The sequence below is a fragment of the Thermobia domestica genome, chromosome 10 (assembly GCF_964235325.1).
Source record: "Thermobia domestica chromosome 10, izTheDome1.hap1.1, whole genome shotgun sequence".
Lineage (NCBI taxonomy): Eukaryota > Metazoa > Arthropoda > Insecta > Zygentoma > Lepismatidae > Thermobia > Thermobia domestica.
Window position 1 is genome coordinate 104540422 of NC_137463.1, and position 144179 is coordinate 104684600.

The window sequence follows — 144179 nt, forward strand, 5'->3', positions numbered from 1 at the left end:
TGTATGACTTCCTTTATTTATACATAGCGTTGGATAGTTGTCTAATAATGGTGAAATTTGAAAACATTCTCACAAGGCAGGGTACCTCGGTGTAACACGCCGATTTTGATAAGATTGCACAGACATACAGATCATCAAAAAAGAAGCGACACGTATTTTTTTATATCGGCCAACAAGCGTATTGAAAGGGTCAAATGGGGGCATAAAAATGGGGTCAAAATGAGATTTTATGCAATATAGCGAGAACGAGAAGAGATATCGGGAAAGGTTAAATGTACGAAATACTACCCATAGTTGACGCAAGCCATTGAGGTAGAACTTACCCATGTGAAGAAAGCAGAACATCCGGAAATGGACCAATCACGTTTACAACATATTCATAATGTGCTACAGAAATGAGTGAAGAGGGTGGCAAGGAGCAGGAAAAAAGAAAACACGAAAGTGTAAAATACGTGTTTTTGCTTTGGGTGCATACGTTATCCATATGCGAAAGAGACGCAAATTTATCTCACTGCACGAAGATTCATCTCTACAAGCATGAAGGATGCAAACGCCGTTCGTATAGGCAGCTAGTGAGACAATACTGCACAGTGGGTTGCATATATTGTGCAATGGGAGCAACGGTGAGATACATATTGGAAACGGGAATGTTTGTAGCTAGTAACACACACACACACACACACACAAAATGCATTGCACAGTAGAATGTAATAGCAGGTGGTCCACATGTAAGATAAAGAGCAACAGCAATATCAGTTCTACGCATGAGTATCTACATTATATCATGAAAATACGCGTACATATGTACGTACAACATAAAAGTCAGCAGAGGTGTATGCTGAAAACAAGACGCTCACTCCTGATAAGTAGCACAAAAATGATATTTCAGGAAGAAATTGTACAAACAAAAACAGTATTTGCACCACGAACACTTGATGATGGATGGGTTCTGGCACTCTGCTTCTTCGCAGACCAATGACGTCAACTGATGAAAACAAAACTCCACTGGATTTGGAAAATAATCTGGTCGTGATGAAAGATATCCAGAACAAAACCATGCGTATTGGAATAGATGTATGTACCGTGGAGATGAAAGTTGATTATGCACAAGGGATTGAAGTTTCAGTATATTGTCTCTGCTGTATAGATTGATGTTGAGTTGCTGAAGGCGTACCGCATCAGATACTTTGCGTACGAAGTTCTTCCAAATTCTGAAACCATACACATCCAGAGGTTATATTAACCCAGTTGTGTGTGTAGGTATCGTCATAATGTTGCACTGCTTGTCCTGTGGCATTATTGTTGCCAAGTCGGATCGATCATAACCCGTCCACGAGTCGACTAACAGTACCGTTTGCTCATTGACTTGTGGAAGGAACACTGATTGGAACCACGTCTTAACGATCTGTTTTGTCACTTTCCCAGATGATGATGCACAAATATATAAGTTTTGTGGGCGGAACATTGTTTGCTGAATCCGTGGCCCAAACGTACCATGAAGTTCTTTCAAGACTATGAGCATGGGCGACAGCAATCTTCCACTGGCAGATATAACAGGCTGTATTGTGTAGCTATGTGTGATGGCAGGTAGAGATTGCATTGTTGCTGTAATATGCTTCTCGCCTCGCAAAGCCAGAGAGCGTCCAGAGTGAAATTCTAAAGCAAAGCCACTCTGATCTGTGTTATATACGTTATCCTCGCCATGAGCAGTAATGAGTGATTGTACATTTTGGACGAAGGTTTTAGCGCTTTCGTGCACTTGTGTGGTCTTCGCTGTAATGCTATGTGTTACAAATTTTGTAACTTTGCGTGAGACGATACCGTGACGTGTTTTAAAGCGCCATAACCATTTCTTCGAAGCTTTGAAATTAGCAACGGCTGTTGTTTGGTTTGCTTCTAACACCCAACGTTGCAAGTCTGTGTCATGGACAATTAAATGCCGCTGTTTTGCTGTCGCAAATTTTTCATAGACAGTTCGGTCTATCACGTTTAGCTTTTCACGTTTGGTTCCACCTTCTGTGATCTGTTTCTCCCATCTATATAGATCTGTTCTGCATTTGACACGCTTGAAGTGTTTCTGTACAGATTTCCAGGACATCTTTCTCTTCTTCCCTCGTTTCCAAAACGATACTGCCTTCCGCTTGTATCCCATGTCCACAATATCTCTGCTCTTGACTCCAGTTGTATGTACGTTGGAGGTCGTTGGGCCATCCCACTCATCCATCTCATCTTCACTTGCCATACTTGGGATGTCTGATCTATTGCTGCATAATAGGTCTTCTTCAATCTCAACATACATGTGCCCATTCGTCTTGAAACTTTCTAGGATGTTAAAAATATAGTCCTTGAGCTCCATTTCCGTTACCGTTCGTGGTGTCCGGACATATTGTGTTGCCTGATATGCCTCCACTAGCATATCCACCACATTCAGGGGATTCACATAGACCATCTTGCGACCACAAACGTCACAAGCCCACTTACACCTCACCTGAATTTTGTTACACACGCACAAATACGCACAAGCACACACCACCAGTTACACAACAATCAAATACCACTCCAGCTACCACACTGTCCAATGTTCACCACTAGGTCTCACAAGCAGTTAAACGTCGCCTTGCTTGTCTTGTTGAGAATAGTACCTGTGAAAGACACAAATGCACATACACTTTGCTGGCTCTACACCTCGCGTTTGGCAACTTTGTATACTCAAACCAGCTCGTATTGCATACGCCGCGTCCAATACTCTCACTGTTAAAACTGATTTTGTGTACAACGTCAACTTGCTCTTTCTTTCCTTACAGTACCTGCACCTGTCATAATGTGCTACGTCATCTGACCTCGTATTCCTTCATCTATTAGTCGTTTCTACCACTCAACTTGAGGTTTTGATCTTATATGCAACCCGCTGTGCAGTACTGTCTTGCTGGCTGCCTATACGAACGGCGTTTGCATCCTTCTTGTGTGTAGAGATGAATCTTCGTGCACTGAGATGAATCTGCGTCCCTTTCGCAAACGGGTGACGTATGAACTCAAAGCAAAAACACGTATTTTCCATTTTCGTGTTTTCTTTCTTCCTGCTCCTTGCCACCCTCTTCACTCATTTCTGTAGCACATTATGACAATGTTGTAAACGTGATTGGTCCATTTCCGGATGTTCTGCTTTCTTCACATGGGTAAGTTCTAACTCAATGGCTTGCGTCAACTATGGGTAGTATTTCGTACATTTAACCTTTTCCGATATCTCTTCTCGTTCTCGCTATATTGCATAAAATCTCATTTTGACCCCATTTTTATGTCCCTATTTGACCCTTTCAATACGCTTGTTGGCCGATATAAAAAAATACGTGTCGCTTCTTTTTTGATGATCTGTATGTCTGTGCAATCTTATCAAAATCGGCGTGTTACACCGAGGTACCCTGCCTTGTCAGTGGGAGAAAGTCAACGCTAATCATCATAAACTCGAATATATTCGCTTCCAATTAAGACATCTTGGATAAATCTTCTCCTTTTTTCAAAATATATTCAAATGACAAGACTATGACATAATGACACATAACAATGTTACTATAAAGTGTTTTACAACATTGCACACTAGTATATTCATATAGCTAGCATTAGGCATTGTTACGATCTTCCGTATATAGATCCATTCCCAGTGGTCAATTCAGACCTTATAGAGAGTGTCCCAAGAGAAAACGTGAAGTTATTTATTTATTTAATTTTTAATTGAGAAATACCCCAAGAGGTATCGATGAGAATGATTATTTGTTCGTTGATGGAGAGGTGTCCGTTACAGAGAGGTTGGACAGATTAACGTTGCTCAAGTTCATGTATGCATTATATAGTATATACATTAGTTATAAAGATAAATGTAACCTAATATCGAATCACTATACTTACAATTAGTATTCGAATTACTGGAGGATTGAGAGGGAAATTCTCCTCTGGAAAGAAACAAAAGTAAGTATAGCTGGGTGATGAGTTTATACAAACATGTACTGCAAAATATAGTATTTATCTGATCACTGTTTTCTCGAGTATAAATCAAACCTCTATAAAAGTACCTTAATTCGCTTATTGTAAATCTATTAAAGGTAGAAGTAAGCCAGTAGGAGGCTGCAACATTATTATTAGCTACTGAAAATATAGATGAGCTAACCAATCATTACTGTTTGTGAATTTTTGGGGGAAAAAAGTTTGTAGTAGCTGTTTGCCATGCAATCCTGCGGTCGAATTTTGCTTGTAAATCCTCGGTCAGTTGAAGGGATCAATTGAATATTTATTTTCAAAATATCTATTAAATACGTAAGAGCTGAGAACAATTCCTGTTCATTATGAAGAGGTTACTAAAATCTTGGGGATTTTAATGTCCTAGTGTGCGTATCTGAGAGTTTCTGTGAAAGGGAAAGTTATCTCTCATCAGACGCGCACCCAGAAATTTCTGTTGGGAGGGGTCCAAGTCCAAGCTTTGAAGGTCCAATACTACAAGCCACTACGACTATGAAGTATTGAACGAACATTATTCTGCACACGAAAAGACAATAAGTAATTGTAAAATACATCCACCCAGTGCTGGGTTTACGTGTAAGCTAAACAAGCTATAGCTTAGGACCCCACTCTCTTGGGGCCTTCTAAAATTAAAGGAAACAACTGGATGTACATTTCCAAAATATAAGAAAAATAAGAACTAAAATAAAATCTACACATAGCAATAATGCTTCGTGTTGTGTAGAGTCCAATGATGTAAGTAATGGGATCCCTTCTGCTGGCCTGCTTCCTCAAATATTACTAATTTCTTCATTTCTGTATATAGGGTGCCTGATACGTTCACCTTGATACTTGAAGGGCCCCATTACCTTCAATCAGGGCCGGCCTTAGGTGGTGCGGGACCCGATTGGGAACATTTTGCGGGACTCCAGGTTTACAACTAACTTGCAATATATATATATATATATATATACATGTTGTGGTGCGCTAAGTGCTAACTGATATGATTGTCAATTAGTAATACAACATATTTGAATCATATTTGGTATTTGTATTTGTATTTGTTCACAGATTTGATTGAAGACCAACGTCATGTGTGACATCATTGGGATCCAGGTCATTATGCTGACGATTGAACAAAGAGTGTTTCTTGTGGAGCATGTGTTCCGCAATGGAGACAAGTTTACCTCAGCTAGGGATGCGCACGAGACAAGATTTATGGCTGTCTCCTCTTGACAATGTGCTGTAAAACTGATGTCTCGACTCGAAAAATGTATATTTCACTATTGGAAGAGCCGTGTCTCGACTCGATTTTTGTCAGGAAAATTCTGTCTCGACTCGTCTCGTGCGCTTCCCTAACCTCAGCAGTAGATACTGCATTTGCAGCAAAGTTCCTAGAAGTGAAGATGTCTAAACGCAATGCTGTACGGAACCTCATCATCAAGTTTCGAAAGACCGGAAGCGTTCATAATGCTCCAAAATGAGCTAGGCCATCCAGAGCCACATCCGCAGGGAAGGTGGCGGAGGTGCAAGACGTGATGCTGCACAGTCCAAAGAAATCGGTTAGATGACTAGCTCAGCAGGCCCACATGTCCATGGGTTCCGCTCACAAGATTCTCCGGAAGTCATTGTCCATGTATCTATACAAAATTTCAGTCGTGCATGAACTGAGAGACACCGATCGCTCGGTGCGTGTGAATGTTTGCAACTAGTTCCTGTCCTCTTTACAGGACAATGGTGAGGGGATTCTTAACAAAACGTTTTTCACGGATGAGACATGGTTTCACCTCTCCGCTTACGTGAATAGCCAGAATAGTCGTGTGTGAAGTACGGAGAATCCGCATGAATTTCATGTGTCCCCACTGCGTGATCAAAAGATTAGTGTTTGGTGCGCCGTGACTCGTAAACGCATCATTGGGCCCATCTTCTTTCAGGACACCATAAATGCAGAACGGTAATGCACCTGCACTCTGGAGCCCCTCCTAGTTGAACTGAATGAGGACGAAATTGAGAATGCCTGGTTCCAACAGGATGGGGTGACTACACATACCACCCACAAAGCGATAAGCTTTTTACAGGAACATCTTCAGTGACCGCATCATCTCTCGAGGACTCTGGCCTCCGTGTTCACCCGACATGACTCCACCGGATTACTTTCTATGCGTATCTTGAAGGAAAGGCCTATGAAGGCAATCCGCACACCATACAAGAACTTCAGCTGCACTGACAGATCACATTCGGAACATCACTCCCGATGTTCTGCACAACACACAACATCTTCAAGAACATGCAGAAGAAACGTGTGCAACTGTGTCTTCAAGTGCAAGGGGATCACTTCCAGCATCTCTTATAACTTCCATGACATTAAAGTTCAGCTTCGAGTTAATTTCAGTTGTTTAAAGTGGTTTACGGAAAATAAAATACGGCAAGTTATGAACTGCATAGTTATTTTCTAAACACCAATATATATATATATATATATATATATATATATATATATATATATATATATATATATATATATATATATATATATATATATATATATATATATATATATATATATATATACAGTGGCGGATCCGGGATGTGATCAAGGGAGGGGCTAAACCATAGTTTGCAGCTTTATCGAGTGTAAAGCAGAATTGAAACCCATTTTATCCAGTGTATACCTGAGCGTCAAGGGGCTCCTACAGCTCCTATAGCTCCTACAGCCGCCCCTTGGATCCGCGCCTGTATATATATGTATATGTTGCGCTCTCCTTGCTGGTCTAGTGGTTATACCCATTTCCCATTATAACGTTTTTCCATCTGCAAAATCTCGTGAAATCGCTCACCCTGTTCATTGCTTATAGCAGCTAATTTTTCAGAGAAATAACTCAAATGAAAATGCAGACAGCGAATGAATTTTAAAATACATATTTCAACCTTGTGCCTCCCAATATTTCAAGAAGGTTCTGTACCAGTATTTCATAGTTTTCTTCTCTTACAAGTAAACCTATCGATGTCGAGATCTAGTTTCTTGACCGAATTTGGCAGAGAAGTGTGGAATATCAAGAAACGAACATAACCAAAATTTAAAGTGCTTCCGTCCATAAAGAGCACTTATTATTATAATATTATTATTATATTATTAAAGAGCACTTATTATTATTCATGTGCACGTGATGACTGTCATTTGGTATCTATCGTACGGACGTACACAAACTTAGGTAGACAGACAGCATGAGAATGCTTGCAAGAACACTTTCCAAACTCTGGATTACCTCCTTACGTAGAAGACGACGTTCGTGATGCGGAGTGCGATGAATGATACTCGTAATACTGTTTTGACAAATTCTACATCTTGATGCTACTACTCTTATATTTATGGCAAGATAACAACTACCTTCTTTTACGATACGTTGATCATATTAACTGTATATCTATTTAAAATTAGTGTATAAATTCGCTTTCCAGCTCTTTTGCACAGATCATAATTGTTTTGACTGCAAAATTTTCTTTCAAACGTAAGGTTACAGCAAATGCTGCATCACATTATCCGATATGGATTTTGTCTTACGGTTGGAACTGGCTTTTAGTAGATAAGTTTACTTTTGAATACTCTAATGTTAAATCCAACATGTGATAATTTTGGAAAGCGTTTAGTCAGCTTGATGATTAAGGTATCTTTTTCTTCAGTACGAAAAGCTACGTTGATTAGTCGATGTCAGTTTTCTGTACACCTGTGTGTGTGTGTGTGTGTAGGGGGGTTTCAGTGGAAAATGGAAATGGCTCTTTCATTTTATTTGTAAAACGGGTGAAGGATGAAAAACAAAAACATACACATCTATTTGAGGGTATGTTTATCATGGCTACCATCTTGTATCACACTCGACTTTTTTTTTTTTTTTTTTTGAATATCAAATTGGGCTAGAATTTTACAAGAAATACAGTAGTGAAGTATATGTTTCCATAAGTTTATATTTGTAAGACGTAATGAAATGCATATTGATATGAATTCGTTGTTTCAAAGATTTAACAGCTGTATCTTTTTTTTTTTTTTTTTTTTTAATCAAGTCAGGAAAACTTAATGTACGCTAGTGAGAACATTGTAGGAAGGTTACCTTATACCTTACCTTACGAAAGGTATAATTACCTTGAAATCGTTATCGACTGGAGACAAAATAAAATGGTGATGAGACGATCACAAACCTTAAAGAACTGATGGAAGGTGGATGACATATTTTACATTGGATTATTCGAGTTAGAAGAAAAACCTTCATAAGAAGCCACCTATTCAGTACGCACTAGTATATATTCGGTTTTCCTGACTTGATTAAAAGAATCCACAGGATTTTTCGTAGGAAAGGGCAAAGTTTGTCCTCTGGTTTTGTATTTTTAATACAGCTGTAATAAGAGAAAGGATATACAAAGAAGTCGGACTGAGGGTGATTTATTTGATAACATCTCGGTATTCCCGGTATTCACAGGATATAAACAATAAGAACGACAGGAACTTTTACTTAGTGGTGTGTTCAAAATAAAAAAAAGGGTTTGAACCCAGAATAATGATATACATTTTTACACAAACTCAATAAAAAAAAGGAAAGAAAAGAAGGAAAGAAAGAAAAGAAAATACGCCCAGCAGTGTGTGAGGAAATTTGGGAAGTGTTAGGAGTGTTGGGGGTGTGCAGAATATTCCTGGAAGTAATACCTATTTTTACAACAGAAGTTGTAAACACATAAATAAATAAATAAATAAATAAAAATAAAGAATCTACGGTAGCATTAAATTCAGAAAATATTTGCTTATGCTCGGAAACTCAATACAAACTATTCATTTACTTGTTAGGGAGAAGCCATACCTCCCTTGTGGACTCCATGGATGTCCCTGTATTGCAATATGTTGTTGTATGTACTTGATAATCGAGAGTAGCAGAGCCATCTTAACGATGCCATAGTCACTAGGCCGGGAGCCCCGCGAGCAGAATGGCATGTATTTATTACATGCATTAGGAGCAAAATTTAGTCATAGAGACCACGACACAATTATTTGCTCTGGGGGCCTAATATACCATTAAAACGACACTGGAGAGTAGATTAGAGTGACCAGTAGAGAAGACGGCATTAGTGCGGGGCCCCCTTAGGCGCGGGACCCGATTGGGAGAAATTGGTCCAATCGCACTGAGAAAAAAAAAATGTAGGTGGCATACTTAAAAACGTAGGTTACATTCGTAATTCCTGTAGTTTCCGGACTTAACGTACAACCGTATATAACATCCTGCAGCAAAACGTATAGCTGAAAAAGTATGTATTATACATACTGTATGCACAAGTGCAATGACGTCATTCGTGTGACGTCATCTGCAGTAACAAGTATATACGGAGGTAATATCTAGCTTTGTGACGTCACGATCGTATGTAGCATGTGGGTTAATAATGACGACACTCACTGACTATCAGGACGGAGCATAATTTCAAGAAGTATGCAATATACGTTCTGTACGTGTGTTTCTTGCGTTCAACCCCGAGGCAGCATCTATATTGTACTTGTGCCCCGTACGTACGACTAGATACAGTATACGTATTGTACGTATGTATTATACAGATTTTCCTTATGTCGCACACAGCTTGTCCCGATACAACATACAGAATATCCGTATGCACCATACAGAGTGCACATATGCAGCTTACAGACTGTGTGCATGCAGTATATAGATTATACGTATGTCGCGTACAGGCTGGCCATATGTAATGTATGGATTGGATGTATGTAGCTTATAGATTGTCCGTATGAAATATACGGATTTTACCTGTATCGCATACGTATTGCCTTGTTGTAATATATGGATTGGGCATATTCAGGATCTAGATTGTACGTATAGTGCACCATTATTGAAGTGCTGCAACATACTGAGAAATGCAGGATACATTCTTACTGTAATGTTGTCACATATTGTTTTTCTCTGTATGGAAACAAAAATAGCTTAAAATATGGTTGATCTTTTGTGCCAATAATAACAAAAATACTACACTTTTCAATCTTAGTTTGGAGCAGTGAAACTGTCCAGAGAAATGTATTTACCTGCAGGGTGTAAGTTTGGACTTCCTGCTAATTCTTTGGAAAGCTACTGCAAAGCCAAGTGTTGAAAAGTGGCACAAGCGTTAATTTTAAAATTATTGGCACAAAGGAGGTTAACCATATGTTAAACTATTTTAGTTTTCATATAGAGTAAATCAATATGTGACAATATTACTGTAAGAATTTATCATACCTTTTGCAATAACTTAGTTGCAGCACTTCAATAATAATGCAAAATGCACAGCCATGTACAATCCTATGTTCAAACTCAAACAAACTTACGTACAGTCATTTATTAAGCCGTTATCATCCATTGCTTGTACAGTCACGAAATTAAATATTCTTCATTTGACAAAATTTGTTTTCCTAAAAACTCAACAATAAATTAACCTATTAGAGTACCGACTTTGGCAGGTTGTCAAGTTATAACTATTCGAAGAATAACAACAAAAAGATCCAAATAAATTCATTTGTTCCCGAGCTATTGGCAAAAGAAAATTTGTCAACTGTCAAATACTTTCTTTTCCGTGTGTACTATATAAAGACGACTTTACCTCATTCTTTTCCTTAATAATATCCTCTTCCAAAATGCAGAAGTTGTTACCACAAGAGGCGTGAATAAGATTTTCCAGAAATAACTTCTCTGCACATTTTAATTAATAGATAAGTTATTTTTTAAATGACGCTATAATTAAAAACATGGTGTCAGCTGAAAACGTGTTCCCTCACAAGATGATTCCTACACAGTACTCGCCATTAAAAATGCAACTTCAGGGAGACAGGGTTGCTACGCCAAAGTTCCCAAGCCGATATCTAATAGTAAGCGTCGAATATGCTTAACCCTTAACATACCAAGCGGGGTACTCTAGGGACCCCAGAGAGTGATATTTAGTGATACTGCCGCAATCATAAGAATCAGTTTCTTCTCAATTTTTATATGTATCCTGCAACCCTTTGAGATATTAATTACATGATTAGATCAACGACTCGTTTCTTTAAAAAATACAAAAAATAAAAACACACTTGAAAATGTAAAAACTCCATTGTTAAACCTGTGTTTCAGATTTACGAACACAAAAATATAAAATTGTATGAAGAACTGAATAGTGCTCAAATATACATAATATTTGATGTCAACAATGTTCATTTAACTTAAGTATGCTTCTAGACATCCAAAAAAATAATAGTTGGAGTAACCCTCTGCAATACTATGTTGAGAAATTAAAATAATACTTGGAGTCTCCAGAAGACTCCAGCTTGGTAAACAACTTTGACGACTTAGGCTTGGTACGTTAAGGGTTAAACTTACCGCTGTTTTCGCTGTGACACAACGTGGTGACAAAGGAGCAGAACTGACCCAACATTGACAACCAGAACGACTGTAACACAGCGAGACATCGAGAGGATGTTCTCTTCTGGTATGGTAAGCCATGCGTCTTACGATCCAATGCCACAGCTCATCAACTGTAGCTGGCGGAGTTCACAGGTATGAGAAGCTGTGCAGCCATCGACCAAACATATTTATCCTTCCCTGCTCTATCCATTTTGCAAATTTGGACTTTCCTGGATGTATCCTTCTTAGTTCAACATTTTAAGTAACGAGCAGTGTAATAGTCTCATACATTATTTAAAGGAAGAGCGATGATTCTCAGAACTACTCGGAAGTTTCTAGTTTACAATTTTATATGATATATATATATATATATATATATATATATATATATATATATAGATAGATAGATAGATAGATAGATATACAATAATTTAAAACGGTTATATCAAAGTTTGTAATTCAGAGTACAAAAAGAAGTATAGCTCTCGGAACACTGATTATAGCCAGATAATACCACTAGTAAACTCAACCACACTCAGTACCGTTAGTTGCTTGGTATTGTCTATGAGGCAAAGATCATCGTATCTCATTGCGTGTAGATTTTTGTATTTGTTTAACGCTAAAAATTGTTTGTCGCTAATCGAACCCAGTAACATATATATATACCGACAGGACGTACGTTAGTCACAAAGTTACATGAGTGAAACACTAAATTATTCGATTGACACTTGCGGCCTTGTCAACACTAGAGAAAGGTACAAAGTGATTAAATAAATACGAAACATAGTTCATACAAAATATAGCGATATATGAAGCCTCCTTTTCATACGATTTGGATAAAGGATACATCTGTAGAGAGTAACATAAATGATTTCTCTGGATAATTTGGATTAGTCCAGAATTCGAACAAAAATAATTTTGAAATTCGTTGTTAAATCCAACATTTTTTCTTTCTTTCTTCGGATTCTCAATAAAGATGACTACTGGAAAGCTGAGTTACAGATTTTATGTTAAAACATGTTCACTATACCATTGCCTTATTCACAGAACAATACATTAGTTATTAATGTATGTCTGAAATAATAGTGCTTCGTTCAGATACTTTATCCAATCGGAATTGCACAATGATAAAAAAAAATGTTGCAAGGTATGATGTTCTTATTTACAGAGAAAAAGAGTTGAAAGGACTTAACGCTAACAAACATTTTCTTTAAACAGACATACATTTATTCTAATTTATGGAAGAAAGAAATAATTTGTGGAGCAGTATATTTATTAAGGTTACATATTCGTACAAAAGAATGAAAATATAATCGGGTCTGTCTTCAGAAAGGATGTGCTTTTAGCCACAAATTACACTGCTTCTTTTCGCTGTCTTTCATGCAGAATCCTGGTTTTGTTTTGATGCATGAAATACCTGAAACAAAAATCCAAAAAATATTTAAAATGTTACATTTTAAAATATTTAACATTTTTTTTAAAATTAAATGGACAAAATCTGTTCAGTCAGGTATGGACTTTTGGGTTTCTGGTAGAAAAACGATTAATTAAAAAAAAGTGTTTATTGATGCTGAACAACTCGAAATGTATTACTATGCAAAAGTAAGTGGGTACCCAATGGCGTTCGAGGTACTATGGGATACCTAATGTCTGCATTTTTAGATATGTGGAAATATATGTCTCTAAAATGTAAAGAACTGATATCTGTTTAGTACAGAAAACCGCAACTCGGTAAGCCTTATGGATACCGAGGTATGGGAAAATAAAGAACAACACCATACAAGTGTGAGGTTTGCGTACCAGATTGTGCAGTTTCGAAAACGTAATTACTGAGAGCTAACAACAACCTCAAAAGTAGTTTCAATTCAATACACTACACACACGTCCTTATGGGGGTTTTCGGGTACTATGGCATTCACAGACCTCCCATTTCTAAACATTCTAAAATATATCTTAATAAACTTATAAAGAACGTTACAGGTGTGTGTTTACCGAAACCGCAAGTCGGTACGTTTAACAGTTACCGAAATATGGTGAAATAAATAGGAACACCATAGGTATGTGGGGCTTCCATACTTGACAGTACAGTTTAGAAAATTAATGAAAATATAACTAATGGCTATCAAGATATTGTCAAATAAAGGGAGGACCCACACAGTTATGGGGTTTTCGTGTTAGGTGGTAAAATTTCCGAAACCGGTCATGAAATCTGAATAAGCACCAGTAGCAATTTCATCCTAAAGTAACTGGGTATTTCCATGGGGTTTTAGAACATCATGGGTCTAAAAAGATTAAGTTTTAAAAGCTTTGGAAAATATAATTTGACATTTGTAAAGAGTATTAGAAAAGAGAATAGAGTTACCCAAAACTTCCAGCCAGTACATCTTACAGCTAGAGAGACACCGTGAAATAAAAGAGTATTAGATCTTGAAATTTCATAAAACAACTTTTGATCTTAATAAAAGTTAAATAAGATGGTACTTATATGGGTGAAGTGAGTACCTCACACTCGTCAGGGCAATTCCGATCGAAAGATTAATTCAGCTCGAAGTTTTCTTCGGGTAAATCCAAGCGTGATAATTCCTAGCGTACAAAAAGAATGAAAATTCTTTGTCAATATCTAATATAGCAACCGAGATATAAGTAATTATGTATTTTATGACGTCGTAAAAATGGAGACCCATATGGATTTGTACTGTTGAGTCTTTGCTGTAAGAAGAAGAAATTTCAGAAAATTACCGTATATACCTTAATAGACAATTAAATGGGTGCAGGCACGGTGGCTTAGTGGTAGAGTGCGTACCTTTGGTGTATTGGGTCCCTGGTTCGATCCGCGGCCAAGTCAGTTTGTAGTCGACATCGTATTCGTGGGTATTCTCGGGGTACTCCCGTTTCCTCCCACCTTTGCACTCCATCAATTCTATCATCAACATTCATTTGCCTTAATTTCATTTTAAAATTAAATGGGCAGTTAAGTGTGATCGTATCTCTGTGGATTAAGAGAATACTCCAGTGTAGTTTCTGCAAAACATACTAGGTAAACACCCCACCACGAAGTTACTGTGTCCTCACTGATTTAATTGTCTATTAAGGTATATACAGTAGGTTTTTGAATTTCTTTCTTATAGCAAAGACCCAGAAGTACAAATCCTAAAAGATCTCTATTTTTACGTCATAAAACATATGACTCGTTATATTTTGGTTACTATATTAGATATTCACAGGGAATTTTCACTCTCTTACACAGCTCGATGAACCTTTGGAACTGCCTGAAGAAAACCTAGAACTAATCTTTCCATCGAAATTGTAATGAGGTACTCATTTAACCCATAGAAGTACCATCTTATTTAATTTTGTTGGGACCAATAATTTTTTCGAAGTTTCAACATCTCATACTCTTTTATTTTACGGTGTTTCTCTATATGTTAGATGTACTGGCTGGAAGTTTTAGGTAAACATATTTATACTTACATATTTCTAATACTCTTTACAAATGTCAAGTTATATTTTCAAAAGCTTTTAAAATTTAATCTTAGTAGACTGTAAGATGTTCTAACACCCCATAGAAATATCTAATTACTTGAAGATGGAATTGCTGCTGGTGCTTATTAACTTTCCATGACCGGTTTCGGAAATTTTATCATCTAACACGAAAATCTCATACTTGTAATGGTCCTCCCTTTATTTGACAATATCTTGAAAGCCTTAGTCATATTTTAATTCATTTTCCAAATTGTACCTTCAAGTATGCAAGCCCCAAGCCCCACATACATATCGTGTCGCTCTTTATTTTCCCATATCTCGGTATCCGTAAGGCTTACCGAGTTGCAGTTTTCAGTAAACAAATATCAGTTCTTTACATTTTAGACACATGCATTTCCATATATCTAAAATGCAGAAATTAGGTACCGCATTGGAACCCCATTGGAGTACCCACTTACTTTTGCATAGCAGGGTAAAAACGCCAGTGGTTCTCACTTTAAGGTTGAAAACATACTATTTTGTCTCTTCTCTGAGCATCGTGAATCTGTCGGAGCTGTACCATAGTTGGAAAGACTCACTGATCCTTCCTATAATGACCATGTAGTCAGAATTCAAAAAGGAGTAGCCGTTGAAGGAAAACCAATATTTTAAAATCCTTGCACCAGTAGTCGTAAGCTTAAAATCAAAATGTTCCAGTAGTAGTCAGAATTTTCTACCAGTGTTCGCCACTCAAATAACTTGACATAATTTATTCAGAAACGCACTGTTTATCAGTTTAAAATTAAGAATAGAGTATAAAGTACTAATGTTAATAACTGTGCATCACTTTTGGCACTCAAGAAAGAAAATAAAAACGTTTTTACATACTTTTTTAAAGCAATTTCAGTAAGAAAAATGTTAACTGAATTCAAAAGTTAACTGTATATTATTTTAACGTTAAGAGTACAATATTAAATGCTATGTTTAATAACTATAGTGACTTTAAGCACTCAAGAATGAAAATAAACATGTTTGTACATACATTTTTAAAACAATTTGAGAAACAAAATAAGTTAACCGAATTCAAAACTTAATTATACATCACCTTAAGATTAAAAATGGACTATAAAATACTGAGGTTAATAATAATGCATTACTGAAGAATGAAAACAAAAATGTTTTTAACTACCTATATTGTATTTACATGTTGTTATTTCTCATTAACATGCTTTTTGATAACGCACGATATGGGCTAGGGGTGCGCACGATAAATGATTTGAGACTGTCACCTCTCGCAAAGATGTCGCGAAAGTTGTCTCCTCTCGAAATCTGTATCTGTTTCTATTGGAAGAGCTATGTCTCGTCTCGAATTTCGTAACAAAAATTCTGTCTAGTCTCGTGCCGTGCGCAACCCTAATCAGGCCATAGACAAAAACTTCATTTCGGAGGGGTTTCGATAGGGCTTTGTGATATCCAAATTTTGAAATAGATAATCGATATTGAAATACTATTGAAACTTGTTCGAAATATCAAAAAATACAGCAATATCAAAATATAAGCAATATCAAAAATCGAAAATATAGAAATTGATAAAGATCAAAAACATCGATATATCGGTCAAAAATTTCGATATCGATAGTTTGATATTTGAAAATATTAATCGTTCGATCGAAATATCGCACATCCCTTGGCTCCAACTGTTACCACCTTAAAAAAGAATATGAAAATTGCTAACTACCTAGGTAATCTGTAAGTACCTTAAGACGGGGTTACTTTGCACTTCAGGGTTAACTTCGCACAAAATACGAAAAAGCTACACAGTCTTCCGTCGGTAAACCCATGAACTGTAAAGAGAAAGTTTCAACTGCCACCGTAAGATAGAACATCTAACTGGATTTTGGCTATAATGTTGGCGGTTAACATCAGTTCTAATCACCTGAAGGGTTTGTTGTTGTAGAGGTATGGAAAGCACTCACTGTAAATGCAGACAAAATTTGGAAGATATCACCTACAAGAATTTCCGTCAAAGTTAAGTCGGTTTCGTAGAATTCTACTGTGTATGATGGGACTTCCAAGCAATAGTTGAAACTGAAGGGTGAAACATTGTAAAGTCATAGAAAAATAACACTGGGAGAAGGCTGTTTTGAGCCTCAAATCGTGGTTACTTTGCACCGGGTCAACGTAACCCCTTAAATGGGAAATTCTTACTACTGGCACCTCCTCCCGTCTAACTTTAGGAAAATTTCCTCTTTAGATAGATGTCGAAATGGATTTCTTGTTGGAAAATAAATTACGAACAGCGGCGGATTCAGAAGAATAGTTTGAGAGGGACTTCACACAGAAATACTTCGTTTATTTAGAAATCACTAGACTTTTTGAAGGGCTTGACGGGCATACGCATAGGAATGACTAAATTAGATTTTTTAAAAAGAAATCCTGCAATTTGGGTGGGCTTCAGCCTGAAAGCCCCAAATCCCGTAAATCTTCCACTGATTACGGTTGAGAAGATATTCTTGGATATAAAGAGCAGCCAAGGCAAATCTGTTCACGGAGATTTTTTGTGTTTTTCAGTTGCCATTTTTGTGGGTCATGCTAAACTATCAGAATGTGGCTCCTATTTCGGTACCAGAAAATACATAATTTTCTTTACAAATATCGATAATTCATACTAAGTACTGATACCGGTACCATAATTCCAACATCAATATTTGTAGACTGCATGCAGTTTTGTGTAAAAAGTGAAATGTATAATTAAATACAGGAGAGAAAACATTGCAGACAAACATTATGTTAGTATGTTGAACATGCTTTTTTGTATGTGGTGCAAAATATCTTCATCTATGGGGTTACTTTGCACCAAAGTTTATATGAAATGAAATCTTTGAGTTTTACGTTCCACGATTTTGCCGGGTATGCTAAAGGAGACGGTGATGATGAGTAATGAATGAAATGGTGGAATGAAGAAAGTGGTAGGAAACGGAACAACCCCGAGAACACACGGTGTTTGTCCACCACAAAGTTCACTTGGCGGGGACTGGGATCGAACCCGGGACCCCAAGCACCAGAGGTGAACGCTCTACCACTGAGCCACCGCGGCCCCTCATATAGAGTACAAGTAACAATATGTTGTAAAAATATGGCCCGTCTAGAGGTCATGCAAGCTAAACACCAATACAATTGTTACAAATTTATTTACTAGCACTGTTTAATTATCTACGGTGCTGAACATCGCAACACCAATATCATTATGTCACATCCTTTCAAAACTATGCTAACTGTAAAGTAGACCTGCTTTGCTTCGTAATGTCCAAATAGTTGATTACTGTGCTCGAATGCAGGCAAGTAGCATACAAATTTATGATGTTGAAGGCGTTATTTTTCACTGCTATGAAGAAAAGACATGAAAACGAAAAATAAAAATAAATCTTTGTTTTACGTCCTACGGTTATGCTGTGTATGCTGACAGTCCCAAATGAGTATTGAAAATTGATGATCTTGGAATACGATTTGGTGGAATAATGAGGGGGAAAAATAGACATTGATTAAATATAAAATTGAAAAGAAATAAGGGCCTGACGCTCAAATATTTATCTATCTGGCAGCCATCTTGATCCCTCTAAAATATCACGAAGTACTTGATTGATTCTAAACCCAATAATAGTAATAGTAATTATAACAATAAACACAGAATATACCTAGATATAATTTACGCACCTTGAAGTCTAGAAATTAATAATTGCAATCCTCAGCATTCCAATAGAACTTTGGTTTCTCCAAATGAAGATTCGGACATCGGTTTTCTTCTCAAGCAATAATGGGGTACAATAATCAGTTGCAGTCCAAAGCCAAGTCACTAAGCATGAATATAAAAGATTTTGTGTTAAATATTTCAATGTAAATTTCATGAAATACAATTCATTAGTTAGTTACAGACAAACTCTTACGCATGTAAGTCAGAATCTACTTGTAATAACTTGTAAATTTAAACAAAATTATACTACAGTTATAGGGACATCAAACATATATTCCATAAGATATATAGGGTGTCTCAAAAGTTCCCTGACATAAAGTAACTCGGTTATTATCAGAGTTACAACAAAATGTAATTGGGAAACCGTCTCCAAATATGATGTTTCCAATGTAAGTTGAAGGAATTTTCGAAATCGGATGAGTCGTTTGGCTGTACACTCTTTATGCGTCCAATGTTAAATGAAAATGCAACGTTGCCATTTACCTGGACCCACAACATAAGTGAATGAAGTTACTGTCTTTTACGTTAACATGTCGATGGCCCATTTCAAACAGTAACTTCTTTCACATATGTTGTGGGTCCAGGTAAATGGTAACATTGCATTTTCATTCCACATTGGGCGCATAAAGAGTACAGCCCAAACGGCTCCTCCGATTTAAAAAGTGTTCACTTTAGATTGAAAACAACATATTTAGAAATGGTTTTTCCTCTTACATTTTGTTGTAACTCTGATAACAGAGTTACTCTGTGTCAGGGGACTTTCGAAACACCCTGTATACATCATACGAAGTTCCTTTCTAAATTCTACACGGGTGTAGTTTAATTGAATGTGAGATGGATGATACATTAGGCCGTTTGGGAATACTCACACAGATGGCCGCCATTTTGGATTAAATTTGTTTGTTATAAATTGGTGGGTAATGTGATATATAACTTATATATGGCCACGGGCTAGAATTTTCTCAGTATGTCAAATATGCAATCAGATTCCATGGAGCTTAATTTGGTGAAAAGTTATTGCCAATTGAACGTTGTATTTACCTCTTTCTTCTAGATGTAGAACCATACCGTTAGAACGTGAGGAATGTATCGAAATATTCAAACTGTGGGGCGGGAGGAGTGCCTGTGCAGTGGTTACCGATTGCAAACAGAATCATCCACAATGTGACTGTGTTACATGTTGCAGTGTCACAGTAATTAACTAAATTTGAGGAGACGGGCACACTCGTGGACATACGTCGTAGCGGACGATCGTAGACAGCTACAGATGAAGCAACGCCTACGGCAGTGCTGACTTCCTTCTCGATGTGGCCCCAAAGGAGCACACGTCATTTATTAATGCAATGTGGGTTGAGTCATAGGGTCTGCGCGTGTATAAGTGCATCCGTACAAGGTGCAAATGAAGCAACATCTCCACGAGAACGATCTTGGTCGCCAAGTGCAGTTTTGTGACCGAGTTATCGAGTAATTATGGTTAAACTCTAACATTTTTATGCAAATACTCTTTTCAGATGAAGCTGACCTCTACGTAAATGGGAAGGTTAATAGGCAGAACATGCACGATTGGTCACCTGACAACCCCGCGTGCAAGACCCCTCCAACATGACCAGCGCAAAGAAAATTAATTATGGTGTTGGCAGATAAATGAGGAAACGTCTAATCAGTCACTTTTTCATTCCATAAAATTAACTGCGGAATAATACCTCACGCTCGTACAGGGATAGATATTGCGAGCTGCGATGCCCGAGGATGGTACATTCTCGCAGTTTTTTCAACACCATGGCGCTTTCTTCATTATGGATTCGTGGTGCGTCACTACTTGAACAATTCCCTAAAACATGAGTTGATCGACGAGAGGCAGTTGAATGGCTGCCCGATCACCGGACCTAACGCTGTTCAATTTCTAGCTTTGTGGACATGTTAAGCCTATGGTTTGTGCAGTAAATATTCATAATTTTTATCATCTAGAACAAAGTATCGCCATCGTCTGTGCACGAATTTGACCCTATATCCTACTTTGTGTCCACATTAATTGGAAGAAGCTTCTGCAAATGTTTATTGCTCAGTAGGAACATGTGGAACATATACTATAACCAGGGGTAAAAGTGGACCTGAAAAGGTGGGGGGACGGTAGGTAGCGGCATCACTCCACGCCGTTCCTCCTGCCTATCTTTGCCCATTGTACCATTTTAGGGTCTGGGAGACGCCGTACATGTTTTTCGAGGTGAGGAACTGTGTCTCCCGCGTTCCCCCTTGCTTTTACCCCTGACTATAACAGGGAAATGTGTTCGAAGTGGGAACAATCAGAGGCGGTGCGTTTTATTACGATTTTGACTCGACATATCGGCTATCTAAATGTTCAAATGCAGTGAAGTGTGAAGCCTACAAGATTGCATTTCTATTTACATAATGTCTGAAAACCACTGGAAAGCCTCTTTAGTTACGGAGAAAAAATGGAGAGCAGTGACGACGCCAGAGGGGGGCAAGGGGGGCGAGCGCCCCCCTAGTAGCTATTTCTGCCCCCCTGACTGCCACCTAGACTGTCCCCCCAGACTCCTACAATCTTTAAACATTCTACATATAGTATTTTATATGAGTATCGTAACCAATCTCATTGTCAGATTGTAGTCTACTTTCCATGCATTTACTATATGGCAGATTAGTCCCCAGTCTCTCTTCTTTGAGCGTCTGGGTATGCATGCATATTTTTGTTTTCTAATTTAGTAATTTAGCATCTTTAGAGGTAAATTTTAGTTATACTTCTTTCTTATGATTTTTAATTATTGTGCCTAGTGAACAATAGTAGATTTGGTCGACTTGTATTCTTCTCATTGGACCAACTTCGATTGGAAACAAAAGATAGGTAAAACCAGTTACGTAACTTGCTTATATTTGGTGCTTGGGGTCCCGGGTTCGATCCCACCCCCCGCCAAGTGAACTTTGTGGTGGACAAACACCTTGCGCGTGGGTTTCCTTGGGGTTCTCCCGTTTTCTCCCACTTTCTTCATTCCACCATTTAATTCATTACTCATCATCACCGTATCCTTTAGCCTAACCGGCATAACCGTGGGACGTAAAACTCAAATATTTCATTTTTTGTTTGTATTTATCCAGGTTTGAAGTTTTCAGTTTCATATTTTGTTTTATTTAAAACTTCTTTTTTCTGAAACATTATTCTCGGCTTTCAATATTCAGAGGATGTGCTTATAACAGCTTAGTTTGCAACTACCAGGGCTTAATTTTTTGAAGGGGATAAAGAGTTGTGTTTTCCCTTCCTGCAAATGATACTAATAAATTTATGGAATTAAATTGATTCCCAGTAAAACGTATAGTCAGAGTGCTGATCTTTAATTAGTAATTGGTTTATACTACTGTTCCCTTACAAATTTTGTCTCAAAGTACTGACGTGACGTCTACCATATTGACTAGGAACTGCTGAAAAATTCGTAGCCCAACCCAGAAGGAGTGCACGTGGAATGGTGAAGTTTTACTTCTTCTACACTTCCCCGAGAGTCAATATACTACCTTGTGCAGTGCTCCAGTTTTTGCAGAAAAGTTAAAAAGATCTGAAAATTTCCTCGCAACACTGTTCGTAGCACTATCCCTATCAGATCTAAAATAGCGTCCTTTCAAGTGTTATTTAAGTTTGGGAAATAAGTACACGTAATAGTTAGACGGAGCTAAATCTGCGGAATAAGAATGATGATCTAGACATTGAAATCCTAAATTATACAATGTCAGTTGTATTCGCAGGGGCTTGATAGACAGGTGTATTCTCCTGAAGGAACAGAATTCCTTTCTTTTCATTTTCCGCGGCATTGAACTTCGGATTTTTCTTTCAGTTTTGTATGTAATGTACAGATTCTGGATTAAATAACTGACCGTTGCGGAGGTAGTCTATGAGTACGACTCCATACTTATCCCAGAAGAATGTTGGAAACAGTTTCTCAACCTACTTCTGTGTCTTGAACTTCTTGGGGCGATGGAGAAATGAGTGCTACTACTCCATTGACTGTTGTTTAGTTTCAGGATCATGGTGGCGCAACCATATTTCCTCTATGGTTACTATTCGTGAGCGAAATTGATCAGCATTAGGGTCAAATTGGAAGAAGACTTCTCTTAATGCCGTTACTCTTTTATTCTCCTGATAGATATTTTGGAAACCCATTATGCCGTAAACTTTGCCCATACCCAAGCCATTCTGAGTTATGCTACCGACGAGTTCCAAAGAAATGCCCAGAACTGAGAAAGCGGAGTGCAGCCAGACCTCAGACTATAATAAGTATATCGTGAGTTTACTATACACTTTAAAAACTATATAAATAATAGCTTAAATTATTTTTGTCACTTAAGAACTGGGGTGGCCTAGGCCCTCCAGCCCCGGGCTATATCCACTGGCTGAAATCCTGTAATTTTCAAGAATAATGTCACAAATTGCATCCATGACTTCGGAAAGAGTCATTGATTTTAATCATCCTGGATGTAAAGCATACTATGTTGAGAAACCGCCACGTTTATACTAAGCCACTTACATCTTCAACACTGTATATAACGGAGGAGAGTTCCGTGGTATTTCACTGATTTCCTAATTAATTTACTTCGGTGACTTTCCTTGGTGGAACAAAAATGTTATAACAGTTAGGATCTGGATTTTTGTGAAATTATCTGTTTGGGGACACTTCAGAGGCCTGAGAAACAATAAGAATTTCATTATTAATATGAAAATTTGTATTTGTACATACAGAGATATGTTTTTCTAAACTACGGTTTCATCTTTCTACCTAGTACCTACACTCCATCTGGACTAGGATATTTTCAGCAGCTCCTCGTAAATTCTCTCTCTCTCTCTCTCTCTCTCTCTCTCTCTCTCTCTCTCTCTATATATATATATATATATATATATATATATATATACACGCGAATTCAATTTATGTTTAGGCTTCAAAAGTTTCATTGAAAAATATTTCATGTGCAGACGTTACTTATTTCTAGTAACAAATTTTACTTGAAATAACTTTAATTTATAATCATATAGGTCTAATATAAAAACAGCAACGAAATTCACAATGTAATGTAAAATAAGCCGAACGTAATAAATATGTCATTTCTGGTATGGCAGATAGCCGCCCCCCCGAAAATGTATCTGCCCCTCCTTTGCCCCCCTAAAAACTTTAAGCTGGTGTCGTCACTGATGGAGAGACTGATCCATCCATCGTGAACAACTTTCTGAAAAAAAAAATAGCCCCTTACCTTGTATCAGAGAATTCTACACGAAAGTGCTCAAAAACCGACTTTTAATATTAACAATTTCCAGCGGGAAAACTCCTGGACCACACACTCGAATGAGGGGTATTTCAAACTCCCGTAAGATTCGCCCCCACTGCAATCCCCTAAATCCGCCCACGCTCAAACCACGACGCTTATAAGACTTCAGACAAGACGACACATACCAACATACGAAAGAAACAATTCAATATGGCACATCAAAATATAAACTAATGAACTTCTTTGAAAACACCTCATTTTACAAACAAAAGGTAGAAAAAGGTAAAAAAATGTCAGTATTGTCAACTTAGAAGCTACTTCTACATGAGAAATAAAATCTTTGTCAATATATAAAAATGGATTTATTAAAGGTATTTAGCATTTATTCTTCCCTGAAGGTATATCTTGATCACTAAAAAACCAGAAACGGTATGTCTCTATCAGTGGAAAAAAAAAAAAAAAAAAAAAAAACAAAACAGAAGGGTATGACATACTACATATAGTCTCACTTGGTTCACTGCCAATAACATTTCACCAGAATAAGTTAAATGATATCTGATTGCACATTTGACATCCTCAGAACATTTTAGTGCATGGCCATGTATCACACTACCCACTTATCATCCGTATTACAATTTCGAATCTAAGATGGCGACCGTCCGCGTGATGTAATCCGAAAGTATCCTTCTGGGCCTAATGTGTATCTCTTATCTCGCACTCAATGAAACTACATCCCTGTAGTTTTCAGAAAGGATGACAAGGGACTTCTGATGCATCCTGTATATAACAGTTGTATCAATAATGAATTTGGAAGTATGTGATCTAGATCGTTGTTTCCAATTTAACCTAATGTCTTGCTGGAAAGGGAATATTTGTTGAAATCTGAGTTTTACGTGCGACGGATATACCGGCTAGGCTAAAGGAGACGCTGGTGATGATATAATGAATGAAATGGTGGAATGAAGAAAGTGGGAGGAAACGGGAGAACCCCGAGAAAACCCACTCACACGGTGTTTGTCCACCACAAAGTTTACTTGGCGCGAGCTGGGATCAAATCAAAGACCCCAAACACCAGAAGTGAACGCTCTACCACTGAGCCATCGAGGCCCGACAGGAATATTTGTTGAAGTCTACTGTCTTCTTCACTACCAAGGTTACACAAAAATGAGCCTACGGTTTTGATGGAATTCGAACCAACATTATATGTATACTCTCTCAGCGAGAATCAAAGCTGGCACCAAGTTTACATATGCGCGCGCATTGTATGTTACTTATATAGCTCACAGAGCTATGGGCGAGCAAGCAAGGCACGTGCCCCGGGCGCGTGGTTGGAGGGGCTACTAAAAGAGAGGTTATATATTAGTACTTTTCCGTTTTGGTGTTTAATACTTTTCATCAGAGTGCGAAATCATGAAATCAAAGTGGGGGAGACTGAAGGACTGAAGAGAGCGAGAGAGAGGAAAAAACAAAAAAAAGCTGTGCAGTTTTACACTTCAAAGAATTGTAGTGAAATGAGAAGGTCAGAATTCAAGATGACTTTCGGATGCTTGGCACGAAGAAAAACATTGCAAGCAATTTAAAAAAAACTTAAATAATGTGATATATTTTGTAGGCTTTGGATATGTATGTTTTAGTTGGCATCAACAATTATTGGTGTGTTTTGTCACAATTGACAGTTTAGCGAGAGACTAGGCTAACTGACAATTTTAACTTTCTGAAAGAAAAGGAAACAAATGAAAACAGCACGTTACAAAGGATACGTCTGATATTCATAGTTTGGCTTAGTATTCAACAGGGGTGGATCCAGGATGGACTACTGGGGGGCGGTGGGTTGTAATGCCACTACTTACAAGCTATCGCTACTTTTAAGAGATTCAACTCTGGGTGGATTTTATTTTATATTAAAATACACAAAGTTTCCTCTTCTTGGGGGCGATAGACCCTCCCTGGATCCGCCCCTAACTCAGGACAAGCTACACCGACAAGTGGTTGAGGCAAAGGTCAATTAATGACATTGGTATGCTGTTCCGTCAAAATCTCAATCTTGACCTGGATGTAGGTTAGCCTGGTCCTCACTGAACCCCTCAATTGAATGTTTAATATGTAAATTAGGCACTCCTACATCACAAACAGTAAATATATCCTACCTTATTCTACGTTTTTAAATGCATTTCTACAACTGATTGTAACTTTAAAGGTTCTCGTGAAGATTAGCTGGCGGAGGTTACCTGACATAGCCATGAGTTATCAAATTAACAGTTGTGCATCGTGGGTGATGATAATGATCCTGAGGTAAGATGTTAAATTGGACTCGAGAGCGGAACAAGGGCTGATGTTATTCGTGTCTCAGACAGGGCATGAAATGGAACGAATATGAAAATAAGGTTCCTGTAATAGTTTTCCACAGGGTTTGTAAGATTTTCGAAACACTTGGCATTTTTTTTTATCAAGACTTGACATTTTTTAAAAAAAGAAACCAAGACTTGGCAATTTCAAGTTTCATCCCCCTCCCAATCTTGTAATGCTCGCTACGCCGCTGTAAGCAATACATATTTTCGACAATATTCGTTGTTCATCCGTTTCCGCTGGGTTACAACGTGGTAAGCTGCATATGGGACTTTTAATAGTGTTATTATAATGAGAAAGAATTGCAAATTATGTTGATGTTCCTAAAAGAGGGAAATTGAAAGAGAAATTAAATTAAAAATAAATAAGGGAGAGAAAAGTAATTACTTGAAAATAAAAATAAAGTCTTTGAGTTTAATGTCCCACGATTATGCTGTTAGGCTAAGGGAGACGGTGATTAAAGCAAGTTAATGGTTATGGAATATTTGGTGGAATGAGAAAGTGGGAGGAAACCAAGTCCCCGAGAAAACCTACAAGCTCGTATATGAAAATGAAGTAAAACATACACTGGCCTATGCTTTCTTTGTCTAGCAGAGTCATAGTTTGGAATCGAAAATGTGTTTTGAATCCTTGTATTTAGAGACTGAGAGTGTAAGTAACGAAATCACTTAATACATCCATTAAGATTTCGGAAAGCGAAATCTAAATTTAGGTAAGCTAACTCCATGTACTAACTGCTTGCATCCGCTTCGTACATTGTTCGAAGGGTCACGAAGCAAATCACCTCATTTAGTCTACACATACCTAGTACTAATGTTAATTACCTGCTTCGTTTGGGTTCGATCATTCTAAACTATTTTACTGGTAGCATATATTCGTTCGTTTAGCCAGGATTTCGTAATGGAAGGGGGTGCGTGACTTGAAATACTGTGGTTACAACACCAGGGGATCGATCAATCTAAACTATTTTACTGACAACATATCCATATTGATTTGTTAGGACAATAAAATGAGGATATGTTAGTAAGTATTTTAATTAAAGAATTATGAAGAAATCTTGCGTAAAAGAATAGAAAAAAGTATTAACAAAGACATAGTCTTCCGAGGTCATTCGAACTCGGTTCTTCTCGTCTTCTTTCTATTTCTCTTATCTTAGTTTAATGCCGTCAAGGATAGCAACGAGATCTCTTTCGGGAGTAAAGACATCCTATAAAATGGATTAGTGTTGCCGCGAAATTCAAAATGGTTCATATTATTGGTAATTCTGGGCATTGCTTAAGTTCTAACTGACAGGCTATCTGAAAGAACCCGTTTATCGATCGTCATTTTAGTCCATAGGGTTACCGGCGCAAATCCCGGGGGGATGAGGACATGTCCCCTCCAATCTTAGAAGTGTGGGGGGACTTTCCCCTCAATAATCCGATTTGAAATGCGTTTTTGGGGGAGAAATGTGATGATTTGTGTCCGATTGCCACAAAGGAAAGTAAGATGAAATGATGTCCCCATCCCAGAATAAGCCTTCAATCTGCCCGCCTCACAATTTTGGTGATTCAGACGAAGGGGTCGGTATCAATTATACAGGTAAGAGGGAAGAAAATATATCACAGGCTATTAGTTTACGATAACTGAGAGTTGTATTATTAGTAAGGATAAAGTATGAAATAACAGCAAGGATTAGGAATGGTGAAAGATACATTTAGCAGAAGAAAGGTATGCTTCTGTATTATCTGGGTCCTTAAATAATGACTCATAAAAGGTTTGCTGTGGAATATTGTACTCTATGAAGTAAGCGACATAGGCACTGTGAAAAAGCGATCAGAAACACTGAAAGCTTTCGAAATTTAGATGTGGAGAATAATGGAGAAACTCCGGCAAACAGTAAATAAATGAGGAAATATTAGAAATACTATATAGGAGAGAAAACAACAATTTCAGTTGTAATTAAAAAGAGGAAGAGAAACCGATAGGGACATCACTTGAGAAGGAACTGCGGGTACAATGGCAGTGAAAAGAGATAGGGTTGCACAGGAGTCAAGTCGAGTCAGAATTTTCTTGAGAAAATTCGAGTCGAGACACAGCTCTTCCAATAGAAAATATACGTTTTTCGAGTCGAGACATCACTTTTACAGCACATTTTCAAGACGAGACAGCCTCAAATTTTGTCTCGTGCGCATCCCTAAAAAGAGGGAAGGAGAGAAAGAGGCTATAGTTGACGGACAGTATTAAAACAGAAAATTCGTATGTGAAAACAGAGCGGTTAACTGATGACCATGGTGCGTGAAAGGGTTTCTCAGCTTATCTGCCTCAGAATACGCGCAGAATATCTTTGATTATTATTTCTATATCAATAAGTAATCAACTTAATGTTTAAAATATTTTGTGTTCTATTCTATATTATTTTAAAACAAACATAAATTCAAAGCTAAATAAATCTGTACATTAAAGAAAAAAGATTCGAATAGTCCATTTAAATCTAGTTATTATTATTATTATTATTATTATTATTATTATTATTATTATTACTGAGGTCTTAGATACCAGTCAAGTAAACAAAATTCATTATTAAAACAATTCAAAATGAAAACAAGCCACGTTCTTAGTAGAATCTCGTTATATACTTTAGAAAGATACTCGCAGAACAGGTATTCAATTTTTATCAATATAGCCAACTGACATTCATTCTTTTCTCCTCTTCCCTTTATTTATTTGCGAGTTTAATATTTATTTGCTACCATTTCTGTACTATAGTTACGCGAATATACATTTCTTTTTAAATTCGTCCAATTGTGAGATAAATTTAAGCCTCTGTGTGTGTCTTTTGAACTTTCGAGTGTGATGACTGACAGTTGTTATGACGCCTGATAATACCATGGAAATGATGTGTGTATATATACATATCTTTTATACGTCCCTCGAGTGTAAAGGTCAAAGGGTGATTTGGTCAGGTCAACAACCTACCCTGTTCAGCCACTGATTAAGTGAAGCTGGTTGCGGTGAATGCGGTTAGTGAGAGCGGTTCAGAAATTAAATAGCAGCCATTAAACATTGACATAGCGGAAAAAAAAAAAGCATGCAGCCGCAACTGACACCGACGACCTGAGAGCTTCTTCACTACATCATTAGATCCATTGACTCACTTTCAGTACTTCCGCTGTTATACATACACAATCGAACGTCTCTCTTTACCACTGGTGCACACACACGACATGTTACAAATGTTATGAGCTAGTATATGACGGAGAACAAGAAGACATGTGTCACGTATGTAGTTAGCACAAACCATCGAGATAAAATTATACTGTATGCAAGGATTGAACTGAAAGTTAGAAGAAGCAAAATATTATCGCTTTCAAATTAGTTTAAAAAACATTAACCAACCAAAACTCCTTTATGTATTTACCCAGTTTGTCCGTATATTCGCCCGTCCGGGAGACAAAATATCTGTCCGTATCTCAGGCCGTCCGGAAGAAAAAGAACATTTGTCTGGGAGCCAAAAAAATCTCAAGAGCTACTTGGTGGATTACCATAAATTTTTGGCCACAATGTAAAGTGTCAGAAGTAAGGAATAGAGTTTGTTGATAGAGGTGGTCCATCCACCGGTAGTGGTAGATATCAACTACTTCCAGTTTAGACTTTGATCACTATAGAGCAAAAACGGTAATAGATAGCGAGAAGTGGTTTCCTGCAATCCATTTCATCACCAGCCTTAGCTCTTTACTAAAACCGGAAGTGATAAATCCACTAAAACTTCCGTTTCAATATCGATCTACATAGATTTATAATGATAAGAGATAGTGAAAAGCATTTCTTTCTGGAATTGGTTTAAGAATATGTTCTAAGAATAGATACCACATTCTTTCTTAACCCTCTATTCAAATCGAAAGCTGCAGAAATCAACAACTTCCGGTTTTAAACGTTGATCATTATAGAGTGAAAACGGTAATAGATAGTAAGGAGCAGTTTTCTGCATTCAATTAAGGGACTCTCTCCATTCTAATATCTCTACTAAAACCGGAACTAGTAAAAGTCTACTAACACTTCCGTTTTCAATATCAATTGAGAAAATATCATGTCGTAAATAAGCAGCTAAGAGCGCAGAAGACAGAGACTGTAACAAAAAATTATATATATATATATATTTATTTATTTATTAGGGTGTCCCTTATTTGGTGTCCCGACAAAACGTACCACTTGAATTTTCGCGACAAAACGTACCACTTTTGACGACCTGTCATAAATGACAACCTATTATGGATTAACTAAAGCATTTCTGATATTTATTCCACGACAAAACGTACCACTTATATAAATTACAACCTGTCATGGACTAATTAAAACATTTCGGATATTTAATTCGCGACAAAACGTACTACTTCATGTTAAGAAACTACTTCCTCATGAACAGGTAAAACAACGGCAGTATAAGGTTGAGAAGAACAGACAGGTAATGTATCGAGTTGTCAAAGTCAGAAATTCATTGGTAAAAGAGGGCTCATTTACAGAGGAAATGTAGCAGCATATAAACTGAAAGACACAGCTATAGATCATGGAAACTTTTTGGATATTATTCTTAAGCAAATTTGATCTTCCGCTTAAAAGTAATTTAGATAAGGTCACCGAGAAGAGTCATATACGAGGAAGTAAGCAGGATAGTGGTCACATAACTTTTACTAAACACGGTGAATTATGTTTTGAATGCTATCAGCACACTTATCAGAGAAGATATTTCGAAAGAAGTCTCTCAAGCTTCAATATTTTCTGTTCTATTAGACACTACTCAAGATACAGTAGTTTCAGGCCAGTGCTCTGTTGTTTTACGGTATGTTGTTAAAATAGTTGTTAAACAAAGTATTGTTGTCATTGTAAAATGCATATCTACCACAGGCCAGTGTCTTTGCGGTTTACTGCTGGAAATTCTGCAGAAGTTGAACCTTGATATTAAGAAGTGTATTTGAAATTCAACCGATGGCTCAAGTAACATGCAAGGACAATATTTGGATTTGTTTTTTTTTTTTCAATTCATCTATGATCAGTTACACGTGTGATTCAGTTGATTTTGAGTTTAACGTCTCTTTTATCAGCGAGGCTATATGAGACGGGACATACTGATTTACGGGAAATCCTAAGCACATGAGCTTCCGCCGGGAATCGAACCCAGGTCTCCCACAACAAAGGCGCATACACTAACTGTTTAACTACTAAGAAACTCACAAGTAAACCTTACGTTTGGGTGAATCGAGTTGCTGACTGAGACACATATGAGCAAGTAGTACTAAATGTGGGCAGTATTTCAGTGAAGTTGTAGGTGCGAAGCTCCAGGGGTTTAGGAGATACAGCTACCAGAACATCATATGGAAGTACAGAATAGTCTTCATACAGTTGGAGGTAAAAGCCCTGTAAGACCTCTTGTAACGACAAAAGGTGAATAACAAATATATGGGTACATATTAGGACTAGGGGGAAGTCATATAGTAAGGGTATACCTGACGGCGGCCATCTTGAAATCCGCCATTTTGAATTAAGGTTAAGTTTTAAAATAGGAATAGGGTCATGTGATACATGATTTAAGGCGCAAATTTAATCAGAAGAACAGTGGTGACGTTAATTTTGATTTACGCGCAATTGGTAAAAAGTTACAGGGGAATTAAATATTGTTGCAGCATATGTATTACTCCTTTACCCAACTTTGTAAATTTTGTGTTAATGATAATAATTAAATAAAAAGCAGGTGGATAAATATTAGGCCTATGGTAAGAGTTGCCTTGATGGTGGCCATGTTCAAATCCGCCATTTTGAATCAGACAAAATTTTAAACAAAACACATAACAGTGACACCTTATTAATAGCAAATTTTACCATAAATCCAACGGTATAACCATTTTTGCTTTATCATTAACCAGCATTTGATACGCCACCATTGTATTTCTGATTAACTTCTAGCCCGAAGTCATCTATTGCATTACCCTATTCCCATTTAATTTTGCGCTGGTTAAAGATAAAGCAGAAATGGTTATACCGGTGGATTTATGGTAAAATTTGCTATTAATAAGGTGTCAATGTTATGCGTTTTGTTTAAAACTTTTGTCTGATTCAAAATGGCGGATTTGAACATGGCCGCCATCAAGACAACTCTTACCATAGACCTATATTTATCCACCTGCTTTTTATTTAATTATTATCATTAACACAAAATTTACAAGGTGGGGTAAAGGACTAATACATATGCTGCAACAATATTTAATTTCCCTGTAACTTTTTACTAATTGCGTGTAAATCAAAATTAACATCACCATTGCTCTTCTGATTAAATTTGCGCCTTAAATCATGTATCACATGACCCTATTCCTATTTTAAAACTTAACCTTAATTCAAAATGGCCGATTTCAAGATGGCCGCCGTCAGGTATACCCTTACTATTTGACTTCCCCCTAGTCCTAATATGTACCCGTATATTTGTTATTCACCTTTTGTCGTTACAAGAGGTCTTACAGGGATTTTACCTCCAACTGTATGAAGACTATTCTGTACTTCCATATGATGTTCTGGTAGCTGTATCTCCTAAACCCCTGGAGCTTCGCACCTACAACTTCACTGAAATACTGCCCACATTTAGTACTACTTGCTCATATGTGTCTCAGTCAATAACTCGATTCACCCAAACGTAAGGTTTACTTGTCAGTTACACGTGTGGTGTTACGCTCATATACTCAATCATGTCATATGTGATCTGACAAAAAATTGCATTGATTCTGTGTCGTTGTTCTGCTGAATGACTGTGTGATATTTATGCGTGAGTCTAATCAGCGAATTTACATTTGGAAGATCAAATGTTAACAAAGGCGTCTTACAGTTATTGCCAAAACAAGATGTTAGGAAACACACTGTTTTTCAGAAAAAGCTTGGTCATTTTTCGAACCCAAAAAGTGCTTTATATAGAGTTGACCATAACAATTAAGAAAATTGCTTCTACAGAAAATACCAAACCAAAAGCTAGGTGCAGAGCGAAAGGATATATAAAAGATCTCAAGTTCAAAACAATTCGGACAGCAGAAATGTTCCTTAAGATATTTCAAGTGACGACCTCTCTGTCAAACTATCTCCAAATAGAGGGTGCTGCTAGTGTAGTCCTATCGGATGGTGCAGACTACTCTGTTCCAACTGAAAGAGTAGAGAGATGATTTTGAACCCGTTAAGAATGCAGCATTAAGCTTTGCAGAATGGGCCAGTAACAAATTTGAAGACTGAGAACGTGATTTCTTTTTTTCTATTGACCTGTCGACAATTCGCCTTCAGAGATGGACAAAGATTTTTCCCGTGAATATGAAGATGAAGCTGCTTCTATCCAATGACCAGGTACTGCATCGAAACATTCAACACAATATTGGACATGGTAGTTTCGAGTATTTCTTCAAGATTCAAGAAGCAATATACTTTATGGATTATTTGGACACTAGACACTTCAATCAAGTAACAGAACTTTCAGACGTGCCTTTCGATAAACTTACATATTTTCTGAAAAACTTCAGTTAAGAAGTTTTCAAGGATACTATAAATGTATTCTCTTGGACTTTTGAAGGACGTGGATAGCCTTGAAAGTCAGTCTTGATGACGAGCACAACCGAGGAAAAATGACTGTGCTGATGATGTAAGTGATTCAGAATTAGGAGAAAATACATTTATTTACAAGGAAAGCGAATGCAAAACGTGTTGCAAAATTGTCCAATGTGCTGCTTTTTAATTTTGCAGAGTTGTAATTTGTGCAGTAATACTTATCCAGGTTTCCAGCATATAAATTTTTATTGACTTTGCCCGTAACTCAGGTAACATGTGAAAGAAATTTTTCAAAATTGAAATAAACTGAAATACATTAAAAATAGGGTAACGAGTACCATGTCTCAGGAACATTTGAAAACATTTTGTTGATGTCTATTGAAAAAGATTTATTAAAAAATATTTCGAATGCAAAAGTGATAGATACCGTAGCATCAAAAACTAGTACACTAAAACATTGCTAATTTTGTAATATAGTATACGTTCTCCTTGAAGTTCATATAATATTTTGAACAATTCAGAATAATATACTGATGAAAGAATATCAGGTTTTAATTGTCAATTGTTAATACTATTGACTTACTGTAGAAAGAAAACTGTACAATTGATTTGTGACATTGAGATGCTGGTGGCCCACGCCCCTCTAATAATGCCTATCCGTCTCTGGTCCAAAGCCTGGATAAAGTGTGATGAAAATCAGCAAATATTCAAATATTTCATATGCAAGATTCTTGCTGGTCTTGGTCTGGAGAGAATCTTGCAGTTATTGTCTTGGTGTTGCGAGAATCTTTCAGGCATGGTCTTAGTCTTAGCCTTAGTCTTAGTCTTGGTCTTGGTCTTGCATCGGTACTTTTCTCAGTACCAATCTGTTCAACTTTTAACCTTATTTTGGCCGATATATATATATATACTTATATACCGTCCTATTAAGTGGTACGTTTTGTCGCCTGACATTATTTGATGGCTGATTGGAAGACTCTTCGCAAGTACCCCTCCAGGCAAGTGGTACATTTTGTCGCTTGTCACTATTTAAAGTGTTGTTAGAAAACCCTTCACAAGCAACCCTCAGGATAAGTGGTACGTTTTGTCGCGTATTCCCTTATTTAACGTAATTTCGTGTTGCGATACACACACCCGCTAAATGTATTCTATGTGAACGTTAACCCGTGGCGACTTGACGACAAAATCATGAAATCACGTTTCCACATTATAATATAATTTAGAATGTCAAAAAGTGATAACTGAGAAACCAAAAGAGACAGAGAAACGAAACTTTGCATGGAGCAACTAAAGAAAGGACGACATCTGTCCGTTTATTGACGAACATTACCGGATGAACAGTGTTGTTAACCCAAGAGAAAATTGTGTTTTTGTAAATCGAATGACCTAAATTGGATATCATCATTGGAAACAACAATGAAAATAAAGACAAAAGAGATGGTAAACGCAGATCAGTGTTGCAAAATTTTCGAGAAATAAGGTGAAACATGTGCTAAATGTGCAAACGCCGTGGCGTACACTAGGAGTGAGGTACTAACGTCTTGTACACCTTATATTAATATTTACAAGAATTGTTTACATCGACTCCAAGTCTAGAAGGGTCCGTTGAACAGTGTTGCCACCAACAGAAGAGAAAAGTTGAGTTTGGAAAAGGTATAATAACTCGGAAAATGCCACTAGTGCAATATGGTTTAAAACCTATAATGCAAGGCGGTAGAGCATGAGAAGCAGTACCGTGGTTCTGTGAGATTGATAAGTCACTCGATCGATCGACTGTGAGGTCGAGCCGAGATATTCGTATCTTGTTAAAGCAGAGAAGTAAGGTTTTTAAAAGATGGTAACGCTGCGTATTCCAACGGCGTTTACATTTAACACGTTTCATCTTATTTCTCAAAAGTTTGCAACACTGATCTGCGTTTACTATCTCTTTTGTCTTTATTTTCATTGTTCTTCCAATGATGATATCCAATTTGTCATTCGATTTGCAAAAAACAACTTTATTTTAGGTTGGCAACACTGTTCATCCGGTGATGTTCTTCAATACTCAGGCAGCTGCCTTCCTGTCTCTAGTTGCTTCGTGCAAAGTCTCGTTTCTCTGTCTCTTTTGGTTTCTCCGTTATCACTTTTGGACATTCTAAATTATATTATAATGTGGAAATGCCATTTCATGATTTTGTCGTCAAGTCGACTTGACACGGGTTAACGTTATCGTAAGGAGCTGCTATTTCACTAATGCGTGTTTACGGTCACATAGAATACATTTATCGGGTGTGTGTATCGCAACACGAAATTACCCTAAATAAGAGACACCCCAATATATATAACGGTTGCTAAATATCGCATATACAGTTATGCGAATAGAAAGTTGAACGCTACTCATTTATTAAGTTACTTTATAACGATGTGCAGAACACATAAGATGAAGATCACTTCCTGTTTTAAATTTTCAAGCTACAGCATCTTCAAAAAATACAGCTTTCGGGCTTACTTAATTAAGATTCAGTCATATTTTAATCGGACAGTCTCTATTATAAATACGAAGGGCATACTGAAAGTCGTGAGCAACTTTTTTTCACAACCGTAATCTTTATTTGTAAGTGAAACCAAATGTATCATCTCAATCTACAAACCTTTCTTTCACTTTTCCACATAGTCTCAATTTTTTTTGACACATTTTCCTCATCGTTCTGCAAGTTTGAAAACACCCTTGCGATAGAATTCCGTTTCAGCTGCCCGCAGATACTGACGCACTGCTTGCCGAGTATCCTCCAGTGTCTCGTAGCGATTGCCTCGCAACTGTTTCTTCATAAAACCCAAAAGATGGTAGTCGGAGGGTGCCATGTCGGTACTGTAGGGAAGATGTGGAAGTATTTCCCACCCAAATCTCCTGATTTCCCTAGTGGCTCGTGTAGTATGCGAAAGTGCATTGTCCTGTTGAAGGATGATTTTCTTTCCAGGACGTTTATCACGCAAGGCATGACGGAGCTTCAAAAGGGTCTGCATGTAACGGGCAAAATTTATGGGTTGTCTGGGCTCATCAAAGTCAACCAGAATGCAACCCTGTGCATCCTAGAAGAAGCTCCCCATAACTTTCCAAAGCACTGTCTTCGCTTTCTTTATCGGTGGCGGATTCAAGTTGTGCCATTCCATACTCTGTCGTTTTGTTTCAGGTTGATAGTGATGGAACCAGCTTTCATCTCCAGTCACAGTACACGTCAAAAAGTCATCATCTTCATGTCGAAATCTCTGAAGAAAGGTTGGGACAATGGTTAGTCTCTGACGTTTGTGGTCCTCGGTTAATAAACGTGGGACCCAACGGGGACAAACCTTAGGATAACCTAAGATGTAAATCATTTCTTGCACCACACTATATCCAACACTAAGTTTTGCAGCGATTTCATTCACTGTGATACGCCTATCTCCCCTAATCAGCTCATTAACCCTACCTTGTTGCGTTCCGTGCAGGGATTCCGCCAGACACCCCCCCTAATGGGGGATATCACCCCCAAATTTTCTGTAACTCCCCAAACTTCATCCAAGCCTGAACAGGGAATTTTTCACGTATTTCACGTTTTGTGCGAAGAAGTCCTATTTGAATATAGAACTCTCAAACGATTGAAAGAACTTTCTTCAACGGATTTCTTATTGAAACTTTCCTGTGAAGAAAATAAATACATTATGTTTCCTAATATGTCAACTCTTGCAACAAAACTGTTTCTTCCAATCGGTACTGCTTCAGTGGAGAGATCATTTTCAACAATGAATAGAATTTTAACTTCAGAATGGTGCCGGCTCACTCCAGAACGCGTTAGTGATTTGATGGTTTCCTTGAAAAGACCTTGTTTACCTGATGTTCCAAGTGAAAATAGTGTTGAGGCTGGTTTAGAAAATTTTATAAGTTGTGCATACGAGGAATGATTGAGAAGTTCTATATGAGTGACATAGGTTCAGTTGCGTCATGAGTGAATCAAAATGAAATGAAATCTTTGAGTTTTACATCCCACGGTTATGCCGGTTGGGCGAAAGGAGAGAGTGATGATGAGTAATGAATGAAATGGTGGAATGAAGAAAGTGGAAGGAAACGGGAGAACCCCGAGTAAACCCACGCACACGGTGTTTCTCCAACACAAAGCTCACTTGGTGGGGGCTGGTATCGAACCCGGAACCCCAAATGAGTGAATCAAAATAAATGAATTTGCATTTCAAAAAACCTTAACGAACTTGTAACAGTGATTTTCAATCTTTGTAAGACTACGCCGCAGTTCATAAGTATGCTTGTAAATATATTTCTAATATATATATTTTTTTTTCATTAGGAACACAGGAAGCATTTAACTTAATTATTAAAAGAATCTGCGTTTCTACGTTGTATAGGTTATAAAGTGGTGTTACAATGTGTGAAAATGTGACGAAACCTAATGATGGTTCAGAGGAGAGTTTGTCAAACTATGCATAATCATCAAGACTATTAATACATTTGTGGATATGAGCTCCTTCGTGGCTAAGTGGTTAGTGTACTCGCCTTTTGCGTAGGAGACGCGGGTTCGATTCCCGGCGGGATTTAATTTGGTTCGGATTCCACATTAATCAGTAGATCCCGTCTCATATAGCCTCCTGCTGAAAGAGACGTTAAACTCAAAAACAACTCAACTCATTCGTGAATATGAGTCACATTGGTAAGTACAAAATTACATTTGAATTGACTATAAATTCAAACGAATTAAGTTACCCCTACAATATCGCAATAAATATGAAACACCTGCAATTAGCAATAAATGTTCTAGTATGTCACACTGAAAAAAAAGGTTTGGTCAGATTAACCAAAAACTAGATGCTGGTGACCAAATCGTTTGGTCAATATAGCGCCAACTAAACGTTTGGTCACCAGCACGAAATCATTTTGTTACGATTTGTTTGGTTGCAGGAACGTAGTATTTGGTTGCCAGTACTAAATATGCATTTGGTAATTTTGACCAAATAATGACCAAATAAGTAGGATTGTTTTGGGAATACCAAAAATTGGGTTAAAATTATCCAGGTTTGGTTCTTGGAACGAAATAATTTGGTTGTAAATATTAAACCTGCATTTAGTGAATTTGGCCAAAACATTTGGTAGCAATAACCAAAAACTGTTGGTATAGCTATTAAACTGAAAATAATAGAGAATTATCTTAAAAGTCTGGAAACTTTTTTCTTAACGAAAATGGTTACAAAGTAAGAAATTCTTAAACATGCAAATGGAAAGTTAGTATATATGTACGTATTACGTATAGGTTGGATGAAAATAAACGTCCCTTAATACGAACAATTATTTCTACATCTTTACGATATATAAAACTACATGAGCTGACATAAATTTTTGAGCACTTCCTGCAGGGCTACCATGATTAAATTTGGCATGATTTTAGCTTCCCGGAACTAACCGACAGAAAAATTGCCAAAAGTGAATATTTTTGATTTTTAGGAGGTCTAAAGAGGGGATGAAATATTTTCCTATGTTATTTAAATGGGACTTTTTTTCGGACCTATAATCTCATGTTTTAGGTACTTAAAATTGGAATAAAAAGTTTAAATTCGGTATGCTTGAACGTTTTTGTTAGCGTTACCTGAGAGAATCATCATAAATAAAAATTTCCAACCATAGAGTGGTTTTATGGGGAACTCAAAAATCTTTCTCATGTCATTTATATGAGACGTCTTCCACACAACAAAATGTTTAAGCACTTCCGGCAGGATTAGAATAATGAAATTTGGCATGATTATAGCCTTCCAGGTCTAACCAACAAGAAAATTGCCAAAAATGAATATTTTTATTTTTTTAGGGGTCTAAAGGAGTATGAAGAAATTCCCATGCTATTTAAATAGACGTTTTCTTGCGATACAAAATCTTAGGAAAAGAAACAGTAGAATTGTGGGTTCAAGGTGTGGGAGGCCGTAGGCCGAGCAAAGACAGTGTGAGGGGCGAAGCCCCGGGATGGGCAGATTCAGGGAATATGAAGATCAAGTTCACGAAATTCACTGTTGATGCAAAGACCGATAGATAAGAAATGCGAGGCCGTAGGCCGAGCAAACTCGGGGGTCTGGGGGCAGAGCCCCCAGCTAGCCAAAAGGTAGTTTTTCCATAAACTTTGATTTTTTGCATCTGTAAACTATAAATGCACCAATTTATTTTGCAAACTTCTAGCGTTGTTTACCCCTTTCCTGAAGTTTCTAGTGGGGAATTGGAATTTCCCGAACCCTTGCCCCTACAATTTTGCACCCTGCTCTAGCGTCATCAATGGAACTTGCCCCTTTCATCTGTGTATATATAGGACTAGGTTTAAATTTACAATGCCCGCTCCTGGTCTTATACTCCAGTGACGGAGCCAAGGGAGGGCCAGGGGCCCAGGACCCTTGCTCATATCCTTGGCCCCCTAGTATCCCCCCCACAGACTGATACTGCTATAGGTCAACAAACGTTGAGTTGGTAGTAGTCACAAGTGAAACTACTACCGAAACATCTCTCGACAATAGAGTTACCAACTGCAAAATACAGTATTTTGCAATAATCTGCGTTCCAAGTCAAAAAGCTCCAGGTTAGTTTTTATTTGCAGTATAGCAAGATCTTATTAATCGAAATCTGTAAGGTGCATGCATTGATCTCACTACTTGAATGTTCCTTTTAATCTCTATCCCTTATCTAGTTATCTCCTTTGTTTCCGACAAAGAACCAGAAAAAACGCAAAATAGTCGGCATTCTCATTCGCTTGAATGTTAAAAGTCATAAGAAAAAAGGAGATGCTTAGTTACAAATAGCATACACTGCAGTAAAGTATTACACTTGCGTTGGACGAAAGAAGCCTTTGTACTCTGCTTACTATAATTAGTACACTAAGTAATTAATTGCTATTGATTATGGCTATTGATAGAACAAGTGCATAGCATCCATTAAATAATTTGGTATTATTATTATTATTATTATTATTATTATTATTATTATTATTATTATTATTTGTTTCATAAGCGTTTCAAGAAGGTGAGTAAATTATTTTTTAATTTATTAAATAAAGTATGAAATTTCTCAGTATTTTTAGGCTTGCAACTAATTGTCTTAATTTTGTCTTGTATTTTCACTAAATAATATATTGCTTTTTTTTTATCAAATTATAAAAACCCTTTTAATTTTGAACAGATACGCATGTTTTTTTTTATATTTTTTGGTATTCTGGAGGTCATTTTTGTAAAGTATTACTTCGTGAGTTTTATTTTTTTTATGAGTGTTATGGAACAATCATTTGTCTTTTTTATTATAACCTTCATTTTTATATCCAGTAATTATCTGCTTTTTTATTTATATATTGTTAACTTTTTTTTAAAAAATATTTGTGCTTCATCTGTATATCTATATTACAATGTATAACTCTATGTATAGTCTTATGATGTATTAGTATTGCATGCGCTTTTTTCTTTCTTTCTTTTGGCGCACTTGTAGTTGTATGCAGTTTGCTTCCGAATAAACATTTATATATTATTATTAGTTAACTTGTAACGTGCTATTTGAAAGATCCTATTATGTTTTGTTAGTTTTTTTTATTTCGTCTTTAATTTTCCTATCATATTTTCTCTTCTTCTATGCTTAATTTCTTCATTTCAATGGATACTGCACTTTTTTCAAAATCTTGGTCTTAATTTTTTAAATTTGTCATATGTAATCTTTTTTTGTCCTTATTTTCGTCATTATTACTAGCCATATGATTCAGTGTATTTTACTTGATGTGTTAAAGTTAGAAATATTTATTTTCAATCTGTAATGGCAACTATATAGTGTCTTTCTGAACTTTTTTCTTTCAATATTTTGTAAACTGTTTCAACTACACGGTAAATAATCTATTTTTGTATTTTATACTGTATACTTATTCTATATGGCATAGCTTCTCTATAGGCAAGTTAATTATGCTTTTTTTTTTTTTTTTTACTGTTGTAATTTTTGTATTTCCCAGTTTGTAACAGATACTGCATTTTTACGTTATTTTTTCTGAATTAATATTTTATCCATTTCACCTATCTTAGTATGATCAGTTGTATATGTTGTTAATTCTATTTGCATACGCCCTATACTTGTAAAAGCACTTTTTTTCCCCTTTGGGGCACTTGTGGCTGTAATGCTGTATGCTTCCACTAAACATATTTCAAATTATTATTATTATTATTATTATTATTATTATTATTATTATTATTATTATTATTATTATTATTATTATTAAAGAATCTAAATATCGAGTCGTCTTGTTTAATACACAGTAAAAGAAGAGAACAAAAGTTTTTATTATTTCTGAAATAATCATTCTCTCTGTTGTTCATATCTCGATTGTTTGAGAAAAATAAGGCACTGAATACTACCAACACATACTATTTGCTACCGATACTGGTTCTCCCTTTCCACTACCTTTTGGGTGAGATTTTAAAAGTAATAGAAAACTCAGATATTAGTGTTGAATTCATTGTTTTCAAGGTCGCTGAGTTTAATGGTATCGGTTTTCATGAGATTCAAGTTCATTCTTAACCCTTGGAGTAGGGGTAGGAGAGGGCGACTTTTTAAAAATAATCAGATAAGCTAGCTAATTAGTAACTACTGTAATTATAGCGAATTAAACACATTAACGTATTTCTCGCGCTTGTGCGGGACTCTGCGGGTTGTTAGTTTTAAATATTACTTTATTGGGATCTTAAAAAAAAATCCAAAATTTAGACTCCTCCTAAATTCTGCAGCCCTGTGCTTGAGCACAAAATAGCACTTACCTAAATACGGACCTGGGTACCTAAATACCGAGATAATACAACTTGGTTGCGGCAGTAATGCTATTTTGTGTAAAAGTGGTAGTTGCTACCGTGACCAGGTTGTGTCATTCCGTTGTCTGATGTTTAGTAATCAGAGAGATATCAGGTGGGACTGGCCTACTGATATTCCATTCAGTAAATACCCAATTTTGTAGCAGATTTATATTTGTTCTTCGTCAAAATATGCATTTCTGTTCTGAGCAAATTAAGCATTAAGCATTTCTGAGAAAATTACATTGTAGGAATTCTGTAGAACAGTAAACCAGTGGTGACGTAAATTTTCAACAGGATATACTAATTAATGCCCCTCCTTCAAATCTAATCTTAAAACTAACAATATTAATTTAGCTTCGACTACAGGATAGTAGCGTTAAGTTACTTTAACTACATTTGAATTTATTTTAAGAAACATCCAAGTCTCAGATCATAGAAATGATGGAAATGAGTCAATTTGACCATAAAAATTTCCTAGTGACACCGAGGAAGAATCTTGGTAAACTCCTAACTCGAAATCCTCACGAGGGATCGATCATACCATCTTCCGAATCTGAAACCGATGTTCTACTGCTGAGCTTTGGCCATTTGGTGTGGGTGTGAAGATTTTGTCTATTTGAATTCATGTCAAATCCTAAAAACTAGAGAAGGTAATTGAACGAAAGAAAGGAAGAAAAAGGCTACGTATACTTCTTGTGCATGTAAGGAGTCCCTATTGAAATGTCTATTCTAACACTGTTTCATATTAGGAAAAGAAAAACATATTTCCTCTCTTTGCTTCAAAGAGTATTCACTTTATCATTTTAATGAAGTAAAAGCAAATTTATTACTCAGTTTTAGAGCTCAAGGATAAAAGTAACCAAAAATAATTGAACTACGACGAAATCGAAACAAGAGAGTGATCTGTACAAGAGGAAATGTCTTCGGGTTGCTAAAATTTGAGATGACTGCTGCCATTCAATAACTAAGCTTCGCCTTATCTCAAGTAGATGCAGACATGTCGAAAGGTTTCATTCTTGTAGATTCACTAGTTCAAACGCTGTCTAAGATGAGATCTGGAGAATATGATTCTCAACGAACAAGATTTGAACAAATTTATCAAGAATGTTTAGAGATATGAAAAGAAAATGGTCTTGAAATTCCAGAGCCGAAACAATAGAATATAGGGGTTCCTCGTGGAAACGAACTAGATATTTTCCATCGACATATCACAAATTCATATGAATCTCTCCCTTTATTGGAGGTAGAAAACGAATTTTCTAAATATAATATACTAAGAGACATTTTTTGTTCACTATTGATAAGGCAATCACTGAGTTGGAAAACCGCTTTGGATCATGTAGCAAAATCATTAGATCAATCGCCGCGCTACATCCAAAATGTGAAAACTTTTTAAATTACAGCATTGTTGAGCATATGCCCAGCATTATGAAGTGATCTGGAAATATTCAAATGTGAAGTCAAAATCCTTCCAAACACAATTAAGTTGTATGAAGACAAGAGAAAACCAAAGTTGATTCCTTCATGAATTTCATTGATCTTTTTTGTGTGTACAAAAACGCATTCCTAGAAACTTACAAGTTAGGTATCTACTCTGTGAGATACCAGTTGGTAGTGCTACGTGTGAAAGGTCATTTACATGTTTGAAAATATTAAAGACATATACGCAATTCAATAACTGATACGCAATTCGATGACTGATGATAGGTTGAAAAACTTAAGATTACTTTACATTGAGAAGAAAATTGCTAAATCGTTAGATCTTGAAGAAGTTTTTGATAAGTTTGCTGCTGTTTACAAGAATAGAAAGATCGTTCTAATCTAAGTAGAGGCACGAGCCTATGAAAGTTATTTTCTTTACTTGTGAAAGTATATTTCTCTGCTTCCACTTAAATCAACCAGCCACACATATTTTAAACGCCGTGCTTAAATAACTACTTACTTATATTAGAGATCAATTGTATTAATGTATCCTAGCTGGTCGAGCTAGTAAATTTTCACTGTTTTGAAAAGAGTAAAATCATGAACAACAAAGATGAAAACATTCACCTATATTCATTCGCGTATATATTTCATGAATTGAAGATGGCCCTTCAAAATTTTCTTGGGCCCTTCATTGCTCCCCCTGGAAACATTCTAGCTACGCTACTGGTATACTCACTCAGAAACGAGAAATTACACTTTATTAATTCTATGGAAATGGGTCAAAACTTCCCTCACCTTAAGCTAATCCGTTCCTACGTCTACCCTAAATATCCCTATCTTATTCTACTATACCGTACCCTACTCTACTACACCCTTTTAAAGCGGTAATACATATCAATGCGCAGCTGGAGCGTGTATTATAAAGTTTACCCAGGACGTATTTGTTACTCCAAATTTATAGCCAATAAAATAACTAATACACATTAACTAATAGTAAAGTAATATATACGAAAAAGTAAGCTTACCTCGATACACATCGATTAGCTGCGATAAATCGAAACTTCTTAACGTGTTGCTCATGTAGAGATCCATTGTGTTGCTGGCAAGTAACAATTACGTTGTCACTTCACATCACTATGACTTTGGTGTTGAAAGTTGGATAGTGCAGATAAAAGTCCTTTGAATTTCAAGCGGTGTAAAATTTTGATTGTTAGTTAAAAGTGTTCTCTTTTTTCCGGAAGAAACACTTTCGTACTCTCAAATCGCGATCAGAGCCGTAGCTAGAGATTTCGGCGCCCGGGGCGAAGCAGAATTCGGCGCCCCCTACACTCAACTTACCTATCATTATATATATATATATATAAGCAAAACAGCTTTTTGTTGTTATGCTATGTTGAATTTTTATTAATCTTCTTGGAAAGACCATTGCAAGAACCAAGCGCGATCATTATGTACCTTTTTCAAATAAGAGCTGTTTTCAAGAGTGTTATTTTGGACTTTTTTGTTAAACTTGTTAAAACTACCTTTGGTTGTATACAAATTCACTAGGAGAACAGTTATCGAAAGTTACTACTATTTACAATGCTTCGTACTAACGATAAGAAATGAAATTTCAATACATTTTGACTATGCTATTTTAATTGTTCGAAATGAGTGACAGTATTAATTCCCAGTAATAATTGTAAACTATTTAATTTTATTCTGTATGTGACGACATCAATAGAATTTTAATTTCGATCTTTTTACGGTAAAAAATATTTTGTGAAATGTAATGGAAATTCAGAAGGAGCCTTATTTGTGAATTTCTAAATATTGATCGATATAGGTGAAGAATATGTTCAATGTTTGTACTTAAAATCCAAAATACAGGGTTTTCATAAAGTCTGGACGGATTTAATTTGCTTATAATTTTCATAAAAATGCTCATAATGAAATCAAATAAAGTGCAAACGGTAGCGGAAGGATTAAATTTTTAGTTGGCAACACTGTTAGATAAGCGGCAACTCTGAACACGTTGAGAGAGGGAGAGGGAGAGCAAGGGTCAGTTTCTTACCAAATTCCATCCATTGTTGTTTCAATGTTGACTGTTAAAAGTAAGTTGTAAGCTGTATTGGTGTGTGTGTCATTAAAGAAATAAATAAATGAAAAACTCCTCTGAGATGACTATTTTTTTTACCGTATCAATGTGTGGACGTAAATGTACCGGACGTAAATGTACCGTAATATGTGGACGTAAATGGTGCCCAGTTGGAGGTGTGGCGGTGAATGAACTGAGCTGGTGCAGATTACAGGTAAAAATTTAATCCTTCCGCTACCGTTAGCACTTTATTTGATTCATATGAGAAAATTATAAGCAAATTAAATCCGTCCAGACTTTATGAAAACCCTGTATATATTTGACTACTAAATATACCTGAAATTAAAGTAATTATTTAGTACTTAATTTCTTAATGAATGAAAGTTCCGAATTTAAGGTACTTATTATTAATTGACATATTAAAATACACTAACACGTACATATATAAAGAATGTGTGTATGTAGATAGATAAAAACATCACACAACTAGAAACGTATGCACAAAATAATATGCTGGCCATACAAAAAGTTGATGAAAAAATGACCCCAATAAATTCCTCCAAATTGGAAGCTTTTGATATGTCAATGGAATTTTAAAATAAATCATAGGTAGTGACTAGTGTCTGAAAAAGTCGAACTTCGTTGGACTAAGTTCTGATCCCTTAAGCCCCTATTCTACAACTGCTTAAAGTTCCAAAATGTTATTGTTCCCCTTGTTTACCTTTATTTTTAATACTCCACGCAAACAGCATCTTGAATGTCCCTTCACTCTTCTCACTTTCATACCTTCATTCTCACCGTCGCACCAAAGTGGGTCCAAACGCGGCAATTCTGAGCAAAAACTCGAAAAATGAAGTAAAAGATTGACTCGATATGATTTGTTCTAATAAAAGCTTAATAGTGTACACATAAGATAGTGTGCAGGAAAAGAAGTGATAGCAGTTTACAATGAACTCATGGGACGTGTATATGTGGTTATCCGCCGAAGCCGGAGAGGCGCTGCTTAGCGACAGAAGATAGGAAATTGACTTTGAATGCTACTATTCCTACATTGCGTGTAGATATTCAGTGGTTGGTAAACATGGTGACACGACCGACATGTATGTATCGTTTTGTATATTTAGAATGTTGATGTGATGTGTAGTCAATAGTCATATTTGAGTTGAGTTGAGTTGAATTTAGTTTAGCGTCCCTTTCAGCAGCGAGGCTATATGAGACGTGGACCTACTGATTAACGTGGAATCCGAACCACATGAGCTCCGGCCGGGAACCGAACCCGAGTCTTCCACGCCACAGGCGCGTACGCTAACCGCTTAGCCACGAAGGAGCTCAGTCATATTTGCAATGATGCTAATATCATTATCATATCCCTATGATAATCTCCTACTTAATATCATGTTTGGAAAATGCTGTGATACTGAAAGCATATAAACTATGGCCAAACGATAGAATGACATTTTAGTAGAAAATATGGCATAATAAGTCTGTGATTTTTTAATATGTCGTAGCGGAAACATTGTTCTTACTGTATGCAAAGAGAAAACCTGCACATATTCGCACTTTTGGGAAGTATAGCACATGAAAATGTTTGAAGAAAACCGCATTCTGGATGCAATGCTGCTTTTGAATTTAGCTGGGATGAATGTGAGAGTAAGTGTTAGATTATTAGACGTGTGATCCCTATGCACGCAGTGACGAAGTTGAATATAGGTCGATTCTGAGAATTTTGCCCCCAGACCTCGTTGGGGGTTTCGCCTCCAGGACCCATCTTGTTTCCAACATCTAGTCATACTTCTCTGGCATTCACCAACAGAACTAAACTCTAGTCAAATATATTTGATTAATGGTGGTGACATTTTGAAACGCCAATGCTAAACAATCTATAGACCATAACGCAGAAGCATATTAAAAATGGTGTTGATCAATTTAGTATTGTGTTTTTTGTGATGCGTGCACAGAAGTGACATTGGAATCAACTGTAATGAGCCTCCGCTCGCTCCAGCTGAGAATGTTCCAATCAAGCCCTGAAATGAGCTCAAGTAATGCACGATGCAATATATAAAACAAACTGAACAAGTTACTGATGCTTGTAAATCATAATATGTTTAATATATCTGATAATATATTCATATCGAGAACTTCTGATGAGATAATTTTTATGTATTGAAGCGTCCTTGCATCTTCATTGTCATAACGAATCCTCCACAACTTTGAAATAATTTTGAGAAGCAAGAACTTTTCTTCAATTTTATTACTCTTCAGTTGTAAAATGAATAAGTACACTTTTTCCTTTCATGCGTAAGAATATAAGACAATCATAAATTGCCAAATGAAAGCATTTTGCCCACGCGTTTCTTTATGCCAATCACATAATCTGTTATATAATTTAGGCGCGAATATAAGGAATAGACCTATTTCATTTTATGACTAGCAGCGTTCACCCCGCTTCGCTGGGGTCACCCCGGAACGCAATAAACCTTGTTACTTAGATAATTTTTACTTTTTCGCTTTCAAGTGATATGATAAAAACCATAGTAGATTGCAGTAAATGTTAACATTATATCGCCTGTCATTTATGTTAACCCGCCGAGTGACACGGTCATGCGGGTTGCATACAAATACGTTTATTTTTACCTATGATGAACTAACAAAGGATTTGTACGTTATGGACACTTGAATGGTCAATTATCTCAAGACACTGGTAATTAAAAATTAAAGTGATATGATAAAAACCATCTAGGGTCCAAATCCTAAAAATGAAAGAAATTGGTTCAGCCGTATTAGCGTGATGAGGGAACAAAGGATTTGTGCGTTCTCTTTTATATATAAGACTAGCAGCGTTCACCCCGCTTCGCTGTGGTCACCCCGGAACGCAATAAACTTTGTTACTTAGATAATTTTTACTTTTTCGCTTTCAAGTGATATGATAAAAACCATAGAAGATTGCAGTAAATGTTAACATTATATCGCCTGTCATTTATGTTAACCCGCCCCGCTTCGCTGCGGTCACCCCGGAACGCAATAAACTTTGTTACTTAGATAATTTTTACTTTTTCGCTTTCAAGTGATATGATAAAAACCATAGTAGATTGCACTAATGTTAACATTATATCGCCTGTCATTTATGTTAACCCGCCGAGTGACACGGTCATGCGGGTTGCATATAAATACGTTTATTTTTACCTATGATGAACTAACAAAGGATTTGTACGTTATGGACACTTGAATGGTCAATTATCTCAAGACACTGGTAATTGAAAATTAAAGTGATATGATAAAAACCATCTAGGGTCCAAATCCTAATAACCCCCCAAAAATGAAAGAAATTGGTTCAGCCGTATTAGCGTGATGAGGGAACAAAGGATTTGTACGTTCTCTTTTATATATAAGATGTAAAACTCTATGCTTTTGATGAAATAATGTCCAAATAACATTATTGTAGCCACTGTACATACCAAATTAATTTGTTTTCTTTCAATGTTCTGCTTCATATTGCGAATTCTTATTTTTGCCAAGAATTCAGTGCTTTGGCACCACTGTGCGTCGTGATTAATCCGATTAGGTAGATAAAAAAAAGCGTTTTGAACTAAGCAAACTCATCACTGTTAAAACGCCGACTTTGATCGTTTCTGATTTTAAAAATGCTCCTGCATCAGTGGCGTGTTTAAGGGGGCTTCGGGGCTTAACCCCCCCCCCGAAATCTTACTTACTATAATAAAGTATATGAAATATCTTGCAGAATTTTCACATTTTCAGGCAAAGCCTCCCCCTCCCCGAAAGTTAGCAAAGCCTCTCCCGAAACAAAATCGTAAATACGCCACTATCCTGCATACACTATAAGTCATTACTCGGGACCTTGTATACCACATGTCATTAAGAAATCATCTATAATAAACTCTTTAAGTAATAAGTAAAAACTTGTTGTGACTTATTTAAACTCTTGGATTGTTAGCGAAGCGAGCAAGAAATTTTTTTAAGAAATCTGCGTATTTCATTGATAACCGACAGCAATATTGATCTAATAGGGCGCCAATACTTTCTGGGGGCGACTCGTATTTTACTCATGTCCAACACCACATTTTCTTTCTCCTTGCTCGTTGGGCGCCCCCTTGCTATCAGCGCCCGGGGCGGGCGCCTCGCTGGCCCCCCCTTAGCTACGGCTCTGATCGCGATCCACACTTTCATAATTACAATGTTTACCCAGAATGCAAGTAGATACACGTGATCTTGTAACTAAACATTTTGGTCAGGGTAACCAAGTCTTTACCAAATCACTTAAAATTTGGTTCGCATAACAAAAATTAATCAACCAAATGTTCTGATCAAAAAATATAGCGTTTATGATCCAATAGGTTTGGTATAAATGACCAAATTTTGGTTAAATTAACCAAATAAAGTGACCAAATGCCCTGATTAAACAAATTTGGTATTACTGACCAAGTCCTTTTTTCAGTGCATGTTGTTTTAGCACTTCAGATATCAGATCGAGTTTATCTAACATAACCTAACCACTTACTGATCTCAGTTGTAAAAAAAGATTTTTCATTTTAGACAGGGCAAATAGAAATCTAAGATCGACAAGAGAAATTATAAATTTAGGAGAACATCCGACATTTATTTCTGCATGCGTATATTAATCACGAAAATTACAACGGATTTTAGTTGAACATCAGGCAAGTGAATTAGATCGGTAACATTATAACTTACCTTGATTGTAATGAGTGTTCACGCAAAATAGAACAAAAAAAAAAAAAAAAAAAAAAAAGAAAAAGAAAAAGGCCAGTTCAACATTTCCTACTTCGTTGAAGTTAGGGTTGAAGTGGAAAGGTGTCATCTTTTGTGTTATTGCAGAATTTTAGAATAATACGATAAAGGTAAAAATAATAATAGCTATAAGTTTTCTGAAAGTCAAGCACCCACACCCTCTTAAATTTTTGAACACCCCCGATTTTGAAATCCTGGCGGAAATACTGGTCTGTGGAGGCAGTTCGAGGACGCCCGCTGCATACTCGTGTTTCCATCTTTAAAATGTTTCACCCACCTCCTAACACTGCTGGCACCCATGCACACATTTCCATAGGCACGCTGCTGTCTGCGGTATATTTCAGAAGCAGATCGGTTCTATTTAACAATGAATTCAATCACAGCACGCTGTCGAAACGAAACATCGCTGCCCACCATTTTGAAAATCCTGCCTGTGGTCACGTGCTAGCAACAAACAGCGTGAACGTCTGGAAGGTCTGTAGACTGAAACGATATGCTTGGTTTTACTTACAACTAAAGATTACGGTTTTGAAAACATGTTGCTCACGACTTTCAGTATGCCCCTCGTAATTTATGGCTAACACTGTTAATTCTTGCTTCAGTTTCTATCGTGTTTTGAAAGACACCAGTTGCTTCTGAATTTGCATCATTCTGGGCTTCATTCCGTAACAGTTTGCGTCAGTACAACGTAAAATTTACGTTTTAGTATCTGTTATGCGGCATAACATTTTAAAGTGCATGTTGCGATCTATAAAGTCTGCGGTGATTTCGCGGAATGACCCTTGATATGACCTGAAAGGATCAAAGTTATTTAGTTATAAATTCTTCAATAAAATACATCTTTTAAAGTCATCAGGGTGGAATATTTTCCATAAAAAGTTTGTATTATACTCAATACACATTAGAGGTAGTTCCTGATTCTTAATAATCATAATTAAGATTTTGACTTGTGTTAGATATTTAGTATATTGTATACCATACTATCACTAAAAATATTATATTAATCATTCAGCGATAATTACGAGAAACTTAGTTTTTAATTCTGTTTTTACCATCAAAATGGCAGCCATCAATTTTGCTTCATTATTTTTGCTTTCGCAGCCGTGATATCTTTGAAAGTGGAATTGAATCTTCCAGTTTTATGTCCTTTAGGCTAAGGGAGACGAATTATCGTGGCAAGTAAATGATACTGGAAGAACTAATGGAATGAGAATGTGGGAAGAAACGGGAATATTCCGAGAAAACCAATGGATACGATCTCGTTCACCACGGCTGCTATTTACATGTTTCATGGTTGTTATACTTATACAGTAGAACGTCGATTATCCGAAGTAATTGGGGGACATGGGTGTTCGGAAAAATGGTTTGTTCGGATAATCGAACTGTACATGTTTATTTGCCAAAAAGAAGTAGGGGCTACTGTACAGTAAATTTATTCATAAAAAGAAGTGTGCTGATTGTTGAAACACAGCGACTGGCGGCTTGGCCGGTCAGCAACGCCTTATGAAGGCCCCATTAGAAGCAATGTTCCGCCAGCGGTGGCTCAGTGCGGCGACTACTGTGGGAAACCTGGTTTGGGAGTGAAGGAGATGATGGGCGGTAGGGTGGGAGAGTAACATGTGTGAGCGAGTACACAGTTCGGTTGACCGACGTTCGGATAATCGACGCTCTACTGTACCAAGAAAGTTATTTCTCGATGTCTGTACCTCTATTCGTCACGATTTATGTAACTTGCCTAGCAAGCCATACCATCCCGTGTCTAAAGCATATTTTAACCTAATTTTTTTATAAGATCAATAATAATAATAATAATAATAATAATAATAATAATAATAATAATAATAATAATAATAATAATAATAATAATAATAATAATAATAATAATAATAATAATAAAAGCTCTATAAAGGATTTTACTCTTCTGAGTAAGCTATTTTGGGACAATTTTCTCAAAAATGTTCATACTTCATAAATAAATGTGTTCATAACTGCAGAATGGTATAATTCAATATACTTAATGTGAACGGGAAAATTGATTATGATGGTTCTTACCTTTTATTTATGTAATCACTATTATTGAGTTTTAATACTACTGTAGCTCAAAATTAACCAAAAAAGTCTTTCGAATCCCATTGACGGGTCTCAACTCAAAAGTTTGGAAAATAATACCTAATGTATAGGTTTGGCAGGCAACACATCTTTACTAACGACTACATCACCCGCCATTTGCAAAAATATTGTACCTATACATTGTCTTGAATAATAACAATAGAAAAAAAGTAGCTTCCTTTGTGGTATTCACAGTGTAAATGACATTAGAAGAAAAAGGCACGATAACACAGAAGTGCTTGTTTGTATCTTTAAATAAGAATAATTTTCGCGTATTCACATTCACGGCTATTTTTTATGAGCAGCTCATTCATATTTCATGAGGCAGTTTACTTTGTTGTTTGGAATCTTTGAAAAAAACAATCCTGTAGAAAGAAGGTTTCTTTTTACAAAACATAATGACAGGCCCAAAGAGGTAATTAGTCGTATATTATGCATACCATATGCAGAAACTGTGCTAGAAAATTACTGTCATAATCGTAACAGAACATGATTTTACAAAGGTTTGAGTGTATGTTGCTATAAAGAAAGTAAAAAAAAAAAAAAAAAAAAAAAAAAAAAAAAAAAAAAGACTACAAGGTTTGAGAATTACGACAAGGTATTTTCTTGTATTGTTAGTTACTCCTCCATCTCACTTCGTGCCGTAATATTGATGAAAAGAACAGGAGAGGGGTGGGGAAGTCTACCTCATTACCGTGCGTAAGTTACAGAAACCGTTAACTAAAATTCCAAAATACTTACGTGTAATTTTGTTGGACTAGAAGACTATTTAGCCAATCACGTATAAACTCAGAGATGTTGGTTTTCCTTTTCCGTTATTAGGATACATTCTTTCTTTTTTAATTCGACACATAGCTCTATACTAAAGTTCGACTCAACAAATAAAAATTAATGCTCAAGGTAGCTTTTAACATTTGTTCTCTCATTTTTCGTAAATTATTCAAATGTACGAAAAATATGTATATACTACTTTTGCATCAAATTCTATGATTAATAAAGGCTAATTCTATTCATTTCTTTTTATTAATAAAGATTAATTTATTAATCTGTCTTCTGATTAATAAAGACTAATTCTATTCATTAGGAGATAATGCAATGAAAGTACTGACTTCACTTATTAACAAGATCTACCTAAGTGGAGAAAGACCCAATAATCTTCTTAATGTTAGAATTATTACATCCTCCCCCCAAAAAAGAAGTGCAGTGACCACAGAACCATTAACCTTATTTCCCACACTGTACAAATTATTGCGTGCATTTTGAACAGCCGGCTGAAAAGTAAGATGTTGAAGAGATGTTGAAGAAAGATCAATTTGGATTCTGGAAAGGAAAATATACTATTGGGTTGATAAGAAGGAGTTCTTGATGTAAAGGAAGAGTTGTGTCTTGCTTCATGGACTGGCGAAAACCTTTCGACCGGGTCAATTGGACCAACATTCTGAAATTATTCACATAAATTGGGGTCAAAGGGAGAGATCGACGACCCATTCGCAATCTGTTCATAGGACAACAAGTGAAGTTGCTTTGAATGAAGGAGAAACTAATAGTATGGAGTTTGGAAAAGGAGTCAGACAGGAATGTAGTATATTGCCCCAATTATTCAATATTTACAGTAAATGTTCAGTGAAGGAAACATTAGGGAGAATTGGAGATTTAAGGTAGAAGCGGAGATCATTAACAATATCTGGTATGCAGATGGCACGGTTATTATAGCTAGAACCGAGAAGGACTACAGGAAATGATTAACAAAATAGTTGACACTGAAAGAATATAGGGAGTGGAAATTCAAATCGAAAAATCGAAAGTTGCGAGAATATCCTGTGTATACGCGCCGTCATGGGTCAAAGGAGAACAAATAGAACTTGACGAGGCCGATAATTTCAAATATGTTGGAACTATTTTGACACTGTACCAAAGGGATCAGGTCAATAACTGGCATAGCCAAAGTGGCATTCTAGAAGAAAACATCACTCATAACTAGCAGGCTTAACATTAGACTAAGGAAGAAGTTGGTCAAGGTTAAAAATATGGAGTATTGGACTGTATGACTCAGAGACTTGGATTATAAAAAAGTTAGAGAAGAAGTATTTAGAAAGTTTCGAAACGTGGTGTTGGAGAAAGATAGAGAAGATAAAATGAACGGAGAGAGTAATAAACAAAGATGTTTTAGAACGGATAAGAGAGAAGATAATGGTTTTAGCCAGCATCCTTCCTAAGAAGGACAATGGATTGAACACATCTTGCGAACAAATTGTCTTCTTCATACCGCCATAGAGGGAAAGATGGAAGGAAGGATAGAAGTAGGAAGAAGAAGAAGAAGGCAATTGATCGTTGATTTGAAAAATATTTGGTTTTAATAGAGAGAAATGAAGATCGAGAAACGCGTAGGAAAATTTCCAGGCCCAAACCTTAAATAATAATAATAATAATAATAATAATAATAATAATAATAATAATAATAATAATAATAATAATAATAATAATAATAATAATAATAATAATAATAAGTACCAGGACCTGCCAACAGGTAGAATACTTAATAATAATAATAATAATAATAATTGGATGAAGAGCAGAAACCGGTACGTGGGCATAGTGAACTACACTGATGGTAGTGATAATGTTGTATAGGTGAGAATGCAATCTTTATACTTTATTTTAATTTGTTTAACTAAATCAGTTCCAACATTTATACTGTTATTTGAATATGGGCATGAGGTCAGTAGAGAAACAAAATAAAAAGAATATAACATTGGAAATATATTCCACGAATTCCATTAAATGTATGATTTGTTAGTAATGAACTAATACAGGAAAAGAAAATACTTAAACAACATGAAACTCATGTTCCTCTGCAGCAGGTCACTGGTTAGTCGCTGAGAACCTTGGTGAAAGGGACAGCGTGTACTTACATTGTGTGGCAGTTGTGTCTGTTAAAAATATATTTATATTCAATGATTTCACAAAATGTTTATTGTTTTTACATGTATTTTAGTAATTTTGTATTCGTTGGCTGTAGAAGTAGGTGAAAATGTCAAATGTTTGTACCTCTTCCTCTCTCCTACTGTATATCGAATCATTGTAATAATAATAATAATAATAATAATAATAATAATAATAATAATAATAATAATAATAATAATAATAATAATAATAATAATAATAATAATAATAATACAATTTAAACAAGAATTTTAGGAATGATCCAAAGAATGCATCAAAAGATTGCGATCTTGGCCAATAATTAGTTTTTGGATCAGGGACCACAAAATTTTTGAACGGACCCTAAATCGAGTTTTCGTTTTTTTTTTTTTTTTTTGTTTTTTACGGAATAAACATATACTGAGTTAACTGATAGTTTGGGTTTGGCAACGCTTACAAAAAAAATTTGATTGAATAAAATATATTGTATTTTTTGGATAGGGGCCACAAAATTTGTGAACAGCCCCTAAATCGAGTTTTCGTATTTTCTACGGAATAAGCACATCATACTGAGTTAAGTGACAGTTTAGGTTTGGCTTCACTATACCTAGGTATGTAGTTTCCCAGACATAAGGTGTACAAGAAAATTTTTGATTGAATGAAATATATTAGATTTTGGGAGGGGCGGGGGTCAGGGGCCACAAAAGTTTTGAACGAATCCTACATCGAGTTTTCGTATTTTTTATGCAATGAGCACATGAGTTTGGCTACATTGTATGTAGTTCTCCAGATATAAGGTCTACAAGAAAATTTTTGCCTGAAATATATTGGACCTTGTGATCCAAAAAACAGCCGGCATCACTCTATAATTTATAAATTGATTTATGATTAAAGAAATGCATCCAGTTTCTATATAGGCCTACATTTACGTAGGTTACTTGTTTGATGCTAGTCCGTACTCAATGAATTATAACTACTGTTAACGTTTTCAATAGAACCATATTGCACACTGAATAATGTTTAAGATCAGCGAAGGCAAATTCACCTTTGACCGCAAGAAGTAACGAAAAGTTGAAAGGTGTAAGCCATATACCATGTTATTTGCTGTTAGAAACATTATCCACAAAATGCAAACAATTCACCTAAACCTCAGAAATGATTCATAAAGATAATATAGTTACTTCACGTAGTATATAACATTTTGTTGTGGAGTAGTTGCAATATTTCATAGGTAATAAACCAAAATAATCAATTTGTAATTTTGGCTTATATTAACACCTGCTTATTTTTCCCTTCAACGTGTAGGTACGATACTAACAAGTGCTTAAGATTGTGATTGATTTATTAGGAAATAGACTCCTTTAAGTACTCATCGTAATGAACAGTTTTTAAATAATATTTTTATAGTCTGTGCGTTTATCTACTGTTTGCCTTTCTCTTTATAAAAAGTCCTTGACCACCTCTTAACATTAAACAATTCTCTTGGATTGTTTTTTTTTTTTTTTTTTTTTTTTAATGCAGATTAGTGTTTTGCTTTATAATCTCTTGGATCGGACGAAAACGACAGTAAAATAAAACTGGGAGGGAAATTAACTGCGAAGAAAAAGAAAGGGTTTCTCACTTTTCGTTGTTAATGACCATTTCTTTCCCCTTTTCTTGTGTTTCGGCGCGCCATTTAGAAACAAAAGAAGGTAATCAACAAAACTTTAAGGTGATTTCTATCTAGCAAGCACTGCTGCCTGCTGACAAATAAAATGAGAGGTCTCTAAAGTGGTAGAGTTAAGAAAAAAAAAGATGGCTGGGAAGGGGTGAAACCTTTCTTCCCACGGATTTCTTTCAACCATAAGATTGAAGAGCAAGATACCATATACATTTTACGCCAGAAAAGTGCATAAGCAAGATAGAGTTGGAAGCTTTTTTTTTTTTTTTAATTGCTACTTTTAACAGGTCATTCAATAAGTCCGTAAGATAAGTAAGAAAAAACCAAAATTTTGGCAAAACTCGATTTCATTATTCAACATAGTTGTCTTCGAGGGCAATACAACGAGTATAGTGATTTTCCAACTTTTCGATACCACTTTTATAGTACGATTTCTCTTTCTCGTCAAAATAGGCCTCAGTTTCAGGGATGACTTCATCATTGGACTTAAATTTCTTTCCAGCAAGCATTCTCTTGAGATCTGAAAACAGGAAAAAGTCGTTGGGGGCTAAATCTGGAGAATATGGTGGGTGGGGAAGCAATTCGAAGCCCAATTCATTCAATTTTGCCATCGTTTTCATCGATCTGTGAGACGGTGCATTGTCTTGGTGAAACAACACTTTTTTTCTTTTGCAAATGTGGCCGTTTCTTTGCGATTTCAGCCTTCAATCGATCCAAAAGTGCTCAGTAATAGTCGCTGTTGATGGTGGCTCGTTTTTGGAGATAGTCGATGAATATTATTCTGTTCGCATCCCAAAATACAGACCCATCACCTTACTGGCCTATTGTTGCGTCTTTGCTCGCTTTGGATTGGGTTCGTCGACTGCTGTCCACTCAGCTGACTGTATTTTGGATTCTGGTGTGTAATAGTGAAGCCATGTTTCATCCATTGTCACATATCGACGATAGAATTCCCTTTTATTGCGGTTTAACAGCGCCAAACACTCCTCTGAAGTATCGATTCGTTGTTGTTTTTGGTCGACTGTGAGCTCACGCGGCACCCACTTTGCACAGAGCTTTCGCATACACAAATGTTCGTGTAAAATGGTAAAAACGCTACCATCTGATATCTTGACAGTCAGCTAGCTCGCGCACCTTCAATTTGCGATCGTTCATAACCAATTTGTTTTTTTTTCTTTTTATGTTTTCTGGAATAACAGCCTCATTTGGGCGTCCACTATGCTCTCCATCATTTGGGCTGGTACGACCACGTTTAAATTCAGCAATCCGCTTCTCTACCATTTGTCTCGATGGAGCGGAGTTCGGATAATGTTTATCAAGCCATTGTTTGGTTTCCACTGTATTTTTTTTTTCATCAAAAAGCAATGCTTTATTAAAACTCGAAATTCACTTTTGTCCATTTTGCACTAACACAAGTTGCTTCACACAAAAAGCTATAACTCACGAATCAATAGTCAGATTGCTGTCAAATGTATACACTTATCGTTTGAAGGTTAGTACTAAATAAAAATTATATGGAAAAAAGTCTAGTAACGCCATCTTTGTGTCATCCTACGGACTTATTGAATGGACTGTTAATTTAATCCTGAACACTGTTCATTCTAACTACATACAGCTTAAATAAAAATAAAATCTAACCATAACATTTATTATTATTATTATTATTATTATTATTATTATTATTATTATTATTATTATTATTATTATTATTATTATTATTATTATAATAACGGATATGTAATTTTAAGCAATATTGACTCATTCTTTAAACGATGGTTAAATGAAGCTTTACTTCCATAGTTCTGTAAATAGTATTTTATGATATTGACTGTTTCTATTTTAATCTTGTTCTATAATCAGCTTCAATTTTGTAATAATTTGAATATATTAATCTTCTGACAAGTTCCTTAACCTGCTCTAACATTTATTCTATACTACAAATTTTCTGGTCTGTTTTAAATGATTTTAACATAGGGTTGTATTTTTGACAATGAACTGTTCACAGCATTATTATTCTCGTATAACTGTAGAAAAGATCAATACTAATACTCAAAGCTAAATGTGGTTAAACTCCTTGTCTTTACTTTGAAGTAGTTCCTATGAAACAATCAACCCAATTTTTAAGTTGCAACTAAATCGACGGAATTGTTTTATATTTTCAAATTGCTTGGACGCTATCGTCATCTGTTGGCATCAGGCAGGCAGGTGGCGACATCTACTAGCTTAACTGTGTAGCTACTATTAGGAATTAGTATGACATTGATAGAGTAGTCTAACATGTTTTTCTATTACAAATAGGTTAATTATTGTAATTAATTATACTCAAATAACTTAAATAGCACAAATTAGTCCAATAACTGACATGAAAATCAATAATTGAATATACAGGTATCATATTATAAATTCATACTTCGATATACTGTAAATACATATTTAAATTCTATATTGAAACTACGTTCTTGACACGATATAAAACAGTGATAATGTTGCACAAACATGCGTTTATCAGGTCTATACTAGTGTCACTAATGCTGCACTTTAAAGTTATGTGTAGATAAATACTGTTTAGACAAGAGTCGCATTACTTGACTTTGAACTTTGTGTTTCATAATGTCAACATACTCCTCTTAATATTTTGAATGAACGAAAGTTTTTTTTCAATTTTTTAGTGTGTCTTCAATTATACTGTGCTTTTCAATTATGGTTAGCTGTAAATAGCATCCAGAGGTGTGAAGTGAAGTGAATTAGGGGAAAAGTAGAATGAAGTTTGATATAAAGTCATCAAACGTAAGATAAATAACTCTATTGACTTGCGTCATTCATGGTATGTTTGTGTCGTGGTCTTGCATGAGATCACGTACACTACATCACAGAAAGAATATCATGTTGGTTTAAAGATAAAGGCGAACTAAATACTGCAGTACTTTCCAAAACTTGAGGCATTTATTTTTCTATGCTCCTGAGTTATGATAAAAAGTAGTTCTTTTCGATTTTCGAAAAAAAAAAAAAAACAACGAAAATAACTTATATTTAAATGGAAGCCACGATAAAATAAAATCTGTGAATCAAAGTTTCGTTTCTTTTCAGCAGCATTCCTCAAGCTTTTATCTTTTCAAATAGAGATCACTTTTATTAGTGAGTGTGTTTTCCAGACCATCCTACTCTTGTACTCTTGTTCCATTCGGAAGAAAATCATTCTTTTCTTGTTATGTTTTGTTTTGAGCATATATATATATATATATACTAGTAGCTTATATATTAAAAATAATAAATCTATTAATTAAAATTACCTTAATTGTACATTATCATTAATAAAAGGAAATATATTAGTACTTTTAATTAACAAGATTACTTTATAATGACACATTCTAAAAACATTAGAATTTGCATAATTTTACCTTTTTAAACTGTCTTAATCTATTATTTGTATAATCTATATCTATTTGAGATTCTCAACTATGGTGTATGAGAGGCAATTTACATCAATTCTCTTCTGTTTCTTTTTCGGACTAATGTTCAGTTTAAGAGAAGCGCAGTGTTGGACATAGAGAACCACAGTTTGAGAAAGACTGTTTTGCAGGAAATAGCTTAATTTTAATTAAATGTAAGGTTGTTTGAATTTTACATTGTATTTTTTACTACTTTTCTAAAATATAATAATGATAATAGAAATATAAAGGATAATGGATACTTTTTAAATAGAAATATAAAGGATAATAGATACAGGAGATGATTGAAAATAGTTAACACTGGGAAAATGTATGAAATAGGAATCAATGTCGAAAATTGAAAGTCATTCGAACATACCGTGGAAACGCGCCGTTACGGGTCACAGTAGAACAAAGATAATTTGAAGAGGTCGATAATTTCAAATATTTGGGAAGTATTATGTCGAGAGACTCTCACTGCACCAAAGCAATCAGGTCAAGAATTGCCGTAGCCAAAGAGGCATTCAACAAGAAAAGCTTACTCTTAACTAGCAAGCTTAATGTTGGATTAAGCAAGAAATGTTGGATCAGGAGTTATGTATGAAGTATTGGACAGTATGGTTCAGAGACTTACTGAAAGTTAGAAAAACATATTTAGAGAGCTTCCAAATGTAGTAGAGGAAGATGAAGAAAAAATGGACGGAGAGAGTAACAAATATGGTTTAAAAGAGAAGAGGAAGCTTTTAGCCAGCATCCTTCGTAGAAAGGGCAATTGGATTGAACACATCATTAGTCCGAGTATCTGTCAACAGATAGAACAATTATTATTATTATTATTATTATTATTATTATTATTATTATTATTATTATTATTATTATTATTATTATTATTATTATTAATAATAATAATAATAATAATCATAATAATAATAATAGAGTATTCCTTAGTGGATGTGCTTGAAACATGATATGAACATAAATTATGTAATTTTGCGAAAATCAATTCATCTTTTTCAAATTATCTGTAGCAAATTTATCATAGCCTTTCTATTATTAAATTTGTTTATTATTATTATTATTATTATTATTATTATTATTATTATTATTATTATTATTATTATTATTATTATTATTATTATTATTATTATTATATTTTGTATCGTGGTATCGTGATGCATTCTCTAAAGTGCTATATTTTTTGCTCACAAGCTGTTCACAACACTGAAATAAAGCTTATTATTAATAATTCTTTATTTTTCGAGTTTTAGGAAGAAGAAATCCTTTGCATTTTGAAAAAGAAAATGGCAAAATATAATTTTTCTTTTAATTTTTGCTTAAAAAGAAAGCTTTAACACTGCCTATAGACACATCTCGAATGAACTTTGTGGTTGACAATTAATCATGCTATTGTCTATTATCATTCTATTGTAAGCTATAAATTACGGAATCAAACAATAGATAACCAAATACATAAATAAACTATTACTCTATAATGAAATTTGCTACGCAAGTGTCAAATTGGTTATTTAATTTGAATTCCATAAGGCGAATAAAGATCGTTCACTAAATAAAATGTGTCGTTGGTGACATTTGAAAGATAAGAGCGACACTTTAACCCTCCTCTATTAACCTCAGAGGACTTTGGTTGCATGCCCTGATATTTGGAGAGTCGAGTCGGAGCGATAAGGCACGGAAACTAGGGAAAAGAAAGTAAAAAAAGGACACCTCAAGAGTTTGCTCCATTTATGCTGAAAGCAATAAAAGCGTTAAGCAAGAATACTTCCTAACAAAGTGAAAGATCAGGTACTTTAGCAACGAATAACAAAAGTAAAAACCCATCTTCCTTAGCTTCTGTACATAGTCGTTGGACGTTAAACAATCAAAAATGTAAAAATATTCCTTATTACTTTCCTTAGAGCGTCCCTTTGGCGCAGAAAATGGAGCGTTGGACTTCTAATCAAAAGGCTGTAGATTCGATCTCCATAAAGGGATATAACTTTCTCTTCAAATATTTATAGAGGAACAATTTTGAAATAAATTTCTGTAGTAAACCAAAACTGTATCTAAAACTATACTTACTTCATTCTGTGGCTATGAATCAGGTTCTAACATCCAAGTTGAGTTCGTATTTCTATTTAATATTAAATTTTTGGTTCTGTATCAGTGTATTTTGGATTTTGAACTTTTGAATAATAAAATTGTCTTTTAGTTTCAGTTCTTGAGTTAAGAAATAATAAATATTCATATGTAAGAAATTAAGGTTTTAGACTTAAAACATCTAATCGGGATAGAAAAAAAGGATATATCGGTAAGTTAAAAAGAGAATATAAGTTAATATAAACCAATTCCGGTATGGAATGCGAATGGTTGAGTAGGACCTGTTATGGTAAGTTTAATTGAATTAAATTATAACAGGCTACATCATTGTGTTGAAAACATTACATCAAAAACCACGAATCAGCACAACACTAATTTCGAAAAAACTTAAGTTTAGAGATTTAAAATTTACTTAAACAAGAATAAATATCGGTTATACGATAATAATATATGAAGAAATATAATACGTAATAATATAAAGAATAAAATTTTAAAAGAAATCGGAATGTTTCACTATATGTCCTTTTAAAGAAACTGTAATAGATGACTCTCGACATTTTTTGTAGTATTTTACAGATTCACTGTATAGGCATACTGTCAACTATTTGATAAAGAATAAACAGTGATTTATCTCCCAACACTCCCCAAATTTTATTAATTGTACATCCCAAATAAGACGTCAAAAGTATTCTTCTGTGCGGGTGAGTATATATTTTAGACGTGATTAGTAAATTTTGCATATCATATTTTGTGGTCCTGCTGTTTGTACAAAGAGTGAGTAAAATTTTGTAATTAGGACAAAAATATTAACTGAGAAACTAAAGGTATTGTATAGCGAGCGATTATATGCGCATATGCGAATAAAGCACACCGGTAGCGGTAGGTAATGGCGTTCAGTTGGAGAGAATTGAATATACATTAATAACTAGGTTTCATATTGACATTGTATGGAATCATAGATCTATTGTTACAACTAAAACTTACTTGATACTACAATGTGAAAATGAGAATACATTCTGAAGATTCAACCTATCAAGAAAATAAATTTCATTTAACCCTTTAACGGGCAAATGGTCATATTTGGAATGTACTAATGTTTTTATATTACTGTGTCTTTTTATTGTAATTTTGAAATTCATTTGATCGCATGTTGGGTCGTGACGTCAGAATGGTTGGTATATATATTTACCACCGTCCATTGAGAAACAACCTGCAAATGATAATTTCATAAATATCGGTGGTAAAATAATTTTCCACATTTTTAATAAAGGAAAAAAGGTATTCAACGATCATTCATTTATGACTGACATGATTTATGCCCATACATGACACAGACGTCATCACCCCCATCACCAATACATTTTGTGCACGGGAACTACAAAATTGCAAATTTACATATGCCTGGCTGTGTTTCTGTTATTGTACCCAACATAATATTGTGCATACATTCATTATCTACGTGATTTCACCTCAGTACATTTTTGCACTAAAAGACCAATTGCAACAAATTATAGTGTAAGGCATTTTATCAGCTATATTATCTTTGCACCAGAAAACTTGTGACATCGTTCGTTATTTTTTTATCGCTTAATAGTTCAACTTTAGAAATACAATAAAAATATATTTTGTTAGAACAATGGAGTGACGACAGACCCCATCAAATATCACAGTCATTTATGATTTCAAACAATACAGATTATGTCCTACCATTATCATATATAGCATACGAAAATTTACAAAAACATTAAATATACACGTAAGTATTCCTAGTACTTTCTAGAAAATATATAGACACCTTTCGAACACGTACCTACCCTACAAGTGCCAGAAAAACTTACATAAAAAATGATCATCTTAAACACGACAACTTTTCTGACTAATGGACCATTGGTAAATTATTTTACCACCTTTTGGCGCCAGTGGCGAAATACAAACAACTAACAAGAGTTCTATATCACAACTCTCCATCTCTTTCGAGATCGTTTGAATCTGTTCTATTCTGCGTATCCTTCTACTTGTTTCGTATATCCAGGTCAATTAGGGCTTAAGCTATGGACATTTCAAAATAACAATGAAATCTGTATTTCTCTAACACGTAAGAATCGCCTCAGTAGCAATAGCCTTTTGCAAAATAAGATTGGTGATCAACAGGGTAACGAAAATGAGGACAAGTGAGGATTCAAGTATATCATGATGGTAAATTAACCCTTCCTATTATGCATGGACTAATGAAAGGAAAAAATCTTCACTTTTAATTTTTTTTTTTATTTGGGGATCTGATCCGGCTTGCGAGCTTCTATTTTACATTAACTGCTCGATTGTCCCTTTGGCGCAGAGGATAGCGCGTTGGACTTCTAATCCAAAGGTTGTGGGTTCGATCCCCACAAGGGATGAAGTTAATTTTTTCTTTCTTACTATTCGCGGAAGAAAACACGTCTTCTTTATTTCTAATATGAGTTGAGTTGATTTTGACGTCCTTTTCAGCAACTTTTCTAAATAAGCACTACGACATTTTTACCAATGTAAACGGAATCTTGCGCTACGATGCATTCTTCCTCATTTCCATTGCATCTTAAGAGCCTCTGTGTTTGCCCCAGTCAATGGTAATTCTTCTTATCAGTGGTCAGTAATATTTTCTAACATCATTCGTGTTTCATATTATCCATCAGGCCCAGGAGAACGCTTAGGATTATCACTTCGCACTCGGAAGTTCCAGGTTTTTCTTTGTCGCTAGATGAACATTTAGATGGTATCTCTTTTGTAGGCTATAACATAGGACGTGATCAAATTCCTTCCCATGATTTATTGTTGATTGTTTCTTGGCTGAAATGGTAACACAGCTTTGTCTGGAAATACGTTAATAAATAAATAAGATTTGCAACGTTGGGAGAGAAGTTTTGGTAAATTCATTTTTGTTAAATGTGGAAGACGAGTCTTTTGTAAATCTGTAACAAACTATTATTTTCTTCTTGCTGTTTTTAGTAACATGTGTTATTATTATTATTATTATTATTATTATTATTATTATTATTATTATTATTATTATTATTATTATTATTATTATTATTATTATTATTATATAGTTCAAGGAACTATAAAAATCATAGGGTTCATTCTCAAACAATACCCTGCCTTTCAAACTATCAGCTTGTATGTATTTATACAAGATACTTGCAAATCAAGACTGGAGTTTGGTGTAGTTATTTGGAAATAGTACACATGTACAACATTGGCAAACGAAATTGAATCAGTCCAAAAATATTTTATTAGGCTAGTATGTCATCAAATGAATAGATATTACTACTTCATAGCTATGAATACTGGAATTAATTTTGGGTATTACAGACATTAAATGACAGGAGAAAACTGAAAGAGATTTTATTCAGAAAATATCACATAATGGATACCCCGGTGAATATTGCTTACATAATGTATAATGTAAAGTATGACAGAAAAATGGTAAACGGGTTTTCCCTAACCTTGTACTGCTCTCCAGTAGTTACCGAAGATTCAGAATGATTTGAATTTCGCAATCTAATTTATTTTATTTCGGCGCAGCAGTTCTTTTCTCGATCGAAGGGGACATTAGACAACTGAGTCGATCAGCTTCTGTAAATTTACTGAGTGCCACTACGTATAGAAAACCCTGGGAAAATCTTATTTACTGTAGATCCAAGTTTGGTGATGAAGCGGCAAAGTAGTCGCAACGACGCAAGTTGGCAAGAACTCGCTTTAGCGTCACATCACACAGTAATTTTCCTATTCCATTTTTCTTCAAGTGGACAAGCTTGATTTCAAAATTGCAGTATATAAATAAAATTTTAGTACAAGATAGAACACCAAACTAATTAGTATTTGATTGCCAAATAATCGGAGAGTAGCATGCTTGACACATTCTTATAGTCTTATCATAATAAATGCAAATCACAATGTTTTCGGAGTGCATATGTGTAGAATGAATCAACAATCTCTTGCTTTAGAATAGAACATTTAATTATAACTGTGACAAACAGTCAAGCTGTCGTCTCGAGTATTGTACTCGGACATTTTGCAAATCTCTTAAATCGACGTAAGATAAATGAAAACAAAAAGTTGAATTTAAATTTGCGGGTTCTTTTGGCTACAAAGGTTTTTACAATGTCCTCAAAAGATAGCTTTGAAGCTAACTTATGCTCAGGGCTGAGGCGTGGGTTGTAAGCGCCCGGGGCTAGAATTCCAGGGCGCCCCCTCCTCAGTGTGTTACGGAAAACAACCAGAGTTTATTCTGTATTCCTAGATTTAAATATGGAATGTAAGAGATCATAATGTAATATAAAATAAGTTGGTATTATGTTATTTTTTAAAATGTGAATGGGTTTGAATATTAGTTGAAACATAAGGTTTCGAATTATTGAAATCGAGTGGTACTCTTGTTTATTTTGAACTTGATATAGATCAACATAGTAATAGCATAGAGTATACAAATAACAATACAAATATTAAATTCCAAGATAAAACAAAAAAACTCTTTCCACAGAGAGCTAGAGACAGTTCCAGTTGAATAATCCTGGCCTAGACGATGTTTTACATTACCGGTAATTTTCAAGTTTAATACTCTACCGGGAGTCCCTCAAGGATCTAATCTAGGTCCCCTGTTGTTTCTTCTTGTTATTAATCCTATTTCTCTGTGTATTAAAACTTGTCAAGTATTTCATTTTGCCGACAATCTCAAATTATACTCCAAAGTAAGTTCAATTGATGAGTGCGTGAAACTTCAATAGGATCTACAAAGAGTTCAAATATGGCGTGATAATAATAAATTAATCCTGAATGTGTCCAAATGTAAATCTGTATCTTTCACGAGGAAAGAAAATCCAATTAACTTTATCTATACAATAAGTGGCATTCCTTGTCTACCCCAAATACTATCAAAGATCTAGGAGTTATATTTGATAGCAAATTAAGCTTTGCTCAACACGTTGACGCGATAACGAGTAGTGCATATAGAAAGTTAGGTTTCATTTATAGGATAAGACAGGATTTCTACAAAAAATCAACATTTATAAGGCTATATTTTTCGTATGTGAGGTCAAAATTAGAATACTGTTTGTTGCACTCTTTGGACACCAAATGTCACTAAATACTATGATGCAATAGAAAATATACAGTTCAAATTCTTAAAAATGCTTGCACACAAGAATATCGGTTTCTACCCAAAGTATGTCCCCTATGAAGACCTAGTAACGAATTTTTGTTTTCAAACATTACAAAAAGGATATGAATGTTTGATTTGTTGTTCTTACATAAATTATTATACGGTAAAATTGATTGTCCAGAATTAGTTGCAGACGTATTATTACGTGTCTCAATAGGTAAGACGAGAATAGCAAACACTGGGACATTCTATTATAGAAAAGCAAGAACTAACATATCACATAAGTCTCCCCTGTGGAGAATGTGTACTTCATATAACGAAACGATTAGATTTCATGTAGTAGATGTATTTAGTACGTCTGAAAACAACTTCAAATCAATTGTCAGGCAATAACTTCTGCATAATTAAACGATGTATATTTGTGTATGTATAATAATGAATGTATAATATTTATTTATTGTCCTTCAACGGAGAATAGAATCTCCCATTACAGAAGGTACATAATATAGATAGTTCATATAATATATTATTATACATAATAGTAAATATAATGATACTGACAAAATTCCTGTAGATATCTGACAACGACAATAATAACTATCGTAAGAGTATAAAACCATTAAACGTGAAGAGTATTACAAGTAAAGAAACCATTAATAGTCAAATAATTACTTTACACATGTGTATGCAAATACAAGTATTCACATTCTAATACAATATATTTTTCAACTTCTTTGTATACAGAGACAGAGGTAATGCTAAATCTAGATCTTTGTTATTACTGATATGCTATTAAACCTAATGCACACTTTATATAATGGTGAACCTTTATATATTTCAGTTCTTGGAACATCTACAGTCAACAGATGTCGTTTACGTAGATAGCCTGGTCTAGCATTGAGTCCAATTTTTTTTGTAAGAAATTACTATTGTCAACATAAGAATTCATAATTTTATAGAGAAATAATTGTTGAAAAAACTCACATCTGTTGCTCTAGCATAGTTAAATTTATCTAGAAGGGTTTTATGATATTTGGTTTCTTATAGCGGAAGCTCCCATTGTTTTAAAATAGAGATACCTTAGGAATTTCTTTTGAATACTTTCTATTTTCTCCTGAAGAGATTTATAATATGGAGCCCAAACAACGCATGTATATTCTATTTTGGTCCGAACCAAGCTATTATACACCATAGAAATAGCTACAACATTATTTAAATTTCTGGTGTTCCGTATAATGAAACCAAGCTGCCTATAGGTATAAAGAACCACTTCAGTGATATGGTTATCAAATGATAAATTACGCGTAATTTTTACCCCTAAATCTTTACATGTGTTAATTTCTTCCATGTTTTCACCATTAAGAGTATATGAATAACAATTAATACGCTCTTTCGATCTTGACATTATCATAAATGCACATTTTTTAATATTAAGGTTAAGCTTATTTTCTACACTCCATTTATATACTAAATCAAGATCTTCTTGCAGTTCTATTGCATCTGTAATACACCTTACTTTTTTATATAATTTTACATCGCCTGAATACATAAGGTATTTGGAGTGTTTTATTGAGAACTGTAAGTCATTAATATACAATAGAAAAAATAATGGACCCAGATTTGATCCTTGAGGTACTCCTGAGGTAGCTACGCATTCTAAGGATTTCGATTGTTTGTATTGAACAGAATATTTCCTTCTAGATAAGTATGATTTAATTAAATTTAAAAAAATGTTGAGGATGAAATTTAGGATATAATGGAGGAGTTTTCTCTGCTGTTGGTATTGCTGCTACGATTGAACCCTGAAAAAAAAGGAAAATACTTTATTAAATGTAATCAAAGGATGTAAGAAGATAGAATAAACAAAATACTACTTCCTAAATAAAAGATGGATGTCAATATTACATAAAACAAGAAAGAGTAAACTAAAAGAAAATATAAATAATATAGAATAATGGTTAATATAATTAATTAAGTTATGAAGATAAAAGATGAGCAGTAATACTTACCTGTGGAGGAATAACACCTCAGTTGCACCGAAACATCCTGTAAAGAAAAGAATGTAAGTTAATCATAACTATAAAACACATATATTAAAAAGCTAAACTACTCTATTAAGAAAAAACTAATGTAAAATTTAAATAAGTAAACTATGTTTTATTACCTGTACTTGCTATTGTCTTCCGTATTTTATATATTCCCATTATCTCGCGGAAACAAGATTGTAACCATTAATGTTCTGGATTAGAATAGTTTAATATATTTCTTGACAACAATTTTATTTTAGGATTATTTCAAGTATTGATTGATGTAAATTGATTCATGTTACGTGAGGTTTTAATGAATACTCACCTTGCGTTGTGATTGATTGTTTCCTTTTACAACTCCCATCGTTACCGCGAACCGAGAATTTTCCCCATTTTAGGAAAATGGGGTGGCGTATCTACTGGGCCACAGATGCTCACTTCTTCGCGGATGGAGACTAAGCCCGAAGGACGACATTGCATCTTAAATTTTGACAGTTGCGCATACCTGAGATATCGGCAGCTGAAGATTAAATAATTGTGATTGGGTTGCAAATATGATGGATCTTGCTCATCTTTTATCTTCATAACTTAATTAATTATATTAACCAATATTCTATATTATTTATATTTTCTTTTAGTTTACTCTTTCTTGTTTTATGTAATATTGACATCCATCTTTTATTTAGGAAGTAGTATTTTGTTTATTCTATCTTCTTACATCCTTTGATTACATTTAATAAAGTATTTTCCTTTTTTCAGGGTTCAATCGTAGCAGCAATACCAACAGCAGAGAAAACTCCTCCATTATATCCTAAATTTCATCCTGACAAAGACGACCGTCTATATCTCATTCTATTACTTTCAGATAATAATAGTAAAACACATATACACATATATTTTACTTTTCTAGTACCTCCCTTACTTCTTTGAGTTTGCTTTTTCCTGACCTGTGCATATCAAATTTAAATTTGGAAATAACTGTAACCTAGATGCATTTGTCCCATAATAAAACTTGTAATTTAGAAGAAGTACCTTTTGTTATTTAATGTTAATTTGGTTGATTCATGATTAATAATGTTGGTGGCAGAAGAACATGGGAGAGAGAAATAGATCTCTCCCAACCAAAAATTTCTTAATGCTGCATGATTTTTATAATTATCTTCTTCGACACAAACTATATTTATAATATTGTATAAGGTAAATCACTTATTCCTTTTTTCTAAAATAATTCCTTCTGTTTCGCAAGCTTTTTCGCTTACCCTTCGAAAAATTTCAAATCTCACACATAAACTCGCTTGCTAAATCCTCAAAAACATCATGGAAGTAATAGGCCTATATCAATTTATAATTTGCTTCGTTTTCTACTCAAAATATCTTCGGTTGCAGATTAGCAGACTTATTACCTACATTCAATTCAAACAAAGTATTAAACATTAGACAGATAAAATTAAACAAATAAATAATAATATAAGAAATACGTAACATGTAATGCATTCCGAACAGATAGAGAATAGGGGCGCATTACAGGTTGTTAACATCCTCGAGTGTTCTTAAAGCATACACGAACGTATCTTCCGTTTTTTTTCTCAGTTTTATATTCCCTGAATAATCAACCCATAAGTAAGCATAGTTATTTTCGCGTTGCTTCTTTCTAGCTTGACCAAAGATACGTCTTCTGTATGACGTGAGAGAGTGATGAACATAAATCATCTGATTGTAGGTATAACCCAAATGTACTGTGTTTAAATTTCTTTTTATTTATTTATTTATTTATTTATTTTTGTTTAATGAACATTTCTTTATCTGCACGCCTTACAAATTTTACAATAATACCACCACCAGTGCCAGAGGATGAATCAGGTAATCAATGGCAAGCATCAATCATTTCATCTGTAACAGTCATATCTAATGCTCGCCCCACAGGCTTTACAATATCTAATACATTTTCATTAATTTGTTTGTTAGTACCATAAATTTCTAATGTATTTCGTCTGTTTCTACCTCATCAATTCGCAGTTCAATGTCCGTGATATTTTTCTTTAGTGTCACATTTTCCTCTTTTAATTATCCTACAGTGGCTAAACAAGTTTATAATGTTTCCGCCTGTTTCCTGATTAAATCGGCGTTTTCATCTAACTTTTTATGTGCCAGTTCTAACGAGTTTCCAAGTTCCCGTTCAGTTTCAATGTTCGATCTCTTTAAAACTGACACTTCCTGTTTTAGCTCTTGTAACAACTTAAACACATCAGAAAGAGTTGTCAATTCTGTCTCTGGTAAAGAAGCTGATTCTAAATGCAAGCTACGTCTTCTTGTCTTATCACGCGACTTGCAGCGCCAAGGTTGTTTCACTGATTTCATGAATTCTAAATCCGTCTCTTCTAATTTAGGACGTTTGAGATGACATAACTTCAAACAGTCCGGGCACTGTAACTTAGAAGCTTTATCTTGTTTCACAATAGTCTTATTACATTCGATGCAGGAACTCATCGTGATTCGATGTATCGAAACCAACAGAACGTGATAGTCTGTGCCCAACTTGCAGATTAATGTGGGTTGGCAATACTGTTTGTTTACATTACAGCCTAACACACAGTGAAGGCATTTTATATATGATTTATCGCAGTTATGCGTATAGAACAATTATCTACAGTAGACCCTACTTACTGTGTTTAATGCATTCATCAAAACCCACTTAGATGATTATATTTTCACATAACACAGTAACTTGTTGGAGGCACAAAAACAGCGTTCACTAGTCACAATATTGTATGTTAGATAATTATGTATCGTCATCCGCAAAAAAAAGTTCGCATATACTGTAACTTCCACATTTTCATTAATAACTCAGTTTTCTTAATATATTATCGCTTCTTTGTGCTTTCCTTAACAAAGCAGTGTAGTAATGAATAATTATTTATGATTTTTGTGAAAAAATAAAGCAAAATAAGAAAATTATAAGCAAAAAACTGTAATTGTTATGAAACTTTAGTCTGTCAGATAATTACGCGAAGAATATCCCGAGGGAAATTCACTCCATACAGTGCACAGGTATTAGGAGCACTCACAAATACGTAAAATTGAAGGAACAGAAAATAATGTATTTTTGAGATGAACATACAATTCACACTTCACGTGAAGTTCCAATATGGGAAATCAATCAATATCTTCAGTTGAAATTACTGAAAAAAAACAAACAGAAAATGGCTATTTAAAACTCCAAGTGTAAACCTGCGCTTGGAGCGAGTCTATTTCTAATATCAGAACGCGTTATTTCGTAACATGCCTGCGTGGCCAAGCGGGTTTAGCAATGCTGTTGAAATTCTAGAACCGAAGGGTGGCAGTTCGAGCCTGAGTGCGAAACGCTTTTTTTTTTTCAATATAGTTAAATATTTTTTAAAATATAAACGTCTAGTTTGAAGTGCTTAAAAACACAAGACTAGATTAACAATCACTTTTCAAAGCTCAGTCACATTTATTCACTATGTTCATCAATTAGGCTATATACGAAGACACTAAAATGTGGAACGTTAACGATCCTTATTAACGTTAATACCACATCCGTTATAATGAGAACAGATTTGTGATCTGAATACCAACCTTAAAGCATACGTCCAAAATGAAAATTATTCATGTTCTTGATACCTATTGCAACACTCAGTTGTAATATAGAGAGTGAGAGTGCGAAAGAGAGAGATAAAATACTGTATACAGGGTGCGGAAAAATTCCCGGAACGGTCCAATATCTCGCGAAGTATAAATATCATCAAAACAAAAATAACACATGTTAAATAGTTTTAAAGAAGCTATCCAATGACAGAATACGCAATCACCTATCCCTACCTCCTTGGGGACTACGGGGGATAACTTTAAAATTTTAAATGGGAACCCCTATTTCTTATTTCATATGTGGATTCTCCAGAAAAAGTGATAGTGATTTGATCAAAAATTGAAAACAGTGTGTGCGAAGATGAAGTTACATGGAATACAATATCGATAATTGTTTTGCAAAGTAGCTTTATGAAGTAGTTCTTAGTAGTAGGGTTATTTACAACAAAAATAAGCCATTTTTGTCACCATTTGTATATTCTTGCAAATTAATAAATATGGACAAATGCATTATTTTATGGAAGTTAAAATGTATGAATTCGTTGTGTGGGTAAAAAAATCACATAAAAATTTTACTCTGCGTGGGAATCGAACTCACGACCTTTCATGCCGCAGTCCCGTACGCTAACCGCATGGCCCAGAGCTCGACACTGAGAGGCCACATTTGCATAAAGATTTACCGCCTCCATTTTTTATGTGTCGATTCAAGTGCTATCCGTGAAGGCACTGTTTTCAATTTTGGGTCAAATCACTGTTACTTATTCTGAAGAATCCAAATGTGCAACAAAATATGGGAATTTCCATTTAAAATTTTAAAGTTACCCCACGTGTATCGTTTGGTATCATTGGATAGATTTTTCAAAACTGTTTAACATGTGTTATTTTTGTTTTGCTGATCTGTATATTTCGCGAGATATTGGACCGTTCCGGGACTTTCCCCGCACCCTGTATAAGCTTGTATTTTTAATTAAAACAGTTAGTGTAAATCATAATCTGGATTTTTATGAAGTAAATTAAACAATCATATAGAAAATGTATACAGTTTAAAATTGAATAAAATTGCAATTCCAGAATCTGTAACATTATACATTTCTTATTTATTTACATCGAATGTTAACTTATTGTATAGTTTGTAGCATGAGTATCAGCTGATATGTAACACAAAATTATCTATAAATTGAATTTAAATAGGAAATGATATAGTTGCTATAAGAACAAGTTTATGAAAATGAACTGTATAATAATGGTTGTATTTGAAACAGAGTTTGCGTAATGGAGTAAATATTTACACCGCCAGCTTTGCAATACTGTGCGGTTTAAATTGTCAATCTCATCAATTTTACTTATTTCGCTTGAATGTTTATGGAATTTAGTATAGCATTATGAAACATTCAACAACTGATCTAGTAGTGAAACATATTTAATAAGATTACCGCACATTACGGTAGAGTCCGAGATCGCTCCCAGCTTTGCGAGCACTTGATAATATTTTGTTATTATATTAGATAAAATATTATGTGGAAGAGCTAATTTAAATTATAAAATGAAATGAAATATTTAACATCCCACTATTACGTCCTTTAGGCGGGAAGGTTCTAGATTGCTGGTCCTCACATAGAGGAGAATTTGGATTAGTAACCAGTTTGGTTCTTTCCTTTATCAAATCTCAATACACAATTAATATAGTAATGTCGAGCAAGCGATAGCGAGTGAAGGCAGGTTAACCAGGTTGATTGCTTTCTTCATCACCACTCAATTGGTATACGGACCAGTGTTCTAGAATCCTGCTATTTTAGGCTAAGGGAGAAGATAATTAAAGTAAGAAAATGATATAAGAATTGGTGGAATGAGAAAGTGGAAGGAAAAGGAAATGCTGTGAGAAAAGTCACGGACATAATGTTGTCCACCACAAGCTTACTTGGACGGAATAAAACCAGAGACCGCATGCACCAAAGGTAAGCGCTCTACCAGTGAACCATCGCGCCCCATAAATTAAATAAGAAAGATAAGTAGTAGGCATTTTATAATTGAATATTGTATGTAAGAAACTTATTGTCCATAAAGATTCTTTCTCTTCAAGCTTTTGTAATTGATGTTGCAAATAGTCCGATGCTTTGCAATGCGGGTCAAAGGAATAAATGCATTTTTTCGGGATAGTATCTTCTGCCCCTTGCTGCTATTGGTGGTATAAAAGTAGTGTTGAGTTGATTTTTAGTTTCTTGTTCCTTTTGTTATGTGAATATAGACTAGACCAAATTTTTTTACTGGTGTCCATTTCAGGATCACTCAGTAGCATGTTTTTAGTGGAGGAATGTTACGTGAATATAGATTACACCAAGTCACAAATATTTTGACAAAGATATACATTTTTATTACACAAATAGTTTCTGCTTTTCCTTTTACTGCAAATGTTTGTTTCTAATAGTGATTTTTATTCTTATTTTATCCGTGAATACACATTCAAGACTTTTTTTTTTTAAAAAATAAGTTGGTTAATAAGGCACTGAAAAGTGTTGGATTTTGTAACACTCTAACACTTAAAAACATAATACTGAGTGATCCTGAAATGGACACCAATAATTAATTTTTGTCTAGTCTATATTCACGTAACACTTTCAACAGCGAGGCTATATGAAACGTGGGCTTACTAATTAACGTGGAATAAAAATAAAAAAGTCTAGTGGCTAGCGCGAGTGTTTTTGGTTCTTGTAGTCTCGGGTTCGATTCCCCGTAAGGGTCGATTCAGGTTAAATTTTCAGGGGAGTTTATGGGAAAAACGTTAAAAAATATAATTGCAAAAGTCTGATGCCAGTGTTTTGTAAGCTATTGACAAAATAATAGAAAGACAGGAAAGAAATTCTCTTGAGAACTGAAAGTGAACAATGTTTTCGCATTTATGCTTAATTTGCTACTAGCGTGACACATTAAATTGAATATAATATAAATATTAGACACAAAATTCGCTACTTCACGGTTGATAACATGGTAAATGCTAGGTATTGTTAAACATTAAACGTAACACCTCAATTTTATATCAATAAATAAATAACAAGACAGAACAATACTATTAACCTATATTTGCATAGTATATAAATTAAAAACACGTTATATGAATTGTGTATTATCATAACGAAATGATTTAACGTATTATCATAACGAAAAATGGCTGAACCGTTTGAAATGAATTTTATTAACATAGTTAACACCTACCTCGGACTGGGTTGTTGTCACGCCATTTTTATTGAAATGCGTATCCAAACAGAAGAGAGGGGGTTAAAATGTATGCCAAAAATAGAATCTCTCACGTTTGTGAGATGAAATATGATACATAAATTCCTTATTTAAAACGTGTGTGCACGTGTCCGACCGTGTTTAGAAATTTCGGTACTAAATGGAGAAGAAGGGCAATTTGTATCGGTTTTGCTCAATATTTAAGAATGATGACATCGAGATTGTGTCTTGTCTTCACAGCAAAACGGATGAAGCACTTGAAATTATCTTTTAAATATACGGTATTTAGCATTTGGTCCAGTCGGATTCATAACACATATGTCGTAAGAGGAACAGATGGATATAAACACCTTATTTTAAAATATGTGAGCCCATCTTCCGTTGTCCTTAAAAATCCACTTTTGAGGGGGAAATGGGGCAAGTTCCAAATAAGGCGGTCAATATGTAAAAGTGACGTTGTGTTTGTCTGTCCGATCATCACGGGAAATCAAATCAGCCGTTTGAAATAAATATTTGAATACATTTAGTACTTGGAAGAAAATGGTTAGCTGACGTTCACTAGAAACTTGACAAAACTTCGATACAAATTAGAGGATAGTCAGCTATGCCTAAATCTAATATTGTAGGTGGAAGTGAAAACGACGAACGAAGTAACAGCGGATTAAAATTTAGCATTAGAAGTCATTGAAAAACAGAATGTGATGCGCGAAAACGAAAAAAAAAGAAAAGAAAAAACGTAACGTTGCCGACGACAACACACTGAATGGTGCTTATCGAAAGACCCATAAACGCTATTCATTAGCTCATTCTTCACGGTTTGGATTGCCACAAATAAAACTATTTCTTCGTGCTAATACGCCTCTCAAAACGAAATGTTATATTTCTGCAAAATTTGTTTTTCTCACATGACTGGATATTTTTTTAAAAAATTCTATTGTGCTGAAGAAAACAAAACCATATGACAAGCTGTATTTGATCTGAAGACCCCATGATCTTTACTACATGTTGTTATTCATTACATCAGCGAGACGTTGTTTGCAATGCCACTGATACATTGAGTGGTTTGTTCGAGAAAGTTGCTTGTCTCGATTTTGTTTACTCTTTAGGTTTTTCGTAGAATACATGAAAAAGAAATACATTTTTCGCTTAGATATCCAGGAATCCTGTTTTAACTGATCAGAAAACAGCAATCTACTGGTGAAATGATATGGGGTAATGTGTAGCATTTTGTTTTCACGCCATCGATAGCAGCAAGGGGCACATGAATTACATAAAAAGAGAGTGTGTTGTTATGAACTACTAATATATTTTTCAAAAAAAAGATCTATGTGTTACTTCGTAGCTCAGGGGATAAGTAAGAGATTACAATACACAAGTTTGCACGATCGAGTCTTGTTCACTGCTATTATGTTGTTGTTTTTTTTCATTTTCATTGAAAGTGACGGTGAAAGTGACGTAGATACATTTTCATTGGCATTCAAAAAAAAAAAAAAAAAAAGAATGGAAGGGAATACGTAGCCCTGAAAAGGGCTGTTTATATATAAGTGTCTAATAGGAGGTCCAATGACCTTCTACATCGATGACTGCCTGGAGCCTTCTGGACATGCTTGTTTGACTACAAGGGAACACTTCACAACTGATTACTGAGTGATAAGATCTGTGGTATTCTGTTCAACTTTCCTTTAGGCAATTTTAAACGTAATAGACAATATTTGTCTGACCTTGTCAGTGTTCGAGGCAGAAGACAAAATCAATGAAAATGTTTTCAAAATAACATTTTCGATTTATGTTTATCTCCTATCCGTTTTTATTACGATTGCCTCCTTTAGAAATATCAGCTCTCTTTTTTTTTTTTGGCCCGTATAAGGAAATGCTATTGCGGTTTTCCAACGTTCAATATTTTTGGCAAAATTAACACTTTCAAATAAAGCTAAACAAGCATATGTTTCACAGACAAAACAATATGTAAAGTTCTACTTTCCAGTTAGGCAACATTACTTCAAAAAATTGCAACTATAGTTTGCATCTCAAGTAATTGGGTAAATGTGCCAGTAGTCGACCATTTAAGGAGATTTTCAACTTTGTTAAAGTATAAAAAAATCATTTTTTACTAATAACTTTTACTGCATATGTCATTAGAAAGAACAGTGTTTAAATTTTACGTTTGTGTAGCTCGCATAGGAAATCTTTTATAAATAATTACACAGGAAAAAGAAAATACCAGAAACCCTGAAAAAAACAGTAGTCGGCCTATGATAACCAAAGGTCAGCCATTACTTTAACCAGTACTCAGCCACACTATAGAATTGACTTTTTTAATGGAATTTTAGAGATCAATTCCTCAGTAGCAAATTAAGGGACAAATATATTGCACTCAGAGTTCCTACAAAGAAAAACTACGTGGAAAACAGGCCCGCAACTAGAGGGAGCTAGGAGGCCTGGCCCTCCTAAAGTATTCGTGGCCCCTCCAGACCTCAACACAAAAAACACAATTTAGATATGTGTAAGAGATTTTTAATGACTTGCCCCCCCTAACATATCTATGCCCCCCAAACCTCTGTGGCTAGAAGCAGGCCTGGTGGAAAATATATTGCGATACAGGAAAAAAGACTTCTTGTATGACATTTACCATAAACTAAGAAAAATGTTGCTCGGCCTAGACTAGCCTATTTAAAACTAATATATAGGCCTATTTATATTTACATTGATATTTATATTTAGCTATGACATTAACCCTTTAATATGAAGTTCATTAAGCACATTCAGGACACATAAGCACTTGTTTAGCAGGTTCCTCGTACGATAATTCACTGAGGCATGTGCATTTTAAGTGGTACCAGTGATCACAAAAGTGACACCCAATATATTTAAGTGTATCGTTCTCAATATCACTTATGAATTCTTCTTCAGGCCTTAGACGGCATTTCAACAACTTTTTGCGTCTCGTCTTTTTAACTACTAGTGCTACTTGGCTTGACAGTCCTTTTCTTTTTGTTTGACTTAAAATTTTTCCTTTCTTTTGTATTCTCTCCCTTTTTCATTTTAGACGTTCCTCTTCTAGTTTTCTTTTCTTTTCATTCTTTACCATCTGATAATTTCTCCATGCTTGGGAGGATACTGCACTTTGAACTTTTTCTCTGGGCACATGTTTGGTAGTTTTGTTTTTGATTGGAGCTAGCCAGAAAAGATGCTAATGAAAGCCAGATGATATGGAAGTATTTTACGAAGGTTTTCTTTGATTTTCTTCTGAGATCATATGGAGTTATTTCTGGCTCTACTGACTGTAGAAACAGAAGCAGACCTTTCACCTTGCCTCGCTTCAGTACAAGATGCCATAACGGATATGTTGTTTTCCTGGTTTGAGTCAGACGTAACGTCTATTTCTGATATCGAAGATATATTTGTAGGCTCTAGACGGCCAATTGCTAAAATTTGGTATGTTCCAGGACTAAGATATCGAACATTTCACTAGCAAGTATCTACTGATAGCAGATCGATCCTCTTCGGACAGAACAATAGCCTTATATGTGTTCATTAGTGTAGAATAAGAAGACTCTTTGGATAGAGTATCCTCAACGCACCTGATTGCAAAAACATCTGACACTGAGTCTATTCCAGTAGATGTCTTTGGACCGGTTGAAAGAAACGCTAAATCACGCGTTCTTAAACTATTAGACATATTTTCCTCACGCTCACAGTGAGTTAGAATGTAAATATTTATGATTATTCTGTATTGTTTCGGCAATCAGGCAACTCTAGGAACAGAGCAGATAAGAACAGATAATAATAATAATAATAATAATAATAATAATAATAATAATAATAATAATAATAATAATAATAATAATAGTTGAAGAGCAATTGCAGCCTTGGAATTAAAAACGTGCAGAAACGCGACATTGTGCGGAGTAATTTAAAAAAATAAATCAATTAGATATTGATAACCCTTACTTCCTCATAGCTACCTTAGATTAAAAGACTAAGCTATGATCAGGGTCAAGGGCGTCGATCCTGCTAGGGCCGGGGGGTCCGGGCCCCCAAAGCTTATGTGGGCCCCCTATTGTATTTATGAATATACAATATTTGGCATAATTTGAATGCAATTTGTCTTAAAATCCTAACCTTCCGCATCCGAATGACCCCCAAATTTACAGGGAAATCGGCGCCCTTGATTAGGGTAAAATAAATACTCATTACCTGTGCTTTTTAAATTTTAGAGAAATAATTCAGACCAGCCATAAATCCTTAACCTTTTTTCCCTCAGTTCTAGAAAAATACAAGAATTGAAATGGTTACAATACCAGACTGATATTACGGGACAAAAATAAACGACCAACATCGTCATAAGTTTTAATGGCATTTTCGATCGTTTAATTTTGTCCCGTACTTTATAACTGTATTATACTTGTATGATGCAATTAGTGACATCATAACAGTTATTTTTTCATTAAATCGTTAGAAAAGTCTTCTACGTATTAGTTAAGTGTCTTAGTTGTATGTCATGTGTCATTTAAATTGAATGAATGATAAGTGGATGACTACTGGAGTATATGTATCCAGTAGCCGTCCGTTGAAAGTAATGGGGGGCTGTCCATTGGAAATTGAAGTGAAGAGTCATTTCCAGTAGTCAGCCCCCTTATTTCTACGCAATATCTTGTTTTGTATCATAAACCACGAATTTTTAATAAGCTACGATACATTCATGCATAGAAGAAAGCAATAACTCGTACTATTTTACAATAATATAATTTTAACTTAACTTTGAAGTAAAGCTTCTTCCTTATTTTTTTATTAACAAAATGCGCACTTTGCTCACTTGCATCAGCAGACCTCAAATGATAATTTTTCTTTTCTACCACGAGGAGTCACACCAGGCCAGAACAAATGAGGTTGAGTACTGGAGCTCTGATTTAAGTTGTAATTGATTATTTGTTTGATAACAAGCTACTGTATGTTTATTTAATATGCTTTTTACTGAAAAATGGCTGACTACTGGAGACGGCTGACTTTAGGCACACTTACCCTCCTAACTAACTAACTAATTCTATGGCCTATGGAACCCGGGGGTTCAATGCCGCATTCACAAAAGCTCTCCACTGACTTCTATCCTTAGCTAACTGGATCCAGTTTCTACTTTGTATTCCTATTTCTGCTAGATCCCTCTTAATATTGTCCTCCCATCTGCGCCTAGGTCTTCCTAATTATAAGCTCAAGTTATATGTAACATAATAATAATAATAATAATAATAATAATAATAATAATAATAATAATAATAATAATAATAATAATAATAATAATAATAATAATAATATCTTACAAGGGACATCACCCAATTGTCCGGCTCCGATTTCAATGAAATTTTTCTAGCTGATAGAGGACATATATGTATTATTTATGATGACAGAAATTTTTGCCATCATGCATGTTTTCTATTTTTTTTAATAATTTTTAAGAGTTGTGATGTGGTTATTAGAGATTACTGCAGAAGTCCCTTACTAACCTTTGTAAACGGAGCGTTAATGCAAGAACAACCATGTAGATACATATAAGGGCTAGGGAGAAGTTGTACGGTAGGTATGACATTGACGGCAGCCATCTTGAAATCCGTTTACAAAGGTTAGTAAGGGACTTCTGCAGTAATCTCTAATAACCACATCACAACTCCTAAAAATTATTAAAAATAGAAAACATGCACCATGGCAAAAATTTCTGTCATCACAAATAATACATATATGTCCTCTATCAGCTAGAAAAAATCCATTGAAATCGGAGCCGGACAATTGGGTGATGTCCCTTGTTAGTATCAAACTTTAAGCGATTTTTATATGATGCATATATTCATGAAAATAGTCACTACTTGTTATGTACTCATTTGGTGTTCCCCTAGGGTTACTAGGAATTGAAATCAGGATCTCTGACTGTGCAGTCCAGAATGCTAACTGTATGACCACAGAGCACAGATCTGACAAAAAAAATTTCATAACGTTTTGCTACCCCTCCTTTTCCCGTATCGATTAAAGTGCTATCCGTGAAGGAATTGTTTTCAATTCTGGGTGAAATCAGTCAGTTTTCTCTGGAGAATCGAAATGTCCAATAAGAAATGGGGGCCCCACTTTAAAATTTTAAAGTTACCCCTACCGCCAAAGGGAAAGGGAAGCGGATTTTGTTTGGTATAATTGAACTATACATATAAAGCAGAAACATATATTCTCATTTTGAGCGTGTGTTTTCAATTTGATATTAACTTAGAAATCTATTTGAACTTTGGTAGTGCTAGCATTTCCATAGCGTCATCTTCGTATACAAACAGATGGTGAATAAAAGTGACAGAGGTTTGAAAGCTGACAGTTTATCTGATTTTGTTTTTATAACCAATTCAAATGTTAAAAATGTAACGTTGTATTTAGAAAAAATAAAATATCCTTATATTGAAAGAAAACCGGACTGGGAACCGAACCGTCAATCATTACTGTAATTTCAAGCGCCTCGCTAAACCCACTTATTTTCTTCTTAATTTACGTCGCGAAAGGCGGCCCCGAAGTTCACTTACCAAAGTCTACTTTCCCCTTATCAGTAATTTCTGTATATTTCCTACTCGGTTATACACGTTTTACAGTAACGTTGAATGATAGGAACACAAACACAGACACGTCGAGAACATTTAAAATTCCAAAAGTTCTCCCACCGGGAATCAAACCCGGTACCCTGTACACCACAGACACACATGCCAGCCACTAGACCACACAGCCAAGTTATAAAGCCAGCGCGTTTTAATAATTCTACTGGAAATGCACGAGATATGCACTTGTAATACATTGAGTGATTTATTCGAGAGAGGCAAAGCACTTTACTTTGAATTCATTTCTTGGTTTCGTTTCTACTGTTTATTCTTTGTATTTTTCGTACACTACTTGAAAAAGCAAATACATTTTTCGCTACGGTGTCCAGAAATACTATTTTAACTGATCATAAAACAGAAATCTTTCGGTGAAATAATATGGGGTAATGTGTGCTATTCTAGTTTCATACCGAGTTCCTTCGTAGCTAAGCGGTTAGCATACGCACCTTTGACGTAAGAGACCCGGTTCGATTCCCGGTGTGAGCTCATGTGGTTCGGATTTCACGCTAATCAGTAGGTAAACGTCTCATATAGCCTCGATGCTGAAAGGGATGTTAAAATCAACTCAACATTATTTTATACCATCAATTGAAGCAAAAGGTAGACGATACTATCCTGTTAAAAACATGCATTTATTTCTTTGGCACATATTACAAAGCATCAGACTATTTGCGACACTTCAAGAAAAAGATGCTTTATGAATATTAAGTCGCTTTAAGCGTTGAAATCGCTTTGTAAAAATCCAGATTATGAATTGCAATAACTTTTTACGTTGTAATTAAAATAACAGCATATATTGTTTTCTATCTCTCTCTTATACTTTCTCTCTCTCTCTTTCTTTCTCTATATATACACACCTGTATATTACTATAGGTATCAGAACGTGAATAATTTTCATTTTGGACGTTGATTTAAGGTTGGTATTCAAATCAGAAAGTTGTTCCCATTATAACAACGTTAACGTTCCTCATTTTAGCGTCTTCGTATATAAATGATGACAGGGTGAACGTGATAGTTCATCTGATTTTTTTTTTCAAGCACTTCAAAGCAGAACTTTATATTTAAAGAAATGTTTCCATATGTTGAAAAAAATCAAAACTGCCGGGAGGCAGATTCGAACTGCCGCCCTCCGATGCTAGACTTTCAAGAACACTACTAAACGCGCTTGACCACCGAGACAATTCATGAAAAAATATGTTGTAATAATGCTCATATATCGCGCCAAGCGCACGTTCACACCTGAAGTTTTAAATAGTCATTTTCTCCCTATATCAGTAATTTCAACTGAAGATATTGACTGATTTTGCATATTGGAACTGTGCATGAAGTGTGAATTGCATATTAAACGCAGAAATACGTAGTTGACTCTTCAGTTCATGTTTCTGTTCAATAGCTTCACATGTTAGTGAGTGTTTCCTAATACCTGTGTCATTTTCCCTCTTTTTTCCCACGGGATATTCTTCGTGTAATTATTTGACACACTAAGGTTTCATAAGATTAAAGGTTTTTTGCTTATAATTTTCTTATTTTGCTTTATTTTTTCTCTAAAATAATAAATAATTATGCATTATTACACTGCTTTGTTAAGGAAAGCACAAAGAAGCGATAATATAGTCAGAAGAGCGAGTTATTAATGAAAATGTGGAAGTTACAGTATATGCGAACTTTTTTTTGCGGATGACGATACATGAAACAAACAAATAAATAAATTTTACTTAGCCGTGGCCCGATCATTATTAAAATATCTGAATTAAAATTGATTTTTATTTTTAAAAAAATCATTTATTAGCATAATCTGAATTCCCTGAATTTTGTTGATTTGTCGTCCCGGCGCCCACCTTGGTCGCGGCGCCCGGGGCGATTGCCACAGTCGCCCCATCCACGCGACGGCGCTGCTTATGATCCATGGATATGATCCTAAGGTTGGTGAGTCGTTTTTGTCCTGTTAAGTTTCTGAAGTAATTTTTTATGATCTTTCGTTTGCTAAAACTCCTTTACTTGACTTGTAGTAAAACAAATATTTGCCTAGTTGTGCGCTTCCTCAATCCGGCGCCCGGGGCACAAGCCCCGTTTTCCAATGAAGCTGGATGAAAGCTTGGCCGACTTCAATCCAAGCTTATAGCAAGCGGTTTGCAAGTTATTAATCGAACCAAAAAAAAAAAAAGTTACAAATGAGGAAAATTATTTATACAGATTTCTCTCGTACTATCAATAGTCACTCCATCAATAGTAATAATGTAAGTCGAACGGAATATATTTCTTTATTATATTTATAATACTTCATTTACCACTAATACACATATTTATATATATCTTTAATTGTATAATTATCGTACTACTTGTATACTAAATAATAATCTTTTTGCCTATGCCGTAGGTATCCTTGCTTGGTTGCTGAAAAGGCAAGGTTAGATTAGGTTAGGTTAGGCAGAGGGAAGGCCTAAGCCCAAGCCTCTTTAGCAAGTCACAAATGCCATTCTTCTGCCTACTATCAACAAAATAAATTTTCAGTGCTTCTAGCAAGAAATTACGTTACCTGAAGTAGCTATACCAAAGTAGTCAGATATTTCTATCTGTTACCAAATTCCAATAAAATGGATTTCCTAGTAATACTTTTGTATCAAATAGCTTGCTTTAGATAAACGACTTGTTTATGAAATCTTGTATGTGATTTTAAATTTTTAAAGTTATTTTTCTTCTCCTTTCTGTTGCTTTCTGCCATCTCGCCATTTCGCCAATCGATATTTAACAACTATGAGATAATTAATATATTTTATGGTGCAGATATAGAATAAAAGGCACCATGTCCAAAGTAACTATTAACATTGGAATTCTTAACATATTGTAGTAGACATCTAAAAGATGTGAAAATTTTTAATAATTAAATATAAATAATTGAACTATGAACGAAATTATAATTATACGAAGTGCTATTAAATAGTTTTCGTAACAATCCCAGGCAAACACGTACTTTCATTAAACAATAAATAATAAACAAACAAAACAAAAACAACAAAACTCTTATGGTTTATAGCGGCGCATAACAACTTATTTTAAATATAAAAGTTTGTATACAATTTATACACCAAATTACAAATAAGTAATATCTCTAATATTTTTTGTAGGACCTTCTGCCCAGAGCAGCGTGAAGGTTGTTGGTTGAGAATCTCTTGCCCGATGCAGCGCAGAGGTGGGATAGTATCTCCTGTCCAGTGTAGTGCGAAGATGGGTACGGAACCTTTTGTATGATGCAGCGCAGGTGCAAGTTTAGGGAAAGTCACCCGCCCAAGAAAGCTTGGAGGGATAGGTAGGGTATGATAAGTTAGTAAAGTTCGAGCCTATGGAGGAGATGAAGGGGTCCTATTTGTGATTCTGCATGCCCTTCTCGTATTTCTTTGTCTCTTTCTTGTATTTCATCGGAGACGGCATCCGTCGTCTGTTTGGTGGTGTTTGTGCTGAAGCACATGGTGTTATTTTGTTAATATGAGGAGGTATTTGCAATAATATAAGAAATGGATCAACATTAGTTCCTTTGAATTCAAAATCTGTACTTTTAAGAAGAATGGCCAATTCTTTTAATCTAATTTGAAACATTCATTTTTATCAGTACAAAAGCATACATTTCAAAATTCGACAAATATTATTTGTAGTATGTTTGATGATGTATCGATTTTGAGACTAAAAGGAATTATTGTTTAATCTGATACTATTTAATTTGATCATTATTTTTTTATTTCTTCAGTTACGTTGTATGCAATATGTGTTTATTTTTATCTGATAAGATGCTGTATTTTTACCATTAGGCTGTTCATGAAACTGAAATAAATAAATAATAATAATAATATAAATAGAATGCACTGGTTTTATCTAGTCACAATTAAACTCAGTATTTTCATTAAGAAACTATAGTGATCATATACCCTAGTCGCATTATATTTTACTTTCCAGATCACACATGTAGCTCCGAACTCAGAATTTCAACTCTCAGTTGTTTTTCGTATTTATACCACAACTCAAAATTTCAACTTTCAGTTGTCTTTCGTATTTATAACACGCGTTCTCGGTGTGTAGAACATATTTGAAAGCACTCGAAAGTATTCGAAACTTTCAAACAAGCGATCACACAGCAGAACTTTTCCAGAACACTCTAGTTCTGCTGCTCGCTGCAAGATGGCTCTGCATACTTAGTCTCACTGGTATACAAGATTTTGCTTATTATTATTTCTTGATGAATTTTTATGTATTTTATCCCCTGAACACGAATCCGGCACTTATTTTTATGTAATGTCAATATTATCAGTGATATAAGCATGCTTTATTTTTCTACCTATACTGGTTTATGCAGAGCATTTTGCCTGCATTTATTTCGATACTCGCTAGGTGGTAGCGCATTTGTTATTAAAGATAATTGTTCGGAGTAGCGAACAAAGAAATGGTCGCAAAGTGCTGTTTCCACATTTTGCACAGTTATTATAAGTCTATCTGAGTGTACGTGCGTGTAGTTAAATGTCAGTGTGTAAGTGTCAGTGTATAGTTAATGTATTTGAACAACATGTCGTCGGGTCGGAAGTGCAAGTCACGTTCGGATTCCTTTTGTTATGTGTGTGGACACTACATTGGTCCGAAGCATGTGAAGCATAGGATCGTACCTGGAACAAAATTTTGTGCAGCCTATAAAGCTTACTTCAGAATGGCGATTGGGGATCTTGACAAGCCATGGGCCCTACATGTGTCTTGTGGTAATTGCAGGTCGACGTTGGAACATTGGTTGCCTGGGAATAAAAAAAGCATGCCGTTTGCCATTTCGCGAGTGTTGAGAGAACCTATCAACCATCATGATGATTGTTATTTTTGCATAATCGATTTGACGCACTACAAGAAAGGCAAAAACAGACGTCAGCTACAATACCCAAACATATCATCCTCCCGAACACCTGTTCTGCATAGTGAAGAACTCCTTATTCCCTCGCCTCCGCCTCAAACGGTTTTCAGTGAAGAAGCAGCTCATTCCGACAGTTCAGATAGTTCGTTCGTTTTGGAAGATAGTGAGAAACCTCATTGACTGAACCAAAAAGATCTAGATGATCAGATTAGAGATCTACAATCGAAAAATAAGTCCGAATTGCTAGCATCACGACTAAAAGAGTGGAACTTTCTACTTCCTTTTTGAAAAAATATCGAAGTACAGAAGCGGACACCAACGTTTTTCAGTTTATTTTGCTGTTGAGAATTCATTGTGCTACTCTACAGATATCGGTGGTCTTTTTAGGGCAGTTGGATTTCAATATTAACCAAAGTAATGGTGACTGTTTATGGACAGTTCGAGTACTAGTCTGAAGGCTGCTATTTTGCACAATGGAAACCAGTATCCTTCAATCCCTGTTGCATATTCCATCCACACGAAGGAAAGTTATTCAAGTGTGAAGCTGATGTTGGAGAAAATTAAATATGAAGAACATCAATGGGACGTGTGTAGGGATTTCTTTTTGGGTTGCAAAGTGGTTAGGCCCTATACTAAATATTCTTGCTTTCTATGTCTGTGGGGCAGTCGGGCAACTAACCAGCATTATTATCAAACCATGTGGCTTGAAAGAACGGAGCTTATTCCAGGAACACATAATGTGATAAATGAAGGATTAGTGCCCAGGGAGAAGATTCTCATACCAACATTACATATTAAGCTGTGATTGGCAAAACAATTTGTGAAAGGTCTGGATATCAATTCACCTCCCCTACAATGCATCAAACAAATGTTTTCAGCTTTACCAGAGGCAAAAGTTCTGGCTGGCATTTTCACAGGGCCTCAGATTCGTGTCATGCTAAATAGTGCTACACTTAATTAAACAAAAAATGATGGAGTGGGAAAGAAACGCTTGGGAGGCCTTTCATAAGTTGGTGGCGGAATTTCTTGTGCATAACCGAAGTGAAGCGTCTGATCACCAAGTTAAGACACTCATTGATCAATATTGAACATTGGGATGTAGAATGTCTCTAAAATTACATATGCTTCATTCACACTTGGATTTCTTTAGGGAGAATTTAGATGTTAGCGAAGAGCATGGGGAACGTTTCCATAAGGACAGCAGATACCAAGGATACCAAGGTAATGGCAAGCAGATATCAAGGAAGGTGGAACTGTGCAATGATTATATTTGGGGGTTAGTCCGTGACGAAGTGAATGTTTCCCACGAAAGAAAAAAGAACCACTAACCTTCACTTTTGATGACGGAATTGCAGTACTTGAACAGTTTCCTTCAATCTCAAGTACTTTTGTATATTTTTTTAATAAGAAATGTAATATTCATACATTTTCGTATTTATGTGATGTTATGTAGATTTTTGTTACCCACAAAGTTGATGTCCAAAATGTGTGTGTTATGTTTGTAGTTCAATGTTCCTATAAGATACAATTGTATAATATGTTACTGTTTCAATAAAATTTAATATGCTTATATCATCACAAATTTTGCCATTACGGGAAAATAACTGCCATATTCGTGTTCAGCGCGTGCAAATCATTAAGAAATGAATGAAAAATCAACAGAAGCACGACTACAATGTTTGTATTATGCTTGTAGTTCAATGTTCTCATAAGATACAATTGTATAATATGTTACTGTTTCAATAAAATCTAATATGCTTATATCATCACAAATTTTGCCATTACGGGAAAATAACTGCCATATTCGTGTTCAGCGCGTGCAAATCATTAAGAAATGAATGAAAAATCAACAGAAGCACGACTACAATGTTTGTATTATGCTTGTAGTTCAATGTTCTCATAAGATACAATTGTATAATATGTTACTGTTTCAATAAAATCTAATATGCTTATATCATCACAAATTTTGCCATTACGGGAAAATAACTGCCATATTCGTGTTCAGCGCGTGCAAATCATTAAGAAATGAATGAAAAATCAACAGAAGCACGACTACAATGTTTGTATTATGCTTGTAGTTCAATGTTCTCATAAGATACAATTGTATAATATGTTACTGTTTCAATAAAATCTAATATGCTTATATCATCACAAATTTTGCCATTACGGGAAAATAATTGCCATATTCGTGATCAGCGGGTGCAAATCATTAAGAAACCGACGAAAAACCAAAATAAGCACTGTGAGGTGCCAGGTAGCCAGAGCCGAAACAACTGTTACCTAAGAACACCAACATAAAAATAATAAAAAAAAAATGATGAAGGAGAGTGACTGGGAATATTTAAAATAACTGCAATATTTGCATAGAATGCAAATTACAACTATGTAAAAATGATTTCTTCCCTCTTGGAGATAAGGTTCTCTCCTGTAAGGGCTGCCACTCCCTTATGAAGTCGGTAGAGCAATCTTATTTATTTTGTAGAACAGCAGATCTCAGGGCCATCTGCAGAACAGCCATGCTCAAAGATGCTACAATAGTGAGTCAGTTTAAAATTTCAAATAATTAAGGTTAAAAGAAAAAAAAATTTAGAATATTTTTACAATTTTACAGGTAGCAGCCTGTATTTGAACTCACTATCTCATGGCAGTTATTTGGTTCCTTGGGCAGAATACTCTCTCTGAGCCCCATACAGAGAGGTGGTCAAACATACTCAATCAAGGGGAAAATGTCTCCTTGAATCACACTCCTGAAACAAACATATCATTAGCACAGGTACTCACCCTACAGCAAATTGAATAGACATTTGTTCTGGTAAGAGCTGGCAGTTTTATTTTCCACATAGGAATCAGGAACATAGATATGGTAGATGTGAAGAGATCCACCCGTCAATACACTAAATATTTATCACCTTTTTGTAGTGCACTACCACACACACACTTTATTATATATTGATATGCTTGATATATTTAACTCACTATTTCATCATTATAAAAATAAATAAAAGTAGAGGGAGGATGAAAACTTGAAGTTACAAAGGTCTGTCTGACCTTTAAATAGGTAAAAAAAAATATGTAGATATATACAACTTTCTTTTATCTCCTCATATTCATGAGTTTCTAGTCTCTAACAGTTTTTAGAGGAGAGATGTATTTCACTGAAAACATATTTCACTATTTGTGAATATAAACAACACAGATTTAAGAAACAATAAAACAAAATTAATATGCTGGTTCACTGTTCAGATATTCACTCGACGTACACAAGTTCTAAGTGGAATGTCACAGTGTCCTCCTAGATTCTCATTCCACTGCGAAATACAATGTTCGGTATGAGATATGGTACACAGGAATATAAATGTTTTATGAAGGAACTTTTAGTAGCTCCTATAAACAAGCAAAATACTTTGCTTGAAGCCTTGTTCTAAATGTCCAAGGACAGGCACAGCTTAAAGGCGTTACCGGCCTATGTTTACTATCTCTACTTGAGATAGCTTACGTTATGTATTTCTCCCATATTGGAGGAACTAGGTTTTCCCATATTAAAATTGGGATGTTTTGACGAGATTCAAACTACGTGGTCTCTATTGAGTGTCCGTAGCACTCAGAGAATGAACGATTATTAACTGAAGATTAAAGTTAACTCTCCATGGTCACTATATGTAATGTTCACCACTGATACGTATTTAACTACAGATATGTGCATATCTTACACATTCTGTAAAATGATTATAACTTCATATAGAAAACGGAGTTCTACACACTCGCGTATACAGTTGTTCACAGGACCATCCAGGGGAACCGGAAACACTTTGTTCTCACCTTGTCCCGGGTATCAAAACTCTGTAAGAGAAGTCAGGTGACTTCCTTCTCAACGAAAAAACTATTTCTTGTCACCGCTCGATTCTAACTTGAACTACCCCGTTCTCTCAGGAAAACGAGTATATGTCTTTACCTAAAACAAGGAAACGAAGAAACTCGCTTCCGCAAGAAACCTATGACAAAGGGTTCTCTGCCTTGCGGCGATATTGCGGGTGGTCCGTCCTCCCAATACACATTTTCAGCTACCATCCGTAGCCAAATTCACCCTTTCTTTGCTGACACGTGCTGCCCCTGCCTCAAGGACGGCCAGCACTGAAGCTTTTGCTCCCAGCAGAAACTATGAGAGTTTTAAACACAACTTTTGTTATTTTTCACTTGTTACACATGAATTAAATAGAGAAACATATGATAATATACATAGAATTGAAGGAAGATATACAAAGAATACATATTTATACAATTTATGAACTGTCATCTCTCTCAGAAGCAGCAGTACACCCAATTCCTGTGGCTGTCTTCCAAAACTGTCTGCTACTAATGCAGCCATGTTTGCTTGGAGAGAGATTGAGGAAACATCTTTGTTAATTATTTATTTTTCACAAATACAAGATCCAAGTGTCTTGTTCGATAAGGGAAACACGCTGATAAAATAAATCAGAATTTTGTGCGGTATTTCCAAGAACGTGTTTAGCTTAGTACGTAAATATTAATATTAAACACAGAAAATAAGTCAAATCAGAGTATACATTTTCAAATTGGTGTTGCATTTCGGGAACTAACTAAAGGCTCGCTAGCCAGGTTTACTTGTCTCTGGTGAGAAAGGGGGAGGAAATGACGCTTGAGCTCGCTGCATTGGAAATCACACCTATAGAAAACTAAAATTTCGCATGTAGAAGCGAAAAAGTTTATGGCATTTGAAACAATACAAACTCTGTGTTTCAACACACTGTATCAAACTCAGTGTAGTTTCACCAAGGAAGTCCATAGACTACTTCCTGTGTATAAAGATTCTTATTTAGTTCCTAGTCTGGTTATTTCTTTCCATGTTGAGTTGTGAGAGACCTCACATCTAGAAGTCTAGGCGACAGCAAGTCGGGAAAGAAAAAAAAAAACTTCTCTCAGCGTTCGCTCTCTTTCAGCGTTCTGAACTTTCATGTATGATTTCCATGGAATCTTCTTCATTTCCTATTTAATTAATCCTTCATCTATGCTTTTAATATCATTTCTTCCATCATCCCCTGTAAGTTATACATTATGCAACGACGCAGTAATTATATGCAACTCATTAACACACTATATAATGCCTATAAATGAAATAAACACAAATGAAATAAATACAATATAATACAATATTGTATTAATATTTACGTACTATGCTAGGTGTTTTACACTTCATTACTAATAATATTAAAATAATATGCACAGAATATGCTAATGTTAAGCAATTAATTATACCACAAAATCCATTATATTTACATATCCATATGCAAATGTGCCCCTCATCTGCATTTCGATATGCAGATGATGGAGAAGGACATCGGCCTTCTACAGTAATTTCCCCCCTATGATTCTAGGTGCTGTACTTTCTAGTACAGGACGTAGATCATACGGAGGGCACATTTTCGTTCCTGAAATATTATAGGTACACAATACATCCAAGGTTAAAAAAAATCAAAGTTAAACAACACAATAAACCTAATAAATGAAAATCAATACACAAAAGCTAAATATAGAGAATTCAGTGTTCCCTGAGTTACATAAACATAAATGACATCGGTTCCCAATACATACACTAATACACTAATACACTAGTTCACTGAAATATACACTAACACTAACACTATATACACAGGTTGTCAAATCCGGTTACGTGATGCTTATATGTGTGATCTGTTTCATCTCTATTGACCAGTACCACTGTGATCCTTCTCTTCTCTAGAAACATATGGTTTCAATAGAAAAGCATTTCTTGTCATCTTGACTTCTTTAGTCGCTGGGTCCCCTAGTGTGTACATGTTACGACCAGTGGCGGCGACAATCTGCCATGGTCCCGAGTACAAGAGTAAGAGCTTCTTCGACACACCTGCTAGAGCATCCGACTTGGGGAAAACTCTAGTTAGAACAAGATCACCCACTTTGTACTCTACAGTACGGTGTGACTTGTCGAAGTTACGTTTTCGTGCAGCAGCATTCCTTTTGTGGTTCTTTCTTGCAATTTCTACATAGTACTGCACGTCATGGCGCTGATCCACTTCTGGGATTTCAAACAGCCTGGCTATGTCTCTAGACATAGACTGCCCAAAGTGACACTCAAAGGCTGACACGCCAGTGGTCAGGTGTTTGGCCGAATTTAAGCACTTCTCTATTTTTTCCAAGTATTTGGGCCACAATCTTTGGTTATCATGGCACAATTTACGTAGCAAACGTACTGTTGCCTTGACGGCTACCTCTGCCATTTCACCTTGCGGATAATATGGCGTCGACGTGATGTGCCTGATACCAAGATCTGCTAATGCTGTTTTCCAGCGGTTAGACTGGAAAGGTGACCCTCTGTCTGTTAAGACTAGTTCCACACTAGGGTTAACTTTCAGATACTCCTTCAGTTTCCTTATGGCAGTGGTAGTGTTTGCCTTTCTACATGCGTACAAGCCAATTAGCTTGGAAAATGCATCATAAAATACTAATATGTAATGGACTCCCCCAATTCCCTTGGTTAGAGGCCCTAACAAGTCAGCGCAGACCAAGTAGCCTGGCTTCTCCACGACGACGGGATTCAGTGGTCCCGGACGATAACATTGGGGAGGGTTGCTTTTCTGGCATAATTCGCAGGAAGCGCAAAAACGCCTCACACTTGCCCTCATCTTTGGCCATACGAAAAATTCTGATAGAAGCGGAAGTAGTTTGCTAGCCGACATGTGCCCTCGATCTGAATGGTAATAATCGAGCAGTGGAACTACTAACACTTCTGGGATGCAAATTCGGACTCCTTCCCGGTCACGCTTACATAAGCGCCCGTTCAATACTTCAAAACGGTGACAAGCACCATTCACCTTTGGTGAGTCCGTCTTCTCTTCGACATCTTTCTTGATCTTGCCGTAGACAGGATCTGAAGACTGCATCTCCGGTAGTATGGCTATCATCTTCCTCAACTCACATGGGATTTCCGTCAGGATGGACATCAGCGACTCCTGGAGGATAGGCTTCCGTGCAACACTGAGGTCTTCTTCTGTGTGAGGAGGGTACCTAGAGTGATAATCACTCAGATTCTCATTGGACTTGACAAACTGGAATTCGAAATTGAAATTTGAGAGCAACATCGCCCACTGGGTGATGCGCTGGTTTGTAAGTCTACAATAGAGAATAAACTTAAGTGCAAGGTGGTCACTGCGTACTATGAATTTAGTACCAACTAAGTACTGTTTAAACTTCACAACCCCATCTATTAGTCCATAAAATTCCTTTTCCGTTATTGAATAATTTCGTTGTGCGGCATTGAACACACGTGATGTAAAAGCAATGACACGAATGTCATCATTGTCATCACGCTGGTACAATAGAGAAGAACATGCAATATCACACGCATCACACTCAAGAATCAATTGCTTGTCAGGCAGGACGGTTTTCAGTACTACTTCCTCCTGGAAGATCTGCTTGATCCTGTCCATCGCTGCCTGATGTACTGGTTCCCACTTGAACCTAACATTCTTCTTTAGAAGTTGGAACAACGGATGGAGAACTTCTGAGTACTTCCTGCTAAAACAACGATAGTACTGGCAGTAGCCAATGAAGGAACGCAGTTCCTTTACGTTCCGTGGTGTCCTAAAATCTAACACCGCCTTCACTTTCGCCGGATCTTTGCCGATACCGGATTGCGAAAGATGGAAACCAAGTATGTTCAATGATTTTCTGGCAAAATTGCACTTTTTCAGCCTGAGAGTTAGGCCGCCCGCAGTGAGTAAACCCAACACTCTGTCGAGGTGTACTAAGTGATCATCGAAGCTCCTGTCGGCTAGAATTAAATCATCAACATAAGCGCCGCAGTACTCTCTAGCTTCTGACCCAATCAGCATATCTAATGCTCTTACGCAAGAAGCAAGGCTCTGTTTTGTCCCAAACGGAAGTTTTTGAAAAACATACGAAATGCCTTCATGTAGGAACCCAAGATATTTCTGGTCACTTTCTTTCACTTTAATCTGCAAAAACATCTCAGTTGCATCTACGCAACTGAACCAAGAGTTGTCGCAGATGTCTTGGAGAACAGATAGGGGTGGCATAGGTCTGTCGGAGAGATCCCCTGAAATTTTGGCCAGAGCTCTTCCATCTATACAAACTCGAATGCGTCCGTCACTCTTCGGAGTCACTACCAGAGGGTTTATATATGCTGTAGGCATCTTCTTAATCACACCCCAGGCCTCCCAACGCGAAATTTCATTCGATACTAAATTCCTGAATTTCTTTGGGTAAGGATACAATTTAGTTTTGATGGGACGTTCGTCCGTTACTCCAACCTCATGCTCGTAGTTAGCTATGCAACCTGGCTTGATATCAAAAAGCGCCTGGTGCTTTAAAAGAACAGCTTTCAAACTATCTCTTTGGGAGGCTGAGAGATCTGAGTAGTTCGAGACAAACTCCTCTATATCTGAATGGGAGGCACGTGTGTTCACTTTCAACCACTCTTCTGGTGGGAATACATGAACTGCCATTTCTTGGGCACTTGGGAATCTACCATCATCCAAGTTCGGGGCACGAGCGGCCTTTTCTCTGCGGGTCTTATGCTCATTCTGTGCGCTAACCCGTATGGCCTTCCGTCTTTCATCTGACGGGGATAAATTACACTGAAAAGTATCTACTTCCTCAAATAAACTGTAAGGTTTCTCGCACTCACCATTCAATTCTAAACAACGAACTACTAGATCCTCAGTCTCGCAATCTACTGATCTAAATTTCACTTCTACATCATGAGGATGTTTGAGATGTAGAAGGCCGGTGTCATAGTCTAACACGGCACGAGATTCTGTAAAGAAGTTGGAACCTAAAATCAAAGATCTGTTCAGACCTGAAATAATAATGCCTAGCGTATGAAATTCCTTCCCATGTATCTGAATGACTAACAGCGTCTGGCCTATGATCGTCGCTGATTTACTTCCGAAAGCAGACGTAACCCGTATATTCTTAGCACTCAAAAATGCGGGTGTGGGGTGGCTATTTGAGACGGAGTCCCAAATTTCTTTTGAAATGGCGGAGCAAGTAGCCCCTGTATCTAATAAAGAATTAACTTCCTTTCCAAACAAAAGTACATTAATCTCTGGCAGTGAGATGACGTTATTACTGGGTAGTTCTTCATTACTTGAATCAAATAAATTCTTAAAAATGCCATTGGCCTCTTCATATACAGCCCTATCTAAATCGATGTGTTCTCCAGTCCTACTTAACAAAGTTATCTTATTTTCTAACATGCCTTCACTGAAATGCTTCTTTGCCTTAATTTCTAAACAAATTTTAAAATTTTCTTCTTCTTTTTCTTCTACATTTTCAAAAATTTCTTTAACTGCGGTTCCACATGTGTTTTCATATAAATGTCTATTTTCTACGTTCTCTTCTAAATTTCGCACATACTTGGAATTTACATTTGTCAACTCAGATGTACTTGTATTCTCCATACCCATCTTACCGTTGTTCCAAGCACATGCGGACAATCCTCATTCTCTGGGAGCAGAAGAAGAGGATTGGTTACTCCTGGTATTGTTTTGGTTTTGGCTGGTAGAAGGAGGCGCTCGGTCATAACGTTCCAACAACTGGATTTCCTCGTCCTCGTGACGGAAGGAATTTCCTTGTGAACGATCCGAGTTGCGCATTCCACCCCTCCTACCGCGGGCTCCACGAACGTTGTTGTTGTGAGAGGAGTGGGAGTTCCCCCCACGTGACCAGCCAGACGACCCACTTCCGCTGCTCTGATGGCGAGGCGGGGATCGCTGGTGGTTGTTTTGATTCGTGTTTTGATATCTCTGTCTCTGGTAAGGACGCTGGTTTTCTCTCGTTCTATTCTTCTTACGAGCAGCGTGCTTACCACTGTGGCCAGAGGGGTTATTGTCCTCATTTTCCACGCTCACTTGGAGCATGTTGACCCCTTTCCTCTGGTTGCTCTGATAAAACTGGTCGCGATTCGTCATCGACGACTGCAGTTCCTGTACTAAATTCAATAGTTCTGCTATTGTCTTAGGGCGAGACGAGACTATCGCCCTGAATAGCCAATTCGGGAAATGCCGCGGAAGTACCTTAAGCAATGTTGCATCAGACATACGTGGCTCCAATATGCTATTCTTGTGTAACAAATCCAGCAGATATTCTGCGGGGGATTTGTGTACACGATTGTCGAAGTGGGAGGTGAGAATAGTTGCCCTTAGGTTTGCCAGCCGCTCTTCACTAAGGTAACACTGCTTGAAATTTTGCACAAAATCTTCGTAGGTGTGGATTTTGTTCCGGTTGACTTGAAACCACTGATAACAAGTGTTTCTTATAGCTCGAGGTATGAAACTGAGTCTCATCTCGTCCGGTACTCCCGTGACCTCAAAGTACCGGTCGAGATCTTGTAGGAAGTTATAGGTTTCAGTCTCTGATTCGGTCCCCATGTATACAGGTAGAGTGACATCCCTGTGAATGAGACCTAATGCTGTAGCTAAGCTTTGTCTCGTCTCATGATTACATGAGCGAGACGTCGATGGCACAGGTTCTGTCTCGCGGGAAGTAGCGAGGTTCTCAGGTTGAGAACCGGGCAGATCGCGTCTCGAAGTGTCGTTTTGTGATGTAGGATGTTCTTGTGCACTGGAGACCGAGATGTTTGCGAGTTTCCCCTCAATCACCTCGCTCGTCTCCTTTTGTATGGAGTTCCTCCACTCCTCCATCTTCTTTTCCAGTTGTGCACACACGTCTTGAACGGTGTCTTGCATCTGTTGGATGCTACCGTTACATTCGGATCTGATCTCTTCGAGTGGCGTGTCCTGCTCTAGTTCCCCCCTGATCCTTGCTAGTTGGGAAGCGAAACTCACTTCCACTCTCCTGACCTGGTTATTCAATGCTATCGTGGTCTGTTCGACGCGAGACGAGACCTGTTTTACACTTTCGGAAAGCTCTGAGTAATTTTCCTCTAACTGTCTGGCTACGCTGGAAGCATTCTCCTGTACTTCGTCTAACCTACTGGCAGTTTCAGTTACACGAGTAGACAGTTCTTCTCTGGTATTGTGTAGTTCCCCCCTAAGCTCTGCAGCCGTGAGCTCCAGCCGCTCCGTCAGCTGACGCTCACTTTGCTCAAGTCTTGAACTCACGGACTCCAACTGGAGTTCAAGACGAGCATTGCTAGACTCAATTGCCTGTTCTAGTCTAAGACAACTTGTTTCCAACGTGATGTTGCTTTCCTCTATTTTCCTTTCTAACTTTTCCAAGCCCCTGGAGTTTTCTACTAGCTTTAAGTTCAAATCTTCCTTTAATCTCCTACTATTCTCTTCAACCTTTGATTCAAACTGACTCGCATTTTCCTGAAGTTGTTTCTTCGTACTTTCTTCAATTTTTTTAACAAGTTCACCTAAAATGGAACCTAAATTTATAGTACTCATGTTTTCCAAAGAGCTACCTACATTACCAGCTGGGCTAACATTTCGTTCTGTAGTTTCCGTGGTTACCTCCCTTTCCTCCCGCAATGGTACTTCCGGTTCCCTACCGGGGACTGGCGGAACCGTATCCACCGCATCAGCGTCTCCCACAACGCTGACCGGGTGCTCGCTAGCACTCTGCGCGTCAACCACACTATTCTCCTCTGAGAGCTCCCCAGCTCTCTGAGCGAACTCTTCAAATACAATCTCTGTGTCCATATTTCCCAATCTTCGAGCCTGTGCTCGCGTTACAACCATTTACAAATACAAAACGGGATTACAAAGTTTCTTCCCCCCAAAGTTCTAAAAAAAACTGAATTCTCTAAGACACAGTGATGGTAAAATAAATATATTCAAGACAAATAAATTTCAAACACACAAGACACCTACGTTCTTGGGAATTTTTCTGGAAGAGAAAAAAAAACATATACCGAAAATTTTAACACAAACTGTATGTTGACCATTTGAGTATCTAAAATATACTTCATGCCCTTAACGCTGATGGTGCCAAGTCTTTGGCGCAAAGCGTGAAGTATCGTGCCCTGCAGCTGGGTAGCCACTTCTTTTGTGAGGTGCCAGGTAGCCAGAGCCGAAACAACTGTTACCTAAGAACACCAACACAAAAATAATAAAAAAAAAATTGATGAAGGAGAGTGACTGGGAATATTTAAAATAACTGCAATATTTGCATAGAATGCAAATTACAACTATGTAAAAATGATTTCTTCCCTCTTGGAGATAAGGTTCTCTCCTGTAAGGGCTGCCACTCCCTTATGAAGTCGGTAGAGCAATATTATTTATTTTGTAGAACAGCAGATCTCAGGGCCATCTGCAGAACAGCCATGCTCAAAGATGCTACAATAGTGAGTCAGTTTAAAATTTCAAATAATTAAGGTTAAAAGAAAAAAAATTTAGAATATTTTTACAATTTTACAGGTAGCAGCCTGTATTTGAACTCACTATCTCATGGCAGTTATTTGGTTCCTTGGGCAGAATACTCTCTCTGAGCCCCATACAGAGAGGTGGTCAAACATACTCAATCAAGGGGAAAATGTCTCCTTGAATCACACTCCTGAAACAAACATATCATTAGCACAGGTACTCACCCTACAGCAAATTGAATAGACATTTGTTCTGGTAAGAGCTGGCAGTTTTATTTTCCACATAGGAATCAGGAACATAGATATGGTAGATGTGAAGAGATCCACCCGTCAATACACTAAATATTTATCACCTTTTTGTAGTGCACTACCACACACACACTTTATTATATATTGATATGCTTGATATATTTAACTCACTATTTCATCATTATAAAAATAAATAAAAGTAGAGGGAGGATGAAAACTTGAAGTTACAAAGGTCTGTCTGACCTTTAAATAGGTAAAAAAAAATATGTAGATATATACAACTTTCTTTTATCTCCTCATATTCATGAGTTTCTAGTCTCTAACAGTTTTTAGAGGAGAGATGTATTTCACTGAAAACATATTTCACTATTTGTGAATATAAACAACACAGATTTAAGAAACAATAAAACAAAATTAATATGCTGGTTCACTGTTCAGATATTCACTCGACGTACACAAGTTCTAAGTGGAATGTCACAGTGTCCTCCTAGATTCTCATTCCACTGCGAAATACAATGTTCGGTATGAGATATGGTACACAGGAATATAAATGTTTTATGAAGGAACTTTTAGTAGCTCCTATAAACAAGCAAAATACTTTGCTTGAAGCCTTGTTCTAAATGTCCAAGGACAGGCACAGCTTAAAGGCGTTACCGGCCTATGTTTACTATCTCTACTTGAGATAGCTTACGTTATGTATTTCTCCCATATTGGAGGAACTAGGTTTTCCCATATTAAAATTGGGATGTTTTGACGAGATTCAAACTACGTGGTCTCTATTGAGTGTCCGTAGCACTCAGAGAATGAACGATTATTAACTGAAGATTAAAGTTAACTCTCCATGGTCACTATATGTAATGTTCACCACTGATACGTATTTAACTACAGATATGTGCATATCTTACACATTCTGTAAAATGATTATAACTTCATATAGAAAACGGAGTTCTACACACTCGCGTATACAGTTGTTCACAGGACCATCCAGGGGAACCGGAAACACTTTGTTCTCACCTTGTCCCGGGTATCAAAACTCTGTAAGAGAAGTCAGGTGACTTCCTTCTCAACGAAAAAACTATTTCTTGTCACCGCTCGATTCTAACTTGAACTACCCCGTTCTCTCAGGAAAACGAGTATATGTCTTTACCTAAAACAAGGAAACGAAGAAACTCGCTTCCGCAAGAAACCTATGACAAAGGGTTCTCTGCCTTGCGGCGATATTGCGGGTGGTCCGTCCTCCCAATACACATTTTCAGCTACCATCCGTAGCCAAATTCACCCTTTCTTTGCTGACACGTGCTGCCCCTGCCTCAAGGACGGCCAGCACTGAAGCTTTTGCTCCCAGCAGAAACTATGAGAGTTTTAAACACAACTTTTGTTATTTTTCACTTGTTACACATGAATTAAATAGAGAAACATATGATAATATACATAGAATTGAAGGAAGATATACAAAGAATACATATTTATACAATTTATGAACTGTCATCTCTCTCAGAAGCAGCAGTACACCCAATTCCTGTGGCTGTCTTCCAAAACTGTCTGCTACTAATGCAGCCATGTTTGCTTGGAGAGAGATTGAGGAAACATCTTTGTTAATTATTTATTTTTCACAAATACAAGATCCAAGTGTCTTGTTCGATAAGGGAAACACGCTGATAAAATAAATCAGAATTTTGTGCGGTATTTCCAAGAACGTGTTTAGCTTAGTACGTAAATATTAATATTAAACACAGAAAATAAGTCAAATCAGAGTATACATTTTCAAATTGGTGTTGCATTTCGGGAACTAACTAAAGGCTCGCTAGCCAGGTTTACTTGTCTCTGGTGAGAAAGGGGGAGGAAATGACGCTTGAGCTCGCTGCATTGGAAATCACACCTATAGAAAACTAAAATTTCGCATGTAGAAGCGAAAAAGTTTATGGCATTTGAAACAATACAAACTCTGTGTTTCAACACACTGTATCAAACTCAGTGTAGTTTCACCAAGGAAGTCCATAGACTACTTCCTGTGTATAAAGATTCTTATTTAGTTCCTAGTCTGGTTATTTCTTTCCATGTTGAGTTGTGAGAGACCTCACATCTAGAAGTCTAGGCGACAGCAAGTCGGGAAAGAAAAAAAAAACTTCTCTCAGCGTTCGCTCTCTTTCAGCGTTCTGAACTTTCATGTATGATTTCCATGGAATCTTCTTCATTTCCTATTTAATTAATCCTTCATCTATGCTTTTAATATCATTTCTTCCATCATCCCCTGTAAGTTATACATTATGCAACGACGCAGTAATTATATGCAACTCATTAACACACTATATAATGCCTATAAATGAAATAAACACAAATGAAATAAATACAATATAATACAATATTGTATTAATATTTACGTACTATGCTAGGTGTTTTACACTTCATTACTAATAATATTAAAATAATATGCACAGAATATGCTAATGTTAAGCAATTAATTATACCACAAAATCCATTATATTTACATATCCATATGCAAATGTGCCCCTCATCTGCATTTCGATATGCAGATGATGGAGAAGGACATCGGCCTTCTACAGCACGACCTTGATCAAAATTTGTATACCAGTGACTGACGTTTTGCGTAATTCCACCGCTTCTCACAAGATGGCGTTGGCACTACATTGTGTTGATATTATGAGGTAGCTAAACATTAGCCCTTGGAACTTAGTAGAGAAGTGAGTGTGGCCCTAAGGCTAAAAAGTTTGGAAATCACTGTTCTAAACAATACACATACACAAAATAAGGAAACAACCTTCTGCAGACTTCCTGCAGAACTAGATTTTTGACAGGAAATATAAATTATTTTATAGCACAAAGTTCGAAGAAATATGAGGACCTGAGGAGTCCAAACTGGATTCAAAGTTCATATTATTATTAGCAATCATTTTGTTCATTTTAAACAGTAAGAGTAGATTTTGTTTAAAATTAAATTAGATAAAATTTAAGGATTTTACCAGTTTTATTTGTAGTATAGTTTACGTTCCCAGTATATTGCTGCTTCTGGTACGTTTTAATTAATTTTTTTATATTTTGTGAAATTAAAGTATTTGAATTTAATTTATAACGCTTTCGATGTTCATTTTAATCTTTGTAGATTTTGTAGTACCGTATGTATTTTCTCTTCTTTTTCTTTTTTAGATAATTTTTGATATAGAAGTCTCAAATCAGCAAGTTTGTAGTCTATTGCATAACATTCATTCAGTTGAGAACACAATAAAATAGCGAAACATCAACAGAATTGAAATTCAACTAAACAGAACAAATTAAAAAAAAATGTAAAAAGCACGTGAATGATTCATTACAAAATACTCTATTTACATTATTTTTCTGCACACAAAATGATTCATAAGCACTTTCGTGGTTATATGATTAGCATGCACATATTTGGCGCGAGAGACTCAGGTTTAAGTTTCGTTGAGAACTTACCTGATTCGGAACCCACGTGAAGTTATACGTATACGTGAACCCACATAAAGTTTACATTTATTTTAGGCATATAGTTTGCCGTCTTCTATTTTATAAAGAATGAACAGGAAGATGATTTTTTGGGGGGTGGTGGTGATAATTTTGCTCATCCATTTCTAATACTAACTTCTTGTATGATCCGATTTAAATGACGAGGCCGCGGTGGCTCAGTGGTAGAGCATTCACCTCGGTGCATGTCGTCCTTGGTTCGACCCCAGCTCGCGGCAAGTGAACTTTGTGGGGGACGAACACCGTGTGCATGGGTTTTCTCGGGATTCTCCCGTTTCTTCCCACTTTCTTCATTCTACCATTTCATTCATTTCTCATCACCGCCTCCTCTAGCATAACCGTGCGACGTAAAACTTAAAAATTTCATTTTTATTTCTTTAAATGTCTCTCATATAGTTAAAAAAGTTGTGATGATTATTACTGAAATTGATTTTTATATAAATGACTTAATATCCCTTCTCTCCGACTAATTGATATGGCGCCCTTTAAATGTCTGTAGCATCTCCCTTATCATATAGACAGTCCACCATTGTGTGCGTGTTAAATTATTATTACTATTAAAACTCTACAATTCCTGGTAAGATCTTTCCTGCAGCTGCATGTATTTTGCACTTTATGCAAATCTATATTAAAATTCATAAGAAGAATATATTAAAATCCTTACCTATTCTAGTTGAAGGATACGGCAAAGTTAGCTAAAGGACAACAAAAGTGCTTTTGTAGTCGATTTGTAGAACGGAATCTCGCTGTTTGTTCTTGCGTTCCATATTCTTCGTTGACCCAAGCTCAGAGCCATCCCTAAGCTTCCTACATCAGACACTCGTCTCTCCGTCTTGTCACTAGGATTACCCACGACGCCCCAGAATTCATTATGAGGCTTTTGCTTGCTACCTGCAGTGAGCGACGGCTGCTCGATCTGTCATTTCGCGTTTGGAGAATTAGTAAGAAGTTGGGAGATGCTGGGCGCTTAGGGAGAAAGAGGAGAGAAAGCAAAGGTCAGAGGTCGTACTAGGTGTTCTCTTCTTGTTAGAGTGTATCTCATTTGTTTGGAGATTTTAAAGTCTCTTTTCAGCAGGATGGCTATTTGAGACGTGGATTACAGGTTTATATGCAGTCCGAACCACATCATAAATTCTCGTTGGAAATCGAACACGAGTCTACCACATTAAAGGCGATATCGCCGAAAAAAAAAACTAAATATTTCTCCTAATAGGGTCTAATGCTGTATGGTACATTTCACTGAAATGCGAGAAAAACGAAGAAAACTGTAATATGCTTGCATATAAAGCAATATTCTGCTCAGAGTTTGCCAGTATATTAGTGCAGTGGTTCTCAACAGGAATGTCGCGACATACTGGTGTGTCACGCAGTTCCATAAAGCATGTCGCAGAATTTTAAAATTTTAAAATCAGTACATTAATTAATTAGTAGAGTAGTTTTTTTTTTTCAAATTCAAGGGATCAAAAAGCAATCCTTAGGCTTTTTTTTTTGTTACAAGCAGAAACTATTGTTTTTCTATTTCTACGTAAGTAGGAAATCATGCTTGCCACCCGTAAATTTCATGGAGTCACCAAAAATTCAAGATAGCGGACAATATGGCGGTCCGGAAACGAAAAACAAATTTAATCGTTATGTGGTATCGAGTTTGGTATCGATTTCTACATTTTCGTGGTTGTAGAATTAAGAAACGATGTCAGAAATAGCGCCAGATGCGCACAGAAAAACAGAGAGAAATATGGGAAACAATAAAATTACCGTAAGCTTAAGCAACATTCAACTAAAATATTGTCATTTAAGATGAATGGAGTTCTGTTTGTGGAAAAGTTTACGTTTCAATATAGATTTGTGTTTAAAAGAATCTTTCCCATAATTTAAACTTTCTAACTCAGGGGTTCTTAACCTGTGGTACGCGTACCACTAGTGGTACGCAAGACGCTGTTGGTGGTACGTACGACAGTGACTTCAACTTTCGCCTATTCAAGCTTCGCCTAATAACCCCAGGCAATGGATTTTACAGATGTTAATCTAAGAGAAAGTGTAGGCGAATCTTGAATTCAAGATTCGCCTTTCAAGATTTGCCTAATGGGAAATTATGTTGGTAGTACTGTCAAGAAATGGCGAATATATTTAAAAGGCACATATTTAGAGAGTATAAGCACAATTACAGTATATGACTAGACTATGACAGTATATGACTGATATTATATGTTTGACATCGAAATATGAAAATGTCAGATGAAGTTATAGAATTACTACAGAAACCTTAAGCACAATTACGGTGTATGAATAGAAAGTATATGTACGCTTGACATCGAGCTGTGATAATGTTACACGAAGTTACAAATTGTCTTACAGAAAACAAAACATAAAATGAAGTGATAGAAATTATACGAAAGTTTGCATAAATCATAAAATAAACAAAGCACCAAGAATCTCTAGTCACACATAAATGAAATGTAGTGAGATACTGCAGCATCAAAGTGCTATATTATGACTATTTCTTGTGATCCAACCATTTTTTTGAATTCCACAATACATCGATAAAGGCGTCACCACTTTGCTTTCTTTGATGTAGCGACGTGTCCCATCTGGAGTTGATACATTGTCATTTCATTTTCTGCTTGCTCCTGTTTCAAAAGATCTACAAATCTGTATATATTCAAGCCGCCGCCGTTTATAGAATAATCATGTTTTCCTCGATTTCTTACCTTAAGCTCAATTATACGGTCTTCGAGCTTATAACAAAATAGTTTGTAAACAAAATTTCATTTGCTTCATATATGTCATCTCTGTAGGTTAGGTAGGTATAAAATAACAAATGATAGGCTTGTGCCGTTTAATCTTGTTATTTGTTTCTTTCAAGTGTATTTTTCTGATTGCTTTAACTGATCCACAAAGAAGGCAAATTTCATCAACCAGCCAAAATGTTTAAATACATGAAAATACATGGGGAAATATGGATGATTTGATACTGTTTTACATGATTTTTTTAAAAGGAAAAGACACGACTTTGTCTGTTCCAGAAAGGGAAGAAAACTTGTTAGAAACTGCTCTTGAGATAGACAGTTAATTGGACCGTGTTATGCATCAATTAACCAAGCACCAAAACACGTTCCGACAAGGGGAGAGAGGGAGATTATATATTGAAGTGGAAGATGGCTTATAAACCAATCGAAAGTACTAATGACGCCTATTACGAAACTGTAATAAAAATTTTCCGAATGCATATACTGTTTGTTATATAAATATACAGGGTGTCCCACTCCTAGAAATCGCAAACGGTGAACCAGATGCCAAAACAGGAAAACACGTGTTTGATAATTTTAAAAGTTCAAGGTATCAAAGCAAAAACTGTTGTCCCAGGGCCACCCACAGGGTCCAAGATGGGGTTCTACTTAAAATTTTTAAATGGCAAGGGAGGTCAAGTAGCATATCGTTGGAAACTTGTTGGGAAATGAAAGAAGACGGAACAAGTCTTGACACTCTAAAACTATCTTGTGCAAAATGCTGGCCGGTCAAAATGTACATCCTCATTTCGATTCTCCAAGCACATTCGCTTTCCATTTAGCAATCGGTACTTGTTGTCATTGTGACACGATTGCATGTATTCGCTGTTCCTGGTGCAAGAATTTTTTTTTGTTTGAATCATTTTGTACTTGATAATCCAGACAATGAGCATAAGTAACACTATTGTATATTATATATTAGTTAGTCAGTTCTACATTCAAATAAGTCAAATGTTACTTCTTTTATTTTCTTTATTTCTTAATTTTCTTTTCTTTTGTTTATTTATTTATTTAGATATTATTGGGCTTAAAGAGCAGAATCTCACAGTAGGGGCATTTCCTTTCTTTCCGTTGAATAAGAATTGAAGTGAAACTAAAACCCGACTACAGAAAGAAGAACTAAAATGCAAGATGCTTGCACAGTGTTACTGTAGAGCGCCCACACTTGTTCCATTTGCTTTCATTTAACAACAGCTTTCAAACGATATCCTTTTTGAGCCCCCTTGCCATTTGAAAATTTTGAGTAGGACCCCATCTTGGACCCTGTGGAGGACCCTGGGACAAATATTTTTAGTTTTAATCATTGTACTTTTGAAATGATTACACATATGTTCTGTTTGACATCTGTCTCACCGTTTCAGTTTTTTTTAAAGGTGGCCATAGACTGAGGCTTTTTAATATTGTTTAGTTCATGGTTCAAATATTATTTATGTTGTAGATCTACTGACGATGTCTTTTTAATATGGAGGTGCAGTGACTTCTATGACAGCATTTGTTAATCATACATAGTATTGAAGATTGTTTGGTTCTCTTTGAATTCAATGTGAAATTGAAAAAAATAAACCATTTTAGAGGTATATTCATTAAGATTGTATTCATACGATTTGAATAAAATTATTGTAAAAATAACTGAAGTGAAGTAAACTTTTCCTTTCCTTTAAATAAGTGAAGTTATATTATTAAGTTGGTTACCTTAGTAGTATAGACTGTACTTCTCCCCATAATTCGTTGCCAACTCACTAAAATTAAATTATCTGTTTTTATACTGTTTTATTAAATTTTTACAAATTTTATCCTATTTTTGGTACAATTTATGGCGATTTTATACAATTTATGGTGATTTCATGATAATTTTATACTATTTTTGGCTTTTTCTTACATCTTTGCCATTTTTATAGTGATTTTCAGTGTTGTCATCCAACAAAAAATTATTGTAAATCATTTCTTGTTAATATACTTTGATATCTAAAAAGGTAACACTTTATGGAAACACACAAATGATTGAAAATACAAAAATTACTTACCGTTTTTTCTAAGCCTTGAAGAAACTTGTTCCTTCCCTAAAGTGGTGAAGAATAGCTGAATGAAGTTGAGTGGACGCCAAGAGAAGTTTATGTTAACTTTAAATAGAACTGTTTTTTGTATTCAAGAAACTAATTGGAAATGGTTGCAGAAAGGGGACACATGTGGTGAAAGAATGTTGCCTTTTAAGGTCAGGTAACCAGTGGGGGAAAGTAGTAGGAAGTGGGGGAAGGCGTAGTGGATAACCTAATTGCCCCTAATGCTTTCCTTACGAGCATACCATTCTATTCTTTAGTGACATATGATGACAGGTAAGGGTGGGGAGATGAGAACGTGTACAGTATGTTTTGACGGCATGTAAACAACAGATTAGTAACAGATAGTCAAGGTTAGAATAGAGGTGAAGTGGGAGTCCTTTGTTGGGTAGAAGAAGAAAGAATGTGATTACATGATTGTTTCACGCCGACGGTTTCAATGAATACGAATGCAAGGTAGAGTCCACGACTCTTTCTAGGGAACAGAAAATGGTAAATGATATGTAGAATAATATTTGACATGGTTGTTTTGGCGCCGAAGGTTTTAAGAAATACGAATGGAGGCCACGACTCTTTGTAGGAACAGGAAATGGTAAATTATATGTAGAATATTTGACATGGTTGTTGTTAGTGGAGATGTTCATTGTATACATGACAAAGGAAGGAGACATGTGGTAGTTGGAAGAACAACGTGTTCTTATTGTATTGTAGTAATGGTTACTGATATTTTTGTTAATAGCTGAATAAAATATATATATTATGTTTAGAGAACATATTGATAGAGTAGAAGAAGAAAATCTAATCAATTGTACTAATTTGTATTCATTTATGTTTTAATTTGCATAAATTATAAGCATTTTTGTTTCTTAGGAGATAGGTTAATATACCGCTGTAAGAAGTAATTATTTCAGTTGTAGCTTGCTTGAGCTTCGAGGCAGGAGGTGGAGTTTGTTAACTTGTATAGGAAGACTCCAGGAAGTGAAAAACGAGAGGTGGAGAATGGTTTTACAACTTTTTATTCCGCCCAGAAACTTATAGGAACCAATAATAAAAGGATAGAGGAGGGATTAGGTAAGAACGAGGAACGAATGATAATTTGTTTCCCATTGGTTGAAGGTAGTCCTTTATGTGTAAAAGAACCCTTTTTAGTAAGCCTGTCCCCTGTCAACCAGCTTGTCTTATGCTACCTGAGGTTAGGGAAGACCGACCCTTCTTTACCTGACTTTGAGTTTATTGCAGAGGCAGTAAAGTCTTTACCTGAGGTGAGTCTTCCTTTTTCCTTTCGCAGATAGACTTCAAACAAGGTTTCTTTAACATATTTTGCATAAATTAGTTTAATTTTTAATAATTAGATTAATGAATTAATTATTCATGAATATTGATTAATTGGTAATGAAAGGGTTAGAAAGAATATTTTTTGTGTTTAACGTTTATTTTAGAGGGGCATTGTGATATGTATAGTATAGAGTAGTATATATTGCACATACATATATCGGATATTGTGGGAGGAAACAGACGCAGCTCCAAGAAAGTATTGTATTCATTTATATGGTGTTTTCACTGGATGATATGGGATTTTAGGATAGAGTATCATCTTTTCATTGATGCTTGGGTATAATCGTGTACGAAACTCAGTTGCATGACATGTTACATATGTATACGACTACTTTTTCTCAATGCAAGTAAGTATGCATGTTCTTATTGATATGTAAACAGGAATATATGTACCATGTTGCATGCATATTATGTTCTGTATGCTTTGTGTGGTGCATATCCTCACCTTTTTATATAATGTTGGGTTGCATAACCTCTTCTTATCGTTGTAATATTGGGTTGCATAACCTCTACCTTTTTTCGTTTGCATTGTAGGTTTACACATTGTGACTCTATGCATGTAAATATTAATTATGCCTTGAATGTAATGTTGGGTTGCATAACGTCTCCTTTGGTGTAATCGTGGGTTGCATAACCTCTACCTTTTGATTTGTATTTTTGGCTTATATATTGTGACTCTTTACGTATGTAAGGGTTTTAACCTTACCTTGAATGTAATGTTGGGTTGCATAACGACTCCTTTGGTCGTAATGCAGGGTTGTATACCTCTACCTTTTTGTTTGTAATGTTGGCTTATATATTGTGATTTTATACGTATATAAGTGTTTGAACCATGCCTTGTTTGTATTCTTGGGATATATATTGTGACTTTTACGTATGTAAGTGTTTGTTAGGCATGTCCTAGTTGTATTTTAAGCATATATATCAATGTAGTATAATTCATTTACTTATTTATATCTTTCCAATTGAAGCCTTGTAATAAAATATCGATATCACCACCTACTTATAAAAATGATTCAGCCTGTAGAAGACGTTATAACGTTTTGATTTTGATGGTTTACAACTTATTTTGATTTATTGTAGGAACTGCGTAACTTAAAGTATTATAAATACGTATAAATACGAAGGTAAGTCAACTGAAAACCATAAAAGTAGAAATAAAAATCCGCATATGGCGCCAGTGAGCTGTAAGTTGGCATGCCTGTTTACGATAGTATGCCGGATGTCTCCTAGGTGGCAGCAGCCGGCATATGCAGAAACACCGGCGCAACAACAGTTCCAAAATGGCAGCCCCACTAGCCACATGCACCAGCGAGGAGCAGTGTTCTGTGATTCGGTTTTTGCGAAGTGAAGGTGAAACCGATTGACATTTTTAGGCGAATGAAGGTTCAGTATGGAGATGCGTGTTTGTCACAGCCACAAATCTATGAATGGTGCCGGAAAATTGCAAATGGTGTTACGTCTGTGGCCAATGCTCCACGCTCCGGTCAGGCTCGGCGCGTAGTGACTCCAGAGACCATTGCAGCCGTTGAAGCCATCGTTTTGGAAAACCGCCGTGTGACAATAGACGAAATCGCAGCGGCAGGAAGTTCCACTCCGATGAAGAGGTACGCAACGCGGTGCACGAGTGGTAGCGCCGTTGCCCAAAAGATTATTTTCTGCAGGTATTCAGGCTCTTCCGAAGCGCTGTCGGACTTGCATTGAACGAGGAGGGGACTATGTTGAAAAGTGATGTACTTCTGTAAACTGTGTGACCAATAAATGATATTTAAAAAATAATTATGGTTTTCATTTGACTCCCCCTCGTAACATTATATGAAAGATACGTATTTTTTAGCTTATATAGAATGCACATACTTCTTAATATGATACTAATTATTGCATGTAGATAGTATAGGAATAAGGCATAATATTGTAAATTAAAACGGTTTTATTGACTTGTTTTTGGTCACACAGGGCTGAAAATAATTTTGTAACTATTTTTCTATTTTTATAATTGCAATATTTTATTTTCAATAACGGTATATATATTTCTATAATTATCACATTTGGAATATTCTTTAAACAATATATTTACTATATTTACAATATTCTTTAAATAACTTATTTGCATATTTACATTATATACACGTAGGAGAAGAGCCGACTGACGGGTGTTGTGAAAAATTTATGAACGTATCTGGGAATATTATGACTATGTTACGACACAATGTTACCTTTTACACATTTTACTATTTACTTATACACTTATACAAGCTATACCAATCATTCAACACACCTAATACTTTGACAAGCCGTATGGCAATGTCCTATAGTCAGTGATACTGTTCTGATTCAATCGTCGTCTTTTCTTTTCAACTTTTTGATGTGTTTTAATTTCAGACTTGGGCACCATGACAAACCCTGGCTTTCGTACAATCCTATCTGGATTGTTTAACTGTTTCCTGTCAACTTTATCCCGAACTAGTTGATAGAAATGATCAAAATTAATTTCTTGTCGTGTACGATGACTTAAAGTTATTCCTCTGATTTTAAATATATAATTCAGTTTACCCGTTTCAACTTCTTTTAAACAATACGTATAATTTTTTTGCCCCTAATCGTATAAATGCATTAATTTCCCACCCTTCTGGAGCTTCGTTATAGGTAGAAACCCAAGGAAAGTGGAGGTTTTTCATCACGTCGCTGTATAAACATAATACTATCGGTGTCGCAGTACAATACGCGATCAGGCTGTAAAGCTTTTAACAACTCTTAAAGTTTTAGACGTGCCCACGAGGTGATGGACGCTGCAAGTACATTTGAAAGCTTCCATGGTTTTCATTTGTTTTCAATGCTTTTATATGTTACAATGAGTTGCTGCTCTCCAATGTGTAATACAGTTTGTACCTCGTATCGTAGTGCCCAAAGATAACTCAAAATTTTTCTGGAGTATCTACAATTGCAGATTGCGATAAATCAGTTCGCTGTTCCCATTTTCCATATAGCGAATTGAGAAATATTTTAGCAATATACCTCAGACCAGAGTTCGATTGAATGTTACTTTCCGTTAACTGAATGCCTTCATGGACATAATAGTCTGCAATATATTTATCTTTGTCTTCTTTAGTCTTACACCAAGCAGGAAATTCCGAAGACTCCTGCTTTAATTGAAGAAAGGAATTTACATAACCTTTAAACAGATTATCTTCCGATCCGGATAATTTGAATTCCCAGATTTCGATAATTTTCAGTATTTTGTATTTAAGTTTTAAGGCTATATGAAGTTCAGGGATACAGTAAGTACCAGAGATGACACGTTCGGAATCGCAATGCATGCAATTGTCAATACTTCCTGCCATACACGTACGGCATAACCATTGCACGTATATGGTAGGATTGGAAAATATGTTTTTTGGAGGCAAGATGATACATTTGACTAATCCATGAATACTTTTCAGTTTTGGAAAGTCTGGCCCCTTATATATTATTGCTTTATCTATAAGCTGTGGTTTACGTGCGATCACCCACGGATATAACGATTTTATATCATAATATGCCACTAACTCTTCGCTGGTACATTCGTACAAAGCATTGAAACATTCGGTACGTCCCCCATAAAACTATCCTTAGGTACCAGGTGATCGACAAGATCATTACATTGTTTGATAAAACTCCTGTAATTTTTTGTCGTTTTTCACCAGGTGGTCCAATTTGCATTCCCACATTTGAACATCAAGATTTATTTTTTTAAAAAATACTATTTTCGTTGTGGTTCTTTCATATCGGTGTTGTAGCGATGTACCTTGCTTAGAGGTGGAATCCAAGGATACGTGGCGAAGTGTAGGATAAGAGTTCAGGCACCCGTGGTAGTAACACCCATGAAATTCTTAAATTGTATTTGTTTTACTTTCAAATCCATCAACCTTATACTTCCCAAATCGTTTCTCCCATCCATTTCCGGAATGACGGATTCCATTACCCGTAATACCTCCCAAGTATCACAACCAGTACATAGCCTTGAAGCTTTGACGATCACAATGGTCAAACCCGTAGGGTGGAATAATTTGAATAATTTCTTTGGTTAAATATAAGGTACGATATGTCAGTGTTGCCAAACGAGCAATAGTTGCGCGACGACAAATCATTGGATACCATTCGTTTAATCTTCGATCAAGTTTGAAAATTAATTACAGCCTCTGCTAAAATTTTGACATCATTTCTACAATATTCCATTATTTCCTTTTGCAGGTTGTACTGCTCGCCATTTAAACCCCATTCTTCGTGCAAGGCGACAAGTTAGTTTCAATCTTCGGTGCTTCGTGAGTCAGGGTCATAAGACTTAAGGTCGGGAATTTTGCCTACATAATTTTGGTTGTTCAATGTATTAAACAAATATGGGAAATCTCCTTTTGGTAAATTTGCAGAAAGGCATAATGTCTTTGGGAGTTTTGACAACTCCCGTATAAAAATACTTGACACGGAAAAAATCTTTTGTCCTAAACGCATTTCAACAATTGTTTGTTCTGACATTATTACTTCAGGTATAAAATGATGGCTCATTATTTATCAAAGATTTAGCGCAGAACTGCATATCATAATTACTGCCATTATGGGAAAATACAATGATTATTTAATCATTGGTCGAGTTATTAATACATGATTAACAAATCCATCAATGTCCTGGAAATCAAACGAACGAAATGCATTTTTATCTCCGCACACAAAGCATGTATCATCAAGCATCGTGTCCTTACACTTGTAGCAGGCATAAATACAATGTACGAAATTCACGTGATGTTTTTGTTCTCCCTGTTTATTTTGAGGAGGCAACATCGTTTCTACATCAAAGATGATGTACAAAAAGGTATCTGCATGCTGCACCGTAACATTTTGAACAAAACGAATATGGTCGTCGTTCACATACATATAGCATGTTTTACAAAAATGTTCACCACATTCCTGTTCAGACTTACGTCGATGCATGTCAACCATATCACCGCATTGGGCACAGATTCTCTTTGTTTCGCATAAATTCTTTCCTCAAACAATTACCGTTTTGTGATTGGCAAAGCATTCATTTATAGAAAACAGTCTATTACAATCAATGCACTCGAGTTTAATATTATTATTACAAAGATCGCGGTACTTTTCACGTATTGTGCTTTTGAAGTTACACTTATGATTTGCTGTATGATGATAACTTTCCAAACAATACTGACAATAACTTTTCTTGTTAAATAGCGTTGTAATTTTAGTAATTAATTCAGTGTGGTTCAGTATATAAAATGAATGTTTTGGCGCATGTATCCAAAATAAATTACATTGTAGTTTCGAGTTAAACGATTCTTTTCGTAGATGACAATTTGGTAATGAGGTAGTAGCTTATTTTGTAACTTCTTTACATCATCAATAGTACATCCATGTTGGATTTCTATGTCAATTTTAGCATTGACACAGAATTCCTTTGCCTGATTTAATAAACGTTCAGGATTGTTTTTCAATACATGTACGTATTCATAACGATGATCAGCACTACCGATTCAAAGAGTAATACTTTTGGAAAGACAATACACATCCTTTTGCATAGGAATAGTACATTGCTGAATGTATGTTATAAGATCAGTATATTTTGTTGAACCCATAGTTCGTCCCTTACCTTTACGTAAATCAACAATATGAATTTTGAAATTTACTTTATCACCAAAGAAATAATTTTCGCTATAATTTAACACATTTTCAATATTGGGAAATAGAATCTCGGAGCTTAAATCTGACTTTTGATACCACGAAATGTATATTAGTTTATTAAACGTCGAAGCAGAACTTTCTATTGTTATACCATTTTTAAGATTAAACAACATAGTTACAGTATTTCTTGTATTAAAGACAATTTTTATACTGTATTTGGAGTATATGCTATTGGTGAGGTTTACATTCAGTTTACTTTATTGAAATGTAATCACATTTTCGATAGTACATAAGTTAATTGCCTTGATGTCCTTGCCAATCATGTAAATATATTTTATTGTGTATGCCTAGTAACATTTTCAATATAAAATTTTATTTCAACAGTAGCAACAGCATAAAAGACAACACCGCGTTTCATGGCGTATGAACATTTCCAATCAGTGACACCAAGGAATCGACGGGTGGCAAACACGATGTTCAATTTTAACCAATTTTAAGAATCATAAAAAACATAGATTACTACTTGTTGCAAAGAAAAACCTACGGGTTGCAACTTTTTACTTTTTCATTCTCCTACCAAATTAATTAAAATCAGGTTTGAGACTGAATCAGTCAGTGCCTCTAATGACAGCAGCAATGCGTAGTAGGACATAAAGTCACTGCTTCATAGAAATTTATAGATTTATATTACTGTAATTTATGTTGTTAATAAGAAATCAAGTAAGTGTGTCGTGGTCTTATGGGCGTTCAATAAAATGTGTCGTCAGTAAAAAAGTTCTATATTTCAGGCAATACAGGAATGAGGCTTTTATCACGTCAGTCATGTTCTGTAGAGCATGATTCCTCAGTAAATTCTAAACTATGTATTACATCGTTGTTTGAAGGCATGTTTCAATTAGCCTCAGTGAAACTCTGAGCATTCGTGGAACTAGTGCAACAATGATTTCTTGTTCACCACAAAGTAACTGTATATGATTACCTACCTATAACTAAAATAATAATGCAATGTAAATACACAGTCATACCTAAGCTAAAATAAGACGTTCTTATTTCTATTAGGTCAATAAGCTAAAATCGGCTTTCAAAAAAACAAAGGTTAATTTTGAGAAAAGAACTGAGATTTTAAACCTCTCTATATAAAAGAAGCTCTGAGTGACTGGTTAACACCCAGACCAAACCACTCAGATAGAAACTTCAAGTTCGGATAGAATATAGGATTTGTGACTTAAGGTTCGGTACCACTAACGAAGGATTTTTGGAAATTCGACAAACAAGGGGGGAGGGATACGGTTGAAAGTTATTACATTAAAATGCCCATACGTCTGAACCACTGAAAGTTAGATACATGAAATTTGGCATTTGAAATTGTATTTAAAATAATAAGACATGTACAGGAAAAAAGTATGTGGCATACGTAAAAACGTAGATTACATGCGTAAATCCTGTAGTTTATGGACTTAACGTACGACTATACGCAACAGTGACGACGCCAGATGGCGCAAGGGGGAGAGTACCCCCTGGTGGCTACTTCTGTCCCAATGACTCTCCCCTCCCCAGGCTCAGCAAACTTAAAACATTTTAAATAAATATCGTAGCCAATTTCATTGTCAAATTGTATTATCTATGCATTTGCTATGCGCCGGATTACTGTTGAAGATTTTTTCTTTAAGCGTCTGGATATGCATATATTTCTGCTTTGTAATTTAGCCTTTTTCCGGTCAATTTTAGTTATAGTTCTTTCTTGTGAATTTTATTTAATTTCCAAGTTAGAATAGATAGCATTCTTTTTGAAGAATAGGCTATATTGTAGAGCCGATTCAACTGAAAACAGAACATTCATTGTACCTAGCGAACAACAATAGTAATGTTGGTCGACTTATTTTCTTCGTATTGTATCAACTTTGATTAGAAACAAAATATAGGTAAAACAATTAATAACATTATATACATTAAATAACTTGCATGTATTTATCCAGATTTGAAGTTTTTAGTTACACATCTGGTTTTATTTAAAGGCTCTTTCTTTCTGAAACATTGTTCTTAACATTCAATATTCATAGGATGGGCTTATAACAACTTAATTTGTATCAGAATTTAATTTTTGGAGGATGTTAAAAGTGTTATATTCTTTTACTACAAATAATAATAATAATAATAATAATAATAATAATAATAATAATAATAATAATAATAATAAATGTATGATTAAACTGATTAGCTCCAAATAAAATGTATTGTCCGAGTACTTATCTTTAGTTAGTAATTGGTATATACTAGTGCTCCCTTTTCCTTCAAAGCAGTGACGTGGCGTTTACCATATTGAGCAGATCAATTTGTCTTTCAGTTTTGTGAGTAATGCAGAGATTCTGCATTCAACGTCTGATTCTTTTAGCACGTAGTCTCCATCTTTACCCCAGAAGAATGTTGCAAATACTTTCCTAGCAGACTTGTCTCTTGCACATATTGAGGCGAGGGGAAAATGAATGCTGCCACTCCATTGTCTTGTTTCGTTTCAGGATAGTAATGGTACAACCATGTTTCGTCCATGGTTATCATTCGTTATAGAAATTGATCGGCATTGCGGTAAAAATGGGAGAAGACTTCCCCTGATGTTGTCACTCTTTTGATCTCCTTACAAATTTTTAGGAACCCATTATGCCGAGAGCTTGCACATGCCCAAGTCATGAATTATCTTACGTACATGTTCCAGGGAAATGCCCACAATCTCTTCCACACGTTTTGTTCAAATTCTGCAAATTTCAAAAATAATGTCATGAATTTTATCCACGATTTAGGGGACAATCATTGCTTTTGGTCATCCTGGACATAAACATCGTCTGTTGAGAAATCACCACGTTTAAACTATGTTACTCACTTCTATATCAATGCATATGATGGAAGAGAATCCTTTAGTGTTTCACTAATTTCCTCATGAATTTATTTCGGTATCAATCTTACATATTTTTCAAATTGACGAGTAGGCAGGAAATGAGGGGGAGATCTGTCAAGTCTTTTAGCCCAGCGGTAATTTTTTATTTTTTATTTTTCGCTAATCCCATTTTTAAAGAATATTGAAAATGACAATATTATTGTAATTGTAACCTATATCAGCGTTTCCCAACCGGTGTGCCGCGAATGGGCCGCTGGTGTGCCGCGAGGAAATGAAAAGAATTATTAATTATATAGGATCCAAATTGCAAGACAGGAAATATGTGTATTTGAATTTCACATTACTGTGAACCTCTACAATGGAAAAAATAATGTAATATATTATTGTACATACATTACTACTACATAGATTGTATTTCGAAAACAGAATTTTATTAATGTTTAAAAATTGTGACGCATATTAACAATGTTAATAAATTATAATTTTCACACTGTATTACTTATATGTACATTTTTAATGTTAAAAAAGTATTTATCATTGTTATGACCATTATTGCTTCTTTATTGTTACAGGTTATTTCGTAACTTGAAATTTTAAAATTTCATTCTATCCTTTCGACAAAGCAAACACTCATACAAATTACCGCCATTCTGTTTTAAAAGTACAAGAGATTTGTTTGTTTGTTCGTAATTTAGTGATCTTCCTTAGTGAAAGATTGGATACATTCTTCAAAAAAGAATGTGTATTCTATTTTTTTAATTTGAATGAAAAATAAGCATAATGATTTACGATGGAGGAAAACCAGTGATTGAGCTTTATTCTCTGTGAGAAGAAGGCCAGTAATCACAGAATAAAATACGACGGTATTTTCTACTTGCAAATAATAATAATAATAATAATAATAATAATAATAATAATAATAATAATAATAATAATAATAATAATAATAATAATAATAATAATAATAATAATAATAAAATATCTATGAGTGTACCGCGAGAATTCAAGTTAGACGCGTAGTGTGCCGCAAGTTGAAAAAGGTTGGGAAACGCTGGCCTATATACTCATTACTCGATTTTACGGACTTGATTTAACGAACTTTGGAAGCGATGTACAAAGTCCGAAGGAGCCGATTCAGTCTAAAAGTCCTGATTTTAAACCAAAACTGTTGAAATTGCTGACTTATATATGTCTACAGTATCTGGTATTTTACACCGCCAGGTTGAATATTGTACTTGATTAAAAGTTCATACTCCTGCATTATTCAATTTTGGAGTGGATATTAGCCACTGCAGGCTTTTCAGTGGCTATTAGTTCAGTGGCCACTGTTAGTTCAGCTATTATTTCAGTTGCATATTCAGTGGCCACTGTTTGAAATTACAGACAATCGGAAACATTTCGTCGTTTATGCTCCTTTTCAACTGACTTAAATAATGGAGAAAGTCCATTAAAACGAGAGATGAGAGTGTTTATATAGGATGAACTTTGTTACTTCATACTGCAAGATATCTTGAGAAACAAGGATTTGACGAAAAAATGTACGAAATAAAAAGTTAAAATTTGCAGGGAGAAACATATCTAGATGCTAAAATTAGCTTCCTGCATCCCCACTTAGGGGTAGGGTGGAGTAAACTGAAAAATTAAATAGGAACCCCGTTATTTTAATTGCAGATTCGAGATTTAGGGGGAAAATAAGTAGATTTTATTTGAAACTTTTTCGAACCCTGATAGGTGATGGTGTAGTCAGTTAAGTCTAGGTTCACTAAGGCATCTTCAATCAGGCTGATTAGATAGAGGTTTAGTATCTTCCTTAGCACCGAAGCTATATAAAATGCAGACAGGCCATTTAACGTAGAATTTGAACCACTGTAATGAGTTCAAATGTCAATATCTCCCACCGGGAATCGAATACTTCATATGCAGACGTTATCTTATTTGTTAGTTGCAAATTTTACTTGAAATAAGTTTAATTTATAATTATATATTATGGAAACAACACGTAATACACGATTGCTGTAATGTAAGTCAACATCATAACACTATCATTTTTAGTATGCAAAGGTAGCCGCCCCCCAAAAAATGTCTCTGCTCCTCCTTTGACCCCTAAAAATACAGCTAGCGTCATCACTGATACGTAACATCCTGCAGCAAATTTATAACTGAGAACGTATGTTTTATAATACTTTCCGTATAAGTGTTCCATCTATACGTACTTTCTGTATGAAACAATGTAGGCGGTCAGGACCTCACATACAAATGGACGTATATAACATATAGCTGACGAAGGTAACATAAGTATATGCATGTGATATACGGAAAACTTTTATATGTCAGACATCCTGCAACGGCATGACGTAACATCTAAGCGGGAGAAAAGGCAGTACGTATATAGCATATGGATAACATATGCTCCGTTCAGGTTTCCGTAGTAAACATATGGATACCGTATATTTGTACAATATATCGCTGTCCGGATAACATATTTTTCTCATGTGTTTCAGCGTTTTTTCCAAATATTTGGCCTAGAAGGAGAAGAAAGGGGCGACAAAAATATAAAGGATGGAGAATACAATTATTACAGCATGCCCATATCTTGGAATCTCTTAAGATTAGAATCATGAAGTTCGGTATTGGACTACTCATTTAAAAACTAAGTCACATGTTTAAGCGGTTTTTTAAATATTTGACCCAGAAGGAAAAGAAAACGGGCGAGAAGAAAAAAGGAATCGGATTACAATGATAATACTATGTCCATATTTCAGAATCTCTAAAGATAGTGTGGACATTCTCATTTAAATTTGGTACGGATATTTCGACTTAGTGAAAATACATTCATATATATATAAGCGCTTTTCGATAGTTAACCTAGAGGGGAAGAAAAGTGTTTGGAAGAAAAAAAGGATGGGAATTACATTAGTATAATATGAAATCCGTACTTTTTACAGTTAAAAAGCATGAAGTTAATTAGTTGGATTTTTCATTTAAAATATTTAAACAGATGTTTGAGCGTCTTTTTATAACTTGGGAGGGAAGGAAAGGTGATTATGGTTCACTTAAACGGCTTACGAAGTGTTCGAGTTTCGTGCAAGACTTCACGAATTAAATCGCAATTCCGGTAATTTGTAATACCTTACATTTTTTATTTATTTACATCGAATGTTTATTTGTTTTATACTTTATAACATGCGTATTAGTTGCCATGTAACACACAATTATCTATACCTTCATTTTAATTAGGAAATCGATATATTTAAAAATTGATATAGTTGCTATGAGAACAAGTTTATGAAAATGTGTGTAATAATGGTTGTATTTGAGATAGATTTTGTGTAACGGTGTAATTATTTGCTCAGCCAGACTTGCTTTAGTGGGCAGTTCAAACTATCAACACCATCATTTTACTTATTTTCCTTCAATCTTCACGGAATATATTATAAAATTATGAAAAGTACATCAACAAATCTGGCAGTGATGACAAGTCAAATTTAAAACATATTTAGTAAGACTACCATGGAGTTCGTGTATGTGGCACACTGCAAACTGCATGACAAATACAATGCAATTCGCCAATATGGTCGCGTCAACAGTTATTATAATTAAAAGGAACAATTTATAACAAATATTCTAGAATAACAAGATGAAGAATTGCCAAATAAAAATGGAAACAAACTACAATTACAACACATTATATTAATAACAGAATAAATAATATTTTCCAAACTTGGAGATACAATTAAAACATGTATTCAATAATAATTACATCTCTTCGCTTGTGGCGGTGGTTAAGTGAAGTGCATTAAATCTATAAACAACTTTACAAGTGTAATTATATGTTCTATGGACAATAACATAACATGATTAACAAGACCGTCGCCACCATGTAAAATTTATTAATACAATGCTAATTTGTATACAATACCAGTTGACTGGGACTTAAATCTGCAACTTATATAATAATACTTTGCAAAAGATAAATAAAGGAAAGGAAAGGAATATGAACTACTCGCTATTCTCAGAATTGAAGTTAACTTGTTCAACACAATTTTGTTGTTAATTTTTATTTATTCGAGTATTAACATAATTAGAGGATTGAGTATAGCCCGCTCCCCCCAGTGATTTTTAACGAATCATAGTGATTCTAACGATTCATACTAGTTCATAATGAATCGGAATCGCATGTTATAAAGATTTAAGATGTAAATCTTGCGGTAAGGAAGCTTTAGTATAAGTAGTAGTAGTAGTAGTAGTAGTAGCAGTAGTAGTAGTAGTAGTAGTAGCAGCAGTAGTAGTAGTAGTAGCAGTAGTAGTAGTAGTTAGTAGTAATAGTAGTAGTAGTAGTAGTAGGAACGGGTTAGAAGCCCCGCAGGGGTTGGTTGGGTTCTGTTCTCGATATAAGTAGTAGTAGTAGTCGTAGTAGCAATAGTAGTAGTAGTAGTAGTAATAGTAATAGTAGTAGTAGTAGTAGTAGTACTAGTAGTAGTAGTAGTGACTCTTCCAGTTCTGGTGACAAAAAACTGGGGGAAGCGGGCTATACACAAGCCTAATTAGATATCAGGTCTAGTATCATATTTCTTTTGTCTAAAAATCTATATTTATAGTGTTATATCATTAATTGCATTGTTACCAGTTTCTATAGAGATGTGTTGAATAATGTCATGTCTATTTAAAAATTCTGTAAAACAATTGGGTATTCCTTCTATGTATTTAGTATCTTATGAAGTTGATCATATAATTACATTTTTAATATTTAAAAAAATGCGAAAAATCGTGAACTAGAGTATACGTGCAAGATTTAATAAGCATGAGTGTACGTACAGTCACCATCATCAGAAGTAATCTGCCTTTAAAATCTGCCTTTAATGGAAGGTCACTTGCCGCAACTGACAAGTAAACCTTACGTTTGGGTGAATCGAGTTGCTCACTGAGACACACATGAAAAAGTAGTACTAAATGTGATTAGTATTTCAGTGAAGTTTCAGGTGCGAAGCTCCAGGGGTTTAGGAGATACAGCTACCAGAACATCACATGGAAGTACAGAATAGTCTTCATACAGTTGGAGGTAAAAGCTCTGTAAGACCTCTTGCAACGACAAAAGATAAATAACAAATATATGGGTACATATTAGGACTAGGGGGAAGTCATATAGTAAGGGTATATCTGACGGCGGCCATCTTGAAATCCGCCATTTTGAATTAAGGTTAAGTTTTTAAAATAGGAATAGGGTCATGTGATACATGATTTAAGACTCAAATTTAATCAGAAGAACAATGGTGACGTTAATTTTGATTTACGCGCAATTGGTAAAAAGTTACAGAGAAATTAAATATTGTTGCAGCATATGTATTAGTTCTTTACCCCACCTTGTAAATTTTGTTTTAATGATAATAATTAAATAAAAAGCAGGTGGATAAATATTAGGTCTATGGTAAGAGTTGCCTTGATGGCGGCCATGTTCAAATCCGCCATTTTGAATCAGACAAAAGTTTTAAGCAAAACGCATAACAGTGAGACCTTATTAATAGCAAATTTTACCATAACCATTTTTAACAATTTTTGCTTTATCATTAACCAGCACAAAGTTAAATGGATCGTTTCTTACGACTACTGCTTTGACGGAATTGTTAACGACAAATGTGTCAAGTGTATCTCGATTGCCTGTGTCAGGTGTGCTCACTGTGAGCAGAGCATTTGTGCAAGTCATGCACTCTTTTCTCAACTACATATTGATTGTACTAATTGAGGACTTTTCTGGAAAACACCAAAGACCCAAGTTCAATTATGACTCAGTTCCACTTTGGTCATTTTTATTTAAATTAGCAACTTGTTTATGCGATAACAAATGCTGGTTAATGATAAAGCAAAAATGGTTATACCGTTAGATTTATGGTAAAATTTGCTATTAATAAAGTGTCACTGTTATGCGTTTTGTTTAAAACTTTTGTCTGATTCAAAATGGTGGATTTGAACATGGCCGCCATCAAGGCAACTCTTACCATAGACCTAATATTTATCCATCTGCTTTTTATTTAATTATTATCATTAAAACAAAATTTACAAGGTGGGGTAAAGAACTAATACATATGCTGCAACAATATTTAATTTCTCTGTAACTTTTTACCAATTGCGCGTAAATCAAAATTAACGTCACCATTGTTCTTCTGATTAAATTTGACTCTTAAATCATGTATCACATGACCCTATTCCTGTTTTAAAAACTTAACCTTAATTCAAAATGGCGGATTTCAAGATGGCCGCCGTCAAATATACCCTTACTATATGACTTCCCCCTAGTCCTAATATGTACCCATATATTTGTTATTTATCTTTTGTCGTTACAAGAGGTCTTACAGAGCTTTTACCTCCAACTGTATGAAGACTATTCTGTACTTCCATGTGATGTTCTGGTAGCTGTATCTCCTAAACCCCTGGAGCTTCGCACCTAAAACTTCACTGAAATACTGCCCACATTTAGTACTACTTTCTCATATGTGTCTCAGTCAGCAACTCGATTCACCCAAACGTAAGGTTTACTTGTGAGAAGCTTCCATGCTCCATAGTCTTCTACTAACTTCTTTGCCTTCACGTACTTTTTAAAAATTTATTTTGATATCGTCCATTAATTGTATGTACTCTTCTTCATCCTCTCTCTCTCTTTTCTGTCACCATAACCTCTAAACGTCCCTCATGATACGGTTCTTTCTTAGCCCATGACCTAACCAGTTTCTTTTCCTCTTCTTACTAACGCCTAAAATTGTTCTTTTTTTCCCTAGCATTTCTAAGACCTCATTTGTTTTCAACTCGATCCAGCTAGTTCTTTCCATTCTTTTTCACACCCACATTTCGAAAAGCTTCCAGCCGTTTTTCATAATTTTTGCGTAATGTCCATGTTTCTGAGCCATACAATACAATACGAAGCATTTTATGAGTTTTTCTCAACTCTTTATTCAAGATCCCACAAAATAGTGTTTTCTTCCTCCTAAAGGCTTCTCTCGACATTCCTATCCTTGCTTTTGTTTCACGTTCGCATTTCATATCATCACTAATAGTATTACCCAAATATCGAAAACCAGTCACCTGTTCTATTTTCTCCTCTTCTATTTCTATATTTGATACCAACATCTTCATTCCAATCACCATGGCTTTTGTCTTTCTCATATTTATTTTCATCCCATTTCCTCAGAGTCCTCTCCAGAGATGGAGTGGGTCAGTGGGTCAAGTAGGTCAAGTTTTCTGAGTGGGTCAGTGGGTCAAGTAGGTCAAGTTTTCTGAGTGGGTCAGTGGGTCGTGGGTCAACAGCATGTGACCCACTATGACCCACCACCCACCGTGACCCACTGCGACCCACCATGACCCACTGCGACCCACCGACTCAGTATGATCTACCGACCCTCTCTGCTCACTACATTGTAGAGAGTGTCTTCTGAAGACTGGTAAATTTGTCTCCCTTTTACTTTCAAGACCTTCATTTCCCTTTCTTTTCCACTTGTTTCTGTCTACTTACCTGAGGTGAGTATATCTAACCAAGTGAAAAAAGAACTTCGGGCACTTTTGGATGTTGATATTTTAATAGTAATAATAGCAATAGGACTTACACTACAACTTGGCTTTCGAGATCTGTGGGCTTTTAGAGCTAACAACTGGAAAAAATACATTTTTGAATCACTGTAATATATAAATTATTTATAAAAAATTGAATGTAACTATGTGTGCCTGAACATCACGGTCAAATTGCAAAGTCAAATGAAATTACTTTTGGTATATAGTTAGACCTTAATCCAAATTGGGATGTTATATTGTTTTTATTATAATGCACAATATCCTAAGGAGGTAGTGAGGATCCGAATTTTTGCGAAAAAAAAAAATGAGTATCTCGCAAGCCGTTAAACTTACGGAGCTGAAATTCAGTGTATTAACTCTTTATTGAAAATAAACAGAATGTGTCCTAGCATTTTTTTAAATTCTCCTTTATGTGGGGAGGGTGAACTTTCTATATATGGAAAATTGGTAGTGAGTTGGTTTGTAAAAATGATCGAAAACGATCGATGTTATTTCTGAAAAAAAAAAAATCAGAAACAAAAAATACAGTGCTTGGCTTCATATATCTATTGCTTTCTGCTATAATAATTGCTGAAGCCTATGTTTATTATATGGAGCGCTCACAGCACAGGGCAATCAACCCATAAAGTTGTGAGAAAAATAGGCATAAAATTTGTACTGTAAGCTTAATTACACGGAAATTTGAAGTTTGGATTGTACGCATAATTGTATGGAAAATTTTACACTTTTTTCCTTTTATGTTGGTCTACTTACTTTGATTTGGAACTTTGAAATTTCATCCTTTTTTCCACTGAAAAGTATTGATAATTCAACAAGGAAATAATTATACTATGATAATTTAATTGTAATCATCGTAATTTGGCACATGGCAAACAGCAGTGTGGTAATTGAAGTTGAAGGAGGAGGGAAATTCCCATTCACCTCTGAATACTTTTCAGAAACTTCGTTCCCTTTCGCTTTCTAGACGGGGGAGGGAACTTGGTAATGGTATCAAACCTTCATGTGTAATTACAAAAATTAAATTTACAAACAAATAAGAAATCATCAGTTTATCAGGCTTTAATTGATAATTTATTCACAAGATTCCCTTTCAGAGGCGTGGTAGATGAAGTTTTTGTTCTACATGGGTCGACATTGCCAACTGACATGGTCGATATGGAAAAGATGTTGTATGGTGATAGAGAGATGATACTTCTTGCTGAGTATTTCAAAACTGACCGACAAAAATCGTTATCAGACTTAAGTCTAACAAGTAGATTGTCGATGAGAAGTTTCAGAAATCGGATAGAAGTATTATCAATTTCCAGGACAGAGTGCGAACGGGGATTTCCCCTTATGAATTTACAGATGACTGATATTAGAAATAGATTAAGTGCTCAAACGTTGTCTAACTTCTTGCTCATCAATGTTAATGGCCCACCGCTAGACAAGCTCAAAGTAGACGAGCTAGTTATTTCTTGCCTGAAGGATGGAAATCATTCCACTGCGGATGATTTACCGCCAAAAAGTTACCAACAGGAAATAAATCCGATTTCAGATTTGTTTTAAGGTGGAAAATTACGAGTTACGGAAAATATATACTTGTATTACTAATGGCTTACTTGTGTTATTCAACTTTGTACCTGCTTTTTAGTAACTCTCTTTTTTGCTTTAGGTAAACTACTTTTGAATAAATATTCATATTAATTGCAATTATGCATATTTGTAACTTAAATTTAAGGTGGTGTTTTAGTGATTACACAAATTACAATTATGAGCATACTTTATGAAGATGCTCTCACATAGGGTACCCGAGCACCTTTATACCCCATGAACAACTGATTTTTCAAGTCTTTTGTGAGAAAAATACTGTGAGCTGAGAAACCATAACCTTTTCCATATTGTACAGGGGTATTTTCCTGCGAATAGAAGTTTCTTGTGGAATGCGTTCAGAAATTAACACTTGCAAGGATACTCTCTTAGTACAAGTATATTTTAGGCACACACTAATTTCCCCCCCACCTCGAACTGTTTCAATTTCCTCACTGACAAACACTTTACCATTTTATATCGTAAAGGTCAGATCCACCGTTATTGTAACAGAGTGGTGCTTGAGCGATTGACTAGAAATTCAAACTCCGATTAGTGACAATTTCGCAGTCTTGTTTTATTACAAGTGTAAACTCTTTAGTCAGTACAGAAGAGGCCGTGGATCGTGTTCAGAGTTGATGACGATGGATTTTGGTTAGTCAGAATATGTGTGGATGAGAGTGGTTCATGGTGGATGGTGGGTCACGGTGGGTGGTGGGTCATGGTGGGCCACAGTGAGTCACGGTGGGTGGTGGGTCATGGTGGGTCATGGTGGGTGGTGGGTCAGTGGGTCGTGGGTCAAGTTTTCATTGACCCACGCCAACTGACCCACGCCAACTGGTCCTCTCTTAAGTGTCGTAGCGTCTTATGTGGTTTCTCTTCAGATTCCGCTTGCCATATCATCTGCAAACCGAATAGAAAAATACAGTTTCTACCTCCCATCGAAATGTAATCTTCATTATGGAGGCTCTTTTTCACTATCTGTTCTAGATAGATATTAAGTACCGGTGTTGTTGGCGAGAGACAGCATCCCTGTCGAACTTCCTTTCCAATTGCATTCTGCTCTGTAAAGTTAGTGGACCAGTTTTATTCATTAATTTTTATTTATTTATGTCACGAATTTTCTTCGGTCTTATCATCCCGAAGTCAAGGGCGCCGATTTCTCTGTAATTTGGGTTGCAGGGAATTCAGATGTGTGTTTGGTTGCAGACAGGGGTTTAAGAAGTCATATATGAGGATTTTAAGAGAACTTGAGTTCAAATTATGCAAAATACTGTATATTCATAAAAAGTACATATAACAATAAAGAATACATATTCATAAAAATACATGGGAGCCTACATGAGCATTGGGGGCCCGGGCCTCCGACCCCCAGGATCGTCACCTTTCCCCAAAGTACCCTGTTTCGCTAGCAACATTGAAGGAAGTTTGATGGGTAGGTTTCAAACGCCTTCGGTGTCATTCAGTAAAGCGATAAGGTCATTTCAATAGGCGAGATTAACTGGATCCGTCTTTTCTTCTAAAAGTTTTGTTTGTGTTTCTTATTTTCCTGTATTACAGAGATACGCTCCTCCCCACTCAGACACTAGGCTTCAAGTGCGTCTACCTTGCAAAAATTATAGCCTAATTCAGTAATTAATGAAATAGTTTTAGCTATACTTCTTTCCCTCAAAGAAACATTTTTCTGTTCTTCTTCTTCTTCTTCTTTTTCTTTTTTATTAAGTGTTGATTTCAGTATTCTGGAATAGAAGTAAAATATGGAACACTTATATCTTGATTAATAGAGCTCAGTAAGATTTCACTTAACAACAATACAAAGGATACCGTAAGACGAACAATGCTTTTACATTCAACTGAAAACGTTTCATGAAGCCTGAAGAAACCTATTTAAATGCAAGGAAATTTGAGTAGAAAAAAAGGAAGAATTGGGAGATAGGAAAGGATAAGAACAAATTTATAAAGCAAGAAAGAAAAAAGCTTTTACAGCAAAAGTTCCGGCTTCTGTTGTTCACTTTCTCAAATTACCTTCACAAGTACGTCTTTGCTTCATCTAAAATGTAAAATACAACTTGTTTTGTCTCTTCTGTGACATAGGAAGTGCTGTTTAAATTTTGAACATCACAATATTGATTGTTAACATTGCAAAGCTTGTGTACACGATAAGTTCTTTGATGTGACATTAATTATTAATTCTACTTGTAAATACACTATGCACAGAAAATGTCTCGGAGTGTTAATTGCGTTCTTGGCGGGATGATCGTGTTGTTCCTCAATTTGACTTTTAAATGACTGCAAGACAAATGAAGATCAATCCATTGACACTCTTTACGACGTTGTTCATGTTAAATGAGAAATGAAGAACATAGGCGACGAAGCGAAAACGGCTTTAATAAGAAAGGCGAACACAGAAGATTTAACAATATCTCAAGCGTTAGAAAGAGTACGGGCAACAAAATACAGAGTTGCCACATCACTGAAGAAGTATGCAAATTAGAATAATGTGGACAGTGATTTACCTCGGTGAGATTACATAAGCTATACTTCTTACCTTAGCTTGGTCACACATAGGTAGACCATGAAGTGTTTAATAAAAATATTAATTTCTACATTAATTTATAGTTTTACTACCCATCTTGCCTAGTGAACTAGATCGAAAATAATATTTACCGGAACGGCTCACGAACCAAATTGTTACTGAGCTATTGAATATCTAAGACAATTATTTTCTAAAATGGCGTTCCGGTACGTTCTGTTCGAACTAAATCACTGCTTATGCCCTTTAGACTAAAGGAGACGGATTATTAGTCAAAGCTAGTGGTTATAGAATAATTGGTAGAATGAAAATGTGGAGGAAACAAGAGAACTTTGAGAAAACCCACGGATACGATAAATTTACCTGGCCAGTGATCGAACCAGGGACCACTCGCACCAGCGGCAAAAGCTCTACCACTTTTCTTAACATTCTTTTCTTTCTCTAATTTCTCTTTCTTGCACTTTCCGTGACTACCAGGGACAAGTATAGGGAAACTTCAAGCACACTTAAACAATGTCCATGCTCTTCAGAGGGATTCGAACTCTCGGTGGTTTTCTCCTCACGACCCCTGTCTCCTATTTTCAATTCTACACATACGTTTCTTTTTTCGGTTCAATGCCCGACGATTATCCCCTTTAGGCTAAAGGAAACAGATGATTAAGACATGATAATGGAATAATTGGTGGAATGATAATGTAGGAGGAAACGGGAATACCCGAGAAAACCGACGGACATGATATTGTTCATCACAAACTTAGTTGGTCGGGGATCGATCTACAGGCCCCAGGCACTAGAGGTACCTAACCACTGAGCCACCTTGTCCCCTCTCTTGAATTCTACAATAGTATGGATTAGTATTTAGATTTAGATTAGGATTAGGATTTAGATTTTTGGACTTTTGGCATCTATGGCCATGTTAGCCCGTCACGTATGAGGGATGACGCCTCTCTGCTATCAAAGTACAGTATCTGAAGAAAGTGAAGGAAGTGGCCTGGGACCTGTATGTTAGGTACTATCTCGACATTTGCCTGATGTGAATGAGGAAAACCCAAGGAAACCTCACTGAGGATGGCCGGCCTGAAAAATCGAGTGTCCCCATCGTGTAAAAGTATCGAAAGATGAGATATAATAATCGATAGATCTTATCAAAATAAGGAGAATGACATGGATGAAGGTAAATGCTCATGAATAGCTTTCGAGAAAATCGATAAGAGCAAATTTTTATGATGTTAAAAATATGTCGTCCTTGGGCAACAATAATATGTTCAAAAATTATACTACAACCTATTAAACTTATACTAAAATCTTTCATTATGGCACGAACAGTAGTAGGGTTACATATTAAAGACTATAAAAAGAGGACACTTAGATATTTTTCACAAAAACAACTACACTAGTTAATTTCTTAATTATATACCAAGAAAATATCATTTTTTACTATACTGATTGCGGAAGTATTAAGATCTTTCCCTTCATTACAATATTAACATTTTACAAATATAAAACCCTTCCGGACCACGTTTAGGACGCGAAAGTGAGGACATCTTTTTGTAAAAGAGGGAGTCTGATAAGCAAGAGGACAGTACACATCATAATTAGCGATATGGCGTAATAATAGCGTAATACCGTAACCTAAAATTACCATTAATTCTAGAATTTTAATTTTAGATGTTCTCAGAGTCGGGGGAATTTCTTGTAAGTAGATGTCAATAGAAGATAAGCAAAATCTAAAGGATAAAACGTTCTTCTTTCTGCACGCCTCAGAGCAAGAAATTGCCTGATTAGCAAATGTATAATAAATAATAATTCGCCTCTTTTGTGTTTCTCTCTGACTAAAGTTATGTATCAATGAACACTGACAGGTAACTGAAATCCTTTCATGCCTAATTGTAGCATTAGAAAGTTGGCAACTCTGAAACAAAGGAGCATCATTTCAACACATAGTTGTTACTTAAAGCGTATGATAGCAGGAAGCATCTCTCTCTCTCTCTCTTTAATTTCACGAGGAGAATGCACAGAAGTAGCGGCAAGTTAGATGGAAAGAAATTAACTCCCGCTCATTTTCTCAGTTCCGAGACTGATTGATGAGTGTTGATGACGTCACTACAGGACAATGGAAGGACATCGTTTCTCCTAATTACTCTTCAGAGCCTTCCGTTGTCATGGAAACTCTAAGTTACTCAATGTTTCTTACTGAGATGATGATACGAAACCCGAACAATAGAAACCCACCTCTGAAAAAGGGGAGAGACAACGAGAACGAAATTCATCCCTTGGAAATATTGTTGTTCTTCTTTTAGAGGGGACAAATTCACTTGTTTTCATGTCATGATCGTTATAATAAATGTTGTGTTATTTATTTTCGTAAAAATTTATTGTTTCCGAATGATTGAATAATTACTTAATGGATGTGAATTGTGTATGACACGTTTCGTGATTTATGGGCGCGGAGTAATATATTTGACAGCATGATTCAGTGCACTACTTTCCTTGTAATATATCGAATCCTTTTTCTCATATACATTGTTTATCAAAAATAGTATCTTATTTAGTTTTGTAAATTCACGCCAGAGTCGGATTTTTTCCCCCTATTATGCATACAGATCAACAAATAAAAAATAGCTAGCAAACTTGGTGGGAATTGAAAACCATTCAATTGGTTGCTGGACGTATACTATAGCCACTGGACTAAATCTAATCCTGATTATTCCTCCAGTCTTTACTAATCATTGGGCTTGACAGGAACACCCACAGGACTATTTGCAATGGGAGCAAAGCAAAAGATCGCCACACAAACGAATACACACTTTTCCTAGATGCGTGTGTACACAACAGTACCTTAAGCAGTATTTCAGGAAGGAGGTTCAAGCTAATCAATTTATATCGTTCAGGATTTTTGTATATACATATCTGAGTATGATAAAAGTTTATTTTTTCGTAAGCTAAGGGAGCGTAGTGGCTCACCGGTGCTTGGGGTCCCTTGTTCGATCCCAGCTCGCACAGTGTGGGTTTTTTTTGTGGTGGACAAACAGCGTGCTCGTGGGTTTTCTCGGGGTTCTCCCACTTTCTTCATTCCACAATTTTACTCATCTCTCATCATCACCGTCTCCTTTAGCCTAACCGGCATGATCGTGGGAGGTAAAGCTTAGAGATTTCATTTCACTTCATTTTCGTAAGCTCAAGGGAGTAAATCCCGAAATCTCCGTTTGGATACGCCACTGGGTCATAATATTCCATGTACTTACGTATACTACAGTATGAATATATAACATGAATATATTTATATTTATTTAACATGATTATATGAAATACTGCAATATTTTTTGTGTTAATAACAAAATGTAATATGCTTTGACATACATGAATGAACGGAACCCCTTCCAAAATTAATACGTAAGTTCGTGCCTAGAAGTAATGAGTGTTAATTGCCAATATACTATGAACTTTTTTCATTTATTCAAATTTTGATTTTATGGACGAACTTTAATAAGCGTAACAGCCTATACAAGTTATCCTGTTTAGATAATCCATTGATAAGTTACCCCGCCACGCTTGTCTCACTCTGTGGGCGGCCAGAGAGCTTGTAGTCATTATTTTATGTGATAATTGTCTATTTTGAATATATTTTGGGAGGAACCTACATTAGTATTACGTTTGGAGTGGTATAGGACTGTAGTCTATGCATTCTTGTGTGAAAATAAATATATTTGGGAACGAAGGCTCAGTGGTAAAGTGATCATTTCTGCTGGAGAAAATTCCTGTATTGTTCATGTCTACCAGTTTTATTGGGGTTCTCTCATTAATCGACTTTCCGGGCTTCTCAAATCTTTAAAAAATACCAAGAGAAACTAAAAAGGCAATAATATTTTTTTTTCACAAGCTGAATTAAATTTCATTGTTTTAGCCCTACGGCTTTAGTTTAGTAATGCTCAGTTCTGAAGGCATAATCATCTTTTCATGCTGAAAACATTGTTTAAAAATATTTATCCCGGTTTAACCAAAGCACCATCGGTTCCATCGAATTCAGTTAAATTGAACTGTACTGTATTCTCAGTAAAGAGATTGTTCCATTGTTATTCACTCGCAATCATGGTCCGTCTTCTTTTGCTCACAAAATATGGCAGCTGGACGTTAAACTAAAGGTTTCATTTTTATGAAATGACTTAAATGATTGTATTTTAAAATATAGTACACTTTCAACCAGGAATTTATGTATGTTGCACTCAACAACATATTCTTTAAGCAATCGCAATATGGATATTGCAAATATTAATTATTCGAAGTGAGGAAAAATCGTCGAAAACGATGGTTGATGAGTCAATTCAGATTGTGTGGTCGATATTTGGTAATAGCTTGAAAAATTATTAGGAAACTATTTCAATTTGTACAACATGAAATGGAAATATATTATGTTTAAAATTTTAGTGTGAAGAACATGACCTATAAATACTCTTGTCTCTTTTCGCATTTTCTTAAGACGTCTAATGTGCGCACATCGACGTTGTTTCTTTGTAAACTTATATTTGTTTTATTTATTTATTTATTTATTATAAGGCTTCTATCATTCACAGTGCACTTCACCAATCTTTCGCACATTTTCTGCAGCTATGATTTTCGAGTTTAACGGCTATTGAAAACACTCAAAGGAGTAGTTAACATTCATACACACGAAAAATAAAATGATGACGTTAATACAACTTAATTTCCACCTGAAGCCAGTAGTTCCAACATGACTATCACTTTATCGTGTTATTTCGACACCAAAGTCCAACTTTGCGGTTCACACATGCCCGGGTTACCGGTTTACACAGAGTTGATGTTGAGTGGTGTGAAAATAACGCCGCGGCGGTATTTAAAAAAAAATAGGTGAATGGATCTGACAATTTGGAACACCGTTACGGCTTCTTTCAATCAACATATACACCTTATGTTGTTAGTAATACCCCAACTCGCATGGTGAAAGTGTAAGTCGTTAAGGAACTAATATTGATAATGTATTACCCGTCAGCGAACAGTCAAACGTTTCATTTGCTAGGAACAATGATTTAACAAAGGTGTCCCAGCCGCCTGAAAATCCTTTGTATCAGATCCTTCAGCTTAATGTCCCAGATTATGCCTTTTAGACTAACGGAGACGATGAATAAAGAAAGTGAATGGTGATGGAAGATTTTGTGGAATGAGAATGTTTGAGGAAACGGGAATACCCCAAGAAAACCCAAGGACACGATGTTGCCCATCACAAACCTACTTGGCCGGTGATCGAACCAAGTCTCCCACGCACCAGAGGTAAGCGCTCTACCACTTAGCCATCGTTCCCTACTTTTTGTATCAGATAGGTACAACTGTACTGTTTCAGCATCCACATTGCCTTGAATGGAAATCATAAATATCAAAGTAACTAGCATTGAGAATTTGTATAAAGGTAGCCAATAAAGTTCTGTCACTTTTAGTGGAGGTCTGTGTTCAATTGGCCCTCACACCGTAAGTTGAATACGAATGGAGAAAAGGCGAAGGTCAGTTGTTGGTGTGGACATATCCAACATACTACTTGGTTGTGGCAGTTCAGTTACACCGTAAACTTGCGTAAAAATAGAGTGAACATAGGACCTCCACAGAGCGTCATAAGGACGTGTATGGTGTACGAGTTCAAACTGGGGTCAAACGCCGCTGAGCGGGGCGGAAGATATGCTAGGCCTTTGGTGAGGATGTCGTGACTACACGGGTAGTGCAGTGGTGGTTTAACAAGTTTAAGGACGGTGACGAAACACTCGGAGACGCATCACGTACCGGAAGACCAACACATGTACAAAATGAAGATTTTCAGGCAGCAATTGAGGCAATTACAGGACAATACTACCGTACCTGTCTAGAATGACCTGGGACACCATACTACGCCTTGGATGGAAAACACTTGCATCCGCTACACCCTCCGATTATCAGTTTTTCCACTCCTTAGACCATCACCTTAGAGTACACCAGTTCAAATCCCTAGTAGAGGTGCAAAATGCACTTGATATTTTCTTCGCTTCACGGCCCACCAAGTTCTACCGCGATGTAAACCATGGCCTTCAGAACGCTTGCAGAAGGTCGTCGATGCTGATGGGGACTATTTTTGATTTTCCAGATACGTCTTAAGTGACATATGGATGTTCGAAGGTTGTGAATGAAGAAGCGACTGAATTTTCTTAGTTACCTTTATATTAGTTTACATTTTTAGCTACGAGCATAATTTTATGAGGTATGTTTGACATTTGTCTGAAATAACGAACAATCCCTTATATTTGCTGCGATCTATCTCGTGAATAATTCTGCAAGCGTGAATTTTTAAACAAAATTTACATGAACAAAAGTGCTGCTATCTGGCTTTGATATTTTTACACTTGTTTTCAGTATATTCAAAACCAAAAGGCCAGATAGTTGATATATCCGCTACTATTTTAACAATTTACTCCAAAACTCAATGGAGCTGAATTAGCACCAAACATGTGTTAAAATTTAACATAACTAGATAATACAGAACCGTTGTATTGAATAACACTTATTATTATTATTATTATTATTATTATTATTATTATTATTATTATTATTATTATTATTATTATTATTATTATTATTTTATTACAGTTTTAGAAATTGTAAATTGATAGTTCTAAAAATATATATGTTTTATTTAAACAATTGTGAAACATTTAAGTACGAATTGTAGTGTATAATGAATTTTAACTGTACTAATTTAGATTTACTAGAAGTATATATGTCTGCACATTACAAAACCTAACACTAGGCTACTGGACACAATAATTTGTTAGATTGAATAGGAAAATCAATTTATATAATTTTATGAAGAGGCCATTTAGAAATCCAAAGGTAAAAGAAAATTCTGTGATATGAAAGAAAAATCTTTAAAGGGAGATCTTTCATGGATTAATGCTTTAAAGAAAGAAAAGTAGAGAGATAGTATGTTAAGTATGTGTTACTCATTTTCTTCACATAAAAAAATGTAGTTCGTAGACTAATTACTGATAACAATTACATATCAATTTCTTGTTGTTAAATGAATTAACGTTTGCGCGTTTTGAGCGAAATCCCCGGGTTCAAGCCCTCATGGTAGCTATTCCACGTTAAGGTTAAGGTGTTGGTCCAGGTCTCATATAACCTTGGGTGCTGAAAAGAGATGTTCCTAAGCTTAAAACAAGCCAAGCGAAAATATCGATCTTGTATTGTGAATTAATTGTTAATAGTATTGAAAGTTATTTATTTATTTAACCAACTTCCAGATGCGGCCCGTAAAGCCAATTTTATGTGTACACTGGTATAATCAACAACTAACTACAGAACATCAACAATAATAGGAGAGGAAGTCGGCAAGGAGCCTATGCATATTTAATCGTTCAATCTCGGCATTCATCTGGTAGAACTGTGGAAATATCCTTTGAGAAAATATCAACTAGGATGATCAGCCACCGGATTTAAACCTGGAACACGTTGTTCCGAACCAATTGCGAACCACTAGTCTACGCTCAGTTAGGTAGGAAACAACGAGCTTTTATTTGCATCGTTTGTCTTTGCATTTACAAAACAAAAATCTAACGTACTTCACAGAAAACAAAAGAACGCGTGAAAGGAGGTTCAATCTTTTAAAATGAAATTTTGACTCAATCTAGCCTCACTTATACTAAATGTTCAGAAAGATTCCGTGCTCTTCTTGGCTTGTCAGATAATAGAGACGAAAGAATTTTTCTCTATCTTCTTGGTTTTTGGGAGAATACATAAACAAGTGAAAGTGAATAAATGATGTAGAAAAATAGAACATTTTTTTGCCTTATAAATAATTTTTCGCAAGATTTATCTTTATAACAGAGTAGCTTATGCACAAAGGAGATATATTATTGTCTCCTTGGTCTTTGAGACTCCATTCCATTCTCCCTTAGCAGTCAATAACAAATCTATTGAAGGTTAAGAAAAAGAAACAGACAGAAAACGAAGAAAATTCAATTTTGGCAGTTCGTTTTTGATATATAGTACGAATATATAAACACACACGAAGATAAAAGGGCAAAAGAGTATGGGTATCCTAAAAGCGGCAACAACAGATTTCTTCTTTCCGGACTCGACTCCGAAAAGAAAGAGGAGAAACATCCAAAATCCTCAAAAGAGAAGTGCGTTATTCTCTCTCTTTCCGGGTCGATGACAAATGTTTTGCTGAGCAGAGTGCGACTCTTAAATTACTGTCTTCTGTCTACCAGGAGAAAATTTCCTTTTGTGGAGGAAATTGTTTTTCCAATACCCAGTTGTGTGCAGCTATATGTAATAGCTAGCTCATGCTTTAACATGGGATTTCTGCCGCCTCGAGTTTTTTGTTTCCCGTACAAGGGGACTATATATTTAAAATTGTCCTTGGATCTTTCTTTATGGGAATCATCACTTAAGGGCGTAACAGTCCTCCGATATTGCCCACGTTTAGGATCTACTGTGCGCAACAAATGATGGGGATTTAACTCTTGGTTCAGTATAAATGTACGGCAGAAACAAAATAATACCAGCTTCTGGGAAATGTTATATATTCTCTGAAAACTTGATTGCTAAATACTATGATAATATTTTTGATCAATAACGTTAAAGTGTGCAAGTACTATACATTCTTGTCCACAAAATTTGTCCATCCAGTCTTCTAAAAAGGTTTCCTACTCACAACCGTCGTCACAACATTTTTGCTACATATCTCAAAGGAAAATAATCACTGTAAAAACTGTTGAAATTATATATTTTAACTGATAAGTCAAAATTACTGAAAATGTATTTATTTTATAAACACTAAATGGAGTTCCTTGGAAGTTATACTATATCACTTTATAACATTTTGGTAAGTAAAGACAGGGTCGTCATATATATATATACACAGGGTGGCCCAAAAGTAGGTATATAGTTCTACAAAGTATGACATTTTAGTTTATTAAGATAATTAGTTTGCTTCTGTTTGTTTCAAGCTTAAGGTATGAGTGAAGAGACATTAAAAACAAATAATAAAGAAACAAAGTCACTACATGAATGAATAACAATAAGAAGACTATATAAATGTCATGAACCGGTCAGTATTTAACCTGTATTTAACTGGCGAAATATCAGAAATCAACGAAGAGATTTCAGAACAGCTTATATGCCAAACAGCATTGTCACGTCTCGACCCAGTATAGGTTTGCTTTATTAGAGTCATTTTAAAAATTTTAAACAATGACTTATCTTAACAAAGATTCATGTGTGTTTGATTCCCATGGATCATTCCATGTGTGGAGGAAGTTACAGTTTACGGTCCAGCATATCAGAGAATTTTCTGAAAGTCTCATTAAAGGCTCAGCCAAATACGTGTCACTTGATTAATTATTGATTTTTTTCTCATATGTGGACACTAACAGAGAATGTTCACAGACTTTCTCTATTGTATGATCTTCTATATCTTCTGTCTGCTGCATCAGTTCTTTACCACATTGTGTTTGTCTTAATGACTTTCTCTGTGTTACAAATAGGAACTGTCCAATTTTCAACCGGGCAGTTTGGTTTTACTATTTGTTATCCGGTTTCCTGTGTACTCCGACTGGTTCTTTTATTTGCAAGAATTACGCGTATATTTTCAGCTAAAGATATTTTGATTAGTTAATTAATTTTTGTAATTAAGTCTGGACTTCATAGAAATGTGTTACAGTGGCCGGAATCTAAACTTAATGAACATTGTATACCGTCATATTTACCATTCCCGCGAGCAACGTTTACGTAGAAAATATTATCAGTAGGATGAAATGTAATGAAACGTAAATATTAGCATTTAATAATAACAGTATCTCAAAACATAAAAATAAAATATTAGAGGAAAAAGAGAAAATACTCTCCACACGTATAAATATAATATATAGATAGTTATAGGATAAATGACCTTTTGAAAAAGTAGCAGAATTTAATTAATTATGTAAATTATTAATAAGGGAATAACATCACAACTACTATAATCTAGAACAGAGGCGGATCCAGGACCGATTTCTGGGGGGCGGGCGGTGGGTTGTCATACTGCTACTTAGAGCTACTTTTAAGAGCTTCAAACTCTGGGATGGGTTTTATTTATATATATAAAATAAGAAAGTTTCCTCTCCTGGGGAGAAGATCGCCCCGATCGCCCTTTAGATCCGCCACTGATCTAGAACGATAAATAAAGATACTATTTAGAGATAGTCGTGAACTTCAATTGCACGCAGATTAGGTTCTTATTATTATCAACGACCTATGTGTAAAATAATAAAAATAATAATAACAGTAATAAGATAATAATGACAACATCAGGTATATTACTAATATAGAAGAGCTATAAAAATTTAAATATTGTTTACATTGTTTATATTGTTATTGTTTGTTTATAAATATTGTTTATATTTTTATAATCAATTTTGTTTATGAAAACAACATTATATGTTAAATTGTAATTTTAGAAATAAATGAAATTTAGTTAATTAAAAACAAATAAGCAAATAACAAACTCTTAACAACGTTCGACCAGGGTTTATTTCAGAAAAATCTTTCTGGGGTTGTATTTTCGAATCCATGCGGGAGTAATGATCGGAATTACTCAGACTGTATTCACAATAGCCTATAGGGCTTGCAATCTCCCCCCCCCTCCCGAAAATTTATAAACTACACTTCTTTTCATTCAATTTGTATACATAATATTATAATAAAAACAGGTGTATTGCTACTTTGGATTTAGCCAACGTATCCGAAACAAAATTCTAAATACGACATTGATGTCACTATTTGAAGTAAGGGCCGCGGTGGCTCAGTGGTAGAGTATTCACCTCTGGTGCAAGAGGTTTTTGGTGTGATCCCAGCACGCGCCAAGTGAATTTGTGGTGGACAAGCACCGTGTGCGTTGGTTTTCTCGGAATTCTCCCTTTTCCTCTCACTTTTTTCATTCCACCATTTCATTCATTTCTCATCATCACCGTCTCCTTTAGCTTAGTTGGGACGTAAAACTTAAAGATTTCAATAATTATTTTCAAGTAATGAAGTCAACAAGAGAGAATTTTCTACAGATATTTCATAAAAAATATAAGTTAAAAAATGTCCATGTTTTATTATTCTGTTTCTCCTCATTTTCTTAAAATAAAGAATATGTGCAAATGTCCAAGTGATTGCCAAATACATTTGTAAGCAATAAATAATAAATCTTATTATGATGCGAAACACCTAATTTACCATTATTTTAAAATTGCATTCTAAGAAAAAATCAATAGGGATTTTTCTAAATGAATAGTAAAGAAATTTTAATTTGAACTAAACCTACCAACTTTTTAAAGCAGCGCTTTCTTACAGTAATTCAAATCAGAGTAATTACTCATTAAATTATTTCAACTCATTACATATAGAAATTACATGGTTATCGCTATTCAATTATAAATGTCTAATCTATTAAATTTCATACCAAACGATATATATACAGGGTGTTTCGAAACAACACCGACATCGTTTAGGAGGTGATTCCTGACACCAAGATAAGACAGAAAGTATAGACTAACCTGGGTGCACAAATGCTTCCTTTCGGAGTTACGTGACCTACCGGACCTATGGGACCTACCGTAGTCAGATCAAGACTTCATTCATGTTTCAGAATCCTGCGGTACTTCCGCAACAATTTTTATAGAGATAGTTCATGAGTACTTCAAATAACATGGCCGTAGTCAAACTCCCTCTATAATAGTTGTTGAGTGAGTACCTTAGGATCCTGAAACATTTATCTTCGGATAGCGCAAATATTAGGCAAATATTAGTTCCTATGTGAAGTCTTGACCGGACTCGGTAGGCCCCATAGTTTTGGAGCTATAGACCTTTGAATTACATTTTATCATGTTTTCGGCAGCCTGTAACTCCGAAAGGAAGCATTTGTGCAATCAGGTTGGTCTATGGTCTATACATTTGTTTTATCTTGGTGTCAGGAATCAGCTCCCAAACATTGTCGATGTTGTTTTGAAACGCGCTGTATATACCAAAGAATTAAATGTAGCAAAAGATATATTTATTATTTTACTTATAATATAATATTAAATCATGTTTTAATAATTCTTGCAAAGACATTCCTTATTTTTAACCAAACGAATCCTTCTTTATCTTTTGAATGTATATCGCTCAAGAACCTAAATTAAAAATTCTTAATTTGGGACATCTCCTTCAACAGAAATCCTCATACGGTGGTCCAATAATGAGCCTCGAGTCGATTTCCTAGTTGTATCATTATTCTACTAATTGTGTTGAAAAGACCTCCCGAGGTAGCTGTTGACACTTACATGCACTTTTTAGTTTTTCATAATCTAGATTTGGACTCAGAATTTACTTTAATGTTGACAAATTCTTCGCCTAAAATTTGAAGGATTTTACATCTGTTTGTAAATTATCTTCATCAATGTCATGAAAACTGACAAAGATTTTTGACATCTTACCTTTTTCCTGTTTTTTATCAGCTTTTTACGATCAAAACTTCCAAACAAGGAACACAAGGAGATTACGTACTGCGTCTCTGTAATCTATTACTGTGTTGTATACTTGAGAAGTATTTCCAAACATTTTTATGCTTCTACAGGTCTTCGTTTACTACGCCAGCCATGGATTTGATAATTTCCTGGGGGGTGTAAATTTTAAAGTCTGAGGTCTACTATCCCTCCCTTAATATCTCCACCTTGCCGCGGTGGGGGGGGGGAGCTTGCATACTCTAATGATCCCAAGAGCTATGCCGGAGATAGCTTCGCTATCAGAGGGCTTCCCATGCCGGACAGGTCTTTAGGGGTAGGAGTCAGACGAAGAAAGATATTATGGTAGTGGGCAGCAGCTCTACCATTACCACACTGAGGGTGAAGATGATTGACATCGGCAAGGCTCAGATGTAGGCAAACACAGACAGAGACAGGATGTCCTCTATGGCTGTTTCACTGCGAGGTGGAAGGACCTGGGACACCACCACTTTACTCAGTCCCTAGAAAACAACATGGAAAGAGATATAAGAGAATATAATATTAGGGAATACGACAATACTGTTTCACAGAGGGTCGTCCCCGGCAGTGGAGGGAAACACAGCAAGGCCTCCTCGGTCGTCATCAA

At 35.5% G+C, this 144179-nt stretch overlaps 1 non-coding gene across 1 annotated transcript; it reads left to right on the forward strand.

Annotated features, from left to right (window-relative positions):
* Positions 1 to 65375: 65375 nt before the first annotated feature.
* Positions 65376 to 65448, forward strand: TRNAR-UCU (transfer RNA arginine (anticodon UCU)). The gene has a single exon. It is a non-coding gene; the product is annotated as a tRNA-Arg (tRNA).
* Positions 65449 to 144179: the final 78731 nt, after the last annotated feature.